The sequence below is a fragment of the Drosophila mauritiana genome, chromosome X (assembly GCF_004382145.1).
Source record: "Drosophila mauritiana strain mau12 chromosome X, ASM438214v1, whole genome shotgun sequence".
Classification (NCBI taxonomy): domain Eukaryota; kingdom Metazoa; phylum Arthropoda; class Insecta; order Diptera; family Drosophilidae; genus Drosophila; species Drosophila mauritiana.
This window is the reverse complement of record NC_046672.1, coordinates 15,630,169-15,761,878: the sequence shown is the minus strand read 5'-3', so window position 1 is coordinate 15,761,878 and position 131,710 is coordinate 15,630,169. Positions and strand designations below refer to the sequence as shown.

At 42.0% G+C, this 131,710-nt stretch overlaps 26 protein-coding genes and 2 pseudogenes across 69 annotated transcripts in view; 14 read left to right on the top strand and 14 right to left on the bottom strand.

Annotated features, from left to right (window-relative positions):
- Positions 1-5,352, top strand: part of LOC117146539 (disintegrin and metalloproteinase domain-containing protein 11) — a 25,521-nt gene extending 20,169 nt beyond the window's left edge. For 5 of the 13 annotated variants that reach the window (XM_033312814.1, XM_033312816.1, XM_033312813.1 and 2 more), the window contains 3 exons: positions 587-1,373; positions 2,635-2,991; positions 3,521-5,352. In XM_033312814.1, the coding sequence (XP_033168705.1) occupies positions 587-1,373; positions 2,635-2,991; positions 3,521-4,139 (1,763 nt within the window). In that variant the 3' untranslated portion in view covers positions 4,140-5,352. Of the gene's footprint in view, positions 1-586; positions 1,374-2,160; positions 2,192-2,634; positions 2,992-3,520 lie in introns of those variants that run through there. The other 8 variants (XM_033312823.1, XM_033312822.1, XM_033312819.1 and 5 more) reach the window with 7 other exon arrangements.
- A 1,445-nt stretch (positions 5,353-6,797) lies between these two features.
- LOC117147169 lies at positions 6,798-9,325 on the top strand (annotated as a pseudogene).
- Positions 9,326-9,912: 587 nt separating this feature from the next.
- LOC117146542 (nuclear nucleic acid-binding protein C1D) lies at positions 9,913-10,524 on the bottom strand. Its single transcript, XM_033312831.1, has 2 exons — positions 10,188-10,524; positions 9,913-10,123 (listed from the first exon to the last, which is right to left on the bottom strand). The coding sequence occupies exons 1-2, from the start codon at positions 10,458-10,460 to the stop codon at positions 9,917-9,919; spliced, it is 480 nt and encodes a 159-aa protein (XP_033168722.1). The 5' UTR covers positions 10,461-10,524; the 3' UTR covers positions 9,913-9,916.
- Positions 10,525-11,150: 626 nt separating this feature from the next.
- On the bottom strand, positions 11,151-14,537 carry LOC117147727 (protein tramtrack, beta isoform). Its single transcript, XM_033314727.1, has 3 exons — positions 13,988-14,537; positions 12,309-13,218; positions 11,151-12,251 (listed from the first exon to the last, which is right to left on the bottom strand). Exons 2-3 carry the CDS (start codon positions 13,136-13,138, stop codon positions 11,546-11,548), a joined length of 1,536 nt encoding a protein of 511 aa, XP_033170618.1. The 5' UTR covers positions 13,139-13,218; positions 13,988-14,537; the 3' UTR covers positions 11,151-11,545.
- Positions 14,538-15,130: 593 nt separating this feature from the next.
- Positions 15,131-21,018, top strand: LOC117147491 (stromal interaction molecule homolog). Of its 4 annotated transcripts, XM_033314390.1 has the most exons (9): positions 15,131-15,208; positions 16,387-16,869; positions 17,846-18,009; positions 18,482-18,714; positions 19,078-19,193; positions 19,263-19,435; positions 19,506-20,097; positions 20,164-20,211; positions 20,738-21,018. In XM_033314390.1, exons 2-9 carry the CDS (start codon positions 16,527-16,529, stop codon positions 20,752-20,754), a joined length of 1,686 nt encoding a protein of 561 aa, XP_033170281.1. In that variant the 5' UTR covers positions 15,131-15,208; positions 16,387-16,526; the 3' UTR covers positions 20,755-21,018. The 4 variants fall into 4 exon arrangements, with proteins under 4 accessions (XP_033170281.1, XP_033170279.1, XP_033170283.1 ...); XM_033314388.1 differs by lacking the exon at positions 20,738-21,018 and having other exon boundaries at positions 20,164-20,359; XM_033314391.1 differs by lacking the exons at positions 15,131-15,208; positions 16,387-16,869; positions 20,738-21,018 and adding an exon at positions 17,301-17,373 and having other exon boundaries at positions 20,164-20,359.
- Positions 21,019-21,690: 672 nt separating this feature from the next.
- Positions 21,691-28,311, top strand: LOC117146858 (ran-binding protein 16). 5 transcript variants are annotated; one of them, XM_033313431.1, is made up of 17 exons: positions 21,691-21,797; positions 21,860-22,255; positions 22,319-22,548; positions 22,778-22,877; positions 22,938-23,153; positions 23,209-23,355; positions 23,415-24,094; positions 24,165-24,457; positions 24,529-25,088; positions 25,149-25,287; positions 25,350-25,427; positions 25,488-25,549; positions 25,602-25,741; positions 25,808-25,927; positions 26,005-26,066; positions 26,149-26,234; positions 26,487-26,709. In XM_033313431.1, the coding sequence occupies exons 1-17, from the start codon at positions 21,795-21,797 to the stop codon at positions 26,598-26,600; spliced, it is 3,426 nt and encodes a 1,141-aa protein (XP_033169322.1). In that variant the 5' UTR covers positions 21,691-21,794; the 3' UTR covers positions 26,601-26,709. The 5 variants fall into 5 exon arrangements, with proteins under 5 accessions (XP_033169322.1, XP_033169324.1, XP_033169326.1 ...); XM_033313433.1 differs by lacking the exon at positions 26,487-26,709 and adding an exon at positions 26,292-26,459; XM_033313435.1 differs by lacking the exons at positions 26,149-26,234; positions 26,487-26,709 and adding an exon at positions 27,596-28,311.
- On the bottom strand, positions 26,979-30,192 carry LOC117146861 (gamma-aminobutyric acid receptor subunit beta-like). Of its 2 annotated transcripts, XM_033313438.1 has the most exons (8): positions 30,107-30,192; positions 29,149-29,365; positions 28,870-29,041; positions 28,619-28,800; positions 28,398-28,555; positions 27,548-28,051; positions 27,259-27,480; positions 27,016-27,191 (listed from the first exon to the last, which is right to left on the bottom strand). In XM_033313438.1, exons 2-8 carry the CDS (start codon positions 29,223-29,225, stop codon positions 27,016-27,018), a joined length of 1,491 nt encoding a protein of 496 aa, XP_033169329.1. In that variant the 5' UTR covers positions 29,226-29,365; positions 30,107-30,192. The 2 variants fall into 2 exon arrangements, with proteins under 2 accessions (XP_033169330.1, XP_033169329.1); XM_033313439.1 differs by lacking the exon at positions 30,107-30,192 and having other exon boundaries at positions 26,979-27,191; positions 29,149-29,225.
- Positions 30,193-30,804: 612 nt separating this feature from the next.
- LOC117146859 (gamma-aminobutyric acid receptor subunit alpha-2) lies at positions 30,805-33,190 on the bottom strand. The gene is made up of 6 exons (XM_033313437.1): positions 33,153-33,190; positions 32,212-32,847; positions 32,070-32,152; positions 31,808-32,010; positions 31,171-31,737; positions 30,805-31,113 (listed from the first exon to the last, which is right to left on the bottom strand). Exons 1-6 carry the CDS (start codon positions 33,188-33,190, stop codon positions 30,805-30,807), a joined length of 1,836 nt encoding a protein of 611 aa, XP_033169328.1.
- Positions 33,191-34,272: 1,082 nt separating this feature from the next.
- On the bottom strand, positions 34,273-44,215 carry LOC117147757 (low-density lipoprotein receptor-related protein 4). 2 transcript variants are annotated; one of them, XM_033314768.1, is made up of 14 exons: positions 44,137-44,215; positions 43,011-43,223; positions 41,033-42,348; positions 40,847-40,968; positions 40,589-40,780; positions 39,058-40,523; positions 38,616-38,831; positions 37,308-38,539; positions 36,856-37,247; positions 36,676-36,801; positions 36,494-36,611; positions 35,927-36,425; positions 35,601-35,758; positions 34,273-35,547 (listed from the first exon to the last, which is right to left on the bottom strand). In XM_033314768.1, the coding sequence occupies exons 2-14, from the start codon at positions 43,060-43,062 to the stop codon at positions 35,407-35,409; spliced, it is 6,030 nt and encodes a 2,009-aa protein (XP_033170659.1). In that variant the 5' UTR covers positions 43,063-43,223; positions 44,137-44,215; the 3' UTR covers positions 34,273-35,406. The 2 variants fall into 2 exon arrangements, with proteins under 2 accessions (XP_033170659.1, XP_033170660.1); XM_033314769.1 differs by having other exon boundaries at positions 34,273-35,544; positions 44,137-44,214.
- A 1,245-nt stretch (positions 44,216-45,460) lies between these two features.
- Positions 45,461-48,503, top strand: LOC117147759 (G1/S-specific cyclin-D1). Of its 2 annotated transcripts, XM_033314778.1 has the most exons (6): positions 45,461-45,606; positions 45,912-46,596; positions 47,021-47,242; positions 47,302-47,476; positions 47,537-47,682; positions 47,742-48,503. In XM_033314778.1, exons 2-6 carry the CDS (start codon positions 46,012-46,014, stop codon positions 48,057-48,059), a joined length of 1,446 nt encoding a protein of 481 aa, XP_033170669.1. In that variant the 5' UTR covers positions 45,461-45,606; positions 45,912-46,011; the 3' UTR covers positions 48,060-48,503. The 2 variants fall into 2 exon arrangements, with proteins under 2 accessions (XP_033170669.1, XP_033170670.1); XM_033314779.1 differs by having other exon boundaries at positions 45,461-46,596.
- Positions 48,504-49,071: 568 nt separating this feature from the next.
- Positions 49,072-63,134, bottom strand: LOC117147758 (dynamin). Of its 7 annotated transcripts, none has more exons than XM_033314773.1 (17): positions 63,118-63,134; positions 62,135-62,459; positions 60,565-60,638; positions 59,741-60,497; positions 59,555-59,671; positions 59,270-59,498; positions 59,048-59,205; positions 58,882-58,988; positions 58,068-58,261; positions 56,210-56,329; positions 55,855-55,866; positions 55,031-55,036; positions 53,572-53,775; positions 53,403-53,496; positions 53,202-53,341; positions 53,000-53,142; positions 49,412-49,562 (listed from the first exon to the last, which is right to left on the bottom strand). In XM_033314773.1, exons 2-17 carry the CDS (start codon positions 62,278-62,280, stop codon positions 49,412-49,414), a joined length of 2,652 nt encoding a protein of 883 aa, XP_033170664.1. In that variant the 5' UTR covers positions 62,281-62,459; positions 63,118-63,134. The 7 variants fall into 7 exon arrangements, with proteins under 7 accessions (XP_033170665.1, XP_033170664.1, XP_033170661.1 ...); XM_033314770.1 differs by having other exon boundaries at positions 63,033-63,124; XM_033314772.1 differs by lacking the exon at positions 63,118-63,134 and adding an exon at positions 62,844-63,010.
- A 605-nt stretch (positions 63,135-63,739) lies between these two features.
- LOC117147760 (putative ribosome-binding factor A, mitochondrial) lies at positions 63,740-64,700 on the bottom strand. Its single transcript, XM_033314780.1, has one exon. It carries the CDS (start codon positions 64,614-64,616, stop codon positions 63,801-63,803), a length of 816 nt encoding a protein of 271 aa, XP_033170671.1. The 5' UTR covers positions 64,617-64,700; the 3' UTR covers positions 63,740-63,800.
- A 362-nt stretch (positions 64,701-65,062) lies between these two features.
- LOC117147761 (membrane-associated progesterone receptor component 1) lies at positions 65,063-67,204 on the top strand. 4 transcript variants are annotated; one of them, XM_033314783.1, is made up of 5 exons: positions 65,063-65,142; positions 65,210-65,265; positions 65,440-65,870; positions 66,686-66,838; positions 66,910-67,204. In XM_033314783.1, the coding sequence occupies exons 3-5, from the start codon at positions 65,510-65,512 to the stop codon at positions 67,140-67,142; spliced, it is 747 nt and encodes a 248-aa protein (XP_033170674.1). In that variant the 5' UTR covers positions 65,063-65,142; positions 65,210-65,265; positions 65,440-65,509; the 3' UTR covers positions 67,143-67,204. The 4 variants fall into 4 exon arrangements, with proteins under 4 accessions (XP_033170674.1, XP_033170676.1, XP_033170673.1 ...); XM_033314785.1 differs by having other exon boundaries at positions 65,424-65,870; XM_033314782.1 differs by having other exon boundaries at positions 65,077-65,265.
- Positions 67,205-67,863: 659 nt separating this feature from the next.
- On the top strand, positions 67,864-78,811 carry LOC117148845 (serine-rich adhesin for platelets). 5 transcript variants are annotated; one of them, XM_033316503.1, is made up of 14 exons: positions 67,864-68,055; positions 69,234-70,752; positions 70,821-71,771; positions 71,837-72,007; positions 72,068-72,109; positions 72,168-72,194; positions 72,620-73,036; positions 73,102-74,687; positions 74,750-74,947; positions 75,014-75,495; positions 75,566-75,966; positions 76,044-76,482; positions 76,548-76,635; positions 76,792-78,811. In XM_033316503.1, exons 2-14 carry the CDS (start codon positions 69,283-69,285, stop codon positions 78,026-78,028), a joined length of 7,509 nt encoding a protein of 2,502 aa, XP_033172394.1. In that variant the 5' UTR covers positions 67,864-68,055; positions 69,234-69,282; the 3' UTR covers positions 78,029-78,811. The 5 variants fall into 5 exon arrangements, with proteins under 5 accessions (XP_033172394.1, XP_033172393.1, XP_033172391.1 ...); XM_033316502.1 differs by having other exon boundaries at positions 67,864-68,135; XM_033316500.1 differs by having other exon boundaries at positions 67,864-68,160.
- Positions 78,812-79,687: 876 nt separating this feature from the next.
- Positions 79,688-85,043, bottom strand: LOC117147287 (BTB/POZ domain-containing protein 7). 2 transcript variants are annotated; one of them, XM_033314131.1, is made up of 6 exons: positions 84,793-85,043; positions 83,712-83,874; positions 83,266-83,377; positions 82,619-83,205; positions 80,028-82,541; positions 79,688-79,967 (listed from the first exon to the last, which is right to left on the bottom strand). In XM_033314131.1, the coding sequence occupies exons 4-6, from the start codon at positions 83,039-83,041 to the stop codon at positions 79,824-79,826; spliced, it is 3,081 nt and encodes a 1,026-aa protein (XP_033170022.1). In that variant the 5' UTR covers positions 83,042-83,205; positions 83,266-83,377; positions 83,712-83,874; positions 84,793-85,043; the 3' UTR covers positions 79,688-79,823. The 2 variants fall into 2 exon arrangements, with proteins under 2 accessions (XP_033170022.1, XP_033170023.1); XM_033314132.1 differs by having other exon boundaries at positions 84,828-85,043.
- Positions 85,044-85,615: 572 nt separating this feature from the next.
- Positions 85,616-87,119, bottom strand: LOC117147693 (glyceraldehyde-3-phosphate dehydrogenase 2). The gene is made up of 2 exons (XM_033314681.1): positions 87,017-87,119; positions 85,616-86,942 (listed from the first exon to the last, which is right to left on the bottom strand). The coding sequence occupies exon 2, from the start codon at positions 86,922-86,924 to the stop codon at positions 85,926-85,928; it is 999 nt and encodes a 332-aa protein (XP_033170572.1). The 5' UTR covers positions 86,925-86,942; positions 87,017-87,119; the 3' UTR covers positions 85,616-85,925.
- Positions 87,120-90,804: 3,685 nt separating this feature from the next.
- LOC117148462 (guanine nucleotide-binding protein subunit beta-1) lies at positions 90,805-95,219 on the bottom strand. 2 transcript variants are annotated; one of them, XM_033315834.1, is made up of 3 exons: positions 95,081-95,219; positions 93,850-93,964; positions 90,805-93,776 (listed from the first exon to the last, which is right to left on the bottom strand). In XM_033315834.1, exon 3 carries the CDS (start codon positions 93,571-93,573, stop codon positions 92,551-92,553), a length of 1,023 nt encoding a protein of 340 aa, XP_033171725.1. In that variant the 5' UTR covers positions 93,574-93,776; positions 93,850-93,964; positions 95,081-95,219; the 3' UTR covers positions 90,805-92,550. The 2 variants fall into 2 exon arrangements, with proteins under 2 accessions (XP_033171725.1, XP_033171726.1); XM_033315835.1 differs by having other exon boundaries at positions 93,856-93,964.
- A 711-nt stretch (positions 95,220-95,930) lies between these two features.
- On the top strand, positions 95,931-97,147 carry LOC117148463 (nucleic acid dioxygenase ALKBH1). 2 transcript variants are annotated; one of them, XM_033315836.1, is made up of 3 exons: positions 95,931-96,128; positions 96,180-96,721; positions 96,785-97,146. In XM_033315836.1, the coding sequence occupies exons 1-3, from the start codon at positions 96,012-96,014 to the stop codon at positions 97,122-97,124; spliced, it is 999 nt and encodes a 332-aa protein (XP_033171727.1). In that variant the 5' UTR covers positions 95,931-96,011; the 3' UTR covers positions 97,125-97,146. The 2 variants fall into 2 exon arrangements, with proteins under 2 accessions (XP_033171727.1, XP_033171728.1); XM_033315837.1 differs by having other exon boundaries at positions 96,012-96,128; positions 96,200-96,721; positions 96,785-97,147.
- Positions 97,148-98,709: 1,562 nt separating this feature from the next.
- Positions 98,710-100,970, top strand: LOC117148460 (myb protein). Its single transcript, XM_033315832.1, has 2 exons — positions 98,710-100,046; positions 100,108-100,970. The coding sequence occupies exons 1-2, from the start codon at positions 98,732-98,734 to the stop codon at positions 100,764-100,766; spliced, it is 1,974 nt and encodes a 657-aa protein (XP_033171723.1). The 5' UTR covers positions 98,710-98,731; the 3' UTR covers positions 100,767-100,970.
- A 51-nt stretch (positions 100,971-101,021) lies between these two features.
- On the bottom strand, positions 101,022-102,404 carry LOC117148461 (glycosyltransferase-like domain-containing protein 1-like). The gene is made up of 3 exons (XM_033315833.1): positions 102,281-102,404; positions 101,922-102,204; positions 101,022-101,867 (listed from the first exon to the last, which is right to left on the bottom strand). Exons 1-3 carry the CDS (start codon positions 102,363-102,365, stop codon positions 101,102-101,104), a joined length of 1,134 nt encoding a protein of 377 aa, XP_033171724.1. The 5' UTR covers positions 102,366-102,404; the 3' UTR covers positions 101,022-101,101.
- Positions 102,405-102,762: 358 nt separating this feature from the next.
- LOC117147801 (lateral signaling target protein 2 homolog) lies at positions 102,763-106,229 on the top strand. The gene is made up of 5 exons (XM_033314852.1): positions 102,763-102,873; positions 103,167-104,318; positions 104,718-104,826; positions 105,232-105,396; positions 105,513-106,229. The coding sequence occupies exons 2-5, from the start codon at positions 103,611-103,613 to the stop codon at positions 105,575-105,577; spliced, it is 1,047 nt and encodes a 348-aa protein (XP_033170743.1). The 5' UTR covers positions 102,763-102,873; positions 103,167-103,610; the 3' UTR covers positions 105,578-106,229.
- Positions 106,230-106,688: 459 nt separating this feature from the next.
- LOC117147683 (protein stunted) lies at positions 106,689-108,100 on the top strand. 2 transcript variants are annotated; one of them, XM_033314664.1, is made up of 4 exons: positions 106,689-106,810; positions 106,930-107,060; positions 107,629-107,678; positions 107,968-108,100. In XM_033314664.1, the coding sequence occupies exons 1-3, from the start codon at positions 106,782-106,784 to the stop codon at positions 107,640-107,642; spliced, it is 174 nt and encodes a 57-aa protein (XP_033170555.1). In that variant the 5' UTR covers positions 106,689-106,781; the 3' UTR covers positions 107,643-107,678; positions 107,968-108,100. The 2 variants fall into 2 exon arrangements, with proteins under 2 accessions (XP_033170555.1, XP_033170554.1); XM_033314663.1 differs by lacking the exon at positions 107,629-107,678 and having other exon boundaries at positions 106,692-106,810; positions 107,968-108,096.
- A 253-nt stretch (positions 108,101-108,353) lies between these two features.
- On the bottom strand, positions 108,354-111,445 carry LOC117147682 (leucine-rich repeat flightless-interacting protein 2). 2 transcript variants are annotated; one of them, XM_033314661.1, is made up of 7 exons: positions 111,378-111,445; positions 110,455-110,596; positions 110,017-110,301; positions 109,596-109,959; positions 109,376-109,534; positions 108,835-109,019; positions 108,354-108,773 (listed from the first exon to the last, which is right to left on the bottom strand). In XM_033314661.1, the coding sequence occupies exons 2-7, from the start codon at positions 110,539-110,541 to the stop codon at positions 108,663-108,665; spliced, it is 1,191 nt and encodes a 396-aa protein (XP_033170552.1). In that variant the 5' UTR covers positions 110,542-110,596; positions 111,378-111,445; the 3' UTR covers positions 108,354-108,662. The 2 variants fall into 2 exon arrangements, with proteins under 2 accessions (XP_033170552.1, XP_033170553.1); XM_033314662.1 differs by lacking the exon at positions 111,378-111,445 and adding an exon at positions 111,263-111,340.
- Positions 111,446-111,747: 302 nt separating this feature from the next.
- Positions 111,748-114,141, top strand: LOC117148537 (probable arginine--tRNA ligase, cytoplasmic). The gene is made up of 5 exons (XM_033315961.1): positions 111,748-111,866; positions 111,925-112,053; positions 112,117-112,463; positions 112,522-112,851; positions 112,915-114,141. The coding sequence occupies exons 1-5, from the start codon at positions 111,825-111,827 to the stop codon at positions 114,062-114,064; spliced, it is 1,998 nt and encodes a 665-aa protein (XP_033171852.1). The 5' UTR covers positions 111,748-111,824; the 3' UTR covers positions 114,065-114,141.
- Positions 114,142-114,298: 157 nt separating this feature from the next.
- LOC117147168 lies at positions 114,299-116,836 on the bottom strand. Its single transcript, XM_033313953.1, has 5 exons — positions 116,541-116,836; positions 115,272-115,773; positions 114,765-114,953; positions 114,533-114,657; positions 114,299-114,479 (listed from the first exon to the last, which is right to left on the bottom strand). The coding sequence occupies exons 1-5, from the start codon at positions 116,834-116,836 to the stop codon at positions 114,299-114,301; spliced, it is 1,293 nt and encodes a 430-aa protein (XP_033169844.1).
- Positions 116,837-118,221: 1,385 nt separating this feature from the next.
- Positions 118,222-119,894, top strand: LOC117147166 (annotated as a pseudogene).
- On the bottom strand, positions 118,840-120,823 carry LOC117148541. The gene is made up of 2 exons (XM_033315973.1): positions 120,496-120,823; positions 118,840-120,435 (listed from the first exon to the last, which is right to left on the bottom strand). Exon 2 carries the CDS (start codon positions 120,426-120,428, stop codon positions 119,874-119,876), a length of 555 nt encoding a protein of 184 aa, XP_033171864.1. The 5' UTR covers positions 120,429-120,435; positions 120,496-120,823; the 3' UTR covers positions 118,840-119,873.
- A 782-nt stretch (positions 120,824-121,605) lies between these two features.
- On the top strand, positions 121,606-128,895 carry LOC117148536 (clathrin heavy chain). Of its 4 annotated transcripts, none has more exons than XM_033315956.1 (7): positions 121,606-121,757; positions 122,710-122,958; positions 123,369-123,576; positions 123,807-128,108; positions 128,182-128,348; positions 128,420-128,506; positions 128,566-128,895. In XM_033315956.1, the coding sequence occupies exons 2-7, from the start codon at positions 122,917-122,919 to the stop codon at positions 128,794-128,796; spliced, it is 5,037 nt and encodes a 1,678-aa protein (XP_033171847.1). In that variant the 5' UTR covers positions 121,606-121,757; positions 122,710-122,916; the 3' UTR covers positions 128,797-128,895. The 4 variants fall into 4 exon arrangements, with proteins under 4 accessions (XP_033171847.1, XP_033171850.1, XP_033171851.1 ...); XM_033315959.1 differs by having other exon boundaries at positions 121,606-121,796; XM_033315960.1 differs by lacking the exon at positions 121,606-121,757 and adding an exon at positions 121,817-121,855.
- Positions 128,896-131,710: the final 2,815 nt, after the last annotated feature.

Genomic DNA, 131,710 nt, shown 5'->3' with positions numbered 1-131,710 from the left:
CGTATAAGCGCCGAAAGCTAGGCAACAAAGAATGGAAGTGTTGGGATTACAAATCACTTTTTGTTTTTAAAGATATTATAAAATTATATTTTTGAAGAAAACTAGTAGTTTTTGATAAGTATTTTTGTTTACCCCCTTTTCAATTCTGAAAATTAGTTACCCAAAGCATATTTGAGCTACTTTTATGTAACTTTGCATCGACTCGCATGATAATGGTGATCAGTAATATATAAACTTAATAGGGTTTACTACAACGAACACACACACACACAATTGACCAAGAATCGGGAATCTTTTTGCAAGGGACAAAGACTATTCACAAGTAGAAACTAATTGCTGTATGGAAATTGCATAACAAATTAGCCAAAGCAACAGAGTTCAAGTGAATAACTTACATACATGTGTAGGTACACCTGTCTTGTGCAAATTAAGTATACGTACATACATAAGACAACCCCACTATAATCGCTGTTTTGCAGTCACGCGCCTATTCTCTACCTGAAAAATTTGTACTATATTCCCTTTACATGCACATTGGAACTAAATACTAACGTCAAACCTAATGCATTATTATTGGCTGCCACAGAGAAGGGTATATTAAAGAAGCACGGCTACGGTCTGGTGCACGGTGAGCAGCTAAAAGACAAATGGGGCGATGACAATCAGTCCGATAACCTCGAGCTTATTACCCAAGACGGCACCCTGGCGTCGACGAGCGGCGGTGCGGCTGCCTCCGAGGTGGAGCGGACGCTCAAGTCACTCAATGGCTATCACGAGGACATCTTGGAGGCGCTGCGGAATGCGGCCACGCACCGGGGAACCGGAACCGGAAACACGCCCGTCGGCAGCGGCAGCCTGAGCGAGGAGATGCTGCGCAAGACGCTGCAGGACTGCAGCAATTCCCAGCTGGGCTATTCGGCGGAGCAGTACAAGCGTAACATTGGATCCAAGTCCAGTTCGCGGGAGAACATCTGCGACAATGCCGCCGTCCATGCGATCATCCTCGATGGCAGCGGCGGCGGACTCGGCGGCATGGGACTGGGCTCGAGCGTGGGAGCCGGCGGCGGATCGACGTCCATGTCGGGTGGGATGCCGGGCCATGGCGGCACCATGCTGCACCATCATCGATCCCAGCACCAGCTGCATCAGCCGTCGACGGTGGCGCTGCAGCCGCAGCAGCTGGATGACGATGATGCACCGTCGACGGGACCGCTGCGTATACGCAATCTGGAGGACCTGATCAGGCAGCTAGAGCACCACTCGTCCCGTCACATGAGTCCCAGCGGATCCGAGGATATACGAATGTCGGAAACAGAGGCCGATCGACACTATAGATTAGAAAGTTCCGCGGCTTGTAGTGAGTCATCTCAAGGGTTAGTGTTATTTTCTGCTTCAGAACTTAATCACCGTAAACCTCTTTAAGTATTGGCACCGAGTCAGTCAGACACCCGAAAAGCCTGTCCTGTTCTCTTCTCTTCTGTTCTGTTCTGTTCTGTCCTGTTCTGTCCTGTTCTGTCTTGTCTTGTCTCGTCCTGTCTTGTATTGTCTTGTCTCGTCTTGTCTTGTCTCGTCCACATCAAACAATCGATCGAACCAATCGAACTAATCGAGCAATCGAGATATTAAGATATCGAGAAATCGAGAAATCGCACATTCGCTTTAAACACACTTCAACATATAAAATGACTAACTGCTGTGACTATGAATATATAATTCATAATTTCTTAGAAGTTTTTAACACCTACTATCTGTATTGCGCTTTGTAACATGGTAATGAACGTAGGCAGTGAACAGTTGCTTCCCATTAACCAACCGTATTCTTAATAGTCAACGCGTTTTAAGTTTCCAATAGTCAATCTATGTGATACCAAAATTTCCAATTTACCCACTACTAAACTAAATCGTAGAGCAAGTGATTAATAACCCAATATATATTCGATGGCTTGAGAGTATCTCACATGTTCATTCAAACAACTAACGAAGACTAAAGCCTCATTACTCATCAAACAGCATATACAAACCACTCATGATGTTACTTTAAAACCGAAAACTACTGACCTACCTACTACCATTAAGGCATGAAAGCCACTGCTTGTTTGTACTGCAGTATATTAAAATGTAATTCAAGCCAATGCCAATTTATATTCGCATTTCTTGCAGGCTTCAGGCTGGAATACCTTGTGTGATAAAGGTTGGTTGCCCCTCTAACTAACTCACTTATGTAACTTACTACCATCTTGATCTTGTGGTCTTATTTCTTAAGGGTCTTGACTTCACATCGTTTTCCTATTTACTATTACGTAATCACTTGCACATCTCTTTTTAAACAACAACAACTACAACAACTAAAACAACAACAACAACTTGCATTGTAATAGATGCGTTGACATTGCTCTTAAGTTCTCCTCATGGCTATCGGTCTCTGTTTTGGTCTCGGTTTCAGGCTCAGTCCAAATCTCGTTTGCCTGTCGTTTCTACATAGCAGAACCATTAATCCAATAAAATTAAAAAAAAAAAAAAAAAAAAAAAAAAAACTCCAAGTCCCAAGTCCGAAAAGCAGCAAATCCATAAACTCCCATGCCATTGAATAATTTGATTATTTGCTTGCCTTTTTCTTATCCTTATCGCCTATAGCTCCAATCAGCAAATACCACAATCTCAGAAAACCGCTACAATTCATGCGTCTTACAGCAGAAGCTGTCGTCCCCGTTCCGATGAGGAGTCCCGATTCACATTCGGTGGACGCTACCGACAGCCGGCATCTTCTGGACGCCATGCGCCGCACCAGTCGCACTCACCCCACGCATTCGGACACCACACGCATCACTCCCATGCCCACGGACATGCCACGCACGGTCCACACTCGTCCCATCACTCATCGCACACCCATTTGCAGCAGGAGGACGAGGGCATCTACGAGACCGCTGACCACCACGAACGCCAGGTGGTCGACGCTCGACTCGACTGCCACGAGACACCAGATAGCGAGAGGTAGGTCCGAGTCACTATTACTGTCTCTTGGTTCCATTGCCAGGCCATTATCCACGATCCTGACCACGTAGATGGTGGCTCCTAAACGATGCAGCAGCTGAGCTATCAAATATGCTCATCCTATATGATATGATATGATAAGATATAATATAATATGATAAGCTGCTCAGAGGACGCTTCAGTTGAGGAGCTCTTATCCACCACCTCCATTTGAACCCAGCCGATCTGCTGCTGATGCATCGTTTATTGCCAGCTCAGCAGTTTGTAGCATTTGATTTATATCCAAATATGATAACCCACACACCCACAGTTTCCCCAACCCAATTGGCCTGTAACTTCTAGTTAATGGATTGATTTGATTAGATGCGTAATTCGAATTGAATAGCTCGTTTGAGAACTAGACGTAGCATGTGACCATACCATATCTATCTAGCCCAATCCCAGACCCAATCCCAATCCGCTTCCTCGATGGCCCCCGTTTGATTTCTTACCATGTGCCGTTGTTCCTGCTACGATTATTATTTTCTAGTGATGACTTTATTCAAGCTCAACAACAGTTAGCCCGGTGGGCGAGTGAGGATGTGGTATCCGTCGTGGTATTGGACCAGCCGCCATCCGGTACAATGTCGGATTCCCAACCATACATCGACGTCGGACCCATTTCGGGGGCTATAGCGCAGCAGCAGCATCCGCATCAGCAGCAGCATCAGCAGCAGCATCCGCATCAGCACCACGGCGATCATCATCAATCCTCCGCAGCGGCAGCGGGATCGGGATCGGGAGCGGCAGCGGCGACATCGGTGGCCAACAGTTCTATAATGGCTTTGCCAATCGTCCCAAATGGTATAAGTGTAAGTCAGAGGGACTACTATCCATCCCCGCCCTCAACGGAAACGGAAAGCAGTGGAAGTGTTATCCAGCCGCCCATTCGTCGCGGTTTGCAATCGGCGGCAGCAGCAGCAGCGGCGGCAGACACGGCGGCACTAAGTCAGCATCAGCAGCAATTGCAGCTCCTTCAGCTGCCAATTTATCAGCAGCATCCGCATCAGCATCATCATCCGCAGCAATCAGGCGATACCAGCAGCAGCAACAACAGTCAGTCCGAACAAATCATCGAGAATGGCTGCTACCCGGAATATAAGCATTGATATTGTTATCTATATGATAGAGAAGATCATCCTCATGCTCCATGTGGTCCATGTGGGCCATGTGGTTCATACTGCATCCGAAATCGCGCATAGATCAACAATCAGCCACGCCCACTCCACTCACATGTGCCCGGAGCCAGCGCGCAGCTAGCTTTCTCTCTAAATAAATGAAATTTGTATCGACCTTTATGATTACTTTAGCATAGTTACCAATACGTTGCTCGTGTATAAGCACATAAATAAATGAATTTAGCCCTAAGTAGTTAAGTAAATAAATGTAAATGTGAAGACAGCAGACAAAAACCAAAAACCAAAAACCAAAACAAAACAAACCAAACTAGTTAACGTAAAATGGAGCGGAGTAAAAGTTAGCACACAAATTGAAGCGAGGTGGAAATGGAAAATGGAAAAGGGAAAATGGAAAATGGAATATGGAAAATGGGAAATGGTAAATGGAAATGAATATGGAAAAACAAACTTAACAAGCAACAAAAATGTGTATTCTTATGTGTGAGTGGTAAATAAATAGCCATACTTTATTCATAGATTAATAACAATTATTAAGTGAGTGCATCCCAATTTATATTCATAATCGTATAATGATACGTAAAATGATGAAAGACAACAAAAACCGAAACCGAAAGCAAAAGCTAACCAAAACCAATACCAAAACCAAAACCGAAAACAACAGCAACCGCATTAACGAAATAAATTATTAAAAATTGGGAAATATTTACATATTTTTTGCATACCTCGGACCAAGCAATGCCAACGTTCGAGTAGGAAAATCTTTCAACAAAAAAAAAAAACAAAACAAAACAAACCAAAAAACAAAAAACAAAGACCGTAAACAGAAAACCACAAAAAAGAATAAATAACAAAAAAAAAAAAAACAAAACCGAAAAGACACAAATAAAAATAAACACAAAACGCAGCTGTAAATATGAAAATTAATATTTATGCTAGTTAGTAAATTATACGATCCTTTGCTGGACGTGTAGAGAACTTGAACATTTCGATGGTCACGGATAAGCGGCAGGAAAAATACAATTGTGCACTGGGCCCAGCCCGGGCTTTAAAAAACCCCCTTATTGGGGCAATCTTACACCGACTGATAGAAAATTTTGGGCTATATTGCCAGTTCTCGTTCAATAATCTTAAAAAAGAAAAAACCGAAAAACGAAAAAACCAAAAAACGAAACCAAAAAAAAAACCAAATGGAATGAATAACAAAAACGCTATATACATAAAAATAATTAAAGTAATTCAAGAAAACGTGAAAACATGAAAGCGGAGAAAAATAAATCGGAAATATTAATATCTGTATGGTTAAAGTATGAATATGATCAACATAAAGTTAAGGACAATGCTAATGTTAATTTATCGGTTTTGAAACATCAGTAATATATCGTATTGTACCGTAAATTAAGCCATTTAGAATGAAACGTACGAATTAAAATTATTTTCCAGCTTTACAACATCCCTTTGTCTTCATTCGGGTGACCAGGTCTTTCTTCTTAGCTGAGTTTAAAAATATTTCGCAGCAATGATTCCCAGAATCGCACACCGATTCCAACCACTGTTGGACCACTGCCTCCGTTTGTCATCTCCTCCGCTCAATTGAGTTCATCCAGCTGCCCAAGAAACAGAATCCCTCACTGAACTCCAGTTCAAGGTGCATTGGGGCTGGAGTTGGAGTTGGAGTTGGAGGAGTACCTGATCTGATCTAATTCGCTGCCTAAAGAAAATGTCAATCTGACTGAATATCTGGTATGTATGGAGCTGTAATATAAATCTAAATAAATATAATTATATTTATTTAAATGCTAAGAAACTTAGCTATCTGTGCGTGTGAAAATTTTCTGATCAAGTGAGCCTTGAAAACAACATTTTGTGTTTTGAGACTTTCGTATCAGTAAATAGAACAGTTAACATTTGGCCAGCACCGAGGAAACAGCTCCGAAAAGGAAACAAAATTAAACCGTTGAAAATATTTTACTAAAGTAAAGAAAATTAGCCTTTTCTACGATTATACAAATTTGGTAAAATGTACAAACAAAATTATTTGCATCGAAGTTTATCGTAAGTTTCAAATTTGAACCAGCAACATTTTGCATTTTGTCGACACCAATCGCGCACTCACACAACCTCAATCACAATCAAATTTTTCGGTTCAAAAAAAAAAAAAAAAGTTAAAATTTTCCAACTTTTAGAAAAGCAAGCTTTGCGTAGATTATCGAACAACATTGTCGATGAGCCCCATCCATTTATTTTAGTTCATCGAAGGCAGTTGTCTTTTCCAATTCGTTGTTTCGGTTCGACATTTCAAACATTTGGTTGATAACATTCAAGTGAAATAACTACTACCCCACATACACGTACTCGTACTCGTATTTCGAACTGAAAATTTCCCCAAACGAGAAAAACTAATAAGAACATTTAAACCAAATCAATCAGGTACAAATGCAGTCCAAAGAAAGTGGCCAAAGAAAGTAAGGCAGGACTCAGCAGGGTTTCGGAGAAGGTCTTCCAGGATACGAGTCCCAGCCCGATGGAATCGTGTAGCGAGGCTCAAATGGCAAACGCATCAACGCAACACTCCAATATGCCGATGGATGTGGATATGGATTTGGATATGGATTTGGATATGGATTTGGATTTGGATATGGATATAGATATGGTTGTGCCTTTCCAGTCAAGGGACCGAACGGAACCCACGTTTGCCTGGTCCTAGAGGTTCTCGGTGACAATCTGCTAAAGGTCATCGAAAGATGCACTGACAAAGGCTTTCCCATCTGCAATATCAAGCAATTGCCCAGCAGGTGCTCACGGGCCTACACTTTCTGCACGACGAGTGCAGGGTCATACACACCGATCTGAAGCCGGAGAACGTGCTGCTGGCGTCCAACGAGGGGATCCTTCCTTGCTGCATCTGGCCGAACGTGGCCTCATCGAACCGATCACCGCCGCCATGGCCGTCTCCGATAACTTACCCTGCATTCCCTTTGGGTTCGACGGTCTTAAGATGATGAACGATAGCGATTGCCAGACGGTGCGCAATGCTAAGTTGCCCGAAATGAAGGACACGGTTTACGAATGCGACAAGATAAGCCTGTGTTTAAAGAGTCCGGAGCTCTTCTTGCGACATGTGCTGGGCATTATCAAGAATTTGGATGAGAAGGAGCTTAGCACACAGGACAATCGGATGCGGGCCAGTGGACGTGGCCAGACCAAGAAGAATGCCAGAATTGAATGCCGATTGAGATCGTCATTGACTCTTCCATATACGGTATTTATTCCACATTTTGCATCAAAAATTCCCCAATTGAATGCCGGATCCCAATTGGGCAAAGAAAATGATCGAAATGCATGTTAATCCAGTCAGGCACGTGGCACAGGAAAAGGCAGGCTGAGTTAATCGCGGCAACAGCGCTTCAAGGGCGGCTCCTGCGCTGGTCTCTCCGTTGTCGCCCATCTTGGCTTCGATTATCCCGGCGCCTGGGTGCACGTCGATATGGCCACGAACGTTTATTGGGGAGCGTGCCACAGGATAAGGCGTTGCCCTGTTGCTGACCGTGTTTGGCCCCTTTGCTCCAATCCATCGCAGATTGGAGTCATTGTGCCCGCCAAAGAGGGTCAGCCACAGGGCAAGGCCGTATCAAGTGGCACGCTCCCCACAATGAACGGGCGTGGCCATATCGACGTGGACCCAGGTGCCGGGATAATGGAATCCAAAATGGGCGGCAATGAAGAGTCCGGCGCAGGAGGATTGGGCGTTCTGACGATCCGCCAACGAGTTTTTCATATCGGCAACGGCCGAAGCGAATTCCGAGAAATGCAATTCGGGGCAATAAATTATGGATGCCAATAAATCGCCGGATTTGCGTCGCCGGATATTCCGAGACCGTCGACATCTGGAGCGTGGCCTGTCTGTTGTGGGAGCTGGCCACCAAGACCTATCTATTCGATACCCAGTCGAAACGGGGCAAAGACGGTAAGGATGAGGCCCATCTAGCAAAAATCGTCGAGTACTGTGGTCACATACCGAGATATCTTATCCGCAATCGCCGAATTTCTTCAGGACCTTCTTCAGGACGAACTATCCAACAGAGAAAGCCATAGGCCCACTAAACTGACCAATTTGCTAATCAGATGCAAAGGATGGACGACTCGCAAAGCCACGGAATTCGTGGATTTCCTAATGCCCATGCTGAATACCGATCCATTGAAGCGCACCTCCGCTTGCAAAGCCTTGGGTAGCCCCTAGTTATGCAACATTGTCGTTCGTGGCATTGACGGTTACAATTACTATAATAGTGAACGTGGAAGCAGGGACTGCACGCATACCAAGAGCGAGACATATAGCGATGAGGACAGCAGCATGTGCAGCTCCATTGAGAGCAGTGAATTTTCTAGCAGCGAGATCGACTATGAGGATGATGATGACACCAAAGCCGACGACAGTAAGTAATGTAAAGGAACAGCGAACTTTAACTCTTTTGGCCATCCAAAGGATGGAAACATTCAATATATCATCCAAACTGCCAGAGAGTAACCCATATATTCTTAAATGTCCGTATGAACGTCGAGATCTCAGGAACTATAAAAGCTAGAAGGTTGAGATTAAGCATAGAGATTCTAGAGACATAGACGCAGTGCAACTTTTGTGACCCATGTTGTCACGCCCACTAGCCGCACAAAACTGCCACGCCCACACTTTTGAACAATTTTTAAGATTTTTGTCATTTTATTCCCCAATATCTATCGATATCTCAGAAAAATGATTAAATTTCGCGTTCGCATTCACACTAGCTGAGGGCTGAGTAACGGCTATCTGATAGACGTGGAACTCGACTATAGCATTCTCTCTTGTTAATATTGATTTATTAATAAGCTATATCCTAATTTAAAAGAGGCATTAGAGAAATTTAAAAAAATACTATATCTAGTATCCTGTTTAAGTGCTGGAATCTATACCTTCCTTATCTAGGGCATGACGATGGATGGGGCGAGGAGGTAGGCGAACGAACGGTTGGCAGGTGATAAACAGTGCCCTATTGGGGGAAATTCTTTTATTTAAAGCAAAAGCGATGTCACTCTCTACCATGAGCAATACCTCAAGGACTTCTGAAAGTTTTACACTATTCCGGAGGAAAACCCCAGCTGGTTCGTCCGAATTTGACCAGTGCTCGATGCTTTGGCCGTTCGCAATCTACCGCAATCCTGCGAGGCGTCGCAGACGCCCAGGATCCCTCGACCCAGCGCCATTGGGGGAGGATCCGTCGTTAACAGAACAAGGTGCTAATATACCCCTCGTTTTCCAGAAAAATTCTTTTATTAATAGAATTTTCTTCTACAGTATATACAGACGTTGCTACGACGCGGAATACCGCGATCCCAATAGGGATCAAGGAAGCCCAGGATAAATGGCATAACGCTGCGGACTCTGAGCTCTGTCAATTATATTCGTTCTTATAACATAAATATGCCAATATTTATTCGTTCTTCGTTTTCACGTAGAACGTTGTTGATGTTCATTTAAAAAAACTAATTGGTAGGCTAACGATTCTATCTTGTAAACCCAGTTTCATTAAGCTGTACTAACCTGACTTGTGATGAGTCGAATGCTTGTGACTGTTTTTTGGATGTGAGTGAGGAAATATCGTGTTTTCTGTACATTTTTAAATAGCACTGTCATTGTCTAGCGTAATGACCAAACAAAGGCAAATGAGCCTCTTAAGCTGCTATACTATCGAATGAAGACTTGGTGATATAAATTATTTAGGAGCTTCTTCCTTGCTTTTATTATATTGTTTTTCGGTGACCATAACTCCGTTCATGTCCACAAATCGTGTGTGGGTTCCAGCTGCGATAAATCGCTTGGCAGCGGGCATATCCAGTCTTGGCGCCGCCAGAGCTTCGTTTATTTCCTTATCGCGGGCAAGTAGGTCCCTTGTACGACGCAAATCGTGCATCACAGCATGCTGAAATGGAATCATCGAATGGTAATTGTCGCCATGTGTGTATTGTGCTTTGTACTTCACTCACATTTGAGACATCTACACCCTGCAGTTTCTGGTATATGAAAAACAGTGTGCTGTTCAAGTATACCAGGTAACTATCCAATTTAATTTGTTCATTTGTGTTCAATGTGCGTGCGGCCTGTATCGCCAGTGTCTTCTCCGTTTCGGCTTCCAGGATTTCGATGCTGCTGTAGAAGGTTTTCAGGATGCGTTGCACATTTTCGTCCTTCTGCAGGCTTGTGTCCAGGTAAGCGTTGCAGTGCAGTCCGTTGTCGACAGCTTGATTTTCTTGAGCCATGTTCTTTCAATGGAATTAAAATCGTGTGCGAATATTTATATCTGCCTTAGACTTACAGTGTGACCGTTGATTGAACATGAAAAGAACCCGATTCTAAAAGAAGCATTCAAAAAGCGCCGTTTCCACTTCAACATTCTGCGCCTGCACTGTACTAATCCACATATATGTGTACAAAGTTAAAAAAATTAGCTTTTTAAATAAATTTGTATCAAACAATTTAGACGTCTTCTCGCCGCTCTCGTTTTGATTGCCAATGACAGTTCAAGCTTTAAGAAATAAATTTGTCCAAACAAAAATATCGTTATGGTTACTTTGAATGCATTTAAACTTTTATTGCCCAATCTTTTCGTACACAGTACTTATGCATTTAATAATACTTTCACAACGTCATTTATTATAGGGATTTTTGCATTCTCTTGAAGTTATGGCCAATTAATTGTTATAATGAATAAAACAAATAAACGAACAAATGAACAGAAACAAACCGAGTAGGTCTAAACAAGTTTTGAAGATTTGCGAATTCTTGTAGGAAAAGTACATGGATTTAAAATAGATCGGATGTATTTGACCAATATTAATTACTTTACATTGTTATTTAGTTTAAGCTGTTAGCATTATGATTATGTCATTTACGACCTTTGAGCTTATTATAAATGTTCATCTTATCTTTGCAATCACACGAATACCAAGTAAAAGTTTCCAGGTCGATTTTATTTATCTTATTAACAATACAGTAATTCCTTAAAGTACTGGGGCGACAAGAAACACATTTGAAATTTTTACGCAAGTTTTTAGTCATAATCCTTGTTGATAGCATACATCTACCGTATTTTTTTATGATTGCCAGAATAAAATGAATAATGATTGAACGGCAAGAATATTTCAACCAAGGATAAAACTGTGGCATCTTCAAAGCGTAATCAAGTAAACCTAAGTATAAATTGTATTTTGTTGACTATGTTATGACTAAAGATCCCACACGAGCCGATGCGTACCCCGAAATGAAAGAAAGCAGCTACTGCTTGGAAATCCCTCTCTATTAATACACGCCCTACTAGTACAGCACAGCTTGGCAAATTGCGTGGTTAGATCATGTGCAGCTTCTGATCGTTGAGTTTGAATGCCGCCGCATCGCTATGGAGGTGAAAAGGCACGATATCACCTGTTGTGGCCATATCAAATGATGGTGACATAGACGTTGCCGTACCTGTTGCCGGACTATTGCTGCCACTGGTATTTGTGATGCCCGCCTTGAGATGTAGGCTGTCCATGGACATTTGCTGAGACTGCGTGTGAGGAAGGGGATTGGTGTGGATATGCGGATGGGCTGGGGGATGAGTTATGCTCGCTGGGACGGTTGAGAGTTTTCCTGAGTTTGTTGTGATTATTATGTTTCCGGCATGGGAAGCACCACGTCCACGTTTCCGCTTCGGAAGAATTCCTTTTCGCGCCATATAGAAACGAATGGTTGAGACAGGAATATTGAACATATTGCTGACAGTTTGGAATGTCTCGCCCTTCGAAACACATTTGGCCGCTTGTGCTAGAGATGCTTCTGAACGTCGAACGCGCTTATATGAAGTATAACCATCGATCGAGCTATGGCTCAGTCCGCCGGAAGTATTGGCCGATGTATCGAGATCAGTGTCAAGGGTGACGGATAGCCCGGATCCGCATGGCACTCCTGTCGCAAAACTGCTGTCATTGTTTTCATCATGCGCGGCCACATAGTTGTGGTCGTCCTCAACATTAGAATCCAAGTATTGCTGCTGCTGAAGCTGCATTTGCATCCTGTGAAAATATATACATTTATCCAGAGATACTTGTTATATTAATGCAAAAACAAACCGCGATTGCTGCAGGGATAGGTGGACATTCATTTTGTTGTCAACGGCTTGCGCAGATATATTGCAATCCTCGAATTGCTCCCCGTAGGCATTCCAATTGTTCGGCACCTCGTCGCCGGAGTCGTCCTCGGTCGGTGCATTCGAGTGGCTGCCCAAAACGTTCGCAGAGGTGGCCTTAGATGGCTGTTGAGCATTACTGCCATTTATCTGGGGTCGCTGCTGTAATTGCTGCTGCTGCTGTTGCTGCTGCCGAGCATCGGGATTCTGGCGCTTCAATACTGTAGGTTGCGGATGGTTAACCGGTAGCGGTGGAGCGGAGGAGGTGGTCATTGTTGAGGTGGTTGAATTAGTGGCTGCATCGTCCGTCTCCGCGCTGTCCACATGCTTGAAACTTCGCGCTGTGGTCGCAGCTGGATCCTTAGCTGCCTCCAGACTAGCCTGCTGCAGTTTCTTGTAGTTTATCGGTGCCTCAGAGCCGTATAGACCGCGAATCTGCAGTTGTTCGGCACAGCGAAGCAACTGGCCAAGACCGGCTTGCGTGACATTGACCTCTCCCTTGTACATGAAGTCCACAAGCGCCTGGATCTCCCATAGCTTGATCTCCCTGGGCAATATGATGACCGGGTGCTTGCAAGGATGCTCCGCCAGTATCGCCTCAAAGTAGGTGGAACAGGCGGCCAAAACCAGACGATGGCAGTGCACCTGTTGGCCTTCGCATGCGAGTGTTACGTCCACGAATCTCTGGCCCGCCAGCAGCTGCGGAAAAGCAGCTCCAATGCTGCCCAAATGGCTGTTCCAGCGTACACAAAATTCCTGTGTAGCGCCGCTCATCGTACTCAAAATATAGTTTGCGCCTTTAGTGTGCTCCTGAGTTTACGAAGCTATCGCTCATTTAAAGATCCTTGTATATCCTGCAATAGAGAAGTGTGTTAAAACGTGTTGGTAAATTTAAGGTTAAATTAAAACTATCATGTTAATAGACAATAATTCGAATAGACCATCATTTCGACTCCCTTGAATGAGCTAAGAATAAGGATCAAGTAATTTTAGCGAATCTTTCTCGTAACATCATAATTCTAATGGGTTTCCCTTAAAAATATTGTATTGCTTATGAAGTATATATGTTATATGAACTCCTTTTGTTTGATTTTTAATATATGGAAACAAGGATATTATTTCTTTCTTTTTCATTGCATTAATATTTGCATTTCATTTAATACTGGATTAAAATAAAGAATATTTTAGCGAAAGTTCTACCAAATTAAAGTTTAAAAATAGCATTGTCCCTTTTCGATTTTTTTTTTAATGTTTTAGCATGAGAGTTACGTTATTCCTAAGTTTTTATTTGCTTTCATTTTAGCAGTTGACCACTGTATATACCTACACACACACACAAACACACGATCATACATACAGGTGCAGAGTGTATGCTTATTTACATTTGATAATCGTGCAAATAAATAATGTCCTCAGTACGAAACTAAGGGGGAGACCATGCGAATTTTCACTTGCCATGTTTTATGTACCCACATACATACGCACGCTTGCATAAATACATATGTACACCTCCACTGGCGATTTGCACAATTGGAATTACTTCTATATTTAGTAATAAGGATGTAAACAGTTGGATGTACGCGTTATATACATGTACACATCCCTGCTAATCTGAATACATACCTGTTTGTTTGCCAAGGAACCCAAACTTCGCTGATTATTGCACTTTACTTCTCGCTTTTTGGGCGCTATGTAACACAATAGATGCGATGGCGTGAAAACGAACGAGAATTTTATGTTAGGACTGTATGTCCTGTGCGCGTGAGCTATGTATGAATGTATCAGCGCCAGAGTCTTGTTTAAAAATACACACTATTCTTGCATTAAATCGTGCACAACACAAAAAAATATGTACAATTTAGGCATTAACCGATGTCTCTATTTAAAATCCCTCATTGTTAGCCGTGCGACCCATTCAATTCGTTGCTTTATTAATGTTTATTTTAACTAGAAATGCTGCATGCGCGCGATTATATTTCCTTTTTTTTATGCACAACTGTTTGTTTTGACATACTATCGACAAATAAACGCCAAGTTCAAGTGCCAAATCGATTTGCGCGTTAAGCACTGAGTATCTGCCTTTTTTAACGCTGCCTTCAAACTATATTTAAATTATAAACTTAATATTGTCTTTCGCGCTGTCCGCTTCTGTAGCAATCAATTGTTATTTAAACTACGCGTTAGGCACATTTGCTGGCTATTGCAAGCGTTTCATAAACGCGTTTCTGAGTAAATGGTTCTCACGTACTGGGCTCTTATATTAAAGTTAGTATTTTTCAGTTACTTAATGTAAAATCGATGAAAATTATTTAGCTGAATTTTCAAGGAAACAAAATCATTCGTATTGTTAATAAAATATTGATACTGATCGGTGGGATAACAGGTTTCATATGCGAATATATTTCAGTCGTTCCGCTTTTATATCCACTGAGAGAAACTTGCCGCCCGCAAACATATCGATCTTTAAATGTGAATAAGTTAACCATAAGCTAACAGGACAAATGTTAAATAATAGAATAGAAAATACAAATTAATTTTTGAGGTCAGGCCGTTACAGAATGTTTTTGAAGAATTATCGGTAATTATCGAAATGCCATAAGAAGTGGAAACAGCGTATTAACGGATATTTAAAAATGTATATATAGTTTTTATACGTTGTATATATTTCTTCTATTGTTCTTTTACTAATAGATTAAGTTGCATACAAACACTTTATCCTATTGGGCGAAATATACAATAGCTCTTACATGACAAGTGTTTGCAGCTTAAAATTTGAAGTGTACATTTTTCGCTTTCAGTCGACTGGTCACACTGTTCAACCCAAACTGACTCGGGAATTTTAGGGTGAGTGCTTTTATTTTTATTTGAGGTCTAAAAAAAACTTATGGAAGTTTACCACTGGGCATCCACATATGTGTGGTAATTAAGTGCTTGGCTTTGACATTGTAAATTGTGCAGTCATAACGCAGCCGGATCCAACCAGACATTGTTGAAATTCCCAGTTTTCTGCGTTTTTAGAAGTAAACAAATGCTGATGCCTTCCACAACTTACATATCTACATTCGTATATAGTATCAATGTCTAATATTAAAAAATATTGTAAAAAATGAAGAAAACAGTTACACAGTAAGGTTTGCATATGATTTTGAATCCATTTACTTCTGCCATCTAAATGTACCGTTATGTGCTGTTCTTGCAACGATATCTGTAGGAATTAACTGTATTTTACGCATTTATTTGTTTCCAATTGGAGATCAAAAACGATCCCAAATGTATTGTAAATACACAGATGTAAAACGCACATTGGTACAATATAATAGATCGGAATGATAGTATAAGTCTAGTTAGGTGTCGAAAATGTTTTGCTACAGCATCCGCAGCTAAACTTACACTAGTTAACAAAAACGCAAATCCAAATCTAAAATAACTGCCCGAAAATGAATTTTTTGTCGGCGAACCGAAAATTCATCCATTTTATTACTCATGCCGTTTCCCTGATATTTGCATTTCTCAGTAAATTTGCGCTCAGCGGTTATCTTTAAAGACCCCTAAAACTGAATCTCATCGACAAATAAAAGCCTCGTAAGTCTGTGCCCAGTAAATCTTTATTTATTGGCCAATGCAATAATACTTTCGCACACAGTTGGATTTGCTTGATTATTTAATCAATTTTCTTTATGTACTATACGCCTCGCTCACTATGGAATTTAATAGAATATGGAATATGCGTTATAAAGTCGAGAAAAAATGGTTCCAGATGCAAAAATCCATTGAAGAAGATTGCAATATAACAATTAAAAGCTTGTTAACTTGTTAAGAGGATCCCTGAAATCAACAAGTACCATAATTACTCCCGAAACTAAATGCTGATTAGAAATATATATACATATGGTACACACTTACTTCACAGGGCAAAAAAGCTTACTCTTTGCATATTACTCAGCCCCATATTACTTAGTTTTTAAGTTGAAATCTAGATCTGCCACATTTCTGACATCTCTATTTCTCATATATCATTGCAGGATATCAACAGTTGAAAACTATGACTTTCGCGAGCAACAAATTTAATTTGTAAACTTATAAGAAACCGAGCCGATTTACCGATTTAAAGGAGACGTATGCGATAATTTGTATTGAAGAAGTCCGCACACAATTCGTAACAATGCGAAAGAATACCATTTGGAACTACTCTTTAATATTCTTCTGCTGTGTGCTGAAGAGCATAAGTACGCTAGATCATGGCCCGCACACAGTATCAGTCGATTCGAATCGATACAACACACAGCATCAGTATAAGCAAAATCCCAATGTTGCCTCACAACGTCACTCATCCCACGAATCTGGTCAGAGTTTACACAATTCGCAGTCGGAACATGTCACCCATATCGCCGCATCGCACGCCGGAAGCGGCGGAGAGCACTCCACTCATCTGGCGCAAAATCTGCACAGGAGCTCATATAATCTTCTGAGCGAGGCCATGTCCCAGGCAGTCAGCAATGAATTTAGTAAGTTGCGCACGAGGCAAAGCACCTGCTAATCGGATCTGCCAAAACCAGTCATTAATAGCACGTACTAAGTCTATGCATAAGCTTAAGCTTGCAAGTTAAGAAGAGCAACCAATTTGTGAGCGGTACTGTAAGGTAGATTTGCAGCATGTTTAAGGATATTTAGAGCCCATATATATAGCTACTGAACTTGATATACCCTTGCAGCGGGTCCTTATCAATCCATTTGGCCAGACGCTTGCAACGCCGCGACGAATATTCCAATCTTGTAAAGTAGATAGTTCTAGTATATATAAGCATGTCCGTATGTTTGTCTGTCTGTCCGTTGTTAAGCAAACCAGTCACTCCATTTTGAAGCCACCTGGTTGAAACTTTAAATATAGTCTTCTTTCTATTGCAGGTAGTATATAGGTCGAAACAGCCGAGATCAGACGACTATTTCATATATGTAGCTGCCATGTGAACGATCGGACTATTTACATATAGGACAATCTGGCCAAATTGGTAAAACTTCGTTGTTTTTTTTTTTTTTTTGAAGTAATTTAAATTTTATTCCGAAATTTCTTGCTTTTTATTGATTTATATTTCTTATCTTTGTTAAATTGATACTCGATGTGTGTTCGTTTTGTAGGAGCTCAGCAATTTATTTGTCATAGTTTAATTTCCGATGCCCTCATATTATATGGGAATTTTCAGGGCGATTTTAGGACAAGATTGCAAATTGTGGGAAAATCGAACGACTATAACAACCTGCACTTTTTCTTTCCTAACTACATCGGTATTTGAACTTTGGCTCGCCGAAGTTACCACCTTTTCATTATTATTTTTTTGTGTTATAACACACTTTCGCTAGCTATCATCTGATGGACGGGTTTTTAACAGTATGTATTATTATGTTTTGATTTAAATAGTCTCTTCTGGATTAGATTTAATAGCTTCTTTTATATATTTTGCTAACCGGATGCACTTTCAACAGGTTCCATGGGAAGCGGTTCAGCGGATGGAGCGTGTGCTGCTGATGATTTTGATTGCTACAGTGGAAGTGTTCAGGATCGCTTTGGTATGGAGGCTATTGCCAGCTTGCATCGCCAGCTGGATGATGACGATAATGGAAACATCGATCTGAGCGAGTCCGATGACGTATGTTTTAAAAGCCATTTGAACCGAAAGTCCAAAGTATATGAGAATCATGTTGCCATGACTAGAAATCGCTGCTCGTTAAGCTGACACAAATTATACACTAGAAAGCATATAGAAATTTCATTATTCAGATTATTATCATTCAATGAGCAGTTTTATATTATGTTTCCTTTTATTGAAATATGTATATAGTTAAATATTACAACGATGTATCAAACTCGGCTTGCCGAACTGAGCTTCCTTTCTTGTTACTCGAAAAATAATTTCGATAAGAATATTATAATTCAACCTAATCAACCTATAGGCAGATATATATAATATAATATCGTTCATGTTTAAAATCAACTCATTCATTCAGCATGACCTTTAATGTAGGCACACACTTGTTACTTCATCTTTCATTATTAATTTTAAATTTGCAACATTTCACATCCTTTATTTTATTTTCCCATCTTTAAACGAATTTTTCCAGTTTTTGCGGGAGGAATTGAAGTACGACTCGGGCTATGAAAAGCGGCAGAAAGCGTTTCACTTCAATGACGATATGCATATATCGGTCAAAGAACTTTGGGAGGCCTGGCTCAGATCGGAGGTGCACAATTGGACCATCGAGCAGACCACCGATTGGCTGGCTCAGTCCGTTCAGCTGCCCCAATACGTTGATCTGTTCAAATTACACAAGGTTACTGGCGCTGCCTTGCCAAGGTAGGCTATAAATCATTTTTAATTTGAGTTCAGCGTTGGGTTTTCTCATCATTTTAATGATTTCAAGTTCAGTTGTCCCATTTATAAGTAAGTTGTGCATCATAATCCATAAGTATAGGTTGTTTTACTGCTCTTCAAAAACATTAAAATCGTGTGGCAATTTTAGAAACCAAGAAAGGAAGCTATCTTTGGCAAGCCAAAGTTTACATGTATTAATTAATCCTATGTTTTCCCTTAGGTGTCTTCTACTTTTGAAGAAGTACTTATTCTTTTGGAAAAAGTTGAACAATTTTAGAAACTGTAGTTGTTAATTGTTATACTTAATGCATTTCACATTATTTTCAACTATTTTCGGCGTTTTAGATTGGCTGTGAATAATCTTCAGTATGTGGGCAATGTACTTGGCATCAAAGACCCTATACACAAACAAAAAATCTCATTGAAGGCAATGGATGTGGTTCTGTTTGGGCCACCGCGAGGTACGAAGCTATAGTCTCACCGAATATATAAAGTACTTATTGGATGCATATGTATTTGTCATTTAATAGAAACTGGTACCCGCTGGAAGGACTACATATTGGTTACACTGTTGCTTAGTGCTATTATTGGTTGTTGGTACGCCTACCAGCAAAATAAGAATGCCAAACGGCATCTGCGTCGAATGGCCCAGGATATGGAGGGATTGCAGAGGGCTGAGCAAAGTCTACAGGAGATGCAGAAGGTTGGTATTAAGTAATTGATGATATAGAACGCTTATTTAACTAATGCATTGCTCCAATGCAATACTATAGGAACTAGAACGGGCCAGAATGGAGCAGGAAAATGTGGCAACAGAAAAACTGGATTTGGAGCGGCGTCTAAAAGAAGCGCCCACTCTCAGTTCATCGAACTCGGATTTGGAAGTTCAGCAGCTGAAAAAGGAAATCGAGATGTTGCGCAACGAATTGTCTCGCGCCGAATTCGAGCTAGTGGACAACTGCTGGTCACCGCCGCCACAACTGCAATCATGGCTCCAATACACATATGAACTAGAAAGTAAGAATCATCAGAAGAAGCGCACGTCGGCTGAGAAGCAGCTACAGTCGGCCAGAGAGGCTTGTGAGAAATTGCGTAAGAAACGGTCAAGTTTGGTGGGTGCGTTCGTTTCCACGCACGGAAAGAGTATTGATGATGTGGATCGGTCGATTGTTGAGGCCAGGAATGCCCTCGGAGATGTAACAAACGAGCTGCAAGAACGACTGCATCGCTGGAAGCAAATCGAGACGTGCCTTGGCTTAAACATTGTTAACAACAATGGTCTGCCCTACTTGGAGAATGTTCTGTACGGCCGAAATGGGGGCTTACAAAGTTCCATGGGCATGAGTTCAACCAAGGGTTCTAGAGGTGCGTATTATACTTACATAATAACTTGTAGAAACTCAAATAATATTCGTTATCTTTCGTTGACAGCACGTATTACCAACAGCACCGAAGACCTGGACGATGAGTCCATACAAGGTAAGCTGAACTTTGAGAACTTTTCGCTGCTTGCCACGGAATAAGGCTTGTGCGCTCGGTCTGTGAGGACAATAAAACCCAGCTCTTCAGAAAAGCATACTACTTGACGAACTAAATAAAATTATAAAACCGCTTATTGAACCCTGAATGAAATCTGTTTTACATTAAGCTACTGTATTAATGAAGGTCATATAACATTATGTGTGTGTATGATATTTTAATCTTTATATTTGTAATATATCCATTTTATTTTTGATGTATACAAAATGTCATCTACTTAATTTTTTGTCAAAAACAACGAATACTATAAAACCATAATGAGTTTTGTACGTAACAATGAACTTATGAATGGTGGTCCACTTAGACTTAGTGGATTATTTGAATAAAGAAATAAAGTATTAATGGGGCCAGTATTGATTTGTTTATCAAAATTTCAAAAAGCTTTTTTCGTGGGCAGGCCATTTGTTTTGTTTAGTTCACTTCTAAAGGCGGAAGCAGCTCAGTTTCTAACCTTTCGTGTTTGCAGGTTTTGGAATTCCATAACGGACAAACCATGGCACATTATACTGGTCCTCCGAGACGGCTTAACTTCGATCCTCGCCCTTTTTAATTATATGCCGATTAACAAAACTTTTGCCTTGGCATGAGTTTTGTAATTGGAAATCAGCTGATCACAGATGCGTATGGATGACTGAAGAACCTTTTTTTTTTGGCGACCAGCACCTCACCCGATCCATATTCTGTAGAAAAACATAACTAAATTATTATTGATTTGATTCGAATAAACTTTTAGACTTTACCCTCAAACTCTTTATTATTGTTTACTCTTTTTAAATGTTTATTGTTTTAAGTTAAATAAAATGAAATGTTATCGATAACAACTGTGAGAATTCTTATGAAATATTGTTTTAGTTCCAAGAAAGTGTATATTGTATTCGGTGCATATTCTCTTTATTTTGCCAGGCTATAATAAAGATTTGAATAAGTCCTTAAAAAATCCGAAGCAGAGTGTTTTGGAACGAATGGTATTTTCAATAAATGCGAAACGTTGCAGATCTGCAGTTTTCGCGTAATGCAATACTCCCACATCGAACAACTGAAGGGAACGGATGGAATCTTTTGAAGATGTGAAGGCGGAAACTCATCCTTCTGCCTGTTACATACTTTTCAACGAATCTAGTATACCCTTTTACTCTACGAGCAACGGGTATAATTACATACGCAAGTAATTATTTAAATTAATGTATGTGTGATGATTCCTATATTAATTTAATTTAGCATTTAATTATTAATTTATTATATTTAATTTAGCAACCAAGTAGTTATGAGTACTACTTCATCTCCTTTAGTAAGCAGCATACATATTTTCGACGTATCTAAATTTTTTCCTTCTCTTTGGGCCATCAGCATTACAGCCAACAAACACTCGGAACCAAGATTATACTGCGTTCCTGCGTCGCAGTTCAACAAGTGCAAGAATACCGCGACTCTTTACAACTTGGCTGCCTTGGTCACACTTGCTTGTTTGTTTCCACAATTTGCAAGTTTATTTTTAAGCGAATTGCGGTGTTCAGCGTTATAGTATGGTATTTAATGCGCCTTGCTGACATAGAGTAAGTACACATAAGCAAACTAATTCCGTTCACAGGATATACAACAACTGGAGGTGCTGTGCAAGCAACTCTACGAAGCCACAGACGTCAGAATTCGTGCCGAGGCGGAAAAAGCCCTTGTCACATTCGTAAGCAGCCAGGATGCGCTGCCCAAATGCCAATTGCTGCTGCAAAGAGCCGATTCCAGCTACGCCCAGTTGCTGGCCGCCTCCACACTTACCAAACTCATTCAGGGATTGAGTCTGGAGGAGCGGATCGACATTCGCAGCTATGCCCTCAACTATCTGGCCACTGTGCAGAATCTGCAGCACTTCGTTGTCCAGGCATTGGTTACTCTGCTGGCGAAGCTCACCAAGTACGGATGGTTCGATTCGTTCAAGGAGGAAATGGTCTTCCAAAACCTTTTGGAAGATGTCAAAAAGTTCTTGCAGGTATCCCGCATATTCTTTGTGGTTAAAGAACTTATTCTAACTAGAATGATTAATCGATTTTAGGGCTCCGTCGAGCACTGCACCATTGGCGTCCAAATTCTATCACAACTGGTGTGTGAGATGAACTCACTTGTCGAGATGGACGTTCAGGTGTCCTTCTCCAAAATGCGCAAAATAGCCACATCTTTTCGGGACCAGCAACTCTTAGAAACCTTCTTGCTATCCTGCTCTCTGCTGATCTCGGCCCGTGATAACAGCAAAAACATAAACTTCATGGACGAGTCGCAGCAAACGTGAGTAAACTATGCTGTAGTATATTATCCAATGGGTCTGAATAAGATTTGCCAGTTAGTCCGTCCGTCCGTCCGTCCGTCGGTCAGTTTTAATGCATATGCTTTGCTATGCTTCATTTTTAACTAAGCTAAGCAGAAAGGTGACCCACCCACAGCTTATTATAACTGAAAGGGGGTACGATTACCACTCGGTAATGCTTTACATGATTACTTATTTTTGTTATTTCAGGTTAATATCACACGTCTTACGTCTAACGAAGAATTGTCTGAGCTTCGACTTCATTGGCAGTTCGACAGATGAATCTGCGGATGATATGAACAACGTTCAGGTATGTACGCAAATGCAACTAATATATTTGGATTCTCTATTAAATTGACCTTGTACGTAGATACCCACAGCTTGGCGTCCTGCATTCTTAGATTCGAACACACTTAAACTCTTTTTTGATTTATATCAAATTTTGCCCAATGGTTTAGCTAGCTACTCCATATCCTGCCTGGTTCAAATTACATCTGTGCGTCGCTCTCTTTTTAATAATTCTGAGAGAACAAAATTTCTAACGCACTTGGTCGAAGGAGTCAAAGATATTTTAACAACTCTGCACGTAAGTACTCGTCGCAACGCTACCCTAGACATATTTCGCTAACGATTTCTTACAGGGCTTGAGTGACCCAGATAACTATCACGAGTTCTGCCGTTTGCTGGCTCGCCTTAAGTCTAATTATCAATTGGGTGAACTTATAGCGGTGCCATGTTATCCAGAAGCAATCCAACTGATAGCTAAGTTTACTGTCGAATCCCTGCATGTATGTGTACTTAAATCTTGTGGGTCTGGTTAAATCTTACACGCATACTCTACCCTCAGCTATGGCTTTTTGCACCGAACAGTGTACATTACTTACTCACCCTTTGGCAACGTATGGTTGCGTCTGTACCATATGTTAAGTCGCCGGATCCGCATTTGCTCGGTACTTACACCCCGGAGGTTATTAAGGCGTATATTGAATCGCGCCTGGATGCTGTTCCTGTAATTATCCGTGACAATTTAGATGATCCACTCGACGATTTTTGCATGGTGCAGCAACAGCTGGAACAATTGTCGGTAATCGAAAGGTGCGAGTACAACAAGACGTGTAATCTTCTTGTCCAGCATTTCGACCAGAAGGCCCGAGAGTATGAGAATCTGTTGCAGACGCCTAACGCCAATAGCATAGATATTACCATACACGAGCTACAACTAACGTGGTTGGTGTATATAATCGGGTCGGCCATAGTGGGTCGACTCACGGTCGCGACCAGCGATGAGCATGACACAATGGACGCGGAGCTCGTGATAAGAGTCCTGCAACTGATGACCCTCACCGATGCTCGATTGCCCCAAGCTGGCTGCGAAAAGCTGGAGCTGGCGATACTGAGTTTTCTGGACCAGGTCCGAAAAATGCACAGCAGCGAGCAGGCCCAGAAAGCCAATTTGAACAAGAGACTTAGCGAAGTTTTTGGACTGACTGACGAGCAAATGCTTTTAAGTTTTATTAATCGCAAAATGTAAGTGGTATTTATATATATATTTTAAAATCAATCGGCCTAAAACCTTAACTTAACCAACATCTTTCAGCATTACAAATTTAAAGTTTTGGGGACGCTCTGAGTCGATTATCACCAAAACCCTAATGTTATTATCCGAACTCTCTGTGCATTTTAATTCTGTGCGCAAGCTGGCACGTCTAGAAGAAGTCCAGTTTATGCTCACACATCACACAAGCGAACATTTCCCATTCCTAGGAACTAATTCCTCTTTAAGCGAGATGAGATGTCGCACCATGTTCTACACTTCATTGGGCCGCTTGCTGATGTTCGATTTGGGCGAGGATGAAGAAAGATTCTACAATTTTTTGGAACCCTTAACGAGTCAGTTGACGAATTGAAATGCCCTATGCAATTCTTACATTCTTTGATACTAATATCTCTTTTTTAACTAGATCAATTCGAGTCCCTTGGCTCAGTGATGATGGACAATAACATATTTTCTAATGAAGAGGCTAAGAAGGTCATTATTGGCTTGGCTCGAGACCTCCGTGGATTGGCACTGCCGCTCAACGCCCGCATTCAATACACCATGCTTTTTGAATGGCTATATTACGCGGACTATTTGCCCATACTCTTGCGTGCGATGGACCTGTGGGCTCACGATCCTGCCGTTACGACACCAATTCTCAAATTGTTTGCCGAGCTGGTGCATTGCCGCACCCAAAGACTGGCAGGCAATGTATCCAGCCCAATGGGCATTCTCCTATTCCGCGAGGCCTCGAAACTTATTTGTATATACGGCAATCGCATTCTGCACCAGGAAGTTCCACGGGAACGACTTTACCCGATGAGACTCAAGGGAATTGCCATCTGCTTCTTGATATTAAAGAACTCACTTGGCGGTAACTATGTCAATTGTGGAGTATTCAAATTGTACGGAGATGATACATTGGACAGTGTACTCAATATTATCGCCAAGTTGATTCTCACCATAGAACAGAGAGATTTAATTGTGAGTAACTACTGTTCGATAAAGTGGTTATATATATATATATAACTGATATAATTGCAGGAATACCCCAAGTTATCAACAGCATACTACAACTTACTAAACTGTCTATCGCAAGATCATGTTTCTTATTTGGCTGCCTTGGAGCCAGCCGCATTCGTTTACATTTTGAAAAGTCTTACCAAAGGACTGGCCGCATTAGGTGTGTGTTCACAGTAAACGGTAGTATTTAAATATATTAGTAATATTCATATTCAATTTCAGACTCCGCCACTTATATAAGTTGCTGCACAATTTTGGATAGTATTGTTTCGTACATCTTTAAACAGCTCCAGATGAAAGGTAAGCTGTAGAACATGAAATGTAAGATTTTAAAACTTAATCATTATAAATTTGTTGCAGTTTCCACATTTCCAAACAAAAAGCTCCGTAGCTTAAATCAAGAAAATGTTCAATTCTTAAAAGTATGTAAAAGAATGAACGCGGAGCTCTATTTAATTATTTATTTCTTCACAGGTTGTTGAAATGAATTCGGAGTTACTGCAGAGTATGATGTCGTCATTACTTAACAACGTTTTGCAAGAGGATTGTCGGAATCAGTGGTCCATGTCACGTCCATTACTGGTTCTCATATTGCTCTATGAGGACTATTACCGGTAAGAATAACTCACAGCTAACGATGTAAACTAAACCTAATGCCGTCTTCTTAATTATTGTATTAGATCGCTGAAGGACAGAATTATCTGCGCTCAACCAATTGAAAAGCAACAGACAATGGCGCAATGGTTCGATGATCTGATGGTCGGAATTGAGCGGAATGTTTCCAGCAAAAACAAAGAAAAGTGAGTCATAAAAGCTGATATTTATATAGCTGCATGTGCTGTTGCATTAATATTAATCACGTACTCTTATTTATTAGATTCACCCAAAATATGTCAACATTTCGGCGCGATGTGGTCAACTTGCCAAAGTCCACAGCAGGTGTGTAGTTTAACCTATTATCATTAGTTTGTTCCGTTTTCAAATGTTATTGTAAACTATCACTAATTTGTAAGTTACATAGGCGGTGCTGATTACATCGCGACAAACCCATCTTCTTCAACAGAGGAGCAAAATGAGAATTCCGGGAACCATTATTCCATGGTTCGGGTATGTCCGGTTGTGCAGTAGTGTTTTTTTTTTTTATTATTATTTTTCCAATTCCAGACAGTATTTTAGAGAACTTAATGAGTAAATTCCCACAGAAACTAAAATAGTCCAATTAGGGTGCAGTGTTTTCTACAAATTTTCAAAGTTTTCTTTCTGCTGCTTTTCATTCGCTTTATTTTGTTATTTATTATAATATAAACTACTGCCGAAAATACTTGAGCTCTTAATATTGATTTTTGGACTTTTGGCTAGCGTTTTCGTGTGATCGACCAATGTGCGACGGTGGATTCGAACCCAGTGAGCCTGAGTCCTCGCCACATTAGTGCTAACGGAGAGCTCGAGGAGCATTGGTGGTTATTCGATTGAATTGAAGGAGCGGCTTGACAATGGATGCAGGATTATATATATATATAGAATCGCTAGACGTAAGACTATCTATAAGCGACTCCGAGTAGTAAACAGTAGAAACTGATAATCAGTGCGTTCTCAATGGAAATTTCGGGTGTCACGTGCGTTTATATTTGAAATTTGCTCATTTCCCTATAGATTATGGATCATTAATTAGAATAGTCACATTTATCCATCATTCGGTAGTTTATACATTTATACACCTGTGAATTTGGGGGGAGAAGCATAAAAATGCGTCGTGCTAATGATTCAGGTACGCCCAAATACTATGGCGAAGTCAATCTTTATTATGGAGGTTATAAAAAGTCGTATTTGGGATCTCATGGTTCTGTTGCTAGGGGAATTAATTACTCGTTCACGTTATACATATATATCATTCCAGAATATAAAACAGCCAGTAGCCAAGATTGAACGCAAGAAAACTGATCGGAAATATCATTCGGGAGTATTTGTCAATAATATTGACATCTTTGATCTTCGGTATGGTTGCCTTAATAGCAGAGGCGCCTCTCTTAAGGGCGTGCAACATGCGTGGGCGGGTGGAGATACCTTGAAATCGGATTTCAATATTAGTTATCAATAAGCTAACACATATAAGTTTGACATTCATGCATACCCCTTTGGGCGCGACGTCTAAGCTGGCTGTGTCCGGTGCCATAATTACGAGTTATTCGAAAACTTGGGGGGAACTTTCCTAGATTCATGGTCTCGGTGCCGATGGAGTCGAGGGTGGCATTGTAGGTACCTCTTCGCAAAGATGGTATAGGACTCATTCGAACGTCCTGCAGCTCGATAATGTCCTCTGTCGTTGAACACGTCTCGGATCTTTCACTCTTTCCTGTGGGCATGGTTGGGTTTGAACAATAGATATATTGTATATTACACGAAATTTAGCGTAGACCTACCGATCTTGCCTGGACAACATTCTTTGACCTTCTTTATTTTCTTTTTAGCCCTTTTGCCCCAGTAAGTATAGTTAACGGCAGCGTATTCCAGGAGGGCTGCGAACACGAAAACGAAGCACATGACCAGATAAATGTCGATCGCCTTCACATACGAGATGCGCGGCAGCGAGCTGCGAACACCCGTGCTAATGGTGGTCATGGTGAGCACCGTGGTGATGCCCAATGCAACCCGGGCACTCGTCGCCTCGTGGTTAATCCAGAACGAGACCCACGACAGCATTACGATCAGAATGCTGGGCAAATAGGTCTGGAATACAAAGTATCCGATATTCCGTTGCAGTTTGAATGAGAGCGAGAGGCGTTGATAGACTCCAGTGGCCAGCCGCTCCTTCCGGTCATTCGTCTCGTACCCAATGATGGTGAACTGCGGCAGCTCCGCATCCTCCACTCCGCGCACTGGCGTTGGCTTCCAGTACATGACCACGTCGCTGACCGTGTATCCATCTGCAATAGTTAAAGATATTTTACACACTTTTATACACCTTAGATATAAGTGATAAAATAGGATAAGAATAATAGGAATAAGATAAGATTTTACTCGATCGAGCTGATTATAGAAACCTAATCTATCTGTCTGTAAGCTTTTTTGTCTTCTGTGTTAAACTAGCTACCTATGTGGAAAGAAATTCTATTTTGATATATATTTATAAGCATAATATCAGTTTTAGTTTATAATACATAATAAATCTTGTGTAAGTCCTAAACTATCATCAAGTTGATCAGGTAAATCCATCAACTAGGTGAGTAAATGATGTTTCTATGCAACCAACGAGTGCAGTAGTCTACTCACAGCTCTCAATTTCCACAGTGCAATTCTGCGAGTCCAATGGATAGTAGTGCAGATCCATCATGCAGGCAAGGGTTGTGGTGAATCTCATGCCATAGGTAACAGCTCCATCGCCGCCAAGTCGCACCAGTTTGTTCCTCTCGGTGACATCGTGCAGAAAGCTAAAACCGAATAGTTTGGAAAATTTACAAAAAAAGAAAGGAAAAGCATGGGTTTTACTCCACCTGTTTTTGTCATTGGCGAAGAACGTATCCGGTACCCATATCTTTTCAGCAAAGTCTCCGGATAATGTCAGCACATCGCTTATGCCATCGTCATTCTCATCGTCGAAATATTGTCCAAAGATATTAAATGCCAAACGCTCGTCGCGCCAGTACTGATTTAAATACATTGTTATCGTATAATCCTAATGATTTGATGACCAAAACTCAATTAGAATTATTTGTTAAGCTTTAATAGTGTTGAATACACCTACCATGTTAACTTCTGATATGGCATCAAAGCTGGCGATGGTCAAATCCATGCCGACATGTAGTGGCTCTCCTCCGAAATTGGGCCTAAGTCGAATATCGTATCCTTGCAGTATGTTTGATATTGTTTGCGTGACGTTCTCAAGGCGGCCAGCCAGTACATCCTTTCGAATGCATCTGGAAAAATGGATTCGAAATTTTAGGTATTACGTATATCTCTGATTGTAGTTAGACCATTTTTTTAATTTTTATTTTATTTTAGTTTAATCTACATAAACACATACCGTATCAATTGCAGCTGGGCGCCCAGTAGGAAAAAGAACAGGCTGAAGGATACTCCGACGCGCGTAAAACATGTCATATTGACAGCTTTTGCTTGTGTCGTCTGTTGGGTCTCAACTTTTTGGAATCGATTGCGCTGTCATTTCCAGCTTTTGTTCTCGCATCGTGGTGGCAGAATCACAGGCATCTGGCTGTCTTACCCTGGCATGTTTCAAAAAGCTGTGGATTGCAAGGATTTCGTTGTTTTATAGTATAACACACAAGGGATAATTAAAAACAGCAAATCTGTGCCGCGAATTCTTCAGCACTTGTGTATAATCCCTGAATGGTTTTGGGTATCAATGAAATGCATATAAATGCATCAGAACAATAGTTGTATACACTGCAATCCTAGCGGATACACTGTTCCTTAGTTCCTTCTCTTATGTAACGTGAGCGAAACAATTATTGTGAAGAATTTAATTGCAGCATAAGTATGTCCTTAAACTAATTGCAGTTCTTAAAACACCTGAACAAGGTGGCAACGCCTGGCGAGTGTCCTTGTTACACGCCGACTTTTTTAGTTTTTCCACCGAACACATTTTTCGAGGTCTCTCGCTTTTCATAACAACTATTGGGCCAGTTGATATTTTTTAAATGAAAACTACAATATAATTCAAACACCAGTACTTAAATAAACACTAAACGAATGCTTTCTATGCAAGCTTGCACTTTAAAAAAAAGTTGCCGATTTTGGTAGACGAACGCATTATGTTGATTTGGGGGCACATTGCAATCGAATGCAAACAATTGAAGCTACTTATGCATTTGGGGCACCAGTTCCAGTTCCTCTTGCCCTTTCACCCATATCAATATCAAAGCAGCAGCTCCAGCGAATGCGAATAAAACGCGAATTGACAAACGCATGGGCTAACTTTATCACTTTATCGCAGCGCTGCCCTCGCCCTCTCCCGCTCGCACCTCGTTTACCCGTCTCTGTCAGTATTTTTGTATATTTGTATTTTGTATTTTGGTCCTTTGGTCCGTTCACGCGTAGCCTCGAACTGCTGCGAACTGCGTGCGAGCACCCACAGTATCTATATCTATCTAATGAATAATTGCTTATGGAGATGCTTGTGCGGGAGCTTCTCGGGTGGGTTCATTTCGCTCGGCTTGACCTGCATTGCGCATCCCTATTGTTCAAGTCGTCGGTTCGTGTTATCAAATACATACGTAGGCCTGTGCTTTCCATGGATGTCCTTTTCATCCTTCATATTTGGCAATGAGGCTGTGCTTTTCGCAAAGCGACACCGCGCGGTTAAGCTCGCGGAAAGCTTTGTGCCTTTTTGAAATTCTTTATATTCTGTATGCTGAATAAACACTCGAAAAATATGTATGCATCGATTTTTAGAGCTCCAAATTGCATGATTTACATTTGCAACTTTAATTTCCTTAATCCTTTTGAGGTGTTTATCCTTATTGCTTTGAGCAATGTCCTAGAAAAATGCCCGACCATTGCATCTGAACACACTGACACAGATCCATAAATAAGTGCGCATTGATTGGCACTTAAACCACATCTATTGCGGTCACCCACCGCACAACGAGCTTTTTACCGGCAAAGCAGCATGCATTCAAAAAGCAATTCAATTCGGGGAATCAACGTTTATTAATCTGCTCTATGACTTCATATTGGACCATGAGAACTCCTTCTTGTACATGCCGTAGGCCCACCAGTACAGAAGGTTCAGAAATGCAAAGGACATGGGGAAGGCGATACGCGACACCCTATCGATTAGGGATACACTATTGACATAGCAGTTGGCGCCACCTTGTTCGCTCTTTTGGGCCGCCGCGTTGCGTTCTCGTTGTTTCCGGAAACTGTTGTCGCTCTTCAGGCACATCCACATCTGATGCAAGCGGGAAACGGCCGGGGGCTCCGTTTGCGTGGTTCTCTCCATGGTGTTTGGCAGGATGTACGATGGGTCCTGATAAATACAGGAATTTCACTTGCTTTCCGGAACATTAAAACTCACGTTACTCACGTTATATGTGGGACAAAAAATAGCATTCCTTTTGAGAAAACCAGCACCAGCTAGTGAGTTCTGTAGCGAAACCTCATATTCCAGACCGAGAGCATCGTTTTTGTTGCACACACAGACACCGCTCTTGGACTCAACGGACTCACTTGCTCCGCCCTCGTTTTCATCATTTTCGCTGCCATTACTGGAGTCCTCATCCGCAAATGGATCGGCGTCAGCTTCGCCATCGCCATCGACCTCGCCGGCATGATCCGATAATGAGTTGGCTATACAGATGTCCTCCCACTGATCCTCCAGCTGCGGACTCTCTCCGCTGCCGAGTTTTGTAAAGTAGTGGACACCGGCGAACTCCAGCAGGGTGGCAATGCAGTAGAGAAAGCTCATCAATAGAAACCAATCCAAAGCTGTGGCATACTTGACTTTTGGCAAATCGGTTCGTGAGTCCAGACTAATGGTGGACAGGGTCAGCACCGAGGTGACGCAAAGACTCACTCTGTCGCTGGTGGCTTCGCGGTGTATCCAGAAGGAGACCCATGACAGCACCACGATCAGAATACAGGGTACATACACCTAAACGAAGTTCCACAAAATGGCATAGCATACTTTCAAGCACTTGCTCAATTATTAATGTGTATCTTACTTGAATGAGAAAATATCCTGTGTGTCGTTTGAGATTAAAAGCTACATGCAGGACTGAAAAATCGCCTTCCCGACGCACGGTTGTAAAATTGCGATGCATCATGCTAATCAGATCAAATTGATTTAGGGTCATTCCTGGCACAAAGGACACCGCATCGTCCTGGTTTTTCCATTCGTAGATTAGCTGTTGATTGATATAGCCATCTAAGGATTAGAAAGGTTAACATGACTAGGGGAGTAAATATAAATGTTTATTAACTTACAACTTCCAATTACTAGGGGGCATGATTGTCTATCCATTGGAAAGTTTTGCAGCTCCATGGGACAAGTAGCCTTAATTGTTAGTCTATGTAGCCCAAAGTTAGTAATTATTCAGGGAATTTAGGTAAAAGTTTCCTTACTTACCTCATTGAATAAAGAATCCCGCCATTCTGATCCAGTCGCAGCAATTTATTGGGCACGGTAATCATGTGAATTTGCGAGTGCTTGCCATTGTAGAAATACGTATCTGGCCTCCAGATCTTGTCCAGCATTTTGATGCTCAGGGATAAGCTCTTGATGGGCCCCTTGAAGCTCAGCCGCTTGTCCCGCCAATACTGCCGGAAATAGCAGTCCATCGAGTAGTCCATGTCCAATTCGGACACTGGTCCCATGCTCCGGATGAGGATATTCGTTTGCACCACCGTCGGAACTCCTTGGCCATGAGTGGGCAGTTGCGATTGCTCGTAGCGCTTGAGTAGATTTTCCAAAATCATTGAGATATTACGGCTGAGCATATCGGCCGCTGCTTTTCGTCGAACTCGTCTTTGATTCGAAATCTCGGAGGAGTAGCTTAAGTTCGTGGAGCTTTGACTACGGTTAAGCGATCCATTTGTTTTTGGCTTTGAAGATGGCAATATGCGAAAAGAACTGAAAATTCTAGAACTAAACTCATTCGTTATGTTCGGCATTTTTGTTAAAATCGCCGAGGGTCCCAATGTCTTTATATACAGAAGATCTGAGGATGCACCATCCTCACACGCACAGAAGTGCATCATAAATCTGAAACATGGATATAAATTTGAATAAATGAACTGCTGTCCTTGGGTTCATTCAGAGTGTAGGGATTATAAAATCAATCGACTGTTTGTCAACTTTTATTGATTGCTTTGCCTTTAAGCTAAATGACAAGCCACTTAGTACTTAGACATGGATTAAAATTTCATTGCTGCAAGTGTCAGTCAAACTAATTTGAGGCGGCACTTAGCTTGATTAAGTTTTGTATACCAAGAAATTTAGTACGTATACAGAAAGATACGTTCAAAACTAGAGTCTAGTTAGGAACTAACTTGTGTTGAAAAACTTACCCGATTATAAAGAATGGAACTAGCGATACTCGAACCATTTTCAATATCACTTTGGGCTTAAGGAATATTTTCGAATTTTATACTAGATGTACTTTTATTTTTTTTGTTATAGCGCAGCACACCGAAATCCTGACATTCTCATCACTATTTGGACTTGTCCGTATTGAAAGTGCTGCACGTTGTGGCATGCTTTATATAATGCAGCATCAATCGCCGCTGGCACAGTTTGTATTCGCCATGCGCAAAGCATGTTGCAATTAAGTCAAGACGCCTTTTACTTTGTGTCCATTAGTGGCAAAACCCTTTTTTTCGCCTTAGAACGGGCAGCACGCATGAAATTTAAGCGGACACCTGGTACATTAGTTGATTGCAAAAAAAAACTTGGGCACAGAAAAGTGCATAAACATGTTAAATGGAATATTGAAAGTTAATTTTTTGTATAAGTTAATTTTTAGTAATTTATTATAAAAATAATTTTGTTTTTTTTACATTTTTACATACATCAATTCACAATATAATCATCTATCATTATTATTTTAATAAAAAAAAAACCTCCCGATCGCATTTTGATCAAGCCAAGTTGAAAGAACTCCAAAATGAATTCAAGATACGAATCCACTCTAAATTGGAGCATTGACCTAGGTCCTGGCATCAACTCCCGCGACGAAGACGACGAGCTTTTGCCGGCGAAACCTGTGCTCCAGCTAAACCTAGACCAATTTCTTCAAATCCCGATAAGTTGAACATGTTTTTAAATTATTTAAATTTAATATAAGTATTATTTCTAAGCCAAAAATGCATCATGCTAGAAAGTTTTGAAGACAAAATAGCAAAAAGGTCAAAAAGTCCAGCTTTTGCAAAGCTCATCATGATAAAGCTTTGGGGACCTATTATCCTTATGCAACTTTTGTATCTCCGCTTTCATTCTAATCCGTGAACTCTGCAAAACTCAATGGGATACTCAGAAATACTTACGTGCTGATACGAATGCTTTCAAATTGGTCAAATGCACTTTTATGTCGTTAATTTTCAAACTGAAAGTCGAACAACACAAAGAATAAAACACACATTGGGATACACTAAGTAAATTCGTAACAACATTTAATGTAGATATTACCACATATATCCAGAATGATCATCCCCGCTGGTAAACATATCCTTACATTTTGCATTCTCGCTACAAACACGAAACCTTTAACTCGTTTAGTACCCTTACAAAAATTACAATCTATTCTGGCCAAAACGTATGATACTCTCTCTGGATTCAGCTTAAAAATTCCGAGAACATAGGAAATTCATAAATTCGAAAAACAGATAAGACGAAAATCATGTTGCCCCGATATTGTTGAGCAAATAAAAGAATGCTTCTTTGTGTATTTAATAGTTTATACATCTGCAAGCAAAAATATATTTACAAACACGGATAGAAAACTTAAGTTACCAGATATTTTTGCCGAATCCCTGAATGGAATTAAGTCCGCGATTTTCGTATTTTGAAAAACATGTCTTAAAACAAAACCCGTTTAGTAAAATGTATATGAGCCATGGTGTTTTTGTATTCCTTGGACTCTGGAAATTGTTGTTAACACTTCTTCGTTTAATTACGTTGTACAATTTTGCATACAGACTTAAATCAACAGTCTAGCACATACATACATACATGTATAAAATAAGAGAACTGGAAGTTTTTCGACATTTGCACTTAATCGCGACGCGGAAACGGAAATCGCTGAAGAACTTCCGCTTACACTGTGTTGTTTATGATTGGACTTGACAATGATTTTATCATTGGCAATCAGACATAAACATAAACCATGGTATGTATGGTCATTTCAATTTTCAATATCAATTTCGTGATCAGCAAACAAAAAACGCGCCCAACAGTAGGATATTCTTTTGTTTCAAAGTTGAAGCACCCGAATTACTTAATAGTTATTACTTATTATTACAAAATAGGAAAATAATTTAGTGATTACATAATTGAATAATATATCATATTACATATATAATATATTCATTTTGTATTATCTTAAAACCCCCATTTTTGAGCTTTAACAGGACACGTTTGCACTTTCACAAAAAAAAAAAAAAAAAAAAAAAAAATCGCAGAATTCTCTACTGGGGTTTCAAGATCAAATTAAAAACATTTCTCATTTTTTTTACATTTACAATCAAATCAATCACGATGATGGCATGAATCGGTAAATGGTTTCAGAGGATCCCCTTTGTGGGCCATTTTAACCATTTATGCCAACTATGTGATAGTCGAGAGCGTTGTCAGTTGGATTGTTTTGGTTGAGGGCGACGCCATCGGGGATGGAGTCGGGACGAAGAGGCTCGAGGATGCCGTCTCCGTGGTCAGACTGCGCTCTTCGTAGACGCCGGCTCGTTCCTGCTGAAAGGATTGCAATTATAATCCAGCACTTTCGATTCTAACCTATATCTTACATGGGTCTTATCGTATTTAAAACGCTTCCATATATTCGTCTTCGGTTCCATCGGCGTGCCATCAACGTTGTAGTTTGGATTGGAGAAGGTTAGTACCGATCTGCTGGAGCCGCGGGAATTGCGTTTGTTTTTCTTCTTGCTCGTGTTGAAAGCGAGCACTGTAAGTACAGGATAATGGGTATAGTATCAAGATTAAGATCGAAACTAAAAGTGGAACATTGTGAAGGTTATAGAAATCTCTAGAAGTGCTTGCATAGCTCCATCGCTCTATGGTTTCAAGGCTCCAGAGATTTCTTCATCTCCACCGAACATCAACATTTTCTTACTGAAAATAACAAGTATAATGATGACCACCATAACAATGACCACGCCCAGCGCCACCAGGACAAAGAACTCTCGCTCCTGATCGCTCTTCTTCGTGTGACCATCATCATCATGGTCATTGGACTCGCCCAGCAGCTCAGGCGGTGTGGAATCATCGGTGGACTCGTCGGAATATTCCAGCAACTGATCGTTCTCCAAGTTGGCGTGCACCAAAACTTTTGGCTTAATGGAGCATGCCACATCTTTGGGATCTATCACATCCGGACAGGCACACACGTAGTCCACATTGCGATTGAGACAGAGATGCGTACAGCCTCCATTATCCTGGGCACAGTGATTCACACTCTTGGGTTGACGGCTCAGCGAGACAGCGCGAATATCGAGTGCGCCACTTAGGGCATCGCGCACCTCAAACGGATTGCCATATCCACTACGCGCCAGTTTCTGGGATCGATACACCGACTTGTTGTACCAATCCGTCCAGAATATGCTATTTTCAAACTAAATGAATGATATATATTATATATATTAATGCATTTTCCAGGCTAATACATGTTTGTCAGCCTTACCAAAGTCAGACCAAAAGGATGCGGTGCATAAGGAACAATGGTCTGACGACGTTTCCCATTGAAATCAACTTGACCGATGTTGTCCTCCAAGGCGTCGGCCCACAGCAATCGGCGATTGCTGCAAAATAATAATATGATTATTGTAAATTATACAAATTTAAGTACCGCATAGAGCAACTAACGTGAAATCTATGGTTAGGCCTGTTGGGAAGCCGATTCCGGATGTTATGATCACCGTGCGATTTGAGCCATCCAAGTAGCTACGTTCGATTTTCGCCGGCGAGCTCCAATCCGACCAGAACAGGTAGCTGCAAGGGAATTGTATTATACAAATATGAACTGCATAATAAAGGTGATCTTACGCTTTCTTTGGATGCACAATAAGCGACCGTGGGTCACCCAGGTTATCCTCGACGATCCGCTTGCGACAGCTTCCATCAAGCCGAGATACCTCGATTAGTTTGCGATCCGTGTCGGACCAATACAGATTATCCGCAATCCAGTCGACGGCTATTCCGTTGGGCGTGAGCACATCCGTACCGACAATCACCTTGCTTTCGGTTAAGTTCAACAGGTTAACTCTACGTATAACATCCAAATTAACATCGGCAAAGAAGAGTAGGTTCTTGCGGTAATGATAATCGAGCACGACTGCTCCATGCACTCCGTTTATGGGCAAAACGACGTCCATGAAATCTCCAGAGTTCAACGAGATCATGCCAATGCCCGAACGCAAGGCAATAAGAAGATAGTCCTGAAAGAAAGATCCTTTTAGTTGGTCTTGCTAATGGATAGAATAGAACTTGATCTTTACCTCTGGTAGATTTTGACATTGGGTTGTGCTATTCTGGCGCAATCGCAATCCAATGGGGCATTGACACGAATATCCGGATGGATTACGCAGACAGAGATGCGAACAGTTGCCGTTGTTGTTGCCACAGGCATTTTTCATCGTTGATTGATTCTGATTCTGATAGATGATCTTGATGTCCATCAGGCCATCGATGTTGGTGATTATATCCCGCTTGGCACTGATGTTACGTCTTTCCGTCATGTGCAACGCCTTCGACTTCCAGTCGGTCCAGTAGATATTATCATCCGATAGAGCTAGAGCGTACGGATGATGCAGAGATGACATGATCAACTTGCGTTGATTTCCAGTATAATCGCAAGAGTCGATGGTCTTCAGGCGGGCATCGACCCAGTAGATCCGCTTGCTCTTCAAATCGAGTGACAGGCCATTGGGCCATCCCAGATTGGCGGTCACAATGCGAGACCTCTCGTTGCCATCCAAATGGGAGCGCTCAATCTTGCGATAGTGTCCCCAGTCGGTCCAAAACAAGAGGCCAGCCTCGTAATCCAAGGCCAGGCCACGTGGCGACTCCAGATCCTTGTAGGCAATCACATGCCGATTGCTACCATCCAGACTTGCCACTTCGATGGTGTGGCGACCGGCATCGGCCCAATATATGGTACGACCAATCGAATCGACAACCAGACCATCGGGATTCTCCAGGCTATCGCCAACGATCTTCTGAACGTGCAGACCATCTGGACTCGAGCTCATGATCACGTTCTCAATGGTGTCCGACCAATAGATGTAGCCCGTCTTCCGGTCGACATCCAGAGCCACCGCATTCGAGATCGGCGGTAGTGGAAGCACCACATCGATCAGGTGATCGAAATCCAATGATATCTGCCTTATATCGATCCTATGAGCGAACAATATGTACTGAGTTGGTCCTTCGGAGCATGTGTGCCTATCCTCCTTCAGTTGAACCCCCACGGTGCAGGCGCAGGTGTAACTGGTGGGATTCAGGAGACACAGGTGGGAGCATCCTCCATTCAGCTTATCGCATGCGTTGAAGATGCGCCTGCGGGTGCGATGGAACACCCGGATGTCCATCAGGTCTGTACTGTTGGCGATGATGACATTGGTGTCCTTGCCAGTCAGCTTATTGGCGCTCATCACCGACTTGGTATCCCAATCTGTCCAAAACACTCGGCCCTCGTTGACATCCAAGCCGAAGGGATGGCCAAGTCCATCTGTGCATAAGACGAAGTATGTAAGGATACAAGTTGTAGATACGATTATCCTTGGGTTTTATCAGTGCATACTTACTTAGAATCACTTGGCGACCGCTGCCATCGAAGTTCATGTTCTCCAACGTCTTTGTGCCACCATCGACGAAGTAGATCTTGCTCTTCTCATAATCAATCGCCAGGCCATTGGGATATATTAATTTCTTCGATGTGATGGTGACACGTTCATGTCCATCCATATTGGCACGTTCAATCATGGGATCATCACCCCAATCCGACCAAAACATGAAGCCCTCTTAAAATGGAGAGTAATACACATTAGCACAATAGCTGTAACCATAGAAAATGCTAACTAATACTTGATTATATCTCTAGACTGAGTGTCACAGTGCAAGTCATAAGAGGAGTACCCAAAAGTACGTCCATTTCATGCAGGACTTTAGCAAGTATCTTAATGAATACACCGACACAAGGATCGATGCACATACATGACATGGATAAGTGATACGTGTTCAACTAACCAATCGGGTTAACAACGATGTCCCGTGGCTTGTACAGCTTCTCCCATATGAGCAAGGTTCGCATCTTTCCATTCGTGGTGGCGACCTCAATGCGATTCGTCGAGGGATCTGTCCAATAGAGCTTATCGGTTATCCAGTCCAGGGCCAGACCCACTGGGGAAACTAGATTCGAGTGCACCACTCGCTGTTGGTAGCTTCCATTGAGATGCGCCTTGTTGATGGTGCTGCGCTCCACGTCCGTCCAATAGATGAAGTCCGTGTCGCTGCACCAATCCAGGGCAACGGCATGCTTCAGGTTATCCAAGGGAACAATCATGTCCACATCGTTGGGATCCGCTTGATTGTCCCTCAGATGCCGCAAGCGAATGTCCTTTCGTCGCGCCACCAGCACCAGTTTATCGGCCGTACTCTTACAGGTCTTGCCGTCCTCCTTCAGAGAAAGTCCAATGGGACATCCGCATCGTCGTGATGTCTTGTTGGGCAAACAGAGATGGGAACACCCGCCACGCAGACCCCGTCGATCCTTTTGGCAACGATCAGCATACTCCGGCTGACGAGCCGGATGATAGGCATGGATGTCCATCGGGAAATGGAAATTCTCATGGACCGCTCTGAACTCCTTCCCCGTTATCTTGTCCGCCGCCGACACAGTCTTCGTATTCCAGTCCGTCCAGTACATGGTGTCCTCGAAGAGAGTGAGGGCAAATGGGTGTGGCAAATGGGTGCTCAGGATCTTGTTTCGATCACTGCCATCCAAATTGGAGCATTCGATGGCATGCTGCTTGGCATCGGCCCAGTAGATCTTGCTGTTGGGAAAGTCAATTGCCAAGCCATTTGGCCAGGTCACACCCTTTGATATGATTACTTTTCGCTGGGTTCCATCCATGTAAGCGCGCTCTATCTTCGGATTCGGTCCCCAGTCACTCCAGAAGGCCAACGCCTCGCCCGGATGCACCACAATGGCACGCGGCTTGTCCAGATCGTAGGATGCGATGACGGTGCGCAGGTTTCCCTGGAAGTTGGAAACCTCCACACGCCTCGTGCCCGAATCCGTCCAAAATAGCAGGTCGTGTATCCAGTCGACTGCTATGCCACCCGGCGACTCCAGACCCCATTTGATGACGTCTCTAACTCGCGTCCCATTCATATACACCATCTTGATGACATCGGTGGACACGTCGGACCAAAACATCAGGCCCTTGCGATGGTGGAAGTCCAGTGCGATCGCATTGTGTAGTCCCTTGACAATCGCCGTGTATCGGTTATTACTCAAGGTCACCCGTCGTATGTCCCATCGATTGGCCACCAGCAGGGTCATCGCACCACCCAGTGCTTTGCAGGATCTGAGATCTGGACGAAGTATGTAGCCCGTTTCGCAGGAGCACTTAAAGGAACCCATTGTGTTGTGGCATTTTTGTGAGCAAACCGGACTGGTCAGGTACTGGCATTCATCTATATCCGTGCAGCTGATCAATCGTGGCATCACTTTAATATCATTCGGAATAGCCGATAAACACAATCGTCTACTTACTTGACTTTGTTTTTGTCCATGACATAACCAAGTCGGCAGGCACACTCGTTCAATCCTGCAGTGGTTTCAATGCAGAGTTGCTCGCAAGGACTCGGCTCCGAGCACTTTCGTTCCTTGGGACAGTCGGCCTCGTCCTCGCCGGCGGGGCATTCGTTGTGGCCATCGCAAATGTGCTTCTGATGGACACATATCCTGAAAAAAACAATCGGGAATTGGAAATGGGGAACTGGATTGCTTGCAATGAGCAATTCAACTTACTTAAGATTGGTTAGGTTTTGTTTGGTTGGGCATAAAAACTGTCCCAGGTCGCATTGTAGGTGGCACTCAACCTCATCCTCTCCAGCAGCGCAGTCTGGATAGCCATCGCAGAGCCAAGTTTTCTGGATGGACAACAGAAAACTCAATGAGGTAAAGAGGTTAAGGAGACTCCTCCAGAAGTCATACCAAAATGCAGCGGCCATTGTTGCAGGTAAACTCATCGGATCCGCAGGTCAGTGGATGCTCCGAGCCGAGACTACCGCAGTCGTTCTCGTCCTCTCCGCCGTCGCAATCCTGCTCCTTGTCGCACTTCCAGCGTTTGGGAATACAGGTGCCGTCGGCACACTTGTATTCGTTCGAGGTACATAGTGATGGCTTCTGGGGGCAGTTCTCCTCGTCACTCCAGTCGCCGCAGTCGTTGTCGCCATCGCAGCGGAAGCGATTGAGGATGCACTGGCCACTGGGACCTCCTGCTCCGCCCAATCCGCCGCGGCACTTGAACTCGCCCTCCGGACAGCTGTTTATGACCGCCGCGCACTTGAGCTCATCCGAGTTGTCATTGCAATCGTGCTCTCCATCGCAACGAAAGGCCAGGGAGATGCAGTAGCCATCGTTGCAGGTGAAGTGCTCATCCGTGCAGGTGGTGCGATTGCAGTGGGTCTCGTCGGAGAAGTCCTTGCAATCGTTCTCGCCATCGCATACCCAGGTTCGTGGAATACAGAATCCGTTCAGACACTCGAACTGATCCTCTGTACAATTCGTCCTGGCTCCGCAGTGCGTCTCATCCGAGTAGTCACCGCAGTCATCATCTCCATCGCAGAGCCAATACTTGCTAATGCATCGAAAGGTTCGCGGGCACATCACATGTATCCCGGTCTTCTCGCAATCCCTTTGCAAATTCGGCACAGCATCCTCCTCGGGATTGCAGTTCTCGTCGGATTCATTGGAGTTCTGGCAATTGGAGTACGTCTCGCCCGGTTGACTGGGATCGTCCTGCACCAGAACGGCCAGATTGACTCTAAATGGCTTCTGTTTGTTGCTCGGCCCACCTATAAAACCATCTCGACCACGTGAACTGATTCGATCAGCCTCGCGAACGCCGGCTATTTCGGTTCGACCCCTCTGGGCGCCAATGTTGCGGAACTTGGGAGTATCGTTCGAATTGGTGCCACCGGATATTCTAGTCTTGGATGGCACAGACGATTCCATCGTATGCAATTTACCCTCTCCACTATGATGCACCTCCTGGCTATCCTCGTTATTCTGCTGATACGGCGGATAGTTAGAGACGGGAAAGAGCTTCTCGCCGAACTTGCTCAGCTCCTCCGACAGCTGGTCCTCCCGCGACTCGTTGCCCGCCTCTAGATGCCCGATTCTGGCATCCGAGTGCAGCTGCTTGTGCTTATTCCAATCCCAACGACCCAGTGCGTTTGTCGGGTGAATTCCATAGTGGGGCGCGTTACGTTTCACAGCAATTTTCGTCAAGTCGCCTAGACCGAGACCTAGGATTTAAAGGATTTAAATCAGCACCATTTAACTTCTAATTAGCTCGAAATGCAGCAAAGGGTCGTGCCTTATCAAACAAGCTCAATCGTGTTAAGTCGAATTGCATGTTTCTACAAGTAGTTAAAGGAAAATCCCCCATTCTCATTCAAAGCAGATAGCAAAAGACACGTTTTGCTATTGTTCCCATGCCACTGCAATATTCTTGGAAAATACAACACCTTTCATGTGAAAGGAGCATTGAATGCAATGCTTCTGGTTTGATACGTACAAAGGTCATGTCTTGAGTTAAAAGGTTTTCCAATAGTTCAAAAAGATCTCACACCCACACAGCTTTACAATAACATGCATGCATACATACATATGTACATAGTCATGGACACCGTTTTGTGTGCAAGCAATATCTTAAATAAAAAAGGTTCATTCAATTCGATGCAAGTTCTTTGATGCCTCCTGGCACATATCATAGATTGCATCTTCCTGGAAATTCGCATTACAATTAAGCCCCCTTGAGCTGGGAATTTTCTCAATTGGCTAGTTATCGTGTGCAAGTTTTCATTGAGGAAAAGTGCTGTTGGCCTGAGCGCATCGTGGGCGTTAACAGAGAGATGCCCTTCACCTTCCCCCCGAGGACGAACCATGTTGCGAGGACAATACTTACAGAGCCACACGAAGCATACCAATGGCCAAAAGGGAAAGGCTGTCAAATACATGTCCAGACATGTACACAAACTCGCCCACTCATAGGCACGTAACGTAGTAGCGCTGCGAGCTTTACTGCTTTTGCTTCCGAAGCATTTGCTGCTCTGCTAAGCGGATGCTGCTGCTGCTGCTGCTGCTGTGCTGTTGCTTTCTGCTAACTGCTGTTCCGATTCTGTTAAGAGAAAGAGAGGGAGGTAGAGAGAAGGAGGTTTTCGTACTGAGCGCTTGCGTATAACATATTTTGCTACCGAGGCGGATCTAGAGTTTTATATTTTTTTGGGGGGGCGGGGCGTAACTTTTAAAATAATGAAATTCACTCAATGATTTTTTGTCTCTAGGTTTTGGATAATATAAAGTTAATGCAGAGTTTTGGGCTTGGGGAAGGGGGGTTACTATGCGCAAAACCCGCCCACCTGATGTATATGTTGTGTATATGTTACACTTAAGCACACACTCGTTCTTTGCGTAGGTGTCACTCAATAGATTTTACTCTATTCATCTTATTTGTAAGCACTTGGTTACTTCTGGTCTTTGTTGTTCGCTTATTGTGTCACTGGGTTTTTTTTTATGATTTACGTATATGTTTATTGTTAGTTAATAAATTTAAATGCTTGGCCCGCACGCCCTCAACATTTTTCACATTACGCTGTCTCACTAAACGGAAGGTTTTTATGGTGACTTTGTAGGTCCAGGAGCGACTCCTTGAATGGATCAAATATCATGCGGCACTGCACTCATGGCACTACTTCATTCAATGTATATCCTATTTATAAGTTGCGTGGGCTTGGCACTGCGTTTGCCATTTCCAGAATGTGTATAAAGGTGTTTATAACGTCCTGCGAAGTCTCCTCGCAAATGAATGCGATTTTTGGGACTTTGTTGGCATTTATGTATGTATGTCATGCGCACCACACACGCGAACATATGCATATTAAACACAGTATTATTAAACAAAAAGAACCTCCTGAAACTTTGACACTTTTCGATTCCAATTGGCAAGTGGCGGGCGAGAACGATTGAATCAGCTAATTGTTCCACACACATTTGTGTGGGTAATTTACGTGAATGAAAAATTATTTTCGTACAGCACGTCTCTTGTCTTCTTCGGGAATATAACGAATATAAAATTTCAGGGGATTACAGCATCCCTCTGACGGAAAGCGAAGTCGGCGGACGCGAGTGTTCCACTCAACTCTCGTGTGCTGTTTCAAAGTTTTCTCTGAATCCTTAAGCTTTTTCTGGGAAGCGAGCTTTTGTCTGTGTTCCGAGAGTGGGGGTAAATTAATTTGCAACAACTAAGTTAGCAAAATGCGAACCCAATTAAGGATTGTATTATTGAAAGCATTCTCCACGCTGCAGTAATTCCAACGAACAATGAAACTGCAGCACCAAAATTAGGACAATGGACATGGAAGTCCATTTTAATCTCGATGTGTACATATATTGGTATATCATTTCTCGGAAGGGATCCACAGGTTACTTTTGTTTATCCTCAACCTGGCATTCTTAAATCGCAAAAGCTTCTTACCATTTTATCAATATCTTATTAACTATCAAACAAAGCAGCAAGGATTTTATCTTTTATAGGTTACAATTGCTTTTTACTTTAGTTTTGCACGTTTTTAGTGAAATGGTTTTAGGTTTCTTACATGTCCTACATGTTTGTCATCTAAAACTGTTAAAGTACAACCCAATATAGCTAAAGAAAATAACACCAATTGAATGCTTTTTGGAAGCGGTAAAGGGTCTTTAAGTGCAGCTTTCATTTATTTGCGACTCTTTCGAACAACCTGCCACTTAATCAACAGGTTCCGGCCATTTAAACGGAATTTAATAAGGGTGTTTTGAACCAAGATACAACCTAATTGGGTGAATCCGGTGAGTTTTGCATCACTGACCATTTTGTCGTGGACCAAGATCGTTGAATGTATGACATGCAGAAAGATCGACAAGGCAGTACCATCCCTACATAAATTCAGGGTGGCAACGCCCTAGCATATTTTAGTATTTTTGATTTTGACAAATCCCAGCTGGAGTGATTGGAACACTTGAAAGATGTGAAACTCGGATTATAAGTTGATCGAACAACAAAAGTTTATTTATGAAAAAAGTAGTGCAATTAGAAGAACTTCGTTTTTATTAAAGGGGTAAGACCGTTTTTAGTCCATTGATGGATTATAAGTTTTTAATATTCTAAAAACAACCCTAAGTAAAACATATGTTACAAGCAACAAGTTGGAAACGAAATGAGGAAGTTCCCCTTTTCTACGTGTTTCGCTTGCCTTTCATTTCTTAAGATACTGCTATACTAATAATCGATGAAGATCGATATGTTTTCCTGATCGCAGTGAGCAAGAGATATAACTCCGACCACGGCATGCTGAACTAGTTTTTTTCAGCCATAAGGTGTAACTATCTGGTTCACATAAATGCTTTGTCCACGCCGGTTAAGTGGCAAACGTGTGCAACTTCGAGTATACTTTTTTAATAGTTAATTTATATTACTCTATGGAGTGCTGTGCCGTTTGTACATAACCAGAATTCCGAGAATAGGCGTAAGTGAAAACTTTTGTTCTCGAGCTGATCGTACATAGCCATGCATGTACATGTACATAACTACATAATGTGAGATGAACAAGTTTTTTCTGAGCAGGTCGAAAACATATGTAAATAATGGCATGTAATGTGCATATGAATAAGTCAAGTCATTAGGGTTATATGCTATATTCTTGTGCTCACACAGGACTAAATACGCAGTGTGCCCATATTTGAGCAAATACTTGAGTTAAATGTGAACAAAAGGTTGCAACATACATATGTATGTATGTACTTATGTACGATCATTTCCTATTGTACGCAGTATTCCCATATCGAAGTTACCCAAAGTTCCTGATAAATCGGCTCACATAAATGGCTTGAGAGTGAGGCGAGGAGAGAATCCATAGTTTTAAACGGAACGTATGGCCGATATAATGGATCTTTTATGCTCGGAAATCATAGTCTATGAATCAGATTCATCGTTATATCGTCTGAACAAACGACAGCAGCAAATGTCCACGCCGGCGATCATTCGGGATCAATCATCGATATGTTCATCCTTGGGGGACGCGGAATCCGATTCCCATCCCGATGCCCAGAACAATGCCGTAGTGTGCAATATGAAGGAGCTGGTGTATATATACGCGTCGGTGGACTCGGCTGCGAAAAATCCAGAAGAATTGGAGCCCCCGCCGCCGCCTCCACCGCCGCCGCCACCACCACCGACAGCGACCCAATCAATCCAAAGTTATCCGCGTTACATCAGCCAGGAGCCACCGACGTCACATTGCCAACGATTCGACGATCGCCTGACCACAACAGCCGATCCACCCGCAACCGACAACGTGAACACTGCCATCGGGGATCCCACATTGTACTCGGATCGTTGTCTGGAGAACTTCCTCAAGGTCGAGGAAAAGCACCACAAGATTCCCGACACTTACTTTAGCATCCAGAAGGATATTACGCCACCGATGCGCAAAATTGTCGCCGAATGGATGATGGAAGTGAGTAATCAAACGAAATGTAGATACAGAATTCATATCGTATCAAGCTAGCCGACTGTGATATACCCTGTACTTATAATCTGTTAGAAAATGTTACCAAATAGATGGAAAAGTTTCCAATATAAATGTATTTGTTGCGACCCAATGAAATAAATCCAAGAACCTAGTTCCGGAGATATCAAAGTTCATATGCAGCGAATATGCCCAGCAAGCAGTAGGATAACCATCCGTAATGCAAACAATGCATATTTTTTATGTATTTATTTTAATTTTAACTTGACTTTCTGTGATTGTAGAAGAATTGTGGACTCCCAATTTCATAAATAAACTTAATTGATTAGTATTTGTTTTAGTGGTCTTTATCGCACACCCATTGCAATATTTCACTACCCTTTTCGTTCATTAATTGAATACGTGTTCACAGGTGTGTGCTGAGGAAAATTGCCAGGAAGAGGTCGTATTACTGGCATTAAATTACATGGATCGATTTCTTTCGAGCAAATCAGTACGCAAGACCCAACTACAAATTTTGGCCGCAGCTTGCCTCTTGCTGGCTTCAAAGCTCCGTGAACCCAGCTGTCGTGCTCTTTCGGTGGATCTGCTCGTTGTTTACACGGACAACAGCATTTACAAGGATGATTTGATTGTAAGTACCTACAATACCTCCGATGAACATGCGGCTACATCATTTATTTCATTCCCAAGAAATGGGAGCTGTATGTGCTGAGCCGCTTGGGCTGGGACCTCTCATCTGTGACTCCCTTGGACTTCCTTGAGCTTCTGATGATGCGCCTGCCGATAGGCAGTAAAAACTTTCCGGACATAAACATTGGCAAAGTGCGGGGACATGCTCAGGCATTTATATCGTTGGCAGCGAAAGGTAAGCCATATACAAAACTGGCCAACTTAAGTACTGACTTCTCTCCCCCTTCCTTTGAAGAACATAAGTTTGCCAAGTTCTCGGCCAGCACCATAGCTGCATCGAGCATAGCTGCGTCGATGAATGGCCTAAAGTGGCATCTGCGCTCGGGACACAATCTGCACTTCCTGTTGAGTCTTATGACCGATCTGACCAGCGTGGAGCAAGTGAGTATGGCCAGGGAGCAGTGTTGTTATGTGCCACTCAATTGATTTCTAATGCACAGGCTCAGGTGCAGGACTGCATGCTGCACATGGAGGACATCTTTAAGGAGCACAGTCGGAATCTAGAGCCATATCTAGTGAACATTGACCCAGAAGAAATGTCAGCATTATACTACAAGGGGCGCTTCCAAATACATCAATCGCAGCACCTCTCGCAAATCTCAATAAGACCCTTGCCGCTGCCGAAAGCTCCAGCCGAGTGCGTGGAGCAGCACCAGCAGCAGCACAACTTTGGGTCCGCAGCGCCACATCGAACGCACACGTGCAAGATGCAGGCGCAGGCTCAGGCTCAAAACGAGATACAAGACGTTACATTTTGAGGTGTCAAATGATAGTTATACATACATGATAGTTATGTCAGACTTAAGTTGCAACTATATATAGGATCCCAATAGTCCGATCACTGTACGATTGGCCAATATCACACTATTTACATTTGAATCGATGTATTTTATATGTACCCAACTATTTTTTACCAAACTGTGGGTTTTTATCTTTAGCTATCATAAATATTTTGTATAAAATAGTTTTAACTAATCATCATGAAACTTTGAAATGGATGAAACATAAAAACGAGACTGATTGTAAGCAGCAAAGCAATATTTTTTTTGTATATATACGCTTTTCGAAATCCTACACAGATAACCAAAAAAGAACGAACTATTAAATGCAATTTTTTTTAAAAACCATCCAACATAAAGAGAAAAACAATATGTTAAAGTTACATTTGATAATAATTATATTAGTTGGCAAATAAATGATAGGAAAAAGCAATTTCTTTTCTGCCTATGATGATGTATGTATATTTTCGTATGATTTACTTTCAGATAAATCGCATTAGCTTACCAAATAGAATCCAAGTAGTTAAAGGCAATGCGAATAATTTAATTTTCTTTATTTTCTTATTAACAAACGTCTATAAACAAGAATCGTTAAAGACCATAACCTTAACACACATAATATTTATCATTGATTAGGTTTTGTATAATTTCTTGCGGACATTGCGTTGCTAAATAATATTTGTTCGCATATAATTCATTGCTCTGAGGATAGTTTAGTTCATACAAGTTTTTAGAGTGAGTACATAGTTCGATTTTTACCATCAATGTAGAAGCATTGTAACACTGCAATTAACGATTATCCTTTTTAGATATTTCTTCGGTTTTGTTTGAGCTTTAAAAAAATACTGGCTTTATTGCATTCCTGCACTCGTCCGCCTCCTTCAGTGCGATTCGAATATCATATATATGGTATATATGGTACATATGGTAATACCATCTGTAAACGAAAACTATGAAGCTAGGTACTGTTTTACATATACATAAATACTCGTTTTGGAAAATAAATTTTGTTTATTTAACGTTTAAATATACTTTAAAAAGTAAATGGTAAAGCCGATGAACTCAATTCGAAACCACTAAATTTGTATGTAGAATTTGTCCAAAAGATCATGTGAAAAACACCTTTAAAATTTTTTCATCGAATTTCCAAAACAACTGGATGATGAAATTGCCATCTTTTTGGGATTTGCGGGCGGTGTTACATCCTTGATAAAAATGATATGATATGGTGGAGGGGAGAGGGTAGAGGGTAGAGGGGTCGCGTGCTGGCTCTCTAAGTTTCTGTAAATAATTTGCATACTCTGCATGTTGTGCTCACAATCTCGCGGGCATTACTTGAATCGCGAACTGAAGGCGTTGGACAACTCATTGATGGCTGCCTGGCCAACCGCCTGGTTCACCTGTCCACGCATACTCTCCGGCACATAGCGATTGGCTCCCGACTGCTGGACAATGGCGCCGCCGACAGCTCCGGACACACGGCTTTGAAAATGAACAAGGGTATTATTTAGTTGTTGAAGTATGTGAAGTGCTTGAATTGAGGGAGCATATATGTATATGTAATCTATATAAATTCAAATCGTTCGGATCTGATCCGAAGTTGGATTGAGTATCACCTCTAGCACTACCCAACTTCTACTTCGCACAGACTTCGACGAGGTACACACCAAGCGTGAAGCAATAGGTAGCTGGTAGTCGAGTCGACTCGACTATTCCCCGCCAGTAAGCAATACACACTTATGTAATACGAACAATTTATGTATTTATTTATGCACTTTATTTGTGTGTATACGTAAACTGGTCATATGTAATTTAAGTTGTTGCATATTTCCATCGTCACAATCCATTTGAGTAAGTCACAAGAGTATTTTCATGACTTATATATTTGTAATCAACATTATAAATAATACATTGTACATAAAAATATTGGAAACACGTATTTCGTATATATATTTTTACATATATATATTTATATATATGTGTATATGTATATAGATATATTTAGGGTTGTTGTGGCAAAAAGCGGTTTAATGTCAATTTAAAAGAAAATATACTTTTTGACTTGGCTATAAATATGGTTATACATATAAATTGTTTTAAATTAGTTTTTGTTTCTTTGTATGTTCCTGGGAATCGATACAAACCATGAAAAAAATCTCAGCAAATTTCGCAAATATTAACTATTGCAATCAAAATAACCAGCTTGCATCGAATTCAAATCAGTACTTTGACCTCTGACCTGACCAAACTTAAGCAAATATGTACCTACAAATACGAAGAGGAATGGACAATACAAATAAGCGTTAACTTAATCCTGTAACTTAATCGTTTCTTGGAAACGGGACAGCTGATGATTCCACAAATCCGAGCATCCGGATGGGGAATATGTACATACATACAAATAACATGTTTCTTACAGAAATTAATCGTATTTAATTCATGGCGAACAAATCATAATCATAATCATAATCATAATACGATATATAGCGATAAGCGAAAGCAAGTCCTACTTAATTAGTTTGAATCCCAATATGTAATTGCAGTGTGCATTTCCGTTAAATGGATGGGGTAATTTAGTGTTTAGTTAGTTCGCTTTTAGTTGTTAATTAATGTTAGTTTGCTTTTTAAGTTCAAGGAAATACTTTGTGACTGACTTGAAATGTTCTCAACGCTGCGTTACCTAACATTTTCTAATTTAATTGGGTTTTATAGTTTAACATCAACAACAACACAATGCAGTTAACGAAAGCTATTTATTAATAGTTAGCTATATAATTAAGATCATTGGTTAATATCGTCACTAAGCATCTGCCCACACAAATAGTTTACATAACTTTTGAGCTTATGCCGTTGATAATGGGGGGGACATCAATTACTCAATTAATCAAATAATAATAATAATAATTAATTAGGCATGCACGAACAAATGCACATACATTTGTACATGTATATATTGTATATATATCTACACGGGGAAGTAGACATTACGAAAAACATCTTATGGAATTAAAGAAATCATGTGCATCTCGACTAGTTGCTTTTCACATATTAAGAATTTATATCAGTTTCAACGCTTCAGATTATATATATATATATATGACTACAATAATACGCAAGCGAATCAAATGTATCGATTTCCCATCGTTGTTGATTTCTGGATTTCTGGATTTCTAGGATTTTGGGATCATTTTCATGGTTGTTTGTTTTTTTTTTTTGTAAATTTCTGGATTTTGCCGGAATAATATCAAATTACAATTGTTGAAAGTATTGTTTGTGGTTGGTTAAATCGTCAGCAAGCTACGTTTTGCAGATTCATCCCCTAGATACATATGTAGATGTCTCTCGACGCTGACAACAATTTAACGACGCCTGTTCGTGTTAAATGGTTTCAAATTGTATGGATATTTATTTTTGTTCATATTTGTTGTGTGTTGAGTTGAGTGTGTTTTAATAGTGTTTTCGTTTTTAATCGTTTCACATAGAAAGAGAAAAAAGAGACAACAAAAGAGTTTTATTAAGTTGGTTCAGGAGTTCTGGGCCAAACACATTATTATTCAACTTAAATTTAACACTCATCCTCAAAAAATGACTCGCACATTCGAAAAAGATTTATTCGAAATGGGTTTTCACAGAAATCGCTTTTGATTGACTTTCTTAATCTCTTCAATTCCATTTTCGCAGTGCCACAGACAATAATTTCTTTCTTACTTTTTAATTCAAAATCAAAAGAGAATAGTCGATTTACCCGACTATCAGATACCCGTTACTCATTTCAATATTTTTTGGAATATTGGTAGAAATTGTGAAAAAATAATGAAATAAAAAAACTCAAAATTATTGTGTTCAAACGGACGGTACATGGTCAGATCGACTCAGCAATTAATCCTGATCAAGAATATATACTTTATACGGTTGGAATCCTTCTGCCTGTTACATACTTTTCAACGAATCTAGTATACCCTTTTAATGTACGAGTAACGGGTATAACAATCCGAGTCGAAATCATAATTTTTATAAATTAAGTTGAATTCCTGATTAGCAACATAGACTTCAGATTTTAGTTAGATATTAGTACTTGAACATTTGGCGTTTTTAGTTAGTAATCATTTAGAACATATGTGAGACACATAATGTGAATATAATCCCAAATCTACGTTAGTTTCGCTTTTTCGATACCCATTTGCATGTATGTAATACCTAGGCGAAGTCAAGTTGGATAATGATAGAGTGAATACTCACGTCTTTGCTCGAGATTCACTTATTTTATTCACAAAAACCTAACCTTTAGTCATTTTTAAAAAGCAAACACATAGTAGATAAAACGAGGTCACAACTGTCGTTTATGGATTTAAAAATATAACTAAATACACAGAGGTGCCACAAAAATCGCTTTCGATTGACTTTATGTATTATCTTTAGGTCCAATTAGGCATATAAGCAAGTTACAATGACTTAAAAGCTTGTTTATATCTACTCCCTTTGTGTTGCTCACCATGAATATAATCTCATTCACTATGCATTTATTCAATTATTCAATCAGTTCAAGGCATTTATTTATACGTAAAGGAGCTTAAATGTTCCAGTTATGTTGCCGCATAAAATATATTATTTTAGTTTTGTAAAAAAATAAACAAAATACAAAACCCTCTATTCTAAGCAGTCAAGTTTATGGAGCTTTGTTTTCCTACGATTATTCATAAGTTGTACGTATTTTTCTGTGGCAATGCGACCATTTCGACTCATCGTGGTTTCCCAAATTGGTAAGGATTTCTGTGACACCCCTAATACGTGGATCATTATTGAGCGCAGAGATTTTAGAAAATGGCACAAATCAATACAAAAACCAATTCAATAATGATCCACATATATCTTTGTGTATTTGGCAGTCAGAAAAGGATGGTGGATAGAAGGGTACTCACGATGGTAGCATTGGTGGGGGAAGAGATCCTCCGGGACGACCGCCGGGTAGTGGTGGTGCCCCACCTCCTGGGCGATTCGGAATCGCTGGCGCTGGGCGACCTGTAGATGGTGGCAATGGTGGGTTCCGTCCACCCAAGGAGCTCTGCAAGCGAACTTGCTATATGCAATTCCATTCAATAATGAGTAAACAAGTGGTTTTACCTGTGCGGGAGGTCCTGGCTTTCCTCTAACGCCACCCGGACTTGGAGGAGATAGACGTGGGTTGTCCAAGCCGCTGGGCAGCCAATCGTTCTTAACCGGCGGTGGCAATGGCGAGGACACGGTGGCCATTGATACATCGCCTTGAATTGGTTTCGACAATGTATTACAATCGTTTGCAATGGAACTCATGTTAGCTCTCACCTATGATCTGTAATGCATCCTTGCAAGCACGGTACATGCGCAGCATTTCCTCTCGCCGTGTGGCCGATTCAGCCGACTCCTCCATCATCTGGGACTGTAGACGAGTAGATATAGTCATGTTACAGTTACTGCCACAATCTTCTGGATTATCTGAAGCTAATTAGTTTACCTGATCGCCGGACGCGTACAGATGTGCCAGCAGCTCGCCATTGATAAAGTCCTTGGCATTGTTGATGATGAGCATCATAATTGCTTTGGGCACCATGTCACGGGTGGTCTTCGTAACGATCTTCATGTAGGAGTCAACCAGGTTACGGATGGTCTCGACCTGCCGCTCCAGCTGTGGATCGCTGGAACTCTCCTCGCTGGCCGACTGTTTAGTATTCGTATAGGGGTGGGTTGTGGGATATTGATAGTCCATAAATGATTGTTCGTAATTTTATAGAGTGCATAAGTATTCAAAAACCTAATAGCCAACCGAATAAGTGTTTGAAAGCAAAATAACCAACTGAATCGTGCACATAAAAACGAGAAAAAAAGCGCTGCAGTCGAGGGTCCGACTATAGGATACCCATTACCCACTTCCCACACTCAAAGTAAGTTGCGTAACCCAAACGATTTCGCGTGGCTTTCTTCTTCTTCAAAAAAAAAGGTAAACATGCATATTGTAAATTTGCTGGCGGCGGAGGAACAAAAAGTAAAAGTTTTCGACAATTTTAAAAAATCGTTTCAAGTTTTTCATTTTCTAGGCTGGCGTAACCCCTCAACAGTCTGAATATTCTATTTAGAAATCACTAACCTTGTATTTTTCTCAACATATTTGAACATTAAGTGAAATGAAATTTATTTCGGTGATGCCACCTTTTTCGATTCTGAATATTGGTATTATTGCAATTACTAAATAGGGAGCATTAACTAAAAAACTATACCGATACCATGGTCATTCTAAGACCTCGCCAGCATTTAAACCTTTTCAGGGATTAAAAATCCAACATTTTAACACATGATAAACCAACGAAAATACTGCAGATGTTACAGTTTGTAAACCCCAATCTTCTGAAACTTATATAACTCATAACATTTACATAAATATGATTGCGTTTTTGAACTCTCATCTTTGAATTCGAGTGGCATGCGTTTGAATATATTGATTTTGAACGTTGAGTGAAATAAATTAATCCAATAGTAAAATATAATACAAATTAACTTGAAAAGTTCAAAGTGCATGCTCTCGACGACTGTCAAATTTAAGTAAAATTGGCATTAGTCATATTATAGATAGACCTTAAGTATATCTATATCTTTTATTTACTTAAATCGAAGACAAGTCATCTTGAAATTGATTAAAATCAAGGAGGAACGAAAAAGTCGAATATCCGACTACGTGATACCCGCTACTTTTAGCCCGTTTCAATATAGACTTCCCCTGCAACTAAATCAAGCCCAACTAACTTAGCTCTTATCGAATCCCAAGTCTCAATGATTAATCAACATATCTTGAATATATCTTGGAAATAATTACGAGTAATTGCAGTAGCGGGTATAAATGAATAATTATATTGTGAGAAAATGCAACAATTTAATAAGGAAAAGAATCAACCCAATATAAACAATTGAAATCAACATACTTTTTGCTAAATAAACCAACCGGAAGAAATTATTAATTTTGTGTGTATTTTTGGCGTTTCATAGATAGATTGGTCGTTTTTTTGTTCGGTAGGTGGCGGTAAAATAGAAGAGAACAACATGTCCACAATCGTTATAAGAAACCAGTAACAATGCCATAGTCGAACAGCCGACTATCTTAATCAGTAATTCTAAGTTAGTTAAATAAACAAGATGGAAGACCGACAAACTACAACTTTGGCTGATGAAAAGAAAAGCATCACAAGCCGAGTAAAATGAATTGCAGTCAAGTGGAAAACTTTCTACAAAGTTATTCAATTTCAACACAATCGTAAGTGATTTATATATAAAAATATATATCCATTTGGTAATACTCGGCTTGTGATGTGGTAATTTATCGCACCTTTAACCATTTAAGGGGTTACACCATCTGGAGATTTCGAGGTGTACTAGCTTTTAAGGAATACTCTGTTTTATAGAACTTTAATTTAATCATATGTATGATTTTTTGCAATGTGATGACATTTAAAGCCGCAGTTATTTAATTTTACCAAATCCTCAGCCGATTAACAATATGTTAGTAATTTACAATTTGGAGTTTCTATTTTCGAATAATAAAAACAATTTGTGTCTAATAACGGCTAAAATACCTCACCAGACTTTAAAAATGAAACAACAAAAATTAAACGTAAGAAAAATGATCAAAAGTATGTTAAAATAATGTATTAGTTATTAGTATTCAAAATCGCATACATTTATACGACATTTAATTGATGAGTTTACTAAATAATATATATATTCCGAAAAGTTGCAAAGATTAACAAACCTCTTGTCCTTCCTGGATGACGAATGCATATATAAAGCACCGATATTTGCGAGTTATTTTGTTGATTTGGTCAATGAAACAGCGGAAACAAAGATATATAAATATATAGATAATGTAGTAATCGGAAATGCTTTCAATTTCAGTGGAAATATCTAAACGAAAAGTATGCGATCTAAGACCCAACCTTAAACATATCAGCTTTTTAGGTCATATAGGGTCGAATTTATAACATTATATAATGTAATATAATATTTCTATAGAGCCACTAGTTCGTCTAGGGCTTCTTTCCTAAATCCAATTAGTGTCAAGTTGATGGATATTTCTAAGGATTACTGGTTACTATCTATGTACGCACCTCATCGCCGTTTTCCTGAGTCTCCTGCTTTTCGGGATAGACACCAGCTCGCAGGAAGGAAGCTTTCCAGGACTCCACATCCTCCACAGTCTCGCACGAGAGCTCCAGTTGTTTGTAGTCCTAGAATACCGGGTGTTCGAAGGCAGAGAATGAAACATTTTTGATACAACATCGCATGTTTTTGCTTAGTCTAATGGTACGCTACATTCATTTGAAAATCAGATCTGAAAGTTTGTTGATTTGCATAGTTGGGCGCGGTTCACTTTTGTCATAAAAACGCACATCCAAATGTGCTCGACCTACTCTGCTGGTCCTGAATTATAAAAGACTAACTCTTTGAAGATCCTTGAAGGCGGACGAGAGTGTGGCAGATCCTGTTTTCAATGCGGACGGACTCACAGAAGAGAAAAGGCTTTATCGATTAGTTGAAAATGGCTCAAAAACTTGTAATAAAATCAAATGGCAATATCACGTTATTTTTGTAGATATACCCATTGTAGATTTCACACTTTTCGAAAGTCGTTGTAGAGCAGTGTAGCCTTTAAAAAAGCAAGAATAGTTAATATAGTGCTGTTTCGCCTTTATGGGCAATGACAACAAAATTGGTTTATATCTCTTGATGTTTCATAAAAACGAAGGAACTGGAACGAACTAGCCTTAAAACATCCCTAGATGCTCTCAGTTTTTAATTGAATCAGACCATCAGTTCTTTTGAATCCAGGATTTCGCAGTCCGTGAAGAGCGATGCCTTGCTGAAAACGCGTTACATAATCTCAAAAACATATTTTTTAAATGTTCAGATGGTTTAGGTATTGCTTGTAGTGACTTATAAATATAAAAACCATTGGCACCTTAAAGATAAACGTTTAATCTGTGTATTAAGTGATGTTTTAAGTGGTTAGACATTACACTAAGCAAAACTGTTTGTTGAGTTGTTATGTTTAGTGTAAAATAGCCTAGCATAGTATTCAGAGGCAGGAAGGAAGTTTCTGGCATAAATGAGGGATGCTGGATGAAAGGTCGACTGGTTTACAATGAGTTGGAAGGAAACAGCATCCTAAAAGTCCCGAAAAGGAAGGAAATAGATAGTTATGTATAGCTGAGGCCCATTGCATTCACTAAGAACTAGCTCTTCATGCTGTTAATTCTATCGGAAAACTCGTTTTTTTGGCCAAAAAGTTGAAAGCTTTTAAAGAACTACACAGAGAATAAAGCAGTTTTAATGGAAATCGGGGAAAGTCACTTCTCTTAACCTTGTACAACCAGTATAAATCACAAGATTATATCATGAGCTTTATTCTGGCTGCGAACAAGGTTGTATTTCAAAAATCGTTATCGATCACTACGTTTTTGAGAGTGCAATATCGATTTGAAAATTATTTTGATGTCACAACGATTCCGTGCTGGGACGAAACAAAGTTTGTGGAAAGTATCAATAGCATTTAATACAATCGAGAGGTTAGATAATGGATGGATGACTACTTTTTGCGCGATTCATTGTGAATCAAATAGAGCCGTGAACTTCTTAAGCTAATAGCACATCACGAAATCAAAAGGCAAAAGGAGTTTACGACGCGGCAAGCTCCTTTTCCTTCAATTCGACTTAAATGTTGATAAAAACATAGTAATTTTTATATTATACAAAAAAATAATTAATTGATCTCTTGCCCGACTATTTTAACCAAAGGATTCAAATTGGGGTTATATAATGAAGATTTGAAATATTTTGCGTAAAAATATCTTCAAAAATTGCTTTTGTTTGTTTGTTTAGTTATTTTGATTTAAAAGTTTTTCTCTGGTTTTGTTTTCTGAAATCATTTAAAATTCATTTTTTTGTATGTTAACAAAAATTACTAACCTTATAAACATTACGTCCATCGGGACTAAATAAAGCAAATGTAACACGTCTAGACATTGACATAAATCCCTGTTCAATATCACGCAATTTTAAACCATCCAACGGCAGCATAAACTTCTTCTCCTTCTCATCCTCGTCCTTATACCAGGAGATACTCTCGGATGTCAGCACAAACCAATACGGACGCGATCCACCTGCAAGACACACATGCGAAAATCAATACGTATCCATGAAATCCCTAATCAAAGAAACGAAACAGTTTTTGGGTCAGTAGATGCAACGCTCGTAAACAACTTCTTCACCTCATCAAGAAGTAATCATCTTCAATTTTGTTAGCTAAGCTGGATTTTGTACCTACGTATCCTTCGAATGAAGGATGCTCGGCGCGCCTATGGAAGGTCAGCAATCGTGTTCGATTCGAGTGATTCAAGAATGATTGAAAGTAAAACATGCAGAAGAGTGGCGTGTTCTAATTAATTATCCAAAGAACGCAAAGCAAAAGCAACAGAAAACATGATAGTACCTGCAGAAGGACTGAAAAATCGTACGTTTAGCGGTCCAGATCGTCCTAATTTTATATCTTTCAATGACAAAGACAATGTTCACATAAAAAATACAAATTATAAGAGGTTAAAAATGTCCACCACCAAGCCACCAAGCGGTGACCAGTCTTAACGCACTTCATCTTCCATTTCGGAAACGTTGAAAACTAAATTTCTAACAAAGCATTCTGTCACCATTTACAAGGATACTGCCCCCCACAATCAATGCTATAGCACGTTGATTGAGAGTGTCATAGGGTGAACGTGCATACCTTTCATGATGCCCAGGTTCTGGATGACCATGTGACCCTTGCGAATGACTTGGTTGCCCAGCTGACGAGTGCCAGTTTTGTTGGCATTCTCTGATTTGTTTTGAGCGCTATAATGAGAGCAAGATTTAGTTTTCCCTACGCTCCATCCAAATGACCAAATACGCACTTGGCGAAGCCAATGAAGTCCTCATGGTTGGTGTTCATGTAGGCCAGCTCAAAGTCAATGAGCAGCAGGATCTGTTCCTTGCAGCTGTGCTCGCGTTGGCGCACATGTGTTGTGATAATACGTTCGGTCTCCTCACGCAGACGTGGGTATCGACTCATCTGTTCAAAGATGAAACAATATAAACTTAGTGCTCAGCTTGGGGCAGCAAATTAGCCAACTTACTTTAGCTGTGCACATGCGCACGACCACAGAAAGTTCCTGTACGACTAGATCGACACACTTGATAACCGGCTCCTTGAGCAGCGCTATCTGCCGCTTGACAATCGCCTCGAACGCCATGTCGGGTGTGAAGAGGCCAACGCGAATACCATGGATATTTCGAATTGCAAATGAGATCTCTCGTCGCAGTTCCTTTTCATCACAAGCCATCTTAACGATCTCAAAGCGCAGACTGAAGCAACGAGATGTTATGAGTTTTTTATTTTTAAATGCACCACAAACACCTACCGTTCATGGAAAATGCGATTGATCTTGGCGCCACCTGAGAGCTCGTTTGTGTTCACCAAAGCTGAGCCGCTGCCCTCAATAGTTCGCTCAAAGTCTGATTGCAGCTGCTGAATCATTCTGCAGGAATGTAAATGCACCATTTTAATCAATCGTTACAAAAGGGAATCCCATTTTTTTATAACTTACTGGAGCATAGCTTTTGTTTTGATGCTGGCATCGCCTGGCTGAAAGTGCTTGAACTCCTCCACCTCCTTCTCCAAAGTGAGCATCTGCTTCTGCAACTTATCCCGCAGGCCAGGTAACGTGTCCCTGATGTGGTTGGTTAGTTGTTGGTTGAGCACGCGCTGCAAGTAGGGGGTGCCGAGACGGTCGGCCATGTGCCGATAGGAGGGATGGCTCAAGAAGAACTTGCGTTCGGCGGCCAACGCCTGGTGGATATCCTTGCGACCCTCGATATCCTTCTGGGATCTATTCACCACGCCAATGTAGCCACGTCGCAGCGGTAGCAGCTTATTCTCCAGAATGTCGCGCGCATCGGTGCCCTCGTCCATCAGATCCAGCTTGGTTATAACGCCAATGGTTCGCACACCCTGTGGATCCACCTCCTTGGCCAGCTTGAGGGCATCCGAATTGGCCAGATCGGTATTGGCCGGGGTCACAGCCAGAATTAAACAAGTCTCTTTGCGAATAAATTGGAATATCATCTGCTTAATTTGCTGCTCAATATCCACCGGCTGATCGCCAATGGCCACCTTTGTCAGGCCGGGCAAATCGATCAGGGTTAAATTGAGTACGTGCGGCGAGTAGACGCGCAAATTAATTGGAATGTTTGAAATGCCTTTGTTACTACCGGTCACACGATCCGTTTCATCTTCGATTTCTTTTCTGATCTCATCGAAGCTGGAAAACTTCTTGCCTTTAATGTGAAGGAACTCTCCATATTCTGCAATAAATAGCAAATGTGCATTAGAAGATAGCTTCTCCTTGATCATATCAAATGTTCAGCTTACCGGTAACTCCATTGATCAGTTGCAAGATTAGTGGTCTGCGAGTCACGATGCCAGAGCCACGCGGCAAGAAATCTCTGTAAAATGGGGAAACGTTTTGTATTTAATAATGGAATTATACAAGTGTGTACTTTGGTTTTCGGATTGTGGGCTTAAGAAGTATGTAGAGGGAATCAATCCATTTTGAAATTGCGTGGAATAATGCGTATTTGAGTTGCCAGTACTACAAACTTAATGGAACTTCAACTTATGCCTTGCAGCTAGTGTTTAACAATCCCAGTTGAGGACAAGAGTGTTGTGTAAACATGTATTTTCTTCTGACCAGGAAGGGTGTTGGGCATTGTTTAATACCTCGGAGTAATTAAAGAAATGCTATTGGTTAGCTAGGCTAATAAATTGAATGGGGGAAATGGGTCATTCTGACCACTCTGGTCACCTACATCCTGTTCGCACTGCCCAGTTAATAGAAGCCTTCATTTTCCATTGACATTAAGACTTTGGCCTGCTGGCCGTGGGTGGGCTGCCTCTTTCGCTTCCGCCGACGGCTCAGTGGTGTCAGGTGGGCGGGGGGCGGTGGGCGGTGGAACCACCCTAATTGACACACATACATACATACATACATACAAATAAAAAGCACGGCGCATGCGAATTCTATCTGGACTATTTTGAACATAGTGGACTTATGTAAGCACAAACTTTACATGGTTTAATGCAGTTTGTAAATACATGAATGGGCATATTGATTAATGTTCTTTTTCAGCGCACCCCCCCTAATTAGCAAGCAAGGCATGGAAAATAAGTAAATCGACCCTAAAGGAGGTCAAACTTTTTCAAAATTATTCGAAAGTAAACATATAGAATGTGAGTTTCTCTACAAATCGTTGGTAGGAGTGGGGGGAAAACTTAAATCGGCGACATACTATCATTGGTCTTATCTGCATTTTTTTGGGGCGTAAGCCATTGTTTTCGTTATATGTTTGTATTTAGAGTGGACACTAACAAAGAAAAATGAGAGACAGCGCAGGCTTATAGATACAAACACAAGAAATCGCATTGATACATACAATTTAGATTTCAAAATACGTATTTAGGTGTTCTTCAATACATTTTGTGAATATAGTTTGTCGAGCTGCGGTGCTTTTGGATTTTCAACAGCTTTGTGCAGGTGGAAGATAAAATTCTTATCATCATAATTAAGTTAAGACCACTGATATGGTTTGGTCATTATGAGCAAGTGTACACTTGTTTCGTAGACAGCAATTATTGATTGTTAATAAACAACCAAAAAAAAACAATGGCTGAAAGCGAGTGATATCAGCGATTAGTCATAGTTTCCCAGTAACGTTTAATTGGGCATTCCACGGAACATTTGAAATAATAGTGCTACTTTTCGCTGAGCACTGGCGTGCAGAAAAATCGATTCGCGCTGCAGGCCAAAGGCGCCTTCAGGTCCATTATCAATCACCATATATGTAGGCCAGATATTCGGGTTGCTGATAGGGTGATATGGTATGATAGTATGATCCCATATGAGAGGGAAATATGCTGATAAGGCGTTGGGTGGGATACTCACTTGCCCACGAAGTTCTCCAAGACGGAACTCTTGCCAGCTGATTGGCCACCGACCACCGCGATCTGCGGCAGATCCAGTTGCATGTGGACGCCGAGCGATGTGAACGCATCTTGCAGCTTGTTAACAATTGTTATTAAACTATCCATTGCGGCGAGGTCCGATTTCCCACACAATTAGATTAGATTAGATATCAGATCAGATCAGATCGAACTGCGATCCCAACTCGTCCGGATGTTTGTGTTTTTGCTGCTCAGCTCCGCGGGTCTTGTTTTTCTCTTGCTGTGTTTCCTTTAATCGCTGGCTCTTCTTCACTGCACACACTCCTCTGCAAAATACAATTACTGCATTATAAATACTCTCATGCGTTCCATCACTTTTCTTTTCGTTTGCAATAGATAACACAACAAAAAAAAATTGACAAAATTTGTGTGGGGCGGTGGGGTGGTGGTTAATAACAAATATGCGTAAGTCGTGGGGGAGCAGGGAAAATCGCAAACAGAAATCGTTATTGGAGAGCACTCATGAGTTACTCATTCTCCCACACGATTAACCCGATATATTGTATGTACCACCACAATAACCTTTCTTGCTTCTTCGGTTTATAATGGCGATGTAGCGAAATTTATTGAAATCGGAATTGGAATCGCGAAAAAGGTAAAGGTGGGTATGATTGTTGGGCTTTGAAGCAAAAATGTTTATCGACATTTACACGAAAAGAATTTGTATATATACTCCCAAACGAATTTATCATCGACTTTTCCAATTTGTCACTTATTTCTCAGGCTTAACTGTGTTGTGTTAGTGTAGATGTCATGTTTATCGCCACAAAGAGCGCACTGCGATTTGGGCTTTGGCTTGGTCTTTTAAACAAATATTCTTCTTATTGTGCAAAACTGACAACTATCACCACACTCCGCTTCCAAATCGGTTCAATGGATTTTTTCGACTAAAACTAGAGATGCAAGAAAGTAATCAATCTGTACCCGATAAGCTGGTCTGGTCTGATTTTTTTGGTATAATTGATAGGGCTGGGTGAATCACTCGCGATACATCGATATATCGAATAGCTTCCGTATGCCGAAGCTTAAGTGTTGGTTTCGATAACAAGTCAAGTGCTTTATCCGCCATCGATATCAATTTAAGCGCAAGGTCGCCCACTATCGCAACTATTAAAAACAGCTGATTTGAATACATTAACTTGCAAGTAACTATTAATATATTTATTAAATTAAATGCACAGCTACAATAGGCATATCCTGATGGAAATATATTACCAATACTAAAAGCTTATAAAACTTTTCATTTTGTGCGCATGTCCGCCTATTTGCGTCTTTGCTTTATATCGATAACGGATACAGATGCAGTGCGCAAGCTTTAAAAGCAACATCATTCGATATAATCGATTATGGTGATGATTTGACCTTTGACATTCAATTTTAAGCCGTTAAAGCTTTTTTTTAGAAACGCAGTCGATACTCTATTTTAAAACCACTCAACATGATGAACTGGTTGGGGTCAAATGTAGCCATCATTTCAAACTTATTGGAAAATGATCAAATGTTTACAGACCCTACTCCTATTTCCAACTTAAGAACCCAATTTACATTGTATTGATAACACTTTAATAATTAACATTATGTACATAAGTCGAGGGATTTAACAAACGTTAGGTTTTGGCAATATTTTGCCTATGATGAACCCAGGCCTCTTTGGACTTGCGCATCTTGCCGAGAATCTTGTCCATAACTAAGCTTTGGTTAAAACTGAGGAAATCCTGTCGCATCTCCGGCCATTCCTCATCCGCAGCCGGCTGACAACTCTGCGTGTCGCTTTCTTCAACTTCCGCATTTGAACTAGAGTAACTATGCTGAAGATCGATCTTGGACAGAACCTCATGGACCTGATGGAGACCAGTGCTCGTTTTGTCCCGGACAAACTTGATCTTTGGCACTTCGCCCATCAGATGCAGCTGCGACAGCTCGTGCTGCAGTCTGCCGCTCATGCGGTTCAATGTGTTCTCGAGCTCTTGGTTCTCCCCGCCATCCTTGCCCATCCAATAGACATTGATGCGGGAGAAGTCGCTGGTGATCTTGACATAGGAAATCTGCACTCCCTGTCCCACGATGGAATCGGCAACTGCGCCGGTGGCCAGAATATCAGTGATGTTCGTCATGAACAACTTGTTCAGAACAGACATGCGTCGATTGTTGTGGCTGGCAGTTGTCTTCGAGTGTGGGGTTCCAAACTTCAAGGCGTGCATCGACTTCTGATTGCCTGATGTTCCTGCATCGGGCGATGGATACCAATGGTTTTTGCTGCCTTTGAGCCGATTTCCAAACAACGAGCCAAATATTTTTCCCTGGCGCGTTACGTTGTCTTTGCTCGAACTTTTGGAGCTCTTGTTTCGCGAAAGTGCCAATTGGCAGGCGTTGTTAAGAATGGAGTGTCCATTTTGTAGCCTTAAAACACGAATGCTTAGCATTTAGTCTAGTTGCCTTAAATATATTTGCTAGATTAGATAAACTAGAATACAATACAAAATATAATGTGGAATAACATCAGTGTGACCAGCCACTTGCGTTTTAAAAATGCGTTAGAGATGGACAATAAGTTCGAGCACTCTGGACCACTTTAATTCGGAGATAGCTTATTTGCACTTCATTTAACTTCATATCTAAGAATTCACAGAATAAAAGTTTTTTAACAGTAGATTGCTGAGTAACTTGCCATAAGCCAGGTTAAAACCAAGTTTGCTCATTCATATTAAATAATTTAAATTGTATTTTAGTAGCTCTGAATTTTCCATCAGTGAGAACCGACGTTGATATATACAATTTTTCCCACCGTTCCATGAGAAAATTTCAGTGGAAAAACCGCGTTATATCTGCTTGGTGTTTGACAACACGCTGCTATCGCTTCTGTCGATTACTTTTCAGTAATGAAAGACCTTTAACCTACTAAAATCATTGTCACAATTTTCATAAGTAGTTCGTAAAATTGTAAATACAGTAAGTCGCAAAAGGTCGGTGCTGCTGAGCAATAAAGATATTAATTTATGAAATCATTGTTGCGCAGCAAAAATTGATCAGAGGAATATGAAAATAATCGAATCGAGACGGCACGTCTAAAAGGTGAGCTAATAAACTTTGGAATTTACATTGCAATTACATATGTACATATATTTTGGTCCATTACCAATGCGCTTACATATATTTACCCCTTTTTCGGAATACCAAACCGCTTTTTTACATAAAATCCGATCACGAAACGCATATTTATTAAATGACAGTATACACAATTCGCAGGTTGATGTACAATATTGTAACATTCAGTGCATAGCAACATCCAGTGCAGCAAGTAAACTAACCGAACAAGATGGATTCCAAAGTGGGTGCAGATCCTAGTTCGGCCTACGACAAAGAAATCGGCAACAATCTAAACAACGATGATTCCTCATTTCTGGGCAACATAATCCGCGAAATCCTGTACAGTCCAATGAACCTGGCCCTCCTGGCAATCATCTGCTTCCTGGTCTATAAAATCGTTCGGGATCGCACCGAAGTGCCATCCGTGGGCGTTGCAAAGCCATCCGAACCGGAGTTACCCAAAATCCGACGCGATTTCACTGTGAAGGAGCTTCGCCAGTACGATGGAACTCAGCCGGATGGCCGGGTTTTGGTCGCCGTCAATGGAAGCGTTTACGATGTCAGCAAAGGAAGGCGTTTTTACGGTCCAGGTGAGTGATAAGTCATAAATATTTTAATTTAAGTTGTTCCTAAGCTTACAGTATAGCATATCCCATTAGCAATATTTTAGATTGATCTATTGCCGATTATAAGGAAGGGATTTTGGTATTTATTATGTGTTTGATTGCCAAGATCCCCTTATTATTATCCCTCGATGTCTACCTATAATTGCAATGATATATCACAATATTGGTTTTCCTGATATCTGTAACTTTCTTAATCGCATTTAATTTCTGTGGGAGGAGATATTGCACGACATTTGCTCATATCTCTGCTATATTTCGTAATTTTTTTGCGCTAAGATTAACAGCTTATCAACAAGAAACTTTTCGTTTTAGATAGCGCAACTATCTAACCAAATTCAATAATTAAATAATGCCTACCAAATGTCGACTAGGTGTTTTCCGCATAATTTATTGTTAAGCATGAAATGCTAAAATAGTTCACCATGATCGTCATTTTCATAGAACTATTTATGAGATAGTGATTCAATTGTAGCCACTTTGGGTTATCCGCCTTATCAAATCTAAATACTTCCTAATGTAAATGCCTTAATTGAAATGTTCAAAGACACCAAACAGAAACCAGTGGCATTTCAACAACGGATTGCACTTTTCCCTTAAGTATTTTAACTAAAAGTAACGAGTGCGAGCAAGATGCACGACACTTGTGACGTAGATGCGCAGAAAACCCTTAAGTTGCGCACTTGATTGTATACTATCTTCTATCTACGGTGCTGTGTTCATGATGACCAGACTGCTGACTCCAACAAACTAAAACTATATGATGATTATCTGGTTTTCAGGTGGACCCTACGCAACTTTTGCGGGAAGAGATGCCTCCCGAAACTTGGCCACTTTCAGCGTGGTTTCAATTGACAAGGATGAATACGATGACCTGAGCGATTTAAGTGCCGTGGAAATGGACTCTGTGCGGGAATGGGAAATGCAGTTCAAGGGTAATTAAATCGTATATATATGTATATGCTCAGATCCATAGGTAAACTAACGTTCTCATTATGTTATTTAGAAAAATATGAGCTGGTTGGAAAGCTATTGCGCAAGGGCGAGGAACCAACCAACTATGACGATGATGAGGACGAGGAGAATGTTAACAATGATGAACAAGAGCGAAAGAACCTACCCAAGTCGAAAACTGAGACTGATGACACCAAACAAGAAAAGGAAAGTCACATTTTGCAAGGCAATGCAACAAACAAAAAAAACGCACAAGATCAGCCCATTTCTTCTACCGACTGTTAGCGAATCGGGTTTTTTGTTTTGCTTTTGGATGTGGCTGTAGTAGTTTATTTTCGGTTAGAAACACAACAAAACTAAATAGCATTTCCGACTCTTTTTGATGCTGCCTCTGCTCCTTTAAAATCGAGAACAAGACCTATTTGGAAAACATTTAAAGAACACGCCCCAATTTGAACCGTACAAATCAAGGCATTAAATTTATCGTGAACATTTCAGAAGAATTTAAAACAGATAAAATCGTTTTTGAATGTTATTCTTAGAGTGCAGCCTTGACAAAAGCTATAGTTGTTACTATAATTCACGTTGTGATGTGATCTTGTTCCATATATTATAGTCGTATATTCATAAAAATGTAACAAACGGAAATCATAAAATTATTTAAGGAGGAGGCCAATGTGTGGAGGGTATGGGAGTCATTTTCGTGGCAATATAAATTTAAATGTAACTATATTTGAAATACAAATTAAATACTTAAACATTCAATATCTTTATTTGGGAGGTGGGAGCATCCTGAACTGCAACAAAAACTAAAAACCGGTTTTTTCTAATTGATTTTATCTTATTCCATTTGTTCCCAGTATTTTTTGAAACCAACTTTTCGCATCTTGTTATCGGTGTGAAACGCCCGAAATCGCGGCCACCAGTGGAGACTGACCGCTGTTTCGATAGTTATCATAATGTTATCCCCTTGAAAATGATTTTCTGCAGCTATCGAAAATTTGGTCCGTCTCTGAGAGACTATGTTGGTTCTTTGTGGTTAACAAAATTTTCGGAAAATAATATTGGATTTTATGTAAAATATACATAATAGCCGTGATGACAGTTAGTTTGGTAGCGATGCATATAACGCGTTGATGCACAATCGATCGTTTTGGTCGTTCGTTGTGCGTTCGGTGTGTGTGGAAAATGTAAAAATGTACGAACAATCGCATACAGTTCACAAAAATTCGTCGTCGTCGTCGTCGTATTTGTATTTGTCGTTGTCGTATTTTGTATGTACGTATGTCGCAATTAGAAAAGTGTAAGTGTGAGCGAGATGACACTATTGTTTCTGTTTCTGCGCTGCTTCTGCAAATCTTTAAGAGAAAAGCCAACAAAAGTTCTGCGAAAGAGTAAAAATAAAAAGAAGCTGCTTCAAAATTTTCTCTTCTCATTAAAAAAAAAAAATTCTTTTATCGTAATTTTATTTGCAAAGGCAACGGTGTGAAACTCTGGTTAAATGGTTTGTGCACTCGCTAGCGGCAGACTTATAGACGGAACGAACACGGAGGCATAGAGAAAAAAAGGCCGAAAGAAAGAAGGAAAGCAAGAAAAAGCAACAGCAAAAGCAAAACCGAACTGGTGTATATAAATATACATACGTATACTCGTACGAATTTATATGTACGCATGCATGTACGTACATATATGTGCATACATATATTTCAAGAAGAAGAAGGAGAAGAAGCAGCAGAGGAGGAATACGAAGAAGAAGAAGAAGAGTATATGACGAATGATAAAGTGCTAGACAAAATAAATATGGACTATTTTCGGTGAATTCTCATATCGGCTTTATGTTATTTATTTTTTTTATTATATTTTACATCTGTTCTGATTTGTGTGCAATCCCGCTGACCCGAAAAAACAATAAGTGTTTGTTGTAAAAAAAAAGTGTGCAGAATTAAATATTATGTGTGTGTGTACAGAAAAAAGCGCAATAGGGAAGTTGACCACAAGGAAAAGAGCAAACGAAATGAAAACAACTTGTACAATTATTATTTTTAACCAAATTAGTGACTCTAATCAAATATGTTAACCGGTCGGAATGCGAAAAACCCCACAGTGGCCACCAAATAACAATATCACGTAAAAACAGTCGGCGCAGCATCGATTTTTTCAAAATACACGCGATTGAATCGGCCGTAGTAGCACCTTAAATCCAATATTTGTAAAGCTTTCGCCTTATCGATGGCATAGAAAACCCCTCCTTCCAAAGAAAAAAAAAGAAATAGAAAAGAAATATATAGATAAAAATCATAGCCGAATGCATTGGAAAAGGTTTGGTCCAGATAGCAATATACATAATAATGCTCATCGATAATTTGTATTCCCAAGGAAAAGGAACTGAAGTGTAATCCACTGGAAGCTTTACGTAGCAAAAGAAATGGACACATCAAATGCCAGCGTTAAATCAAAGACGTCTGCGTCGGGCAGCAGTAGTATTAATGGAATAGGATCCCAAATCAAGCATATATCATCGTCGCAGGACATTGGATCCTCCGTTCCCGCTGTCACAGTCCAGGATGAGAAGAGCGAGTCGCACTCCCACTCACATTCACACTCCAGCGCCAGCTCACAGTCGTCCCAGTCGCAATCGCAGTCACAGCCACAGTCCCAAGTGCTCACGGTAGTGGGCCAGAGTATATCAAAGAGTTCGACCGGCGCCCTGGCGGTACTGCATCTTCCTCCGCCGACGGCGACCGCCTTAGTTCAAGCAAGTGCCAATATAGCCGATCTGGGCTCCATGCCGCGTGCTCGGCCATCGTTTGTATCGAACACCTCCTCGACGGCGGCGACGACGGCGACGTCGGCATCGGATGGCGGCAAACCAATGGCCGTGGCAGCGATTCCCCCGGCATCACCCGTCTCGATATCGGAGCCCACCTGTCCACCTGTTTCGGCGGTATCGATGGCTCCCAGTGCCTGTGACTTTGACTCCGACACGGAACTCTCGATTGTGGCAGCCGCAGCGGCCGTCTCTGCCTCAGCCGGCATAGATTCGCGATCCCCGACGTCTCCTCCGACGGCGGCGGCATCCACAATAATGCCACAGCTGAATTCCAGTGCGGGAGTAGGAGGAGTAGGAGGCGGAGGAGGCACTGCTAGCATAGCCGGTAGTCAGTCCGGCTTCGGAGCGGGATCAGGAGCGGTGGCTGCTGGGAATACCAATGGCCACAGCACCACCTCCAGCAGCAGCACTCATCTGAGTCTGAATGCCAAGCAACAGCGCCAGCAGAAACGCCGGAGGGAACGTGCCCAGCGTTTGCAAGCGGAACGCGACAGTCGATGCAATGCCAGCTCGCTGAGTGGCACGTTCATAGCCGGATCCTCTGTGGGGGTCGGCAGTGCCATGAGTGCGGCCAACGGTGGCCAGGGAGGTGGAGTTGGCCTCGTCACGCCCAACAGCGGCGTCGGTGGCGGATCCTCGGCGGTTGCAATGGGCAACGGATCGGCGGCAGGACCCGGCAACAATGGGATGATCTATCACATCAACAGCGCTGGCAGCATGGGCGAGGATAGCAACAACTCAAATGGAAACTTCACCAGCAGCAGCAATGGCAGCAACAATCTGCTGCCGCCCACAGATAGTATTGCATCGTTACTCCTAAATCCACCACATTCCCCCGAGTGCAACTCGGGTCTGATGGCCACGCCTAGCGATAGCGAGGGTGAGTCGCTGGACGAGGATCTGCTCTCGACCTCGTCCTCGTCCACACTGCTCTTGCCGCGCGACAAGCCACCGCCTCGACCACCACCTCCGGTTCGAAGAAAGCTGCCACGATCTCCGGTGCTCGAGGAGGAAATCATCGATGGATTCGCTATACTGGAGTTTAAGACATACGAGGATCTTGAGGTAGGTTTCGTTGCCATTCAATTTCATCCATGCACGCAGCATATTGTAATAATCTTTCTCCACAACAGTTTGCCATCAAATTGGGACAGAAGCGGAAGGAGAAGCGCCTATCCGCACTGGACGAGCTAACTTGTACCTACAGTATAGAGGAAATGAAAATTCCAAAGGTTATAGATACTGGTCAATCGCAGCCGTTGCGTGTCACCAGCCTGTCCACTTTGACTGTTAACAATAACAATCTGAAGGAGAACCCGCAGCCAAGCCTTCATCGTGATCGTGGCGGCAATGTCATTAGCAACAATAATAACAATAACAGCAGCAACAACAACAACAGCATGATCAACAGCAATGGCCCCAACGCGAACAGCAATAGCAGCAGTTTATCCAACGTGGTCTACCTGCTGCCATCTGTGAACATGGTCGGCAATGTTCTGGAGACGGAAGCCGAGCCCAGGGATCACTGGCGATCCGAATATGGGCAGCAGCAAGACCAATTGCAATCGGACAATAGCGCGAACAGTAAAAGTAATAATAACATTAGTGATGATAATCAAATTAACAACAGTAGCCACCAAATAAACCACACAACCAACAACCAATCGAGCAAGCAACAACAGCAGGCGGCGGACGGTGGTTGCAATGCGTCGAAAATGCAAGTGAACAACAGTGCTACTGTTAGTACTCGATTTTTGGAGAACGACAACGATTCACTGATGTTGGATATCAGCCTGCCATCGCTGGGCGTTGGTGGCGCCGTATCGCATAGTCATGACCACATTGACGTTGGTGTGATCCACGCCAGTTGTACTGGCAGCAGCAGCAGCGACACCAAAAAATCTCACAATTCCCCCGCCACGAGTAATAACACTATTGACCAATTGCACGTAACAAAACCGCTGCCCACGCACCAGCTCAATAATCTAATATCAAGTGATCTTAATGCCGCCGCGAATGCAAACGCAAGCAGTAATCACCTGGGTGTCTGCAAACTGGGCTCGCAATCAGCACAGGTCGCAAAGGTGAGTCCTCATCAATTGTCCGATAAGATATTATTTACTAATAGTTATCTTTACTCCTTCCCCAGAAGTCGATGGGTTTGGAGAACATTGAAACCGTGACGACATCGGCGGCCTGCCGCTCCCTGGATATCCAGGAGCTGGCCAATGTTTCGGCGCAATCCTTTGGGGCCAGCAGCAGCAGCAGCAGCAGTAGCAGCATAAAGAAGGAAAACGAGCAAAGTGATCTTTTGAACGATGTAAGAATGCACTTCTTCAACGCAGCATATTTTGTTAAAACGAAACTTCTGTTTATGCAGGCTTCAACCAATTGTAGCAGCAACAGCAAAGGAAATAATATCGTAAGTGTATATTGCAGCATTTTCAACGAATATGCATTCTAACATTCATTTCTTACAGTGTGATAATGTCAGCAATGATAAAAAGGTATGTCCTGCTTCTAATCTAAACTATAATATAGAAATCCTTTACGTCGGTGGCACAACAATTGAACTAGGGATGCATGCATTTTATTTAGAATTAGGCTTAAATCATGCCTCTTATTGCGCATTAAAACTCGTTAATAAGTATTCTTCTCATGTCCAGGAAGGACGACACATCCACTTCTTCAGGCGTCCCAATTATTTCTATCTCATTCTTTTTCACTGCAAAAGAAATAGCTGAAGCAAACAAGCATAGAATACCTTTTAAAATATACACAGAACGACCCACAATGGGTTTATTTGATTTTTGCCATAAATATGAAGGCTAGCTTAAAGTTAGAGTATGCATTTTGACTTTTATTTGTGCGTAAATCTACAATGACTCGTTTTAATTGCTCGTTAAATGAAAATTACGTTTTTTACTTGCAGAATTCTGAACAAATATTTGATATTGACAACCCCCCAACGCCCATGAACATTTCAAATACTTCTTCGTGTTCGGATCGATCGTCTTCTCGCAAGTTATCCGACCTTCCACACCTGAAGAAAAAGAGTGCGGCGTGTGGCGATAGAGATAATGGCCCATATGCCGGAGTACCTTTTGCGCCAGCGATGGGCACAGTATCTCCGGACAGCGATCCAAGTAAAGCTTTAAACATTAAGAACGCATCGGAGAGTGCACCTGGCAAGGCGGTCCATGGCCATGCTGGTGCTTCGATTCCACCACCTGCGGCCAGCATGGGCGATCCTGGGAACAGAGAGCTGGGTGGTGTGCTGCAGAAATCCTCGCCCGACAAGCCGCTCTATCCCAGCTTGTGTGCTCCGCCATCGGTTTCGTCAGTGCAAGTAAGTTAAGATGTGCCATAGCCAACTTGAAGTGGCATCTAATTGCTGTGTTTATCCTTGAACAGTTTCCCAACGTTGGAATATCAGCTGGAAATGAGAAAATTGCATCAACAGTTGCGTCTGACATCGATCAAAAGATTATTTTCAACAGCAAGGCAACTGCTTCCGTTTCGAACGGCTTGTCGTCGGGGGTGCAACGGTCAATTGTTCCATTACTATCTGCGGCGCCATCGCCGGCTGCAGTTACTCTAAGCAGTCCGTTTAGCGCACACATCGCAGCTGCACCGAATGCTGCCGGATTATCAATACTAACTTCGGCATCGAGTGTGATTCTAGCCAACAGCAGTATAAAATCAAACGATAGCTTTACGCGCGGTAACACCAACAATGGCAGCAACAATGGCAGCTCCAATGGCCAGGGACAACTGTCGTCGGTGGGATTGTCGAGCACTTCAGAAATTGCGAAAAGTAATTCGGTACCAACGACGTCCTCACCCCCCAATCCCATAGTCAATGGCTTCCTTAGTGTTTATCCGCCGCCTGCTACGATTGCAACGTCATCCGTAACTACAAGTGCGTTGCCACGCGTCTCGCCCAACGCAGCCAATAAATTAGTGCCACCGGTCTCCGCCACATCATCCATCTCGATAAACCCAAACTATGTTGGTATTTCTGGTGGAACGACGACAACTTCCGGCATGGGAAAGGTGGTCTTCGGCGCTGGCGGCAATGCCATTGTGGGCACAGGGTCTCCACTGCTTTTTCCTGGCGCACCGCCCGCACCCATTTCTCATGTGGCCACTGGCGTGCCGATGATCATCCAGGCCCCGCCATACCGAGCACCGTACACGAATTACCCTCTCTACACTCCATATAGCGGCCTTACGCACGGGTCGTACCTGCCTCCAGTATTGCCGGTTGCCACGCCCAACTTGTCCAACTTACCGCCCACACAGCACCGGAGCTCGGATAGTCGCAACAGTCGAGAGTCGCCAGCATCCTTGAAGTCAACGCCATCGAATATTGGATTAAGCGTATCCATGGCGCCGACCCTGCGATCCATCACGCCACTTAATAATAGCAGTGCAATTTCTAGCGGCGCATCGCAGCCCGTTGTGTCGGTGGTGCCTTCGGCGAACTCGGCTGCCCTTTCCATGAGCAATCCGCATATATCTCATTCCCATCATGTGCCTGTCTACGCTTCAGGTGCATTCTCCTCTGCGGCCGCTGGGACGAGCACCCCGAACTCTGGACTCTCAACACTGGCGGTTACCTCACTATCAACGTCGGCTGCTCCCCAACCGCACTCGCACTTCCCCCAGTCAACGCAGATGCTGCCGCAGAGCGGTAACTTTTCGTCAGTGTCCCATTTGCTGACCACGCACCCAATGTCATCGCAGAATCAGCCTATGGTTCGCTGCGGAAGCACACTATACTCATCAGCGTCTGCAGCTGCAAGTGCGCCGCCATCGGCTGTTGCTGCTGCTGCCGTCTCCAACTTCACGCCATCGGTTCTCGCTGTGCAAAGTTTGACGACAGCGGTCACGTCGAGCTCGTCATCTCCATCAACATTATCATCATCTGTGATCCAGAAGGTTATTTCCCCCAAAGGAGAGAGTCCTTGCAATAAAGATCGGGATTCCAGCTACAGGTGAGCGATAGCCATCTACATTTATTGATATGCAGTGTGAAAATAAATGCTTACGTTTGCAGTACAAATATCAGGTCACATGGTGCGTCAACAATGCTGCCTGGCGCATCCCAAGGCATTGGCCTGGGATCGTCGTTTTGTGGTATCGCGCCAAGTCAATATGGAGGTACAGGTACCCCACTATTATCGTCAAGTTCTTCAATGCCGCCAGGACTGGGAAATCTCTCCTCGTACTCATCAAAGGCAGCACTGTGGTTGAAGTAATAATCAAATATTCATATCGCTATGCATCAAACTAACGTGACCTCCTTCTTGTTCTGCTGCAGCTCTCCTGCCAACGCAGTGGTGACGACATGTGCTCCCACAACGCCCATAGTATCGAGTGGCAGTGCCCGTCCGACGCCTCCGCTCTCCAACTGCACTAGCATGGGCATTGGCATGGTGAATGCGGCATCGACGGCGAGAAGTTCTTGCAATGCCATATCACCGCTATCCATACCTGCGACCGCTGGTATTCACGTGTCTGCTGCAAATCCCTCTTTTCAGTCGTCGTCATACTTCCCAGCACCTTTAGCGCCGCCACCATCCTCCCCATCGCCAGCTACTTCTTCCGCGGCCATCATCAGCTCCTCCGCTTCGCAATTCAATCCAGCTGTGTCGCACTCGATGAGCAGTATTGTGACGACGGCGGGAGCCACTACGACCACGGCTTCATCTGTAACGCAGCCAGCGGTTGCGGCTATATCGAACCCAGTTACCAACACGCCGCATCCCTTTTCTGCAGAATCGCTTTTTCAGCCCAGTAAAAGTATGTTGTTTGCACACAATTCGCACTGAGCGGTGTGATCATTGAATGTATCATGTCATTGTTTTCGCAGATGATCAAGCTGATTTGCTGCGGCGCGAGCTAGATAGCCGATTTCTGGATAGATCTGGCTTGGCTGTTACCCCCACACCGCCATCATCAACATATTTACGAACTGATCTCCAGCATCAACAGCACGCACATCTACATCAGCATCCGCAGTTGCTTCCACCAGTATCGGCCTCATCAACTCCCCTAACTGCTGTGCAACCGAGCTCTGGACAAATTTTTCCCCCGCCACTATTCAAAGATATATCCAAAATCTCATCCGTCGATCCTCAGTTCTATCGCACTGGCATGGGATTGCCGCCGGGAGGCTACACTGGCTACACCTCAGCGGGCCTTTTGCACAGTGGCCTCGGTGGCCCGACGCCGTTCATGCCTCCCAACCACTTAACATCCTTTGCTCCAAAGGTAAGGTGTTGCTGCTTACCAACCACATACGAGCTTTTAAATATGTATACATTCTGCACACTCGTTTCACGCAACAGAAAACTGGTCGCTGGAATGCCATGCACGTTCGTATCGCGTGGGAAATCTACTACCATCAGAACAAGCAAAGCCCGGAGAAGCAGCCGGGCTTTCCAACGGCGTCATCGAACGCAGGATCGATCAATGCACCAATACCTCCTGGCAACATGATCAGCGGCGGTGGTGGTGGTATGGCCAGCGGAGCCAGCACGCCGGTCAACAATGTGGCAGCTATTCCGGCGGTCGGCGGTGGCGTGCTCGTGTCCAATGGTCCGCCCTCGGTGCTTGGCATGAAGACGACTCCCAATCTTGGCATGAGCTCGGCGCCACAGCATATTCTGCATCGAGCGAGTGAAATGCCGCCATCAGCAGCATTTCCAGGCGGTCTGCCGGGTCGCTTAGCATTTGAAACTTCTCCCCTGGCGGCGAGTTTCATTGGAGCGCCTCCTAGTCATATTGGTGAGTGGAATAGTTTGTAGCTTTAATCCAATTTCGTCAAGTAAACCAAAATCATTTGTTAACAGGAACCGCAGTGTCTCCATTTGGACGCTATGTGACTCCGTTTGGATTCACAGGGCTAACGCATTTTGGTGGCCACTTGGACTCGTGGAGGTAAATAAATGAAATTTAATTAAATAAGTGGTTTAGTTATGATTAAGTAAACAACGAGAGATCTCATGAAGCATATTTAAGTTTTCGTTTCGCATTTCCAATAATATTAACTTGTTTAGAAAACAATGTGTAAACGTGCATTTCATTTTCTTTTAGAACAAATGCCATGCAACGGAGTGTCGCTTATCATCCCTCCTCCGCGGCGGCGTCACCCAACTGGCCGGTGAAGTCGGATCCTGGTCTGGACAATGCACGCCGCGAGGCGGAGGAACGCGAGCGAGAGCTGCGGGATCGTGAACAGCGGGAGCGGGACCGTCAGCGACGCGAACGCGAGGAGCGGGAAAGGAAGGAGAAGGAGGAGAAACTGAAACGCGAGCAACAGGAACGGGAGCGGGAACGAGAACGGGATCGAAAGGAGCGGGAACGCGAACGCAGGGAAATCGAGCGGCGGGAAATGGAGCGCGAGCGGATGTTGCAACAGCAGCGGATCAACGAGAGCAACAAGCAGGCTGCAGTCCAAGCTGCGGCTGCTGCGACGGCGCCCGTTCGTGACCGTTCGCCACATCGAAACGTGGGCGAGCTTAACACGGAGATTCGAATCAAGGAGGAGCATCCGCGCACAAAGGAGGAGCAGGACGTAATGCTTTTGCGAGCTTCAGCGGCGGCAGTCGGCGTTGGTGATCCGCGCTACCATTCCTCCTCGCTGGCCGCCGCACAGGCGAGTGCAGCTGCGGCAGCGGCACACCATCATCATGCCAACTTCATGGCAGCCAGTCGACACGGCTTGCCACCGCCACCCTCGCACCTCACGCGCACCATGATGCCGCCCACTCTGAGTGTCGGTGGGCCCATCACGCACTTCGGTGCACCGGCGCCTCCCGGCTGGGGAATAGATCCGTATCGCGATCCCTATCCCATTCTTCGCTACAATCCCATCATGGAGGCTGCCCTGCGACACGAGGCCGAGGAAAGGCAGAAGGCGATAAATATCTATGCAGCGCAATCTGCAGCCCATTTGCGCAGCAAGGAGCCAAGTCCTATTCCGCCTTCGGTTGGCTCTCTGGGCCCTCCGCCGCCACATCATCGCCTACAGATTGTGTCCAGTGTGGCGCAATCGGGGGTACAGCAGCCCGGTCCGCCCAGTCAGCAGCAACAGCAGCAGATGTCCAGTGGCGGCGGTATGGTAAAGAACTCAGGAGGGCCACCGGCACCAGGAAGCATTCCAGTCCAGCACATGATTAGCGTCGATTCGATGGGCCAGCAGTCTGTTGGCGCCAAGAAGGAGTCGGACCACACGATGGGCATTGTGTCGAATGCTGGTGTTGGGCTAAGTTCAGTACCTGGTGGTGTAATCGGAATATCCCCCGTGTCATCGGTGGCGCCCAGTCGATGATAGGCAAGTCGTTACTAAACACCATTGGCCAAGCGAATAAGACAAAGGAATTTTCAAAATTTCGATCATCTCCGCCAAAAAATGTCATTACTGACATGAGGAAAGCCCATGAATGAAGTCCCATCCTAATTACCTCCTCCCAGCATCATTTTGAGCCTGAGAGAACACCAATAAATGAAGCGCAACGCTTTTGTAAACTACATACAAATTCTTGAACAGATGAAACTGAGATTACGATGAAGATGAAGATTACGATACAGATGAAGATGAAGATTAGAATACAGATGAAGATTACGATGCAGATGTAGATGCAGATGCAGATGTTTGTGGCAAACAAAAATCAAATTAAAAGAGGTTAAGACTTCCTTATACTTCAGACCTAGCATTCAACCTAAGCACTGAGTCCCCACATTGGCAAAATACTTTCCTCGATCTTAATATGGTCGCGCGTTGAAACGTCACATAAGTAATACGAACTTTACTTATTTTTAATAAATACAAATTACAAGCATAAATGTAACTTTAGGTTCGCGTATTTAGTTTAAGTCTATTTGTATTATTTGTATAATATTAATATAAGCTTAAGAAAAACAGCCAAGAGACATGTTGAGCAAGAAACTAATTATAATTTGATTGTACATATACACATATACAAAGAACTCTCATAGTTATATATGACATCAACATGCAGCCTATGGAATCCAAACTATCATGCACATGATACATAACTCTATGTATATCAGTGACAGCTTCATTCCCTTTGTGCATTACGTGTTTAAGGACTAATTATCATATATGCAATTTATGTAAAAATTGATAAAACTAAAAATAGAATCATTACAAAGAAGCCACGCATGTCTTTTCATTCAATTCGAATCCTTTTGGGGTTTTCCCGCTCGAGTTATAAATCCTTGGTACCTTATCCTGACTTTTCTCAGCTTTCCATATGGAGGAACCTTCTTCGTGGATTCGGAACATCAAAATCGTGTGTTAATGGGTAGTACGTGATTGTAATACATAAGAAATTTGGTCTGGGAATGCATACGTACTTGGAATCGCACGTTGGAGACACTCATGTGTACCATCTTTTGGGTTACTAACCATATTGCAGCTAGAAAGAGGTCATCTTTTAAGCTGGCGACAAATCAATAATGTCAGCAGGACCATCAAAATGGACAAATGCAAGTTTGACATGAACAAAAAAACTACAAAGCTATCTAATCTTGTTTAACTCTTCAGACGATCAGTGCCAGCTTCGAGAAAACCTTTAAAAAATAATACATATTTTCTCAACTATTTGCCTCTCGCTCATTTTCAGAACTGGGAAACCATTTTCCACGTTCTGCAGCAGTGAAAAATCAGAAGAGGATTTCCAATCCAATCGGATATGAAATTAAACTTACCTCTTCTTTTCAGTGTTGTGCAAAACCAAAAACTTGGAAAATCCCCTATCCTAAAAACCTTGAGTGTTTTTCCAATTAGAATCGATTGTTCGGTTTCTTAGTAGAAATTCAAGAGTATACATTTAGCCAACACTGGATTCCAATTAGAATCTTGAATAACGACAACAGTGAAAATTCCAATTTATAAGAACATTTTGGAGGAAAATTGTATATTTTCATCTTAGTCCAACTTATAATTTATATTGATAGATCATCGGAAAGGGGTATCATTTTGACATTTATTTAGTAGTTTGTTTTATTTATCTAGATTTTTAGTTTTAATTGTATCGGATTTTGTTTATTCAGAAAGGCATGCTAAAATAATGCCCGTGATCGGGTGCCACTCGAAATCTCTATAAAAACCTTGGTGGTCCAGAATTGTATGTCCCGGAATGTTGTGGATGTGATGTTGGCGATGGTTGTCCTTGCCGCAGGATTTCAAATGGCGAATTCGAACGCTGCATAAAGTGGTGATAGTTGTTTGTTGGCAGTTGATGCTTTAAAGTAATCCAATTTAGAATTTGAATTTTATTTGAATGCAAAGAGTAGTTACTAACCTGTATATTTCGTAGAGTCATTGAACCGACAGCACTTCCGATTATATGAGGACTCGGACCATCGCCTAAATCTAGCTGCAAGCTCTCGGACATGTCGTTATTGCTGCTCACTGCGCGCCCGCCAATGTTGCCGGCGCATCCAGCTCCATTATTTGTCAAGTGGAGCTGGCCCAGCGAGGCGGTGGCCATCGCCACATCCGGCATCATTTCGGACAGATGGCTATTGGCCGTGTCCAGGCCGCAGGCACCGCCCTCGGCGCCCATGTCCAATCCCAGGCCATTGCCATGCGGGAACCGAAAGTCGCCCTCGGTGATGAGGGCGGGTAGGTCGTTGCGCTGATGCACCGACGAGGAGAGTCGCGAGTAGCTGCACTGCAGCGTCGGGCCAGAGCTGGACCCAAACGCATTGGCCACTCCGATCAGGCCATTCGAATGGTGGCGTGGGAAGGTGAGATTTCGACTGTAGCACGGGTGAGCGGCGTCGGTGCCGCAAGACGCCACGGATGAGCCCATGGGCGATAAGAACGACGATGCAACGGTGGTGTGTCGCGACACTGAGCAAGTGGCCGCCGGCGAGGGTGGCGGACTTTGATCCTCATCCTCCAGCAGCGAGTCATCTTTCTGCGAGGTCGATGCACTTGTCTCCTCGGCGTGGCTCTCATTCCTGCCCGGATTGGTTTGCAGGGCAATTTCCAGAAGGTCGGACACCTCGTCGGGCAGATTGAATTCCCTAACAACGCGCAGCCGTATCTGCCGATCGATCTCACTCTTCGAGGAGAGCGGCAGCAGCAATGCCCGCTGGCACATGGGCGATTGGCGCAGCTTGTGCTCCCGCTTGCGCATGGCCAGCAGCGTTTGGTTGTCCGGTGGTGGAATAACAGCGGCGCCTACTAATATATCAACATTCCCGTCCGTACTACGATTTTCTACTGTGCTAAGATCACTATTCGCCTTTGAATTCATATGCGAGACCATGTACAGCGTATCGGGAATATCGGGAGGATGCCGACACCGGCGCATTCGCATTAGCTCGACCTGATGGTGTGACGATGACATGCGATCCTCCAAGAGCGCCTTCACCTCCTCGAAATAGGGCATGAACAGGCGTGGCCTCACGTACAGGCCCTGATTTTTGCCGCCGCGAATCCAGGCATTGATACGTAAATTCTCCCGATCATCGCCGATCATATGCGAAGGTGGTGTGCTGACGAGACCACGGCGGATCGCCTGGCAAAGGACCTCGCAGTGAGGCGGCAGGACGTGATCCATGCGCACCAGTGGCAACAGTTCCGAGAGTATCTCGCGTAATTCTATATCACTCAGGTCGCGTTTCTTGACACCCTTGCGCGCCACCGAGTGGGCTGTGTGGGACAGCAAGTTGGGCTCCCGATCCTCCATGCGGCGAATCAGCTCCTGCTCGCCCCATTTGAGAACGGCCTGCAGTACCTCCAGTTCGGATGCTTGTAGAAAGTTACTATGCAGAATGTGTATTAACTGAGATTTATCGAGTTGGTGCAACACCGGCGAGGAGCTAACAGCTGCGAATTCCTCGCGTAAATACTGACAAGCTTGGCGAAAGACCCAGGCGGAGCCATGCGGCTGGCAGCCCCACTTGAGGACCGTGGGTAGCGTTTCAATGGACAGCCATTCGAGAATCAAATCCTCACAGCCCTGTGCCAATATATCCAGCTCCAGAAATCGACCGATCTGATATAGCTCCATGGCCTCCTCCAGAGTCGTTGGCCGCACCCGGCCGGTATTGGTCAGTGCGTGCACTTCGCCAAGCGAACCGGCCGAGGTGCCGGAACCCACGCCACGCAAAATCAATGACAAGTCCACCGAGTCCAGGTAGATGGCCTGCAGCAATACTCGTGCATATCTTTTTGGTATAACAGTTTCGTCCAATACGATGCGCGTGGGCACGTGCAACGAGCGCTCCACATACTCGTCCATGTTGCGTGTCCGGCGCGCAATTAGATTGCGAAAGAATGGCGATCGCGCGCTCAATATCGCTTTATGGCAAGGTAGTTCGATCTTCGGCCGGAAGCCGTACTCCGAGGTTCCCGAGTCTTGTCGTAAATAGTCGTTGCTGCCATCTGCCGTGAAGACGAGTGCTGCGTCAGCATAATCACCTGTTTCCAGCAGATAGCGCAGATCGTGCTCCAGTGGATTCGGTGTACCGAAATCCTTGCCCAATTGCCGCAAGAGAGTGATGTCAATGTTAGGATCATGGGGGCACAGATCACCAGTGTATAGGTAGCGCAATAGCGACGAGAAGAGTTGTACATCAATGGGGGATGTGGGTAGTTCGAGACATATGCGCGCACCGAAACCAGGACATCCTGCCAGCAGGTCCCGAAAATATACACAGCGTGCCGACAATATTGCACGATGGACTGAGAATATCGTTCCACGAAAGACCAGATCACAATCGGTGCACAAGTTCTTCTCATAGATGGCAGCCAGGTCCTGTTTAAACGTTGCCGCCGGCGGTCGTGCCAGTTCAGCTTGCACCTGGAAAACGGGAATTGAACGGAAGGGAAGTGATTAACATGGGCGTACGTATTGTGTTCGATTTTCGTTTTGCTAACCGACAAATCCCTCAGAGCCGACAATGCCTCGAACTCCTCGCACAGAGCTGCCAGTTCCACGGGTGCCCAATCGGACACAAAGTCGCGCAGGACGCGAGCGTGATCACAGGCTTTCGAGGAGCGCCGTCGGCGTATAAACTTGCGTTTGAGTGTCGCAAAGCCGGTGGCACGCTTCCTTCGCTGATCCCGATGGTAGTGGGCGCCACTGATGACAATGCCCGGAGCTGCACCTGCATTCCCACTGGGGCCACAACTACTGCTGCTTCCGAAAGCACCCGAGCATCCACCGCCGCCTCCTGGAATCTCCCCCATGCCCGGGGGCATGGCCGATAGGTTCCCGTTCGAGTTGCTGGCATTGCTATTGGCTCCGCTGCCCGACGAGGCCACCGTGGGATAGCTGCTGCTCGACGTGTTGGCTCCCATTTTGAGTGTAGTGTGCCAGGTTCAGATGCCCAATACTAAACTGTCTGCGGTACTTGGTGTAGGTGCTTCTATGCAGGACATGCACAGTGGGTAATATCTTTAAATTTCATGCTTCTAATGCCTGTATATACGGTTTGTAGCAGCGCGTTAATAACAACCTGGTTCTGAAAAAAAACAATCTATAAGATACATCATAGCAACTATCCAACTTATTTGTTAGTTACCTTTTTGTGCAAGGATTCTTTCAGCATTTTATAAATTCAGCTTTTGGGAACTCCTTGAACCCTTAACAAAAAAGTATTTTCTCGTGAACATGATGACACCAGACAGGTCTATCTGAAATTAAGATAAAAACAAATACGTAATTTATTTTTAAGGAAAAGAGAAAACAATATTGTTACTATCAAAGTTCTTATATTATCTTTCTTTCTAGCTAAAAAAAAAACAATAGGTTTCCTATAAACATCAATGTTAATCTTGTTGCTGCTAACATTTTAATGTTATGTTATCAAAAAACAAAAGTTAACAGTTGTTTCAAGTTGTGACCACGCCTTTTCCGCCCCCTCAAATGTAAAAAAAGTAGCAGGACATGCATTTTTAATGTTTTTGGAAAAAATTTCTTTTTAATTTCGGTTATTCCCATACTTTATTTAAATAATTCAGTACAAACCTGTGCTATTGCATTCAGTCTTCGAGATCCAATTGTTTACTGTTTTTGATAAGAAGCCAACCGATTGGCCAGCTTAAAATCCTAGAGCCCCCAAAAGTTATTCATGTTTGCAGGAAAGTTTAGCCTTGAAAAATTTGTTTGGAGCCTAAATAATGTTGTTTATCTGGAAGATATTGTTTTAAAAGATATAAATTAGCACACACATGCACGCGTACATGGTAACATATCGACAAAATAAACAACGAAAAGTGCGACCGTTATATTATGTACATACATAGATTTTTGAGTAGGTGCTACATTGACCCACATATGTATGTATATATTTGAAACTAAATGGGACATTCCCACTTAGAAAAATAAGAAAATCAAATTTTAAAGCTGTTGCAGCAAATAAATTTGCATTGGTAACGAATTTGTTAAACAAAAATAGTAATATTATGAATCTTTTAACAAACGTCCACTGTTACACTTTTAAAACCATTAAAAGCAAGCACTTTACATTCTAATATTTCGTTTCTCTCAAATCCTCATAATACATACACACATATATACACTCTTATGTACACACGAAGTTGCCAATACGACAGTGCCATATGTACATACATATGTATAAACAGTTCACATCTGCAGCCAAATACACATTCTTACAAGAGTTTTTCCAGCACCTTTAACCGTTGTTTAAATTGGACTATATTTTCCAAAACTCATTCATGAACAACATTGAAATGTTAAAATTACATACACAAAAATAGATGAGCATATGTATAGAGAAACGCACTGTTGCACATGTGCAACTGAACATCTATTAAAATTTCTATACATGTGTACATTTCGCATTAAAAAACATTAAAAGTTGCGGTATAATGTTAACAAAGATATTCGAAATGTTTAGCCACCGTTTATAAATATTAATTATTAAAGCGTCCGCACATATATCTCCAACATACATACATATGTATATACCAATATGTATACAGATTTGTGTTCACTCTGCACATACGTAAGATGTGAACTCGAGATGATTTTAGACGATGCACTTATGTTTCATTATATTTCGTTGGGGAAAATGTGTACCACCTACACTGCACAATCGTTAAATTCGCTCGGAAAACATACTCTTTGTTCGCCTCGTCAGTTTTACACAAGTTATGGCGTTTTCACTCGGTAACTTTCATTTACATTCAGCAAAAATCAATAGTCTTGAACTCTTATGCTGGTTAGTGTCCGTTTGTTGCTACTGCATGTTGAATAATTCACATTTTATTTTAGGGTTTCATCAATTGATTATTTTATTTACATGCCAGTATTAAAATGTTCTGAAAATTAGTGTGCCCGTGTAAGAAAATTAATCGAAAAGGCAGTTTAGAAAGCGATTAAATATCGATAACGTTATAATGGTGAAGTGCTGTTGAAATGATGCAGTCAACAAAAATAATTTATGAGTAGCCAAGTATGCAAATATAAATCGGCAGAGAAACATTATTTTACCAGAAATGTATCCAAAAAGCCAGGCTTACACAAACAATATGCCACCGTTAGTCTCTCCACATATCGATAACTTCTGTTTATACATTGCTTCAACTGAAGGCACTCCTGGGTTTAAGGCCGCTCTTATCGATGCCCGATTTTCGCCGATAACAATACCATCGAATCCAGCTCCTTTAAAATTATTTTAAAACTTTAACAGTTATGTAATCATTCAAAAACCAATCGATTTAAAAAAAAAATATTGACACATTTTTGTCGTATATATATATAAATGTATATATATTTATATATAGTTGTTAAATATTACTTCCAAAAATAGTAACAGAAAAAAAAACAATTTAAAGTAAAACTCAATACTCAAACTATTTTAGGTATTTAAACGGTTTATAGCAAATAAAAAGGCAAAAACAAATATTTAAATGCTTATGAGTCGGCATTTTTACAACTACACACAGAGTGAAACTTTATTCAACAACAGTAAACATATTTATGTGTATAATGAATGTATTATATTAATAATTTTCCAATGTAGCTGGTAATTGAAGAGCGAAAACAGAAGCATTTCAGAGCATAGCGCATATGTATGTAGGTGATGCTCCACCGGGGAGCTATATATATATAAGTTATGTGATGCCATTTTCCGGCCGTTTCTGAAGTGTCGCACCCCATTCTACCGCGCCCTAATCTTTAACTGTTACGTAGAGTGTGGGTGGATGTGTTCCACATTTAATCCTTGCTCTGCATGTACTTGATCAGGTCGATGACGCGGTTGGAGTATCCAAACTCGTTGTCGTACCAAGAGATCAGCTTCACGAACTTGTCGTTCAGCGAAATGCCAGCCTTGGCATCGAACACCGACGAGTGGGTGTCGCTGAGGAAATCGGTGGACACGACCTCCTCATCGGTGTATCCCAGGATTCCCTTCAGGGGTCCGTTGGCGGCCTCCTGAACCTTGGCCTTAATTTCATCATAGGACGCACCCTTGCCCAAGCGCACGGTCAAATCGACCACGGAAACGTTGGGAGTGGGCACACGGAATGCCATTCCGGTGAGCTTACCATTGAGGGCGGGGATAACCTTGCCCACGGCCTTGGCAGCTCCGGTGGAAGCTGGAATGATGTTCTGGGCAGCGCCACGTCCATCACGCCACAACTTGCCGGAAGGTCCATCGACGGTCTTCTGGGTAGCGGTGGTGGCATGAACGGTGGTCATCAGACCCTCGACGATCTCGAAGTTGTCGTTGATCACCTTGGCCAGAGGAGCCAGGCAGTTGGTGGTGCACGATGCGTTGGAGACCACCTTCATGTCGGGCTTGTAGGCATCCAAGTTGACACCGCAAACGAACATGGGAGCATCGGCGGATGGGGCCGAGATGATAACCTTCTTGGCACCGCCCTTCAAGTGAGTGGAGGCCTTGTCGATGGTGGTGAACACGCCAGTGGACTCCACGATATATTCGGCACCAGCGCTGGCCCAGTTGATGTTGGCCGGGTCGCGTTCGCTGAAAACGGTGATCTTCTGGCCGTTGACCACCAGGAAACCGCCCTCGGCGGCAACGGTGCCCTTAAAACGTCCGTGGGTCGAATCGAACTTGAACAGGTAGACCATGTAGTTCACATCGATGAAGGGATCGTTGACGGCCACAACGTTGGCGCCCTTATCGATGGCGGCGCGCAGAACCAAGCGGCCGATGCGACCAAATCCATTGATACCAATCTTCGACATGGTTAACTTATTGTTTATCTGGAAAGTAATGTATGTATATGTAAAGCAGTTAGTACTTGGAAAGTTTTCCGCTGAATTGAGGGAAACACTACCTATCGGCTTGCTTGCAAGGAATCGACTGTGATGGCTAAGAAATTTTGAGCGCTTTCTATGGGCGAAAACTCGGGCGAAAAAATTTTCAAAGTCAGATGAAGGACGTGCGTGTCAAGCTGGAGAGCAGCTACCGCAATAAAAAGAGCTTTTGCTCTCAGTAACGTGAAAGCTCAATGCTACCCAATAGACTTTTAGCCACTAACATTATCTGAATACAATAAGTAGATATATACATAAGATAAACCTAACTTTAAAAACTTGTGATCTTAGACAGTTAAAGTGACCTATAAAGTATATGGATTTTTTAATTTATACGGACAAGGGTTTGTTGGGATATGTTTTATGGCCATTTCACCTGCTCAATTTTGTTGACGGAAGTTGAGCTTTCTTGAGAGCTTAGTTGCCGGCAATTTCATACGTGCATACATAGATACACCAATACATACACATATATGAGCACTTCTTGATGAACATCAATTGGTTATATTGTACATAAATATGTACATATGTAAATGTAAATGGAAAAATCCTTATACGTACATCCCTACATAAATATATATTCATCAATTTCATTAATATTCAAATTTAGGGGTCATATTCTTAGCAAATTAAAGTTTCGCCGGTACGTGACATTAATCAGTACAAATACATATATGTATGTAAAAAGATACATATACATGTATATATATTCCATGCATAACTACAATATTAGATGAAATAATTGTCTATGTAATTAAATTATCCGTTTGATGATTTCATTTAAGCAATTGAGCTGTTGTCATCCCATTGTTAAAATGAAAAACACCTGACTGCTCAACTAGGCATCCAAATTTCATGAATTTTGAACGCGAATGGTAATAAATTGTGTTAGTCACAAAATTCCATGTACCTATAACAAAGAAATTGTATAACTTAATGATGAAATCTAAGTGAATGTGACCTTTTGAATCACGCAGAATTTATTTAGGTTTTTTAATATATATAAACATGTATATATGTATCTTCTTTTAATCAGCAGATCCCGTTTATATAAATATTAAAACATATGTATATGAAGCATACATAATCAAAATCAATTATTTTGGAAGAATTTTATTCATTCAATCATTTTTACTAAAAAAAAAGTATCTACAAATTAATCATTTCTCCTTCCCCAAACTGAGTAATCGATATTGTAATCATTTGACATTCTTTTTATTCGCTTGGTAATGAAACCAAGCTGTCCATTCAACCCAAAACAAAGCACAGCTGTTTGCTAAGCGATAATATGGAGCCTATCGTTATCGATAAGAAAATAGTAAATGCAATATGAATTTTGATACATGTCTATCGATTTGTGTTCAGTGCAACCCTTAAATATGGACAGAACAGTGAAAATTCAAATAAATGCGCCAATATTAAAATGTTGAAATATGCAATTGGATAGGAACTCAACATTTCTGTTGCCTTATCTTTTACATTTCATAAATAATTTCTCACAATAAGCATCACATATTTCAGTGCGTCATGTTTATTTATTTATTTGGGCTGGGCAAATAAGTTCGTTCCTTTTCAGTGAGTCATCGGTTTTACTGATAAGCAACCATTTCACTTATTTTTAAACCTTTCATCCTTATATTGTTGAAACGATAAATGTATTTCAGCTTGGTGCTAAATTATTGATGCAAAGTCAAAAACAATGCTTACATCTTACCATAAAGATCCATTGGAAGATGACTTCCATATTTATACATTACCGAAAAAAAAGAACCGATTAGAAGAGTATCCCTGAAAGTGAATAAAACACCTGGCAATGTTGTGGTTGTCTTACTGACCTTCGAGTTTGTGTGGTTTTTGACTTTTATGCCAGCATCCCAGGATGACTTCCTAACCTAGAAACCCCATTACAGATAGAAGCTCCTTGACGTCACAAGCTGAAGTAGGCTATCTATTTCTCTAAATAAAGAAGGATAATTCCCCCTCCCAAGCGTACTATATGAAAATATATATCTCTAGGATCTGGTCGAAGATATAATATAATTGTGACTGCAAGCATTGATTGGTTGGAAATGAACTAAAATGAATACGGATTGTTTGCATATCAGGTTCCTTTTAATATATCAAGCTTTCATATAAAAGATATCATATTAGTACCACATTCGGCAATAGTTTCGTTATGGATCCCCGAACTGCAAGCTAATTGCGACTACAATGTGGCAGGTTAAAGTTGATAGAAAATGAGCGGGTGGTTTGATTGAAAAAAAATTTAATTTGATTGCATATAAATGTATGACTATTAGCATGCCAGTTTTATTAACCCGTTAATCCTGACAGACCAAACTCTTAATTAATGTTTTCGGCATGTACATATGTGCACACGTACATTAAATGATATATGTATGTAGCATTTGCTTAACACAATTTTCTTTATTATTTATTCTAGATATAACGCTGAGTTGACGGCTATGACACAAATTATAAATTAATGTTAGTAATCTTCAGTTTTTTCATTTAAATATGTATGTTTGTATGTATGTTTATTACATGACCATGTTTTATTTTATTTAAATTTTCAATTTCTTTTTCTTGACAGCATATTCTGTTTCCACTTTTGTTTTCATCTCAATTATTGTTAATAACTAATTACAAATAAATCATTTCATTGAATTTGCCGATTTGTCGTCGGCAAATGAAACAGTAATTAAATTACAATACATATATGCGCATATATATGATCGCGTGGCATATACATATATATATAAACATAACGTATACGTAATTAAATTTACACGGAAACACACATACATAGAGAAGGGTTCTGATATTAACATACTTGAGGGATGCGCGTTCTAATAACAAAGTACTCTTAACGAAAAAAAAATGATTAAAAAAGAAATAACATGTTACTTTGTTCCGTTTTGGGCTGTGATAGAAAAATAGTTTAATTAAACTTACTGCTGGAGTACAAAATTCCTGACAATTCGTAAAGTGCGTTCGTAATTATGTATGTATTTTGTATTATGCATTATGTATTATTAACCTTAGATGGACTTACTTTGGCGCATTTTTAATAATCGCAAAATAGAGCGGTTGATCAACACGTTAATTGCTCCTTGTTTAAGTTAAACAATAGGATTATCGTATTCGTATTATATTTTATTATTTAAATGTTACAAAGGTTTCTTTTCATAATTTATTCATAGTTTTGAAACAGCATTAGTTTTGAAATGGCCGTCCAGAATGTCCAGAATGTACTAAAATTAAGTAAGTCCATCTATGGCGAAAAAGCAGAGCCCAAATAACTGCAGCTGTTGTAAGCTTACCAATAGTAGTTACACATATACATAGGAATATATTCGGTTCAATATAATCAATCAAGCATCGAAAGTCGGTAGAAATACACAATAATTCTTTCCATTTGAAATGTTTTCATTTCGATATTTTGATTCGACTGGGTTTCTGGTTTTCTGGATTCTGGATTCGGTTTGGATTTGGTTTTTGTTTGCGGTTTAGGTTTAGATTTAGATTTAGGCTAATTCTCGTTGCTTGAAAAACTATTCACTTTAAATCACAATTTACCATTTACCTATCGGACCAAGATACTATAACGTTAAAGAATACTTCAAGAAGGTCAATAAACCAATCAGTTTATTACAGTTTTCAATGAATTTTGGTATTGCTAGGATCAGATTTCTTCAGATCTTTGATTTCAGAATGCTGGAATCGGTATTGGTATATCGGTATCGGTATGGGTATCCGCGAATTTCCTATTACCACTTAAAATTAATTAAAAAGAACATAATAAAAATAGATAAGAACTTGATGATTCAGTATATTCGTAAGACAGCAAGACAATATCAGTATTTTCACAATATAAGCTTTAGTTTTTTGTTTGCATTCTACAATCGTTTTGCTTCGCTTCGTTTCGTTTCGTTTGCTGCATTTTCAAACCTCATATAAGCCATATATGTAAAACCTCATAGGAATTTAGGATAAGAATAAAATGAACAAAAATTCAACAGTATGCAATTAGAGTAAGAGTAGTGAGGTGAGGTGAGTTGAGGTGAGTTGAGTTGAGGTGAATGCTCAAATTATTTCCATGATGCTTTAATGCTTTAATGCCCTTACTGCCGCAATTCTATGAATGTATTTGTTAAGATTTTGTTAAACATTTATAAATGTATTATAAGATTTAAAGGTGTTTTTCAATTTATTGTTATAGCTTATATGGCCATCATATTATATATAAATAGTTTTCCACTTTTTCACTAATGCATAGTTTACATATATGTTATTTAAATCATTCTTATTTTTGTTTGTATATAAATTAGGGACTTAAACATAATAAGACAAAAATTTGTTATAGTGTTTTCTTTACTTTTTTTTGTTTTCTTTTGTTTTCATTACTTGATTTATAAAGTTTATTACGCAATTTTTGTTTTTGTTTCTTGTTTGGTTTCCTCCATCGTCATCTTCTTTTCTTTCTCTTTTTTGTTTTGCTTTACGTTTAGGTTTGCCGTGATTCATTTTTTATTTTTTTTTTAAATGCTTTAACTTTATTTGACTTCTCCACCATCCCACCTTGCATCAGGATCATCCACATCCACACATTCTGAAGTTTTATGTATTATACGCAAAAGAATATGTATTTACTTGTTGACATACATGATTACAATGATACCATCTTCTTTTTCTTTTACAAAGTGCAAACGACTGACTCACTGACTGACTGACTGGCTGGCCAGCACCACGCCTGCGGCTCCTGGGACTCGGATGCGGGCTCCGATGCGGGATCAGGACCAGGACCGGGATGCCAGGAGTCCAGGGGCTGGCAGCCTTGTGCTCCCAGCTGCACGCACTCACCGCTGAAATGCGATTTGAACTAAGTTTAATTTACGTACGCTTTAAACTGTAGCTGTAACCGGAATTCTGACTAAACAACTGACTCTGACTCTTCTGACTATCAGCGGGCCGATCGTGTTACTCCATCAATTTCTTTATCGTTTTGGTTTTTTCTTGATCGCTTGTTCTTGGTTTTTCATTTTTTCTTTTCTCAATTTTCCATTTACACTAATAATATTCTTGTATGCGTGTGTATGTCTATTTGTATGTTGCTGCGTATGTCTGCGGTTTTTTTTTCGGTTTTTTGTTGTTTTTTTTTTGGTTTTATTTTGTTTTTTTGTATAATTTTAGTTAATAAGTATATAGCAATATAAATAATGTTGTATATAAAGTTCTTTGTTGTTGTGGTCTACGTTCTAGTCAACTAGCTGCGCCCACATATTCAAAACGTCCGGCACTCATTTAATATTTACCACAGAGGCGGTAACACCGAATCATATACATTAGATCACAATGTAGATGATGGGTGAAACACTATCCGCAGACTGCGCAACCGTTGACCTGACACCCCACCCCACCCTTTAATGCATTTTGAAGTTCTTTTTCTTTTTCCTCTTTTTTTGTTGTTCTTTGTTTGTTTGGTTTTCTCTGTTTTTTGTTTTGTTTTGTTTCTGTTTCTGCTTATGCTGCTGTTTCTGTTTCTGTTTTGTTTTTAGTTCCATACACGCAAGAAGGAGTCCCACGATCCTGTTGCCACCGCCATGCCGTTCTCGGTGACGCCCAAACAGGATACACGGTTGTCGTGGCCAGCGAGTATGCCAGACCGTTCTGCCTTCATCGTGTCCCATACATTGCAGTTGAAATCATCGTAGCCCGCTAATAACAGACGTCCGCTCTTCGAGAATGCCACCGATGTGATGCCGCATATGATGTTGTCGTGCGAATACATGGCCAACTCCTGATCGGCACGGATATCGAACAATCGACAGGTAGCGTCGTCCGAACCGGTGGCGAATGCCTGCCCATTCGGGAAAAATGTGACCGCATTGATATCGGATTCGTGGCCGGGGAAGGTTTGTTTACAGACACCCTCCCGGATGTCCCATAGCTTGGCGGACGCATCGCAGGCGCCGGATACGAACGTTTTGCATTGGGGCGCCAGTGAGAGGGCCATCACATCGCCGGTGTGGCCCAAAAACGAGGTTACCTGCAGGCCCGTCTCGATATCCCACAATCCGCACGACATATCACCGGAGCTGGTAACGATCTGATTGTCGTCCAGGAAGCGGCAGCACGATAGATAGCCACCATGACCGGGCAGCTCACGGGACACCCGGACGTTGCCCTCGCGCGTCTTTAGGTTGTAAATTGAACACATGTTGTCGAGGCCACCGCAGGCCACATAGCTACCGGATGGGGCGTACGCACAGGTCATCACCCACGAGGATCGCAGTGGAATGGCATGGACTTTGTTCGTGGTATGCGAGTCCCAAACGATCAGTTTGCCGTCCTGTGAGGCTGATACGAGATTCCTTGAATCGTTGCCCCAATGCATGGCGTAGATTTTCGCCAAATGGCCGCGTAATGTACGACGGGTGCGCATCTGTATGCGGCCGATGGGTTCCAGCGAGGTGGCCGCTTGCAACAGTGATGTGTCGCAGGCCGCCTTCCGGGCATCCCGAATGGCGTTCTTTAGGGACTCGGCTTCCTGCCTGAGACTGTCTAGTTCATTCATCTTGTGATCGTTGGAGACAGCGGCGTCCTTATGGGATGATTTGGTTGAGGATTCGGTTACGAATTCGGATTCGGATACGGATACGTATTCGTATACGGAATCGGATGCGGGACTCGGCTAGCCGGCTTTCCAGATAGATCCTTCTTTGTGCGGTCGGTCGGTCGGTCGTCCAAGTCGATTCGATTCGCTCTCGTTAGATGGTGCTATACATATGGGGAAGTAGTAGATGGAGGCGTTCATTAACCTAGTTATATGGTCAGTTGTGGGTGTACTTACGCTTACTTTTTTTAAGCTGGCCAGTAGCTTAGTCGGATAATGAGCCTTGGATGATCACGCTTGCATACGGCGTTTATTTTGTGCACTCTAGTATGGATAAATCATGAACTTTGTTCTGCAAGAGTTGGTTTTTTGCATTTAGTTGGTTTGCTTTTCTTTTTATGTTTTATCGTATAGTACTATTCACGCATTATATTCTCGGTACGGTGTGCATTTATTTTTGACTTTAGTTCATAGTCGTCGTCCTGTGTTTGCTCTGCCAATTGAACTATTTGGTTTTTCTATTATTTCATTTTCATTACTTTTTGATTGGTATGTGCGATTGGTGTATTTCAGACCTCTGCAGAAAGTTCTTGGTTTGTTAAATACACATAAACTACGTTAGTGGGAGGGGAGAGAGAGGTTCCTATAGTTTTTTCGCTTTTCCGTCCCGTCTGATTTGTAATTAGGATGTTGGGCGTTTTGTTTAATACAGAATGTTATCTCGCGGATGGGATGGTATACTAAAAAAAAATTGGATGCATAAAAAGCGATCTGGTGCGAAGGGCAAGATAAAATGCGAATTTTTCGACGTGATTTATGCTTTTTATGTGCTGGATTTTGAATTCCGTTCTTCCGATGGATGGGTAGGATATATGGGATATATTCCTTTTGCTTTTTTTGTACACCAAAATTGCAATTTTTGCACCACCACCGCGGCGCAAGTGGCCCTTTCGATTGGAGCAAGGAGCACGACTAGTGGATGCGAGCCGTGCGCAATTGAAAGCGCGGCAGCGAAAGCAGGTCAGAAGTTCCCGAAAGCGGGCGGTGAGACAAAAACAGTCGCGGCAATCGGTTGTCTCATTCGCACGCGCAGCAACCGCGTAAGCGTACACATGACAAAGAGCAGGAGGGAAATAGATAAAAAAAAAAAATAATCAATTTTAAACGTTGAACATTTTTCGTTGGGAAGGCACTGGCACAGGCACAAAATATATAGAGCTCATTTCATTTGATTTTCCATGCCGACTGGCAATCGTTTAGAAAAAAAAACCAACCAAATCTGTGCAATAGTCATACATATATGTAGGCGCAAAACTATCGAGACTGCATTTTCATCACTCGTCGTTCAGCGAGTATGAAAAATTTTTTTTCCTTTTAGCACATACACACACATTACCATAGATCAGTAATTTTTCTTTCAATTTTCATTCACTGGACAGTTTGTTGCTGACGACAATACGTTACTTACACGCAGTGTTAACTTTTTATACGCAAAACAAATTCCCGTCTTCAACTACACAAATAACTGAAAATTTTGTTAACGAAGCCACCAATCTGTAACTTTTCATTTGCACTCTACAATTGGCAGCCAACACCTAGAAACAAATTAAGGGTGCAAGGAAGCAGTATCGATGTATGCGGTTATCGATAGCATGGATACATATTCGGCAATCAGGCTGTTCACACTGCGGGCGGAGAGAGCCGGCAAATATACCAACTTGTCTTTATTTATTCAAAGCTTATATGTCAAAAGACGTTATATTTTGAAAGTATATTTTATTTTAATTAAGCAAGGTGTTACTCCTTCCTTTTGACCCGAGAGTGGCACGCCACCCTTTCATGAAACAAAAATAATTACAACATATATATATAATAAATATACTATTTTCTTATTCCCACTCCTTATTTTAAATCTTAATTCATAAGAATATAAAAATAAAGATCAATTATTGCTGTGAAGTGTAATGTTCCCACCTGATTATTTCCCTTTGAAACCCTGAGGACGTATCTTCGACCGAAAGCATGAAAACGATCACTGTGAAAACGTAAACAATGAAAAAATCGGTCTCAAAGCAACAAAAACATTTCAAAATAGTTAAAAATAGTTGGATATCGTTCACATATCGATAACTTTGTATCGATAGGAGTGGAAAATTAAATCACATATGAATCACCGCATGAAAAAAGGCTTAAAACTTTTTCTACAAAAAGGACATTCGAGCTTGTTTAGCAATGTCTCATATGAACTGCATTCATTTTTATTTTTCATATCTATCCTATAGTGTTTCCACCCCGTGTATGATTTCTTAACGTGCTCAAAAGCATTAAAGATTTCTCCAAGCGCAGTCACACTATTGTTATCGTTTATATTAACTTATTGTTTATATTGTTTATGAAGCATGTTCAAGCTAGTTTTTAAGCAGTACAAGTGCAAAAGTAACAGTCCCGATTTAACGGAAGTGGTTAAGATCGATGATTGTGTAGTCAAGGGGAATGATCAAGAAAAGAGTGATATTGTAAGTACTCGACCCATTGCAATTGAATTATGATTTTAACATTTCCCTTAGAATATTGTTCAACGATTAAGTATCAGCAATGTAGAAAGCCCACAGACAATGCCAGGCGTTAAATCGCCAAAAGATTGGAGATCCTATACATTAACTAACCATCCCGGCATTATTGTAATTCGGAATCCATTCTCGGAACGTGGCCGGCGTTATTGGATCGCCCGATGTCTGCGGGATTATCCGCGAACGCCAAATATAGTCAATTTGAATGAAAGGCTCTTCGATGAATCCGTCAGATCGGACTGGTGGAAACAGCTTAGTCTGTGCAGCGATGGCGCTGAGTTCCAACGGATAAAATCCGCGATGCGTTGGACGACATTTGGATATCACCACAACTGGGACACGAAGATCTATGATGAGGAGATGCAGTCGCCCTTTCCCGAAGATTTGAGCAGTCTATGCGGATTGTTTGCGCAAGCGTTGGGATACGCTGATTTCAAGCCAGAAGCTGCAATTGTAAATTACTATCCAGTTGGTAGTACGTTATCGGGTCACACAGATCACTCTGAACCAAACAAATCGGCCCCTTTGTTTTCTTTTAGGTAGTATATCACACAATACACATATCCGTGCACCTATTTTTTTTTTAATTTTTATGCCTACAGTTTTGGTCAGACTGCAATATTTCTAATTGGTGGAAGATCTTTAGAAGAAAAGCCAACCGCTATCTACCTTCAATGCGGGGACGTTATGATAATGTCCGGAGAATCGCGTCTATGCTATCACGCAGTTCCCCGTATCATCAAAACTCAGACATCCGCGACTTCATCACTGATAAATGAAGATGCGGACAATGCAGATATTAAAACTGGTACAATGGATAAAGATTTATTTTATAATGTTGGCGACCCCCAATTTTGGGAGCCTTTTTCGAAATATATGGACGATTCACGTATTAATATTAATGTACGTCAAGTGTTAAATCCAGGAGATGTTAAACTTTAACCCCTCCTTAGACAAGTTTTTAATTTTGTAGTGTTTTACAAAATAAAAAATTGCATTTTAATTGAAAACTAAGAGAAACAGCAATTTACGTTGAAGTGATGCGTTCAATGGAAATATCTTAAATTTATAAGTGAAGTTAACCGTTTTCTAAATATTTTTCAGTGGCTATAAGCGCTAATTTAGCAGTTCTGACAAAATTAATTTATCCGATAACCTAGGATGTCAACTTTTTAATAATATTTCCAAAAAGTTGATAACTAAATATCGATACTATACAAGCTATCGCACAAGAGATTATTTATCGATAATAATCGATATCGTTAATTAATCGTTTTAAATGACAACGCTAGCCCTAGTGTAACGGTCACACTAAATACTTCATTGAAAATAATAAGATGCGACGCCGTAAAATTACAGTGTAAAACGAATGAACTGATATAAAACACCAACGTGTGTACCCATAGTCCAGCACTTTGAATTTGAAATAACCGTAGCACAAATTTAGATCGAAAAAATGTGCGAGTGGTCATATTTTCCGATTGCCTAGGCGATTATTTATCGATAATAATCGATATCGATAATTAATCGTTTTAAATAACAACGCTAGCTCTAGTGTAACGGTAACACTAAATACTACATTTAAAATAATAAGATGCGACGCCGTAAAATTACAGTGTAAAACGTGAATGAACTGATATAAAACACCAACGTGTGTACCTATAGTCCAGCACTTTGAATTTGAAATAACCGTAGCACAAATTTAGATCGAAAATATGTGCGAGTGGTCATATTTTTCCGATTGCCTAGGCGATTATTTATCGATAATAATCGATATCGTTAATTAATCGTTTTAAATGACAACGCTGGATCTAGTTTAACGGTCACACTAAATACTACATTTAAAATAATAAGATGCGACGCCGTAAAATTACAGTGTAAAACGTGAATGAACTGATATAAAACACCAACGTGTGTACCCATAGTCCAGCACTTTGAATTTGAAATAACAGTAGCACAAATTTAGATCGAAAAAATGTGAGAGTGGTAATTTTTTTCCGCAGTTTTCCCCAGTGCTAAATATAGAGCATCAAAATGTGAAAAACTATCGTGAAACTATTATCTGCTTTTTAGTCCTCGCTGCCTAAATGAGTATGTCCACAAATATCTGTAATCTAGAAGTAATAAAGAACACAAATCCAAACCAAAATAACCGCGAGGACCAGCAAACAAAAACATTTGGTTTCGACCGCACCGAGAGCGATGCGACGCACCCAATATTACGCAGAGATCATCGCCATAAGCCTGAACGGGTCGAATGCTTGACGTGCTGCTCTCAATTCGAGAGTTTCTCGTACAGCGACATTTGCTCGCACTACATATTCAACCATCCGCATAATTCGGATAGTTTGCGCCATCATCTGCCCAAGTGCTTGTACTGCAAGCGCGACGTTCATCGTTTCCAGCGTAATAACAAGTCAGAGCCGGAGATCTATCACTTTTGTTCGCCCCGCAAGCAGTGTTAAAGATCTACCCATACACATATATACATAGAGCGCCATTATACATATATATATTTACCTATATATACCCATAAAGTTGAGCTTAAGATGGCGAGTGCGAGCACTGAAAGCGGCGAGGAGCTGATTAATTACGGCAGCAATTCGGATTCGGAGGAGTCGGAGTACTCGGAGAACGAGGATACCCAAGATGGCGACAAGGATTCGCAACAGAACAGTAATGCCGATTCGGGCTATCCACTGGACTCGCCCGAACTGCAGGACTCGAAGTCGACGGGGCAAAAGCGACAGAACAAGAGCGGTAAGACGAACATCGGTGCAGTGCATCCGAACTATGGATTCGGCAAACGCTGGTCCAAGTCCGAGGATGTGCTGCTCAAGCAGCTGGTGGAGGCGCACGGTGAGAACTGGGAGATTATCGGACCGCATTTCAAGGATCGCCTGGAACAGCAAGTGCAGCAGCGTTGGGCCAAAGTCCTCAATCCGGAGCTTATCAAGGGTCCGTGGACGCGGGACGAGGATGACAAGGTTATTAAGCTTGTTCGCACTTTCGGGCCCAAGAAATGGACACTAATTGCACGATATCTGAACGGACGAATTGGGAAACAGTGTCGCGAGAGATGGCACAACCACCTCAATCCGAATATCAAGAAGACGGCCTGGACCGAGAGGGAGGACGAGATCATCTACCAGGCTCACCTGGAGCTGGGCAACCAGTGGGCAAAGATTGCCAAACGTCTGCCCGGACGCACCGATAACGCAATTAAAAACCATTGGAACTCAACAATGCGTCGCAAATATGATTTCGAACGCAGGTCGGTTAATGCATCTGGTAGCGATTTGAAGAGTTCGCGAACCCATCTCATCACGCTGATCAAGTCCGGTGGCATCAGCAAGTGTATGAATAATATGCAACATAACAAGGAATCTGGTGGCGAGGGAGCTAATAAATCCGAAAACGCCGATGGCGCATCGGTTTCTGGCGTGAAAGGTGGTGATCTGGCACAGGAATCACAAGACGATCATCAAAAGGGATCCAATCTGGCCCACCTCAGTATGCAGCATCTCATGAAGTTGACCATGCCGCGCCAAACACCGATCATATTGAAGCGTACACGCAAACACATTCCCGAAACTCAGCATCAGGCAGGATGTTCATCAAGTGGGACATTCAAACAGGAAGAAGCCGCCGGAATCGCCAGGCCGCGACCACCGAGTTCGCCCGTCATATCGCCCATTAAGTCGCTACCCTTTTCACCGAGTCACTTCCTCAAGTCGCCATGCCTGACCACCTTTGAAGATATGGATCTGCGGGCTAGCACGCCGGTAACCAAGGTCTATAATCGCGTTGGAATGGAGATCAAGAAGGAAATGGAGACATCGTCGATAGAAACGCCACACAAGAGTAAGTACAAGCCACTGTCGGCTTCAAAGCATCTTGAATGCACAGTCATCGTTTTTTGTAGGTCAACTTGGGCCACGAACACCAACGCCCTTCAAAAAGGCACTTGCTGCCATCGGCAAGAAGAGGGACGGTCGTCGATACGAGCCATCCAGCCCATCCAGTCTGGTGGAGGATCTGGCCGAAATCATCCATGAAGAGCATCTGAGCAACTCGCTGACCGCAAACAATTCCAAAATGATGGGCGCCGCCGATCAGAACTCAACGCTAAACACCGAATACAATGCTCAGTCGCCGCCGCATATGAAACGTGCCAGGAAGTCATTGCTATCAACTTGGAGCTCCAATCATCCATACAACTCTGGCTCCGCCAAAAGGATTCAACCCTTCGAGACCGAGACGCCCAGCAAGTTTCTCACATCGCCGGGCGATATTTTGAAGGACACGCTGTGCAGCGAACAGGACCTGCCGTTCGACGAGGGCAGAAAGGAGAATCGACCATTCCATAATCGCAGAAACCACAAGTACCGCGGTGGCTTGACCTACGATCATGTCATTGATCCCAAGTGGGCACGCGTCGCTTGTGGCAAGTCCATAGATCAAATGTTTATGGAGGAGCAGGCTTATGCGTGCCTCAAAAATCTATCGTGTATTTCGCGCTCCCTGAACTTCGAGAAACAAAAGAGTTTGGGGAACCCGTTCGACCGCTTTGGTTCGCTCTAAATTCTATGTGTCTATATTAAGGTATTACAAACAAAATTATATGAGCATCATCTTATTCAAATTGTAGATATGAATCCCCTAATTTGCATCCAAACTGGATTGTTTTTAATATAAAATTTATTGTGCTACATATTATTGGTTACATCCACCTTAAATTGTATCCCATTTTTTTCGGATATTTCATAAATAAATGCTTAAAGTAAATGATGCCTGTTTTTAACACAAGGGACTTGCATACATATATTGGTTTTTGGCTTAGTGGGTTACAGAAGAGAGATATATTTATTCAAAAATAAGTCCATCATATTACAGAGAATATTATTATTATTCGATTTCTAACTTTGTTCGTCTGCAATATGTTTATTAAATATGTCCAGATATTTTGGCACTAGTTCTTTCGCCGAAAAGCGATCGAAATTAAAGTTCTCAAAGAATTGATCGCGCTGCTTGCGAAAGACCCTCGGCATTCTACAGAAGTTGTAGAGCTTCTTCGTCAGCGCATTGGAGGTGTTGTAGAGGTTTTCCTTTGGGTAGATTTCCGGGTAGACCAATTTGTTGGGCGCAATGGGATAACAGCCGCAGAAAGTGGCCTCCAGCATTGCTACTCCAAAAAACTCATGGTCGGCAGTTGATATCACAATGTCCCCGGTGAGCAGGGTCTTCAAATACTCCTCACGCTCCAGATGGCCAAAGTTCACCAGCTTGCTGCCCAGCTTCTCCTGTATATGCTCGAATTCCTCTGGTATCTCCTGGTAACTCTCGCCGCAAATAGTCACCTTGAAGTCCACTTGGCGCTCATGGAGCTCACAGAGCGTGTCCACCAGTAGTTTGGGATTCTTATCGTGCTCCCAGCGATGTGGCCAAATTAGATGGATGCACTTCTCATCCAGATCCTCAGCAGTCTCCCCCATTGCGCACACCCTCCGATTGGGAAACCGTTCGAAATTGACGGGAAAGTACAGCACTTGGCATTTCTTCTCGATTTGCTCGCGAATATGCTTGATTTTAAAGTCTGGCTGCATATTCAAAAAGGGCTGAACATTATCCAAAAACGAGTTGCAGTTGAATTGGGAATTGAAGAGCACCATGTCTGCGGCAAGACTAAAAATGGATGGGTTATGGATGCAAGTTGGGTGACCACTCTGTATACCCTACCAGGAGAGTATCTCATTGAAACCGTATTGACAATCGCGCTGCTTCACCTCGCGCACCGGATAGATCAGCTGGTTCTCGTGGAAGTAGACGATCTTCCGGCAAGCGGCCAGATCCGGACGCAGACCAATCAGCTCGGCCAGGCTGAGCACGGAGCTGGCGAAGAGCACCCGGAATGCGTGATCGCGCGGAATCAGCTGGGCGAAGTGGAGGGCAGAGGTGCGTGCTCGCCAGTGCCATTTTTTGGCGGGAAGGCTGTATATCTCGCTGTCGCCGTGGTTGAGACCTGTAAATTGGCTAAGTTGGAGTGAAGTTTGTATGGCTAATTGTAATATTCTACATATATGTATATGTATATGTACCCTCGATCAGTGCGCTGATCAGCTGTTTGTGACTGCCCCCGTAAAACGGTTCAATAATCAAAATATGCGGCTTTGCGCACGACATGATGCACGGAGTTGATGTGTGACCAGATTGATTGACAATTTCCAAGTATATTATTTATTTTAAATGTGTGGCTTTAGTCAACAACAATTGGCTCAAAAAAAAAAATCAAAATTGTGGCCACAATAAGCTATAATTATGAAAAATTATAATTTATTTATGTTAATAAATCTGTTTATTTTTGAATTAATAGCTTATGTATACGTTTTTAAAGCATTTATTTAACATAATTTAGTCAATTAAATAACCCCAATTGATTTAAATTAAACAATGAATGGTATTTTTTATCAGCTGTTTGAATGCACAACCTGTGCAATGCGAAAATATACCGACCAGTGGAGAACGCCTTGAATTGGCTGTTCACGCCACTCGCACGCTGGTCACACCGATTTTGTAAATGCAAAAATTGAGTATGTATAAGTATTTACCATCGTGTCGTTATAGGAAAATTAAAAATTGTGTCATCTCGGACCAAGATAAATGTTGAAAAGCAAACCAAAGTGAATCATAGGTATATTGTAGATCAAATCCTCTCTGCCTGCTGATTATGCCATCAATCGAAGCTGAAAACTCAGCGTACGGGGAAAAAAATCAAACGCGAAAGTGCTTTTTTTTTATCCAATACCAACTACACAAACACATACATACGTACATATGCATATGCGTATGTGTGTGTACAAAGGCATTGATATAAAATTGAGAAAAATTCAATAAGCTTACCATAGCATACCAAAAGCATTGATGTAATATCCGTGCTGTCGAGTGTTCGCATTCATAATCCTTGCTGTTTTTACATCATTTTAGTGTCTCCAAATTGGGCATAAACACATTCGCATATATATATACGTATATATGTGTATGCACACTGATTAGTGCGCAGATATATGAAGAAAACATTGAGAAAAAAAGAAGCAAAACAATCGGATTCATTGGAAAAGCCATTTGAACGCAATCCAATTAAAATTCAAGTGTATTTCAACCGAGCTATGTAGTCGTATTCTATTATGTACGATTGTAGAGCAGCCAGCGAATAATCGAATCGAGTTACATCAAATCCTGGTGGGTATCGCCAACGAAAAATGCTCGATGCTCCATGGAAATAGCAAAATGGCATTGGCAATTGATTGTGCTGATTACATACGACCTGGAAACTTGCCCATTTCGAAATCGGATGGGCAGTTAAGTCAGTGAATTATTGAATCACTTGAAGACACACAAAATACAAATACGAACTGCAACCCTCTCGCCATGTCGGTAACATCTTCGATTGAAAAGCCAACAACCACAGCAAGTGCAATTCAGCAACAACAACAGCATCAGCAGCAGCAGCAACAGAAGCCACAACAGCAACAACAGCAGCAGCAGCAGGATAAAAGCAACACCATCGCAATCGCAGCAGCAGCAGCAGGGCAGCAACAAAAGCGCAAATCCCTGAGTTCCAAGCGCTCGTACTCGCTATCCTCGTCGAGCGCCTCCAGTTCTGGTTCCTTTGGGGCGATAAGGTCTGCGACATCGCCACTGGTCACCACCGCCGAGAGGGAGAAAGATAAGGAGAAGAGCTCCTCCTCGGCCAGCAATAGCCACCATCAACATCATCAGCTCCATCAACACCATCACCATCATCAGCAGCAGTCGCAGCAGCAGCAATCCTTTTTGCCGTACTCATATTGCACCGATACCATAGCAGCCGTACATCATCAGCGACAGTCGTACGCGCTGGTCCAGAAGCCCCCATCGTTGCGCTACCAGGGAAAGCCCCATCATCAGCTGAGCAACTTCTCGCCCACGATGACCTCCTCGGAACCCTCATCCCCATTGGCCGTCGATGGTTGCGGATCCGGAATCCTTAGCCCATCGGAGGTCGCCACCCATTGTTGCGCCAATGTCAAGGCCAATATCACCACCCCATTGGCCACCACCACACAGAAAATGCACCGAACAATACCATCTGATAAAGTAAGTGTTATTTTAGGCATTTATTGAGCACAGTGGGTGGCTGGCTATTGAATAGTTGCAGCCAGTTACTTCGACAATTTGTGGTATAAATACCTGAGCGAAAATGCATATATGTAAAACGTAACATGAGCTAGAAGCAACCTTCGATTCCTTTTACGCAACTCTTAGCTGCAGTATGCACTCACTGCATTTTAAATTATTTATTTACAAAGATGTTTTATTACACAAATCAGTTATCAGATTTATATTTGTGTAGTTGTGTAGCTTTAAATCTTTTTTCAATTTCATTGAGCTCTCATATTCAACTTCAACCTTAACTATATGAAGTGCAACAATTTAAACGCAATAAAACTATATCATAAAACAATTTAATTGCAATAATATCCGTTTGCTTTTCAGATTAACCTACGCCTCATTCTTGTTAGTGGTAAAACAAAAGAGTTTATTTTTAGCCCTTCAGATTCCGCAGGTGATATTGCACAAACAGTATTTGATAATTGGCCAGAAGGTGAGTGTATTCAGTGTTAAGTTTGACCCCGAATGATTTTTAATCACTAACGATTAAGTATGTAAGCTACGTAATACAAATAGAGTGAAATATACATATTTCTATATCCATTTATAATGGCATGATATTGACCTTTTCGCGTGAACTGCATTTATTTTGAGAACGCTTTAATCGTGGTCAAAATAATTACAAACAGAAAGCAATTAAGGAAGGAATAATTCCACGAAATATTTAATATTTATTGCATCTATTGGATATTCCAAATAAATGCGACTTTTGAAGTTTGTTCAAATATTGTCAGCTAATGTGCCTCTAAAATCCATTCTTTCTTAGTTGATTTGCTTTTAAAGTTAGACTATTAATGCGAAAACCCATGTAATACATTATTGCGCACATATTTTGCAGATTGGACCCACGAAACTGTGTCGAAAGCCGAAATCTTGCGCTTAATTTATCAAGGTCGTTTTCTTCATTGCAATGTAACCTTAGGAGCACTGGGACTTCCATTAGGCAAAACGACTGTTATGCATTTAGTGCCACGTGATAATTTGCCAGAGCCCAATTCACAAGGTAGGTTTGCAAAAAGAAAAGGAAAAGAAAAAAGGTTTCCATAATAAAGAGCTGCTCAATTTTGAAGTCGCAATGCATACGAAAAAAAATCTTACTGAATTTCCCTCCTCTTTTAGATCAAAGACAAAATAGTAAAGGCGGTTCTGGACGATGCTGTTCGACAAATTGCTCTATTTTGTAACTAAATTATTATATAATAGCGTAATATTTAAACTAATTTGCATTAAAAGAAAAAGAAAAAAAAACACCCACAACCGAAATAAAAACAAATATGAATGTATAAATTACATTTTTGTGCAGTCAGAAGTATATTTATTAAACTATAACAATGTATGTCTGGATCAACAAGGCGCTTTGTTTCAAATATTAATGTACATACAATATATATTTTATATATATACCACACAGGAATTCATGAGCATGTGCAAAATGCGTATACTCTGTATTAAAGTTGCTAGACTGCATATTTATAACATGTAATATACGAATACAATGCTAATTGCTTTTAGAAACCGGACTTGTTAACCTAATTAGAGAATGGGTAATTACAACACTTATTTCAAATATGTCGAAAATATTGAAAACTAATTATGTGCAAGAATAAGTAATTTTCCCTTTGCGTTCTGCTTTTAAGTGTGCGTCAACCGAAAACTAAATAAAATCAGCAATTACTTGTCAGATCGATTCTTTAATGCGTTAAAGAATATTGAAGCAATTTTTGTTCTGTATATATACACATTTAATTAGATCTTAAGTGTTTTCTTCTGTTAAGTTTTAAAATATTATCTGTAAAGTCTAACTTAAAGTCAATGATAAATAAATAATCTAATATATCCTTAAGCTTATCCTATTTTGGGTGCATTGGTGGTTATTTGATTACTTGCATAGAACTAAAAGCAAATTTGAAGCAAAATTGGGAAATATTTTTTTTAAGTTCATGGTTTAATGTAATAATTTTTCTAGAAATGCTTTCTAATATGCAAGGCAGGTTGAACAATGTCTGCTAAGGTTTTTGTATAGGCATGTGTGTTGAACAAGCTTCGTTCTTTCAAATAAAACAATTTGGCATATCCATCATATTTATTACGGATTTTTCGCAAAAGAAGAATAAAAAGTAAATTAGCTTTTTAAATATGGAAAAGTTTGAGTTTCGATATCGATTAAGAAATGTTACTAACAGTGCGTATATTAAATAACAGAAGTCAAAGACGTCGTTGCTATCTTGACGCACACTAATCTAGTACTTAAGGTATATGTGCGGCAATCGACGGTATATTTCCGAGTTAAGTATGAAAAACTAGTTGGCCACACTGACCGGATTCTGAAAGGGAATATCTTATATATTTTTTGTGTAGCGTGAATATATTTCGAATAAACCGATCACAATGACTGCCTGGAGAGCTGCCGGAATTACGTAAGCATTGTATAAGTGCCTGCCGCACCAGCTGTGTTGTGGCAGCGTTCTCATGCAACTAAAAACACATTTGCTGCCCGATTACATAACAAAATTAATCCAAATATTACCGATTGCAGCTACATCCAATACTCCAACATCGCCGCTCGCATTTTGCGCGAGTCCTTGAAGACGGGACTGCGTGCGGATGCCGCCAAGCGCGACGCGAGCCATGTGAAGTTCACTCCCTGGGCAAACGGCAAGCCAGCTCGTACGTATCATAGCACTTTAGGCGGCCAAATAGCAGGCATTATATAAATTAACTCCGGATAATTGGAAATCCAAGGGGAAACCGTCATCAATGAGTTATTCAGAATGTTTCGAAGTCATCCACAAGTGGTTTCCACACGATATTCTACCCAAAAGTTTCGGAAAAAAGCACCGTTTCGAAACGACAATGTGAAAAATACCGAAAATTGAACGGTTCACTCGTGTTCCCACTTTACTCCGAAAATGTTGCCAATTTAAAGGCGTAATGTCGCGCGTATAAACTGTTCCCATTAAAAGACATTCGTATATTAGTGCATATATCATATATATTTTGATATATTTGCACTCAGTTTAAATCCTGATCATCAAAATTGAAGCGTTCAACTCATCCACACAAATTCTAACTTTAAATTCAAAATTTTCTTAACTGTTTGGAATATTGAAACAAAATCTGGCAAAATTGCTCACAAACTACACTTAAAGACCATTCTTTAAAGACAAACGCTCCATTGATTAATAGAAGTTCAATTTATGTTTCATATTGCGTCATATTTGAATATATTTTTCAGATGAAAGGGCTTAAGTGTTCCGCCGTCAAATTAATAATTTAAAAACTGGCGTAAGTGCCTGCCGCGGCAGACAAAACCCAAATTATCCCAGCGTTCACATTAAACTCAACGACAGTTTATGTATCTAACTTTGTTCCCAAAGTTTCTAACTACGCTTACGAGCTGATCTGCATGCAAATGCGATGTGTTTATATATTAATATAATATAATTAATATACATATATATCCCAAAGTGCCCGCCCCAAAAGTTTACAAACGACCAACTATTAACTATCTCTTTGTGATGAAAAACTATTATCCAAAGCGAATGCTGATTATTGCCATTTTTTCTGTCCGCAGAGCGTCAAACCCAATCGGAATCCTAGATGCTTTTCAGTGGCTCCTCGAGAATGATTCGCAACAACTGAGATCCGCCTAAGCTGCAATGTTGTAAAATCATGAAAAACAAATAAAATTAAATAAATGTAATTTATTTAAACACGATGACTTTAATTGTTCTTAAATGTGGCATTTACTTGGGCGTTCCGTTGAGAGATCGCGACCGATGAAACGGATTTCTAGCAAAAGATCAAAGATTCAAATATAGACTCAATAGAATATTGTATTTTTTGAAAAGAACTATTGGTCCGGTTTACCAGAAGCCTTTTAATTGGGAGCAGTGATAGGTTTCTTGCTATAATTTTGTCAACGCATATTTGTATAGAATGATTTTATACACATAATGCTGAACCAATTGAATTGTTACTTATATTTTGCGCTTTAAATATACACATATAGACATTATTTATGTTAATTATTATCCAGTTAGTTTATATTTTAATTTAAATATATATATATATATTTTTAAGGTAGAGTATTTTGGATTATCCTTCAAAAATTATCGATTTACTACCACTAAGACCGATTAAATTGCTACCGAAGTGCTATTTCAATTGCAGCATGTTTATTTTTGTGTTGATGATGTCGTGTACTGTTTTCTATGTCATCGGGTGCGATCCTTCAATGGTTGGCGAGATTGCATTTCCCATCTTAGATCATAAGTCCTTTAGAATGGCACTCTTTGCGTTTTTCAACTTATCGAGGCGTTTCAACAAATGGTTGTTGGACGTTTCAGCTTCCTCCAACTTCTCCAACAGTTCCCGGTGCTACGAAATGGAATAACTAGATCATAAACTGCTCATTTCGATTGGCATTCGAACCACTCACCTCGCGTTGCAGCTTGCGGCGCTCCAGCTTCAGCTCAGCCTCCGCCTTTTCGGCGGCTTCTGCGGTGCTCTTGTATCGGATTACTTGAGTTTCGGAGCGCGCTAGGCTCGACTGTAGGTTGGCGATTTCCTGTTCCGCCTTTTGCAGCTTATATTTATGGTCTGAAATGATTTTGTTTGTTTCCCCTGTCGGATAGTATAAGAAGAAGGAAGGGCTCGTAATATAGTACAAATTTGTTGCAGCTCTATAGTGCCAAACTGCAATATTTATATACAATTTATTGTTTAAAAAAACTGAAGATATATGGAGATACACAAAAGTGCGAGAGAATGTGGCCGATCAATGCGATCGGAAATATAAATGATATATATATATATATATTGCTTTAAGCCATGTTATCAAATAATGAAAACTACAAATAATAATTTAGCAAATCGTTCAAGTTTGAGCAAGAATCGGTTAGTTATAAAAAGGATAATCACTGTGGCGCACTTTACATGCTGAAAGTTTAGTTGGCATTAAGTAAGTATGGTACACGTACGTTGGGCCTCGTAATCATTCTCATCGCCGAAGGAACCTTGCGAAAGACTGCGGCGTCCGGAAATTCCATCACTTTTATACTCGTCAAGTTGTTCGTGAAGCTTTTGCACCTCCGCCAGCAGCCGCTGCTTCTCGTCACTGAACTTTTTAAGTCTAACGTCTGCAAAGAACTCGAACTGTTGTGAAGTGATCTCATCCAGGTGCAAATGGGGAATATTCACCTAAAGAACCCTGCACGGAGGCCAGCACCTTGGCATTCTCGACACTCACAAGAGCTCGCTTGGCATCGCTGCCATCGGCATTTTCAACTGCTACGATTAGAAGGCCCTGTTCGGCGATCAACGAGTCGCGCTCGTTCAACTGCCCTTGTACTAGCTTAAGCTCGAGATTGGCGCGATCCAGGTTGCGTTTGAGCGCATTGCAGTCACGCATCTTCTCCTTGAACTCGCGCTGTAGTTGTGCATACGACTCTTCCATTATTTCGCATTTGTCCTTCAGTAGCTTAACTTCGTAGGCCTGCGAGGCGCGATCGTTGTCCAACTGGGCGTTCGTTATCATGGCTTTGCGAAACCGCTCCTCAACATCCTGAAAGCAGAACCACTTGAATCACATCGAAGTGATGGCTGCGATGTCAGCACCCACCTTAAGCTCGTGCTTGAAGTCGCGAAAACTTCTGCCCTCCTCCTCCACGGAGTCCTCACTGCTGCGGCGGGATGCTGATGCACGGGTCACGTTTAACAGTCCGCCGTAGGCGATGCGCACGGGATGCGCCGACAGGGTTTCGCTGCCCACTGCCGTGGAGTTTTGCATGTCGAAGACCCGATCGGCGGTGATCTCCTGCTCTTTCTGCTGCCGCTCCAGCTCCCTCATGCGAATCTCGCGGGCTTCGGCGCGCGCCTGTCGACGCGCAGCAAGTCGCGCTTCCGCCTGAAAAGAACGAATTCAGTTTCATTTGAATTACTTATGCGACCATTGTGGCTTTAATGTCCTTGTGTTTACCGAGCACGTACAAATTGCAGTTGTTAGTAACAATTTTAATATTTACATTTAATGCTATGTTTTGGGATGTAAAATACACACCTCTTTCGTAATTTGATCCAGCGCATTGTCTTCGGCATTGATTCGCATGTTGTTCCGTCGCCGACCTGTGGTGCTGATGCTTTCCATTGAATCTGTGCTCTATTTAACTATATTTTATATATTAATCGCAAGCGATCGCACGCTAAAAAGAATCAACTTGTTAGTTTCAAGTCTATAAGATGGCAATAAAGTTTAGTTTCGATTTGAACCCATTGAAAGTGATAACAAGGATCATATTGCGATCATTCCAAAGGAAAGTCTATCAAATATAATAGTTTAGAGATTGCAGAGACAGCATTTATAGTGCTGCTCTTTCGGTTTCCAGCTCGTTGAAACCGCCTACAATGAAACCCCCTAAACATTTTGGAATGTCCTAATTGATGATCGTGTGTGGTATGATAATGGATACCTTATCATCGGAACGCACTTTGTTATCTAGCAGAGCCGACTCACTTATATAAAAACCGGTGTATATATAGTCCCATTGTCACCAAGCAAGCGAACATGCAGACAAAATGCGTATCAGATGTTGAAAATAAAGTAAACTTTTTTTTGCATTGCGCTGCATATTGGTTTTTTCTTTTTAACTTTTACAAATTCCCCATCGACACTTGGCAATTTGGTGGCACAGATGCAAGGAAACTAGTTTATCTCCTGTTTATAAATAGGACGTATCAGTCCGTCGTTCCCGGTGAATATGTTTTTATCCACTATTTATATTTGTAAAACAAAAAAACCGTCTGCATTGCAGTTTTAATTTTAATGGGAGCGGCGTTACACACATCTGTTTTTCCAAGTTTTCACGTACGTATCTTTCGGGGACTGTGTGCAGCACACATTAAAAAGTTTAGGTTGCGCCCCCACTAGACTTTAGGTATTTACACAAAGGTGACAAAATCTATAAATTAATTAAGCACACATACACATAAAAAATTTTAAGAGACACCTTAAGCGAAAGAACAATCACAATTAATCATAATAGAGGTGGTCGATAAATCGATCTATCGATACAAATCATAAGTGCTAGGGCCATCCGATGTGCTTTTTCCACCGCGCACAGCTGACATTTATCTAAGCAATGCTTTCTATTGTGCCATACATACATTCTCCATAATGACATCTACATTTTTAAGGCTGATTTTAAAATGCACATACAATACAATTTGTCTGTCGCATAGTTTAACTGTCAAATGAGAAAATATTTTAAATACCAGTGGGAAAAACGGCATCTAAGGAGTGACTGTGATGAGTGACATCACCAACAGTTATCGTTATCGATAGGCGACGTGTGCACACAACTTACCATCCATGTGGCATCGTTGTGTTGTTGTTATTAATCAGCGGAGCAACAAAAGTCAAAATTTGGAAACATGTCCGAGCTAAATATGGAGCTGAAAAAACTCAGGGAGCTGGTAAGCGAATAGCTGATAATTTACGCCAACATTTTGACATGACATGCCGGCTTTAAAGGAACTGAAGACCCAAGGCCTTGCCGCCAGAATACAAACTGCCAAAAGTGGTGAACAGTTGGACGTCGATCTTGTTCAGCTTCAAATTGAAAATAAGAAGCTGAAGAACCGCCTGTTCATCCTAAAGAAGGTGAGTTTATGGCCCCCAATGTGTTTCAGCTTAAGAATTTCATGTCTTTTATTTCCCTGTCAGTCCATTGCTGAGGAATCAAATGCCGGCGGCGGCGCCGCCGCGAAGCCCAAGGAATCTTCTTCGATCACCGAACACCTGGAAAGCGTCTTCGGCCAGGCGATTGCATCAGCTTTTCCGGAATTCAGAGATACGCCTGTTATAATTGCACCAGTTAACAGTACGTCTGCGAAATTCGGCGACTATCAGTGCAACAATGCCATGGGATTGTCCAAGAAACTGAAAGAGAAGGGCATTAATAAAGCACCACGTGATATTGCAACCGAGTTGAAAGGACACTGCCCAGCATCGCCAATCATTGAAAAGCTGGAAATTGCCGGAGCTGGTTTCGTAAACGTTTTCCTTAGCAAGTGAGTGACATAAGTACACGAAGTCCATTTTAAACTTTAAAAATGTTAATTTTTGCAGAGATTATGCATCTTCAGCCCTAAGCAATCTATTGCGTAATGGTGTCACGCCTCCAGAAGTGATCAAAAAGCGAGTCCTGGTCGACTTCTCATCGCCCAACATTGCCAAACAGATGCATGTCGGTCACTTGCGGTCCACGATCATTGGCGAGTCGTTGTGCCGCCTACTGGAGTTCCTGCAGCACGATGTGATCCGCATAAACCACCTGGGTGACTGGGGAACGCAGTTTGGCATGCTGATTGCCCATTTGGAAGATCGATTCCCCAACTACCTAAATGAAAGCCCTCCGATCAGTGATCTGCAATTGTTCTACAAGGAATCCAAGAAGCGGTAAGACTTCTAAAATTGCGAACTAATTACGATGTGCTCGAGGTAAATAATACTTCCCTGCAGATTCGATGAAGATGAGGAGTTCAAAAAGCGTGCCTACAGTCGAGTGGTTTCATTGCAGAAAGGTGTTCCGAACTCCATTAAGGCCTGGGAGCTAATTTGCAATGTGTCGCGGAAGGAGTTCCAAACGATCTACGAGCGATTAGATATTAGCGTCAAGGAACGGGGTGAATCGTTTTACCAATCACGAATGCTGTCCGTTGTGGAATACTTGCGTGGCAAGGGGCTGCTGGAAGTAGATGAAGGACGCGAGATCATGTGGCCAGACGATACGAAAACTGGCATACCTCTGACAATCGTGAAATCGGATGGCGGCTTTACGTATGACACCTCTGACATGGCAGCCATTCGCCATCGCTTGGAGGAGGAGCTTTGCGATTGGATCATCTATGTGGTCGACTCCGGGCAAAGCACGCATTTCAACACCATATTCAAAGCTGCTGAACGATCTGCCATCCTGAATCCACTCAGCCATCGTGTTGACCACGTACAGTTTGGCGTCGTTCTGGGTGAGGATGGCAAGAAGTTTAAGACTCGATCAGGTGATACGGTTAAGCTGGCCGATTTGCTGGATGAGGGAATGAAGCGATCCCTGCAGCAATTGGAGAGTCGTGGCCGCGATAAGGTCCTCACGCCACAGGAACTGAAGGACGCCCAAGAGTCGCTGGCATATGGATGCATTAAGTATTCGGACTTATGTCACAATCGGATCAGCGACTATATATTTTCGTTTGACAAGATGCTTGAGGATCGCGGCAACACTGCGGTGTACTTACTTTACACCTATACACGTATTTGCTCCATTGCACGAAACTCTGGCGAAGATTTCACCAATTTGCCCGAAATACTGAAGAAGACCAACATTGTGTTGGCCCACGAAAAGGAATGGAAGCTGGCAAAGACTCTACTGAAACTCCACGACATACTCATCAAGTGCTCCAAGGAACTCTTCCTGCACTTCCTGTGCGAGTTTTGCTTCGAGGTGTGCACAGTGTTCACCGAATTCTATGACTCTTGTTATTGCATCGAAAAGAACAAACAAGGCGATATTATCGCGGTCAATCATAGCCGGATTCTAATGTGCGAGGCAACTGCGGCTGTGTTGCGCCAATGCTTTTATATACTAGGCCTTAAACCAGTTTCGAAAATGTAAAAAGTTCTACTACTGACATCATGTGTACACGAATAAAATGAAACATTTTATAAAAGAAAAATGATATACCTTCAAAAGATTTGGTAGTTTTATTTTCATATTGGGTTTATCTTTAAAATTACACCATATTTTGCCAAAAGCTTAACAGTGCCAAACTATTTGAAAGTTATCATCCATCCGTTCACTTTTATAGTAATTGTAACCGTCAATGCCACGAACGACAATGTTGCATAACTAGGGGCTACCCAAGGCTTTGCAAGCGGAGGTGCGCTTTAATGGATCGGTATTCAGCATGGGCATTAGGAAATCCACGAATTCCGTGGCTTTGCGAGTCGTCCATCCTTTGCATCTGATTAGCAAATTGGTCAGTTTAGTGGGCCTCAGGCTTTCTCTGTTGGATAGTTCGCCGTTGGTCCTGAAGAAATTCGGCGATTGCGGATAAGATATCTCGGTATGTGACCACAGTACTCGACGATTTTTGCTAGATGGGCCTCATCCTTACCGTCTTTGCCCCGTTTCGACTGGGTATCGAATAGATAGGTCTTGGTGGCCAGCTCCCACAACAGACAGGCCACGCTCCAGATGTCGACGGTCTCGGAATATCCGGCGACGCAAATCCGGCGATTTATTGGCATCCATAATTTATTGCCCCGAATTGCATTTCTCGGAATTCGCTTCGGCCGTTGCCGATATGAAAAACTCGGTGGCGGATCGTCAGAACGCCCAATCCTCCTGCGCCGGACTCTTCATTGCCGCCCATTTTGGATTCCATTATCCCGGCACCTGGGTCCACGTCGATATGGCCACGCCCGTTCATTGTGGGGAGCGTGCCACTTGATACGGCCTTGCCCTGTGGCTGACCCTCTTTGGCGGGCACAATGACTCCAATCTGCGATGGATTGGAACAAAGGGGCCAAACACGGTCAGCAACAGGGCAACGCCTTATCCTGTGGCACGCTCCCCAATAAACGTTCGTGGCCATATCGACGTGCACCCAGGCGCCGGGATAATCGAAGTCAAGATGGGCGACAACGGAGAGACCAGCGCAGGAGCCGCCCTTGAAGCGCTGTTGCCGCGATTAACTCAGCCTGCCTTTTCCTGTGCCACGTGCCTGACTGGATTAACATGCATTTCGATCATTTTCTTTGCCCAATTGGGATCCGGCATTCAATTGGGGAATTTTTGATGCAAAATGTGGAATAAATACCGTATATGGAAGAGTCAATGACGATCTCAATCGGCATTCAATTCTGGCATTCTTCTTGGTCTGGCCACGTCCACTGGCCCGCATCCGATTGTCCTGTGTGCTAAGCTCCTTCTCATCCAAATTCTTGATAATGCCCAGCACATGGTGCAAGAAGAGCTCCGGACTCTTTAAGCACAGGCTTATCTTGTCGCATTCGTATACCATGTCCTTCATTTCGGGCAACTTGGCATTGCGCACCGTCTGGCAATCGCTATTGTTCATCATCTTAAGACCGTCGAACCCAAAGGGAATGCAGGGTAAGTTATCGGAGACGGCCATGGCGGCGGTGATCGGTTCGATGAGGCCACGTTCGGCCAGATGCAGCAGATCCTCGATGCCCTGCCTGCGGAGCAACCGGCGATGATTCCTGAAGAACGATAAAGCCTTCTTGGTCTTTGTCTGCATCCGTCTCTTGGCCGTCTTGGTCATCTTGGAGCTACTGTTCATACGTTTTGAGATGTGTCTGCGTTAGGCTGTTATTATACGAGTATAGTTAACATACCAAGGATTTGCTTTCCCTCGTTGGCCTCCAAATATATATAAATTCAATTGCCTTCCTGGCCTCGGTCCGAAGGATCCCCTCGTTGGACGCCAGCAGCACGTTCTCCGGCTTCAGATCGGTGTGAATGACCCTGCACTCGTCGTGCAGAAAGTGTAGGCCCGTGAGCAGGAAGGTATAGATTCCATCGCCAAAAGGTGCTTCAAATTGTGATACTGCTTACCTTATAGATTCAGTTTTTATTGTTGGGACTTGGTTTTCCGCTTGATATATACAAAAAAAAAGAAAAAGTTAGGAGCAAATCCTAAAGGTGTTGTTTCTGGAACACAACGAGTGTAAATGTCAAAAATAGTATTGAAAAAGAACAAAGTTAAATCATCGCCTACTTAAAAATAGTATTGCATAAGAACCTATCGCCTACTCATTATCCAGCACTTAAACAGGATACTAGATATAGTATTTTTTTTAAATTTCTCTAATGCCTCTTTTAAATTAGGATATAGCTTATTAATAAATCAATATTAACAAGAGAGAATGCTATAGTCGAGTTCCACGTCTATCAGATAGCCGTTACTCAGCACTCAGCTAGTGTGAATGCGAACGCGAAATTTAAATGACTGGATTAACATGCATTTCGACCATTTTCTTTGCCCAATTGGGATCCGGCATTCAATTGGGGAATTTTTGATGCAAAATGTGGAATAAATACCGTATATGGAAGAGTCAATGACGATCTCAATCGGCATTCAATTCTGGCATTCTTCTTGGTCTGGCCACGTCCACTGGTCTGCATCCGATTGTCCCGTGTGCTAAGCTCCTTCTCATCCAAATTCTCGATAATGCCCGGCACATGTCGCAAGAAGAGCTCCGGACTCTTTAAACACAGGCTTATCTTGTCGCATTCGTATACCATGTCCTTCATTTCGGGCAACTTAGCATTGCGCACCGTCTGGCAATCGCTATCGTTCATCATCTTAAGACCGTCGAACCCAAAGGGAATGTAGGGTAAGTTATCGGAGACGGCCATGGCGGCGGTGATCGGTTCGATGAGGCCACGTTCGGCCAGATGCAGCAAGGAAGGATCCCCTCGTTGGACGCCAGCAGCACGTTCTCCGGCTTCAGATCGGTGTGTATGACCCTGCACTCGTCGTGCAGAAAGTGTAGGCCCGTGAGCACCTGCTGGGCAATTGCTTGATATTGCAGATGGGAAAGCCTTTGTCAGTTCATCTTTCGATGACCTTTAGCAGATTGTCACCGAGAACCTCTAGGACCAGGCAAACGTGGGTTCCGTTCGGTCCCTTGACTGGAAAGGCACAACCATATCTATATCCATATCCAAATCCATATCCAAATCCATATCCAAATCCATATCCAAATCCATATCCATATCCACATCCATCGGCATATTGGAGTGTTGCGTTGATGCGTTTGCCATTTGAGCCTCGCCACACGATTCCATCGGGCTGGGACTCGTATCCTGGAAGACCTTCTCCGAAACCCTGCTGAGTCCTGCCTTACTTTCTTTGGCCACTTTCTTTGGACTGCATTTGTACCTGATTGATTTGGTTTAAATGTTCTTATTAGTTTTTCTCGTTTGGGGAAATTTTCAGTTCGAAATACGAGTACGAGTACGTGTATGTGGGGTAGTAGTTATTTCACTTGAATGTTATCAACCAAATGTTTGAAATGTCGAACCGAAACAACGAATTGGAAAAGACAACTGCCTTCGATGAACTAAAATAAATGGATGGGGCTCATCGACAATGTTGTTCGATAATCTACGCAAAGCTTGCTTTTCTAAAAGTTGGAAAATTTTAACTTTTTTTTTTTTTTTTGAACCGAAAAATTTGATTGTGATTGAGGTTGTGTGAGTGCGCGATACCAAATTTGTATAAACGTAGAAAAGGCTAATTTTCTTTACTTTAGTAAAATATTTTCAACGGTTTAATTTTGTTTCCTTTTCGGAGCTGTTTCCTCGGTGCTGGCCAAATGTTAACTGTTCTATTTACTGATACGAAAGTCTCAAAACACAAAATGTTGTTTTCAAGGCTCACTTGATCAGAAAATTTTCACACGCAGAGATAGCTAAGTTTTTTAGCATTTAAATAAATATAATTATATTTATTTAGATTTATATTACAGCTCCATACATACCAGATATTCACTCAGATTGACATTTTCTTTGGGGATTCCCTTTTAAGCCAGATACATATATAATAGTTAATAGTGTGATGATTTTCATTTACATCCATCCTGCGCATTGGATCGTTGTGGGAATCTGATGGGCTGCAATCATTCAGCACACCATGCAGCGGATGTAGCAGGATATGACGCTGCATAGTGTCCAGCGATCGGCGATCGTTACACAAACCGCATCCTGCGCAGTTACTTTTTAAGAGACAAAGTGAGGGAATGAAGCGATCCCTGCAGCAATTGGAGAGTCGTGGCCGCGATAAGGTCCTCACGCCACAGGAACTGAAGGACGCCCAAGAGTCGCTGGCATATGGATGCATTAAGTATTCGGACTTATGTCACAATCGGATCAGCGACTATATATTTTCGTTTGACAAGATGCTTGAGGATCGCGGCAACACTGCGGTGTACTTACTTTACACCTATACACGTATTTGCTCCATTGCACGAAACTCTGGCGAAGATTTCACCAATTTGCCCGAAATACTGAAGAAGACCAACATTGTGTTGGCCCACGAAAAGGAATGGAAGCTGGCAAAGACTCTACTGAAACTCCACGACATACTCATCAAGTGCTCCAAGGAACTCTTCCTGCACTTCCTGTGCGAGTTTTGCTTCGAGGTGTGCACAGTGTTCACCGAATTCTATGACTCTTGTTATTGCATCGAAAAGAACAAACAAGGCGATATTATCGCGGTCAATCATAGCCGGATTCTAATGTGCGAGGCAACTGCGGCTGTGTTGCGCCAATGCTTTTATATACTAGGCCTTAAACCAGTTTCGAAAATGTAAAAAGTTCTACTACTGACATCATGTGTACACGAATAAAATGAAACATTTTATAAAAGAAAAATGATATACCTTCAAAAGATTTGGTAGTTTTATTTTCATATTGGGTTTATCTTTAAAATTACACCATATTTTGCCAAAAGCTTAACAGTGCCAAACTATTTGAAAGTTATCATCCATCCGTTCACTTTTATAGTAATTGTAACCGTCAATGCCACGAACGACAATGTTGCATAACTAGGGGCTACCCAAGGCTTTGCAAGCGGAGGTGCGCTTCAATGGATCGGTATTCAGCATGGGCATTAGGAAATCCACGAATTCCGTGGCTTTGCGAGTCGTCCATCCTTTGCATCTGATTAGCAAATTGGTCAGTTTAGTGGGCCTCAGGCTTTCTCTGTTGGATAGTTCGTCCTGAAGAAGGTCCTGAAGAAATTCGGCGATTGCGGATAAGATATCTCGGTATGTGACCACAGTACTCGACGATTTTTGCTAGATGGGCCTCATCCTTACCGTCTTTGCCCCGTTTCGACTGGGTATCGAATAGATAGGTCTTGGTGGCCAGCTCCCACAACAGACAGGCCACGCTCCAGATGTCGACGGTCTCGGAATATCCGGCGACGCAAATCCGGCGATTTATTGGCATCCATAATTTATTGCCCCGAATTGCATTTCTCGGAATTCGCTTCGGCCGTTGCCGATATGAAAAACTCGGTGGCGGATCGTCAGAACGCCCAATCCTCCTGCGCCGGCCTCTTCATTGCCGCCCTTCTTGGCTTCGATTATCCCGTAACCTGGGTCCACGTCGATATGGCCACGCCCGTTCATTGTGGGGAGCGTGCCACTTGATACGGCCTTGCCCTGTGGCTGACCCTCTTTGGCGGGCACAATGACTCCAATCTGCGATGGATTGGAGCAAAGGGGCCAAACACGGTCAGCAACAGGGCAACGCCTTATCCTGTGGCACGCTCCCCAATAAACGTTCGTGGCCATATCGACGTGCACCCAGGCGCCGGGATAATCGAAGTCAAGATGGGCAACAACGGAGAGACCAGCGCAGGAGCCGCCCTTGCAGCCTGATTGGATTAACATGCATTTCGATCATTTTCTTTGCCCAATTGGGATCCGGCATTCAATTGGGGAATTTTTGATGCAAAATGTGGAATAAATACCGTATATGGAAGAGTCAATGACGATCTCAATCGGCATTCAATTCTGGCATTCTTCTTGGTCTGGGCACGTCCACTGGCCCGCATCCGATTGTCCTGTGTGCTAAGCTCCTTCTCATCCAAATTCTCGATAATGCCCAGAACATGTCGCAAGAAGAGCTCCGGACTCTTTAAACACAGGCTTATCTTGTCGCATTCGTATACCATGTCCTTCATTTCGGGCAACTTAGCATTGCGCACCGTCTGGCAATCGCTATCGTTCATCATCTTAAGACCGTCGAACCCAAAGGGAATGCAGGGTAAGTTATCGGAGACGGCCATGGCGGCGGTGATCGGTTCGATGAGGCCACGTTCGGCCAGATGCAGCAGATCCTCGATGCCCTGCCTGCGGAGCAACCGGCGATGATTCCTGAAGAACGATAAAGCCTTCTTGGTCTTTGTCTGCATCCGTCTCTTGGCCGTCTTGGTCATCTTGGAGTTCATACGTTTTGAGATGTGTCTGCGTTAGGCTGTTATTATACGAGTATAGTTAACATACCAAGGATTTGCTTTCCCTCGTTGGCCTCCAAATATACTTCAATTGCCTTCCTGGCCTCGGTCCGAAGGATCCCCTCGTTGGACGCCAGCAGCACGTTCTCCGGCTTCAGATCGGTGTGAATGACCCTGCACTCGTCGTGCAGAAAGTGTAGGCCCGTGAGCAGGAAGGTATAGATTCCATCGCAGAAAGGTGCTTCAAATTGTGATACTGCTTACCCTATAGATTCAGTTTTTATTGTTGGGACTTGGTTTTCCGCTTGATATATACAAAAAAAAACGAAAATGTTAGGAGCAAATCCTAAAGGTGTTGTTTCTGGAACACAACGAGTGTAAATGTCAAAAATAGTATTGAAAAAGAACAAAGTTAAATCATCGCCTACTTAAAAATAGTATTGCATAAGAACCTATCGCCTACTCATTATCCAGCACTTAAACAGGATACTAGATATAAATTTTTTTTTTTAATTTCTTTAATGCCTCTTTTAAATTAGGATATAGCTTATTAATAAATCAATATTAACAAGAGACAACGGCGACAATCTTGGCGGGGTTTTGGGCGGTTTTAGGGCGTTAGAGTGGGCGTTGCAAAAAGTATTTACATTTGGCTTGGGCTTACAGTGTGACCGTTGATTAAACATGAAAAGGGTACAGATTCTAAGAGAAGCATTCAAAAAGCACTGTTTCCAGTTCAACATTCTGCGCCTGCACTGTACTAATTTACATATAAAAAAGGGGGAATAATATAGTCGAGTTCCCCGTCTAGATACCCGTTACACTACTCTACGAGTAGCGGGTAAAATAACTTTACTTTCCAAATAGAATTGCTCTAAAAAAAATGTTTCCAATTGGAGATTATATCCAGTTGGATCAATCGATAACACCTGTTACCCACACGTATGTATTGACCCAAAAACTTATCGGCAAAATATAAATAAAGCGGATATAATAAAAGAAATTTGTTGTCCCTAACAAAGTTATATTACATTTACTGAAATAATAACCACATTTGAATACTATTATCGTGCAATACAAATATCGATTCGAATGATTAATGTGGTATCGATGTTTTTTCACTCCACGCAATTGCATATTTGCCGTATATATCGGCATTAATTGTATAACTTTCACACCTCTACCTTGTCTTGCAGTCAGTATTTAGTCAAACAAAAAAATAAACTACATTTGTTAGAGCTTGATAAGAGCTCAGTTTGTCTTCAGTGTGTGTGCCCGTCATCTAGCAACAAACCGACGTGATTATTTCGAGTATGATAGTAACTTAGCGTACATCTTTGTTAAATTGCAGTAAGCATACGGGCTCCAAATATCTTTCGATTCATTGGGAAAAAATGTAAAGTGCCAAAGTGAGTGTGTGTGTGCGCTTGCAAATGCAATATATACATATAAATCTTGTTTATTTGATGTAAAAGCATCCGATTAATTTACCGTTTATCTAATTATGTTCTTGTTTATGTGGCATATTGCGGTACTGCAAGTGTGCGCGCTCATGTGTGAGTGTGTGTGCGCGAGTGCTGCTGTGTGCGTGTGAATTGGGAATTACCGCTACTCAATTGGATGTATATACACAGAATTTCGTTCATTTCCTGGCATTGTCCCATTGTTATCAGGCGCAAAACAGTGACATTTAAATTCGATTTTCGTTTTTCATGCACATCGCACACACAGGGGGAGGAAAAAACAAGAGCAAAATTGCCGTACATGTATTAGTCAGTGACTAATTGTTCAAAGCGCAACTCAACATGGCTGACTTTTTCTGTGGTGAGCAGCGATTTTTGATGATAATGCTGCCTCTTTTCTTTTCAAACTCTCTCTCAATTCGCTCGCTCTCTCTCTCTCTCTCTCCCTCGCTCACCTCAAATAAAATAAAGTGCTGGTAATTTTCCCGTCGACACGGCAAGTGCAAAAACGAAAAAAAATACCGATACAAAGGATTAATCGTAGAAAATAAATTCGTCTATATATTTTCTTGCACAAAAGCGATTGGGCATACAATAAGAGACTCGGTGTTTTATTTTAAGGGCGTTTACATCCATATGTACATACATATAGGCCTTTATCTTTCATTTTTTCATCCGGTGACGCTGTCACTTTCTATCAACAATAAAATAACGCCCACAATTGGATTTTTCCTCATTCTTGCCGCATCAGTGCTGTCCATAACTACATGTTTTCGCAAAATCTTTTGTCTTTCGTGCAGCTAAACGTTCCAATGGAAACCGAATCTTAAACCAGAAACCGACTAAACTCGAACACAATTGAACAACAATAAATCATCGAAACAAATCAAATACAAACTGTTACCAAGTGTGCAATTCAAAAAAACATCGTATTGGCATTGTTTTCGCAAAGATACATTTACGTTGTAAAGGTCTGTCAATAACTAGACCTCACTGTAGTAGTAAAGATGACGCAACCACTGCCCATCCGCTTTCAGGAGCATTTACAGGTGAGTAATATTAAATATTTTGGATCTACCATCATTACATATCCACATACGTACAACCCACCAATATGCCACGATTACCTCCGATTATATCCAATCCATAAGCTCCCTACTTTTCTTGTGGAAATTTCACGGTTTCCAGCTCTAATTCAACGTGTAAACAGAAAATATGGGGGCTTAGGTCGAGCTTGTACTATGCTATCTATACCTTCTATTCAAGTCTGTATACAGTGCATTTTCTATGGAACTAGTTATAAACTTAAGCAAAGTATTGCAAAAATCTAATATTAAATGTGGGTCAATCCAGGCCAGTTTAATAATTAATAATGAATGGTTATATTGTGTAGTGAGTGCGTATGCTATGATTTTCGATTTATCAATTAACACACATTTTCAATCTCCACTACGCACAGCTCACAAATGTCGGGATCAACGCCAATTCATTTTCATTCAGCACGCTCACGATGGAATCGGATAAGTTTATTTGCGTGCGAGAGAAGGTGAATGATACCGCCCAAGTGGTCATCATTGACATGAACGATGCCACCAATCCCACGCGGCGTCCCATCTCAGCGGATTCGGCTATCATGAATCCAGCTAGCAAGGTCATTGCGCTCAAAGGTAACTGAAACCGATGGTGTCCAGTCGATCAGAATGTCCGAAGAGGATCAGATTTTAGCTTAAAGTCACGTAGACTTAGTAAACAGGTCCGCTTGATGTGACTACGTGTCTACAATTCTTAAAACCTCAAATAATTAGAAAAGGTTCCTGTTCAGGGACGAAAGGTTTTTTCGGTCGGCTGGGATTATGCATTTTTAAACATGTATAACTTTAGAATATTTTTCTTTTAGCGCAAAAGACGTTGCAGATCTTCAACATTGAGATGAAGTCGAAGATGAAGGCGCATACCATGAACGAGGATGTGGTGTTCTGGAAGTGGATCTCCCTCAATACGCTAGCTCTGGTCACAGAAACGAGTGTGTTCCATTGGTCCATGGAGGGCGATTCGATGCCGCAAAAGATGTTTGACCGGCATTCATCGCTGAACGGGTGTCAAATCATCAACTACCGCTGCAATGCCTCCCAGCAGTGGCTACTCCTGGTCGGCATTTCGGCACTGCCAAGTCGCGTTGCCGGTGCCATGCAGTTGTATTCGGTGGAGCGCAAGGTCTCCCAGGCGATCGAGGGGCATGCGGCCAGCTTTGCCACGTTCAAAATCGATGCCAACAAGGAGCCGACCACGCTGTTCTGCTTTGCAGTGCGTACGGCCACTGGGGGCAAGCTTCATATTATCGAAGTTGGTGCTCCGCCGAGCGGCAATCAGCCGTTTGCCAAGAAGGCTGTCGATGTCTTCTTTCCGCCGGAAGCACAAAATGATTTCCCTGTGGCAATGCAAGTCTCTGCCAAGTACGACACCATCTACTTGATAACCAAGTATGGATACATACATCTGTATGACATGGAGACGGCCACGTGCATATACATGAATCGTATATCGGCCGATACGATCTTTGTTACCGCACCGCATGAGGCAAGTGGCGGCATCATTGGCGTCAATCGCAAGGGACAAGTCCTCTCCGTGACCGTCGACGAGGAGCAGATCATTCCCTACATCAATACCGTTCTGCAGAATCCCGACTTGGCCCTTCGCATGGCCGTGCGCAACAATTTGGCTGGTGCCGAAGATCTCTTTGTGCGAAAGTTCAACAAGCTCTTTACCGCCGGCCAGTATGCCGAGGCGGCTAAAGTTGCTGCCCTGGCGCCCAAGGCCATTCTGCGTACGCCACAGACGATCCAGCGTTTCCAACAGGTGCAGACACCAGCTGGCTCCACGACTCCGCCGCTGCTGCAATACTTTGGCATTCTCCTCGACCAGGGCAAGCTGAACAAGTTCGAGTCTCTGGAGCTGTGCCGTCCCGTCTTGCTGCAGGGCAAGAAGCAGCTGTGCGAGAAGTGGCTGAAGGAGGAGAAGCTGGAGTGCAGCGAGGAGTTGGGTGATCTGGTCAAGGCCTCCGATCTTACACTTGCCCTGTCCATCTATCTACGCGCAAATGTGCCCAACAAGGTGATCCAATGCTTTGCTGAGACTGGGCAGTTCCAGAAGATTGTACTCTACGCCAAGAAGGTCAACTATACGCCCGATTACGTGTTCCTGCTGCGCTCCGTGATGCGAAGCAACCCAGAGCAGGGAGCTGGTTTCGCCTCTATGTTGGTGGCCGAGGAGGAGCCACTGGCGGACATCAATCAGATTGTGGACATCTTCATGGAGCATTCCATGGTGCAGCAGTGCACTGCGTTCCTGCTGGACGCCCTCAAGCATAACCGACCCGCCGAGGGTGCCCTCCAGACGCGCCTGCTGGAAATGAATCTGATGTCTGCTCCGCAGGTGGCCGACGCCATCCTGGGCAACGCTATGTTCACCCACTACGATCGGGCCCACATTGCCCAGCTGTGCGAGAAGGCTGGACTGCTCCAGCGCGCCCTAGAGCACTACACGGATCTGTATGACATTAAGCGGGCCGTTGTGCACACGCACATGCTGAATGCCGAATGGCTGGTCAGTTTCTTTGGCACGCTGTCGGTGGAGGACTCTCTGGAATGTCTGAAGGCAATGCTTACGGCGAATTTGCGCCAGAACTTGCAGATCTGTGTGCAGATTGCCACCAAGTACCACGAACAGCTGACCAACAAGGCACTGATTGACCTGTTCGAAGGTTTCAAGAGCTACGACGGACTGTTCTACTTCCTGAGCAGCATTGTCAACTTCTCACAGGATCCCGAAGTGCACTTCAAATACATTCAGGCGGCCTGCAAGACTAATCAGATCAAGGAGGTGGAGCGTATTTGCCGCGAATCAAACTGCTACAATCCCGAACGGGTGAAGAACTTCTTGAAGGAGGCCAAGCTGACGGATCAGCTACCATTAATTATTGTTTGTGATCGTTTTGATTTCGTGCACGACTTGGTGCTTTACCTGTATCGTAACAATCTGCAGAAGTACATCGAGATCTATGTGCAGAAAGTGAATCCATCCCGCTTGCCAGTTGTAGTGGGTGGGCTTCTTGATGTTGATTGCAGTGAGGACATAATTAAAAATCTAATTCTCGTTGTCAAGGGACAATTCTCAACCGACGAACTGGTCGAGGAGGTCGAGAAGCGCAACCGTCTCAAGCTCCTCCTTCCCTGGCTGGAGTCCCGAGTTCACGAGGGCTGCGTCGAGCCAGCCACCCACAATGCCTTGGCCAAGATCTACATTGACTCGAACAACAATCCCGAGAGATTTCTTAAGGAGAATCAGTACTACGATAGCCGTGTGGTCGGTCGCTACTGCGAGAAGCGGGATCCCCATTTGGCGTGTGTGGCCTACGAGCGTGGATTGTGCGACCGCGAGCTGATCGCCGTTTGTAACGAGAATTCACTGTTCAAGAGCGAAGCACGCTACTTGGTTGGTCGTCGCGACGCCGAACTCTGGGCCGAGGTCCTTTCGGAGAGCAATCCCTACAAGCGTCAGTTGATCGATCAGGTGGTACAGACCGCTTTGTCCGAGACCCAGGATCCCGATGACATCTCGGTGACGGTCAAGGCATTCATGACCGCCGATTTGCCCAATGAGCTGATCGAACTTCTCGAGAAGATTATTCTCGACTCGTCCGTCTTTAGCGACCATCGCAATCTGCAGAACTTGCTTATTCTCACAGCCATTAAGGCTGATCGCACACGAGTCATGGACTACATCAACCGGCTGGAGAACTACGATGCACCGGACATTGCGAACATTGCGATTAGTAATCAGTTGTACGAAGAAGCCTTCGCCATCTTCAAGAAGTTCGATGTGAACACATCGGCCATTCAGGTGCTCATCGATCAAGTGAACAACCTGGAGCGGGCTAACGAGTTCGCCGAGCGGTGCAATGAGCCGGCCGTTTGGTCGCAGCTGGCCAAGGCCCAACTGCAGCAGGGTCTGGTCAAGGAGGCTATCGATTCGTACATCAAGGCTGATGATCCGAGCGCCTACGTCGATGTCGTCGATGTGGCCAGCAAGGTGGAGTCTTGGGATGACCTCGTTCGCTATCTGCAAATGGCACGCAAGAAGGCACGCGAATCTTACATCGAGAGCGAATTGATCTATGCCTATGCGCGCACTGGACGTCTGGCCGATCTGGAGGAGTTCATTTCGGGTCCCAACCATGCCGATATCCAGAAGATTGGCAACCGTTGCTTCAGCGACGGCATGTACGATGCAGCGAAGCTACTGTACAACAATGTGAGCAACTTTGCCCGTCTGGCCATCACTTTGGTCTACCTGAAGGAGTTTCAAGGGGCCGTGGACTCGGCGCGGAAAGCCAACTCAACGCGCACATGGAAGGAGGTGTGCTTCGCCTGCGTGGACGCCGAGGAGTTTAGGCTAGCCCAGATGTGTGGCCTGCACATTGTGGTGCATGCCGATGAGCTGGAGGATCTGATTAACTACTATCAGAACCGGGGATACTTCGATGAATTGATTGCGCTGCTCGAGTCGGCTTTGGGGCTGGAACGTGCGCACATGGGAATGTTCACCGAATTAGCTATACTTTATTCAAAATTCAAACCTTCCAAAATGCGCGAACACTTGGAGCTGTTCTGGTCTCGCGTTAACATTCCAAAAGTCCTGCGTGCCGCTGAATCGGCTCATTTGTGGTCGGAGCTGGTGTTCCTGTACGATAAGTACGAGGAGTACGACAACGCCGTCCTGGCCATGATGGCTCATCCCACGGAGGCGTGGCGCGAGGGGCACTTCAAGGACATTATCACCAAGGTGGCCAACATTGAGCTGTACTACAAGGCCATCGAATTCTATTTGGACTTCAAGCCGCTGCTGTTGAACGACATGCTGCTCGTGCTGGCGCCCAGGATGGATCACACTCGTGCTGTTAGTTACTTCTCCAAAACCGGCTATTTGCCACTCGTCAAGCCTTATCTGCGTTCAGTCCAATCTCTCAATAACAAGGCAATCAACGAAGCCCTGAACGGACTCTTAATCGACGAGGAGGACTACCAGGGTCTGCGCAATTCGATCGATGGATTTGACAACTTTGACAACATTGCGTTGGCACAGAAACTCGAAAAGCACGAACTTACCGAATTCCGTAGGATTGCCGCCTACTTGTATAAGGGTGAGTTAACCATATGCACTTAACCATATTTGCAATTTTCAACTTATACAATATATTTGCATTGCAATTTCAGGAAATAACCGCTGGAAACAGAGCGTTGAGCTCTGCAAAAAGGACAAACTCTACAAGGATGCTATGGAGTACGCCGCCGAATCTTGCAAGCAAGATATTGCCGAGGAGTTGTTGGGTTGGTTCCTAGAACGTGACGCTTACGATTGTTTTGCAGCTTGTCTTTATCAGGTGGGTAGCAGAGTAATAATGAATGTTAATTGGATTTTTGATTTTATTAATATGTATGTGTGAATTTCCAGTGTTACGACTTGCTGCGCCCTGATGTTATCTTGGAGTTGGCCTGGAAACACAAAATCGTTGACTTCGCCATGCCCTATTTGATTCAGGTACATCCATTTGGTTGCATAGCTACTGATGGCATACTAATTTGGTGTATGCTTTTCAGGTTCTGCGTGAATACACAACAAAGGTGGACAAACTGGAGTTGAACGAGGCTCAGCGCGAGAAGGAGGACGATTCCACTGAGCACAAAAACATTATTCAGATGGAGCCGCAACTGATGATCACCGCTGGCCCAGCAATGGGCATTCCTCCACAATATGCACAGAATTATCCACCCGGTGCAGCAACGGTAACGGCGGCAGGCGGACGCAACATGGGCTATCCCTACTTGTAGGACGTGCGCCCGATGATGAGAGCATCAAAACAACTTTAAAAACAAATGTATCAGCATTAAAGGAATACCAATAAAATAAGAAAAATAATCTATTAATTGCATGTGCGCCAAAAATTACCAAAACGAAACAACACAGTAAACATAACTTCGAACATCATTAAATTAAAGCAATGCAATTAACAATCCAATTTTTGGTTTGTTTGTAGACAGTTAAAAATTGATTATATGTTTTGATAATTACAGCACTCTTTATTCAAATATAACAGAATATATTACTTTTTATCATAATTAACTATGTTATTGTCAGTCGGTTAAAGTATTGAAGGTGTCGAAAGGTTGGTTTTTTATTATTTTTAGTAAGTTAATTCGAAAACCAAATTGAATTTCGCTTTAGGACTGAAGCATAGGGCATTTGGGAAAGATAATTTTCTCGAAGGTTTCGTGGAGTTACTAAAACTGAAGGAAATTTACAAAATAGCTCGACCATTTACTGTTTGTCATTTTTATAAAACGTTAAAAACGCTTTGTCTTACTAAAAAAAAACTGGTTTTTGCGTTTTTTTTTAATCAATTTGTTTGGTTTTCGTGTGATTGGCTGTAAAACCGTTAACCGTTTTAGATGTACAATATGGTAAAGTTTCCGTTGTTTTTGAGATGTTTTTTAAAAACGGTTTGATATTTATTCAATGTACGCATAAACTCTGTTCTCCGCATAAACGAAGCTGTTTGCGAAATGCTGCATGGTGTGAACTGGAAATTTTGCCTCACAAGCACGATTGATGGGTGTGCAGTTGATTGATTCATCGTTTTGTTTTAGTTTGGGTCCCAAAAAGGAAGTTGGAAGCTTTCTCCAATCAAGAATTGAAGCTTTTCAGCTGGCCAATATAACGCAAGTAAACATTGTATGTTGTCTTTGCTTCGATTTTAAACCAGTTTTCCTGAACGCAAATTGATCCATTATCTCCAAAAGGTTGCGTGTCAAGGTTTTCTATAATACCATCTGCCCCTTCTGCACGATATTATATGGTAGGCATATAGATACAAAAATCCAAGTACAAATTTTAAAACCAATCATTCTTGCTGCTTTTCCAGAATTCTTCGAATTTTGTGTCCATGACAGGAAAATGATTTGTTTTGTAAAATAATTGCATCTCTGATTGAAATTATATTGCTGAATTTAACTTATTCGGCTGCTACAATTTTGAAATCAAAGACTTTCGGTTAAATTTGAATTTATTATATTTACTCTCCACCTATATTTGCCAACCATATTCATTAGTGATCTTTAATAATAATATTTTTAAGTCTACAGCTTTAAAATATTTTTGTTGCTGGTTTTCTTAGCTCTCGAAATAAAATTCAACGTTCATTGTTGTGGAACTTTTTAGTATGCAATCATGTTATTCTTTTCACATTAACTTATCTTATCTACGAACAAAAAATCAAAAAATGCGTATTTGCTGTAGTCGTATATACTTTAGAGCATAAATATGTTATATTATTTGGTAAATATATATATATTTATATATATATATATATATATATGTATATATAATCGTATTATTACTAATTAGATAATTTTAATTAGGCTGTTTTACATTCAGAATACATTTTAGTTATCTTTACCTCTTTACTTCGATCGGAAAATAAATCGGTATGCTATTTCTTCTGCATTTATGTATAATTTCTTACAGTTTTGGACATTTGATGTGTTCGAGCTTGTCTTCGGTGGATGCAGAAATGGCTAATTACATACCAGTTGTATTCATATCATAATATATAAGCATTTTTAATACTAATGAATTTAAATCAGTAATCAATAATTTAATTAACGGTGGATCATTCGACACATGCTTAATTCAATTACTTACATATCCATTTTTGCCACTACGAATACGAATGGATAGACAAAAACCATCGCGTAACACACAAGATCCTCCTACGCTCCCTCGCTCCTTGGCCCTCCTCATCTCTCACCTCTCACCACTCGCGCTTCCACGCCAGGATTTCGAGGTCAATGAACCAATTTTGAATTTCACTTTCAGCTCCTCGCCAGCCAGGTGCTCGATGTCACCTTATCGCACCTTAGCTCCATATCAGCGCTCTCACTCCAGCCAGCAATCTAAACTAGTTGGCAACTTGGCCTTCCCTTCGACTGCTCAGCACAGTTGCTAAATGAAGATTAAGCTTGACAGCTTGAATAAAATAAAACTAACGTATTATTTCTATACAATTTGTAGCCTTACGCAAGGGCTGTTATATAAAAAAAAATGGCTTAATCCTACTTGCACATGACCATGCATATCTAAATGGTAATTCGGAAAACTATATTGTATCTGTTTCTGTTGCGGCGTTCTTTGTTTCAAACATATTCAATATATATATACTCTTAGTTTGCTACTTTTTAAAATCGGCGCAGGACGACTCCTTCATGCATTATTTTTTGTTTGTTTTGCGTTTTTAGGATTTTGTAAAGTTTTCATAAAAAAAATTATACACAAAAAATATGTTTTAAGTAACTTTGAGATCATTTAAATGTATTTTTTTTTATGTTTTTTTTTTATGTATTATAGTACAATTTTACAGAAAGCACTCTATGCTGAACTAAAGTCGGTTGTTTGAGTCTTTCAAATGATTGTAACATAAAATATGATACACTTTTTTTTTGCACAAATAAAAATCTGATTTCGATACTGAACACCAATCAATCATCTCTTGTTTTGAGGCTCTTCCATTGTCCCCTGCCATGTGGTTTTTTTCTTTTTTTTTTTTTTGGGTGGAAAACAAAAAGCTCTGATTGTGTCGTTCCTTGCAATCGTATTTCTAACCCTTAAAATTAGCCTCAACCTTGCTTAAAGGCTGGTGGTATTATATGGCGCTCACGGCTCACGGCCTTTGTTACTGATTCCATCGGC

Excerpts from the sequence above, each read along its gene's own strand:
- LOC117146542 (XM_033312831.1), bottom strand. The coding sequence starts at position 10,460 with ATGGCTCAAGAAAATCAAGCTGTCGACAACGGACTGCACTGCAACGCT. Across the intron at positions 10,124-10,187 it reads AGGGTGTAGATGTCTCAAAT|CATGCTGTGATGCACGATTT; the intron begins GTGAGTGAAGTA and ends ATTCCATTTCAG.
- LOC117147727 (XM_033314727.1), bottom strand. The coding sequence starts at position 13,138 with ATGAGCGGCGCTACACAGGAATTTTGTGTACGCTGGAACAGCCATTTG. Across the intron at positions 12,252-12,308 it reads CTATCCCTGCAGCAATCGCG|GATGCAAATGCAGCTTCAGC; the intron begins GTTTGTTTTTGC and ends ATATTTTCACAG.
- LOC117147491 (XM_033314388.1), top strand. The coding sequence starts at position 16,527 with ATGCGAAAGAATACCATTTGGAACTACTCTTTAATATTCTTCTGCTGT. Across the intron at positions 19,436-19,505 it reads GTCTACAGGAGATGCAGAAG|GAACTAGAACGGGCCAGAAT; the intron begins GTTGGTATTAAG and ends GCAATACTATAG. Across the intron at positions 20,098-20,163 it reads TTCAACCAAGGGTTCTAGAG|CACGTATTACCAACAGCACC; the intron begins GTGCGTATTATA and ends TTTCGTTGACAG.
- LOC117146858 (XM_033313431.1), top strand. Across the intron at positions 24,095-24,164 it reads AGTTTTATTAATCGCAAAAT|CATTACAAATTTAAAGTTTT; the intron begins GTAAGTGGTATT and ends AACATCTTTCAG. Across the intron at positions 24,458-24,528 it reads TTTTTTGGAACCCTTAACGA|ATCAATTCGAGTCCCTTGGC; the intron begins GTCAGTTGACGA and ends TTTTTTAACTAG.
- LOC117146861 (XM_033313438.1), bottom strand. The coding sequence starts at position 29,225 with ATGACATGTTTTACGCGCGTCGGAGTATCCTTCAGCCTGTTCTTTTTC. Across the intron at positions 27,481-27,547 it reads ATGTTGTCCAGGCAAGATCG|GAAAGAGTGAAAGATCCGAG; the intron begins GTAGGTCTACGC and ends CCATGCCCACAG. Across the intron at positions 27,192-27,258 it reads TAGACGTCGCGCCCAAAGGG|GTATCTCCACCCGCCCACGC; the intron begins GTATGCATGAAT and ends TCCGATTTCAAG.
- LOC117146859 (XM_033313437.1), bottom strand. The coding sequence starts at position 33,190 with ATGGTTCGAGTATCGCTAGTTCCATTCTTTATAATCGG. Across the intron at positions 31,738-31,807 it reads CAGGATATTTTCTCATTCAA|GTGTATGTACCCTGTATTCT; the intron begins GTAAGATACACA and ends AACTTCGTTTAG. Across the intron at positions 31,114-31,170 it reads TTTTTTGTCCCACATATAAC|GACCCATCGTACATCCTGCC; the intron begins GTGAGTAACGTG and ends TGTATTTATCAG.
- LOC117147757 (XM_033314768.1), bottom strand. The coding sequence starts at position 43,062 with ATGTATTTGACAGCCTTTCCCTTTTGGCCATTGGTATGCTTCGTGTGG. Across the intron at positions 37,248-37,307 it reads AATGTCAAAATCTACCAGAG|GACTATCTTCTTATTGCCTT; the intron begins GTAAAGATCAAG and ends TCTTTCTTTCAG. Across the intron at positions 35,759-35,926 it reads CATTATACTTGTTATTTTCA|TGCTCGCTTTCAACACGAGC; the intron begins GTAAGAAAATGT and ends CTGTACTTACAG.
- LOC117147759 (XM_033314778.1), top strand. The coding sequence starts at position 46,012 with ATGGCCGATATAATGGATCTTTTATGCTCGGAAATCATAGTCTATGAA. Across the intron at positions 47,477-47,536 it reads TATATCGTTGGCAGCGAAAG|AACATAAGTTTGCCAAGTTC; the intron begins GTAAGCCATATA and ends CTTCCTTTGAAG. Across the intron at positions 47,683-47,741 it reads ATCTGACCAGCGTGGAGCAA|GCTCAGGTGCAGGACTGCAT; the intron begins GTGAGTATGGCC and ends TCTAATGCACAG.
- LOC117147758 (XM_033314773.1), bottom strand. The coding sequence starts at position 62,280 with ATGGATAGTTTAATAACAATTGTTAACAAGCTGCAAGATGCGTTCACA. Across the intron at positions 58,262-58,881 it reads GAACCTGGGCATCATGAAAG|GTGGATCGCGTCCGTATTGG; the intron begins GTATGCACGTTC and ends TGTGTCTTGCAG. Across the intron at positions 53,497-53,571 it reads TGTACGCGTCCGGCGATCAG|TCCCAGATGATGGAGGAGTC; the intron begins GTAAACTAATTA and ends ACTCGTCTACAG.
- LOC117147760 (XM_033314780.1), bottom strand. The coding sequence starts at position 64,616 with ATGCTAAGCATTCGTGTTTTAAGGCTACAAAATGGACACTCCATTCTT.
- LOC117147761 (XM_033314783.1), top strand. The coding sequence starts at position 65,510 with ATGGATTCCAAAGTGGGTGCAGATCCTAGTTCGGCCTACGACAAAGAA. Across the intron at positions 65,871-66,685 it reads AAGGCGTTTTTACGGTCCAG|GTGGACCCTACGCAACTTTT; the intron begins GTGAGTGATAAG and ends TCTGGTTTTCAG. Across the intron at positions 66,839-66,909 it reads ATGGGAAATGCAGTTCAAGG|AAAAATATGAGCTGGTTGGA; the intron begins GTAATTAAATCG and ends TATGTTATTTAG.
- LOC117148845 (XM_033316503.1), top strand. The coding sequence starts at position 69,283 with ATGGACACATCAAATGCCAGCGTTAAATCAAAGACGTCTGCGTCGGGC. Across the intron at positions 70,753-70,820 it reads AGACATACGAGGATCTTGAG|TTTGCCATCAAATTGGGACA; the intron begins GTAGGTTTCGTT and ends TCTCCACAACAG. Across the intron at positions 71,772-71,836 it reads AATCAGCACAGGTCGCAAAG|AAGTCGATGGGTTTGGAGAA; the intron begins GTGAGTCCTCAT and ends CTCCTTCCCCAG.
- LOC117147287 (XM_033314131.1), bottom strand. The coding sequence starts at position 83,041 with ATGGGAGCCAACACGTCGAGCAGCAGCTATCCCACGGTGGCCTCGTCG. Across the intron at positions 82,542-82,618 it reads CGGCTCTGAGGGATTTGTCG|GTGCAAGCTGAACTGGCACG; the intron begins GTTAGCAAAACG and ends CCCGTTTTCCAG. Across the intron at positions 79,968-80,027 it reads TGACTCTACGAAATATACAG|CATCAACTGCCAACAAACAA; the intron begins GTTAGTAACTAC and ends ATTACTTTAAAG.
- LOC117147693 (XM_033314681.1), bottom strand. The coding sequence starts at position 86,924 with ATGTCGAAGATTGGTATCAATGGATTTGGTCGCATCGGCCGCTTGGTT.
- LOC117148462 (XM_033315834.1), bottom strand. The coding sequence starts at position 93,573 with ATGAATGAACTAGACAGTCTCAGGCAGGAAGCCGAGTCCCTAAAGAAC.
- LOC117148463 (XM_033315836.1), top strand. The coding sequence starts at position 96,012 with ATGTTCAAGCTAGTTTTTAAGCAGTACAAGTGCAAAAGTAACAGTCCC. Across the intron at positions 96,129-96,179 it reads ATCAAGAAAAGAGTGATATT|AATATTGTTCAACGATTAAG; the intron begins GTAAGTACTCGA and ends CATTTCCCTTAG. Across the intron at positions 96,722-96,784 it reads GCCCCTTTGTTTTCTTTTAG|TTTTGGTCAGACTGCAATAT; the intron begins GTAGTATATCAC and ends TTATGCCTACAG.
- LOC117148460 (XM_033315832.1), top strand. The coding sequence starts at position 98,732 with ATGGCGAGTGCGAGCACTGAAAGCGGCGAGGAGCTGATTAATTACGGC. Across the intron at positions 100,047-100,107 it reads GATAGAAACGCCACACAAGA|GTCAACTTGGGCCACGAACA; the intron begins GTAAGTACAAGC and ends CGTTTTTTGTAG.
- LOC117148461 (XM_033315833.1), bottom strand. The coding sequence starts at position 102,365 with ATGTCGTGCGCAAAGCCGCATATTTTGATTATTGAACCGTTTTACGGG. Across the intron at positions 102,205-102,280 it reads GATCAGCGCACTGATCGAGG|GTCTCAACCACGGCGACAGC; the intron begins GTACATATACAT and ends GCCAATTTACAG. Across the intron at positions 101,868-101,921 it reads TTCAATGAGATACTCTCCTG|TCTTGCCGCAGACATGGTGC; the intron begins GTAGGGTATACA and ends ATCCATTTTTAG.
- LOC117147801 (XM_033314852.1), top strand. The coding sequence starts at position 103,611 with ATGTCGGTAACATCTTCGATTGAAAAGCCAACAACCACAGCAAGTGCA. Across the intron at positions 104,319-104,717 it reads GAACAATACCATCTGATAAA|ATTAACCTACGCCTCATTCT; the intron begins GTAAGTGTTATT and ends TTTGCTTTTCAG. Across the intron at positions 104,827-105,231 it reads ATTTGATAATTGGCCAGAAG|ATTGGACCCACGAAACTGTG; the intron begins GTGAGTGTATTC and ends CATATTTTGCAG.
- LOC117147683 (XM_033314663.1), top strand. The coding sequence starts at position 106,782 with ATGACTGCCTGGAGAGCTGCCGGAATTAC. Across the intron at positions 106,811-106,929 it reads TGGAGAGCTGCCGGAATTAC|CTACATCCAATACTCCAACA; the intron begins GTAAGCATTGTA and ends TACCGATTGCAG. Across the intron at positions 107,061-107,967 it reads GGCAAACGGCAAGCCAGCTC|AGCGTCAAACCCAATCGGAA; the intron begins GTACGTATCATA and ends TTCTGTCCGCAG.
- LOC117147682 (XM_033314661.1), bottom strand. The coding sequence starts at position 110,541 with ATGGAAAGCATCAGCACCACAGGTCGGCGACGGAACAACATGCGAATC. Across the intron at positions 109,535-109,595 it reads CTCCGTGCAGGGTTCTTTAG|ACGTTAGACTTAAAAAGTTC; the intron begins GTGAATATTCCC and ends AGTTCTTTGCAG. Across the intron at positions 109,020-109,375 it reads GAATGATTACGAGGCCCAAC|GGGAAACAAACAAAATCATT; the intron begins GTACGTGTACCA and ends ACTATCCGACAG.
- LOC117148537 (XM_033315961.1), top strand. The coding sequence starts at position 111,825 with ATGTCCGAGCTAAATATGGAGCTGAAAAAACTCAGGGAGCTG. Across the intron at positions 112,054-112,116 it reads GCCTGTTCATCCTAAAGAAG|TCCATTGCTGAGGAATCAAA; the intron begins GTGAGTTTATGG and ends TTTCCCTGTCAG. Across the intron at positions 112,852-112,914 it reads TACAAGGAATCCAAGAAGCG|ATTCGATGAAGATGAGGAGT; the intron begins GTAAGACTTCTA and ends ACTTCCCTGCAG.
- LOC117147168 (XM_033313953.1), bottom strand. The coding sequence starts at position 116,836 with ATGGCCGTCTCCGATAACTTACCCTACATTCCCTTTGGGTTCGACGGT. Across the intron at positions 115,774-116,540 it reads ATTGAATGCCGATTGAGATC|ACACATCTCAAAACGTATGA; the intron begins GTCATTGACTCT and ends AGCCTAACGCAG. Across the intron at positions 114,480-114,532 it reads CATCTAGCAAAAATCGTCGA|GACCAACGGCGAACTATCCA; the intron begins GTACTGTGGTCA and ends GAATTTCTTCAG.
- LOC117148541 (XM_033315973.1), bottom strand. The coding sequence starts at position 120,428 with ATGACCAAGACGGCCAAGAGACGGATGCAGACAAAGACCAAGAAGGCT.
- LOC117148536 (XM_033315956.1), top strand. The coding sequence starts at position 122,917 with ATGACGCAACCACTGCCCATCCGCTTTCAGGAGCATTTACAG. Across the intron at positions 128,109-128,181 it reads TGCCGCCTACTTGTATAAGG|GAAATAACCGCTGGAAACAG; the intron begins GTGAGTTAACCA and ends TTGCAATTTCAG. Across the intron at positions 128,507-128,565 it reads CCATGCCCTATTTGATTCAG|GTTCTGCGTGAATACACAAC; the intron begins GTACATCCATTT and ends TATGCTTTTCAG.